This window comes from Tauraco erythrolophus, chromosome 1 (genome assembly GCF_009769465.1).
Source record: "Tauraco erythrolophus isolate bTauEry1 chromosome 1, bTauEry1.pri, whole genome shotgun sequence".
Classification (NCBI taxonomy): domain Eukaryota; kingdom Metazoa; phylum Chordata; class Aves; order Musophagiformes; family Musophagidae; genus Tauraco; species Tauraco erythrolophus.
The window spans coordinates 36,896,772-37,040,950 of record NC_141465.1 but is presented as its reverse complement, the minus strand read 5'-3'; the positions used below and the strand labels follow the sequence as shown (position 1 = coordinate 37,040,950).

Below are 144,179 nucleotides of genomic sequence, written 5' to 3'. Positions count from 1 at the left end.
GTGGTTAGTAGAAACTGTGGCAGTAGAGTCCCATTTTGTAGGTTATTTCTGTCGTGTCTCTCCCCTAAAATTCTCAAGTCCTATGAATCTTTTTTTTTTTCATTTTTGAAGCCAAATAAAATTGTTAGCTGTTGAGAGTGAAAGCCTGAAGTTTGCCTCTTATATTTACTGCAAAATGTGTTCCTCTCAAATTTCATTTGCTTCAGAGACACTGAAAATGAGGGATTTCAGAAATGTATTAATTATGAAATCTTACTTTATGAAAAAAATCTATTCAGCTAAAAATTCACTTTAAGGATAAAGTATTTTTCTACGAAGTGAAACCAATTAGCTTTTACAATGGAAGAAAATCCATAAAAATGGTGGGAAAAGCGAAGACTTCAGCGGCCAAAGCAATCTCCAACCCGGCTCTTCTGGGGACTCCCAGGCTATGCAAGCGACACTATCAGCTAGGCAGGTGTGATGATGAAGATGCAGGAAAGGTATCTAGGAGATACCCAAGAGTGATTACCTGAGTATGCTCAGGAAATTCAAGAAAAAACTCAGCCCTTTCCTCTAATGCAAATTTGCTTCATGTCACTGCAAGCAGAAAAGCGATTTTAATTTTCCTATGCCATCTGAGACAAATAAAGTTCATCAACTGAATTTGGATTTAACAACACACTAGATCTCATCTTGGGAGAAGCAAGAACTTCGGTCCTATACAGAAATCATATGGAACTACGAGTGGCCAGTAGCTGTCAGCATATCTGCCCTACTGGTACAATATGTGTCTGTGACGTATATGCTGCTGAAACTATTCAGAATCCCATTCTGAAGCTTTACGAAGCAGAATTTTGAAATAAAGATGCATTAGTAATAATGCATTTCTGTCATCTCTAATCAGCATACGCTGCAGAGACTCACATTACGAAGAAATTAATTTTGTATGTTTCACTGCATTTGGTAAGCATATGTAACTTACTAAACCAAAAATACTTCCTTTACCGCATTGCTTCATTGATAAGCCTGCCAAGAGCGCTCACTACTGTTAAGTGGAAGTACCCTCTGTAGTTTCTAAATACATCCACCTATGAAGAACAAACTAGGGTAGCCAGGTTTCAGGGTAAGAGCTGCTTTCTCTTCTGTTCTTACAGAATGTTTGTCCTTAGTTAAAAACTAAACAAAGAATCAAACCTGGCCTTGGAGCTAGAACTACAGACTTCGACTCAGTGTTGAATAAAGATTTTTTTCTTTATTCAGAAAGACTTCTACTACTGAATAAAGATACTATATTATTAATGAAGATGTTTCTGGAGCAGCTTTTGGAAGAAAATCATGTGGGCACCCACAGACATTAGAAGTAAGCAGCCAGTACCTGCAAAAACTGAAACTGTGCAGCTATTCATAGACAAGAGACAGAAGCAGTTATCAGTAACATGAATGACACCTCAAGGTCACTTCAGAGTACTTAAATGCCAAACATCTTCAAAGCATTCCTACACACAACCAGAACTTTGTGTGTAGTTTTAACCCTGCTTAGTTTCATAGCAGCTGAGATATTGAATACCAGAGTAGGTAATCAGATATCTCCAGGAAAAGGGAGCATGGAGCCAGCTCCATTGGCACTAGATGCCATCTTGAAATACATTTTCCAGTCAGTCAAGCTTTCCATTAGCAAATTCACATTTAAAGTCTTAAAGCAAGGCAGGAACATTGTACTCTCTTGCCCTGGGTAATTGCACAGACTGGGTGAATTTGACAGCCATTTTGATACCTGGTAATAGGCTTCAATGCACACTAACTGTTTCGTTTTTAAAACTGAGCAAGGCCAGCACACATGTTTGAGAGTGGATATCTGCCTATGCTGGGCGCTATTTCATGAAAGTCAGGTTTCTGTCACAGATCTAAGGCAAATATTACAATTTACAGGAAGGAAATGAGGACAGCAATACATTGTGCGTTATTGGAGACGTACAGCCTTTATAACACAGTGGCTTTCACTATGATCTCTGGGTTTTCTATGTCCTTTTTGCTTTGGACCATTCTCAGTTCCAGCTGGGCTGAGTTTGGTTTGTTTCCTTCTCCAGCTTGCACTAAAAAGATGACATCAGAATGTTGTTAAAACAGCAGCATAAAAAGAAACAAGTTATATTGTTCTGTTACCCCACTATTTTTAACACCCTCCTCCCCTCCCCAATCTCCCTTACTAACCCCTGCTAAAGGCTATCAAGGTGGAAGATCCAGGTCAGCACTGTGATTTCTTATCACCCCTGTTCTGCACCTCTCTCCAGGAAAGAAATACAGCTCTGCTGCTATTAGAAAGTGTCCTGGTTTCAGCTGGGACAGAGTTAGTTCTTTTAGCAGCTAGAAGAGCTCTGTTTTGGTTTTAGTCTGGGATTCACTATGAGAAGAATGTTGATAGCACACTGATGTTTATAGTGGGCACTGAGACATCAAGGACTTTTCAGCTTCTCATGTTGTTGCCAGTGTGCAGGAGCACAACAGGCTGGGAGGTAGCATGGCCGGGACAAAGGGGCCACAACCCCCCTTATGATTTGAACTTAGACTTAGGATTGAGGGATAAATTGGTCAATGAAGTATTCTATATCGTGCAACGTCATGCCCAGTATAGAGATGAGGGCTGACCGGAAAGAAGGGCTTTTGCTCTTCCGGGGGCTCACACTCTCGGAGTGTTCTCTCTCTCTTTCTCTCTCATTCTCTTTTTGGGCCTCTCGCTCATCCAGGATTGCGGTGTCAGGACAGGACAGGCCTTAGTCACCAGGTGGTGAGCAATTACACTGTGCATCTCTTGTTTGAATATATTATTATCATTATACATATATATATGAATATATATGTGTGTATATATTATTAGTAGCAGTATTGTTCTTATCTCAACCCACAGGTCTCTTTCCCTTTTCCCCTTTAATTCTCTCACCCATCCCCTGGGGGCGGGGGAGAGTGGGCAAAGGGCTGTGTGGCATTCAGTTGCCAGCTGGCCTAAATTTCGACAGAAAGTGACAGAGACATGCTCCCAGAACCCACAGATCCCATCTAGATCTCCATAGGAATTGAAAGACATGCGAACTCCCAGGGGAGAGAAGCTAAAAAAAAAAAAAAAAAATTGCTCCTCACACAGCCAACACAGCAAACAGTTTGTGACTAGTTGACATACCCCTTTCAATACTAAACATGCACTCAAAGGGAAAGTGAGCGAGCTACACTTCAAACAGAAGCTCTCTTGCACTTCAAACTCAGCATTTTCCCCAAGTTCTTCCACCGATGTTTTGCAAAGCAGTCAAGCACAGTCAGCGTGACTGTACTCCCACTACAAGCTGAACAGTGACATCTTCAGTCGGGTGCTGTCAAAAATAGTCTTGGAGGACACAGTAAGGAACACGGACTGACAAGGCTACCAAGCTCTCATCTTGTAAATTCTCTGGCTGCTTCTGCACTGAGGGCTGCCTTTAGTCGGGAAACCCAGAAAGCTCTTTGAATGTTTCTTCTGGTGCAAACCCAGACAGAACAAGGGAAAAAGTTTGAACGAATTACCTTTTGCACTCTTAATGGTCCTTTGCAGAACGTGTTGCATGGCTGACACAGTCTTTTCACATGCCACCTGCATTAACATAGTATATTCAGGTTTTAGCAAAATTTCAGCTGCCTAGCTTAATATTATTGTTTCAAAACCATTGCTATTAAGAGGCAAACATGACTGACAAGATGCAAACAGGATGACAACTATGTAATGAGTTTTGTGGAAAAAAAAATTAGACGACCTTAATTCTCCTGAAATAGGTATTATAAACCATACTCCCGTAACAAGGACTCTATGTGCTTAAGGAAAAGAAACAGAAAAGTAGATCTGATAAATGATTTTCACTGCTTATTATGAAATGAAGGTAAAAAATATAATTACAAACATGTATGCAGGCGCTCTCTCTCTAGGGAGAACATTATCTTATTTGGCAAAATTACAAAGTCCATATAACTGAAATGTGACCATCTGAAGTTGTACAAGCTAAAATGTTTTGGCAAAAGGGCAATTCGATTTTTTTCCTCTGAGGTAAGGAAAAAAAAGCCAAACCGGAAAAGACTCTTTAAATAATGTGATAGATTAAAAGTAGTTAAAAATAAAAGAAATACAATCTAAACTTGCAAAGACTAATAACTTCTCCCACACCTTCAAATTGTTTGGATGCTTGTGTGTCCATGCCAAAAGCATAGCAGCAAACAAGTCTCCTGTTCCAACAAAGACAGCATCCACTTTGGGAGACTCCACTCGAATTCTTTGTGTCATCTTCGTACCGTCTGCTTTAGCTACAATACAGATAGGCAGTTAAGTAACAGACCCAGCAATTAATACTCTAGCACTCATTATAATTTAAAAGTGATCACCAGATTTCAATTACTTTGTTGTTTGGAATGTAAAGATGCTGAGGAGTATTGTCAACTTTGTAGCAGCTCTTTTAAAAGGTGCAACCTTTCAAAACTTTGCCAAGTTGGGATAGCATTTACAACTTACATACTGTACATACTTCACTTAAGAGGGAGCACGTAGCAAGCAGTTACATTTTCATGAAGGATTGAGAGCCACTATTTTCATTTAGACAAGCAGCAGCAGCTTGCTCAGGAAACCGCATATTTATGGAGACTGCTGAATCCTAGATGAGACATCTCAATCCATAACCTAGAGTATCTCTGGGTTGTATGGAGGCACAAGAGCAGCTGTAAACATCAGCAGAGAATATCTGATTCCTGTGCCAGATTGTAACCACAATTGGAATAACCAGACTTATTCCAGACCTGGCATGTGCTCAGTGCTAAGAGCCACTGACTGATTCTTAGTGGAATCTGTTTTAAATATTAAGACTTTTTCGGTCTCTCAGCAGTTAAGAATGTGATGCCCAGATCTAGATCCATTAGATGAACAAGAAAATGAGATCATATACCATTCCCACATAACTATGCCCTTCTCAGGTAAAAACATCCTGTGACAGTCCAAACACACAGTGAATCTTGGTGATGGTATGGAAGGGCATATAAAGAAGCAGCAGCAGAACATTTTACAACCTATCAGGAGAGGAAAAATCTGCTAATAGGACAGTGTAACTTCTCATAAAAGCATTCACAATATTCATAGTTCCTGTTTTATACCACTACTACTCGCCACGATTACTACTAGGGGCTTTAACAGCCCTGATCAACCTCAACTAGGACATCCTCTACACATGCACCCTCTGCCTGCTTGCCCAAGAGCTGCATAGAAGCTCAGGCCCAGGCATAAGCATCCTTGCCTGAGCTATGTTGTAGTTGTACCTGTGTACAGCCCTGCTGTCCTGACTTCCTGATAGGATTTTCCAGATTAATCTCGGACCTGGCTTGTCTCACCTTTCTCTGATGGTCACTGGACTGTCAATGGGACCTGTCTGCCATCACTACCCCTGTGCTGCTCACCTTATTCAGATACTGTGGGCCTGTGCCCTGTTGGTGATGGCAGTGCTCTGCTCCTGCTATGATCACGCTCAGCTCTCAGCTTGTCTTCTCTCATGGAGCAGCCCCATTCTTACTGCTCTCTGATATCACTGTAGCAGGAGTAGTTCACTTAGGGATCTAAGCTCCTTCCATGCACTACAGATGGGTCTAATGAAACTACTTAAAAAAGTAACTGAAAGCACAGAACAGTGTAAAAGAAAGCATAGTTTAATGAAGTTCGTGACTTACTTTTTCTGTGGCTTCCCAGAGCAATTAGGTAGTCATTTCCTAGAGGCGCCTGTAGATCTGAGCTTGTGATCACCACAGTTTCTGGTCCCATGGCATGAAGTATATCCATTACCTTTTCATGTGCAAAAAGGCAGGAATCAGTGACTGCAATGGGTGTTGATTAAACCTTGCATAATTCATCATATTGAGGATTTTTGACAAGCACCTTATTTTTGGCATCTTTGTAAAACGAAAAACAGTTTCTACTCAAATAATTCACTTGAATTAGGGGAATTAATTTGAAATAGGGGAATCAAAAGATCCATATTTAAATGTACACACTTGTTAAAATATACAAGCATCTCTGTTTGTATTATCTTTGGATGCTCCTCTGAAGAGAATACTCTCTGTTTCAGCTGTGATCAGAATTTTTATCTGCATCCTGTTTTCAGAACATATTATCTAAAGAATAACGAAACAAATACACAGACATACGCAGCTGAGCTGGCATCTTCAAACACTTGCTAGAAAGCCAATAACTCCAGGTCATGAAGTCTCATTTAGCTACTACTTTAAGAGTTAGCAAAAATGAAGAGTTAAAGAGCTAAATCAGGGAGGCACAAGTGTGTCCGTCTAAATCTTTCTCATTCTGTTTCAAACCCCAAATTACACCTGTAAATGATGTACCTTCACAGGTCTATTTCCATTCTGTGCGTTCCTTTCTTAAACTCATTAATACTCTACTTCTGACATCACAATTGGTTGCTACAGAAGTGATTTTGATTTCACAGAAGAAAGAATGACTTAAATAATGAGTTTAGCATAAAACGCAGACAAAATATTAATTCTCACAGAACAATTTAACTAAAAATCCTCTCAGACTAGCTATGACTCATGCAGTTGAACGATAAGGAATTATTTCTGCTATTTTTTAATTCTTCTGCTTTTCTTTCTTGTCTAAGCCTCCAAGTTTCTTCAACTGTCAGACCTCTTTGCACAGAAATCAGTTGGGTTTTAAAGCAGCAGGGAATCCACTAGCACACACTGACATAATCAACCTGTGAAGTAACATTAAACTCAATTTCATTTCTCAGTCACAATTCACCAAGAACCTAATCACCAATATTTCTTGTCGTAGGACTTAGCCCCTCTACATTAATATTATGTCATACTTAATTTTATGTTAGAGGACAATCCTGTCATCACTAGTCTTGCTAAAGAAACAAATGAAAGCATGTCACTATGGAAATCGATGCCAGAATTCCTACCACCTCCAAAGGTGACAAATCTCAGCACAGATTATTAGTCAGAAGGACAGATCTATATATGACATGCAGCTGTGGAGACAGATAGATTAAAAATACAGTATCCTGCAAGCAACTATTTTAAACATTGCCATTTCAACTCTTTAGATTTTTTTAAAAATCATTACAAATATAAGCTATCATAGGAATCAGACTGACTGTCAGAAAACTAACATGCAACTCGTGTTTGCAGCTTGAATATGCAAACGTAAAACTAATGGTTGCTCAGTTAACAGTGCTCTTCTCAAGACTGTGGTTCCACTGGTGAGGATGAGAATAGAAGAATTGAGTTGTAGTTAGCAGCTAGTGGCATGAAGCACAGTTCATTACCCTTGCCCAGCACAGTGGGGAAATGTAAAACTGGGGGGGAAGGGGTGGAATTAAAAGAGCTGAGATCTTTGGAGCTGCTTCCTGCCGTGAAGAGACGGTCATCAACCCATGTTGCGTGACATTGCTGGAGGAAAAAAAACAACAAACATTTGGGCTGACAGACCCCAGCTACTCTCCAGGGTGCCACTGCAGCTGCTGTTTGTTTAAAGATTCTGTGTTCCTTTGAAGTTCAAAACCAAACTGGAAGAAATAACCTAAGTCCCCTATGAAAGCACTTGACTAGTCAACAAAACAAAGAGCTCAGCCCTTCTCAAGACATCAATAAAACCATATTCCTATTTTGTCCTTCATCATCAAGCCCCACAGCTTTTCATTTTTTTTCAGTTTGCATACAAGGGTAAATCCTTACACCTCAATACAGTATATTCGTGGACCATCTATCATCTCTGCATGGTGATGACAGCAGCTATCAATTCTGTAGATTTGTCTGTCTTGCACCAGGAAGTACCCAAAAGCCATCACTCCCAGCCTGGTTTCTCATCTACACAATCTATCCTTTTGCAACCCAGGTGTTATCCCTTTGAGTCAATTTAAGGAAGAGAAACAGAGCAGCAGCAAACAATCAGTAAGAGATTCGCAGTGTGTTCAATCAATCCTTGTAAGAGCTCGCTAGCGAGCTCTCTTCCTTGCAAACGGTCTGTGTGGGAGGACGAGAAAGGGCTGTCCCTACACTCAGCACTGCTGTCGCACGACCCGCCAGCAGACAGCAGAGGGAGCGACTCACGCAGGTTTCTATCGCCCGGAGCCACTCGGGGTTTTCCACGCATTTCCACAGCGCTGGCAGCGTGTAGTTACGTGCCACGTGTGCTGCTGCCACCGTTCTTACGCTTTAGGAAAACAAGCCCGCAGAGACCTGCGCGTTACCACTGAAATGCCTTTATCTGTAGTTCTTTCACGAAGTTTCTTCGAAGTCTGACGCTAGAACTGAAAGTGTTTTGCGCCTGGAGCGCACAAGCTTTAACGGTAAACAGAGAGAAAGGACAGAGGCCAAAGTGACTTCAAGGTTACAGACGAATGGCAAACCGTAGCGCTGCAGGTAGGAATACAGAAACAGATCTTGCACATCCTACTCCTCGCCTACTTACCTCTAAAGCTTCTTTCTCTGTGTGAATCTTCCTGCCCGTGAGTATCCTAAGAATGAAACAGAAATCTCAAAAGAGCACAAGTTCTCCAGGCAATGACTGCTTTGTTAACGCTTTGAAAGGAGGAAAACTTGGACTGTATCATACAGGCCTAAATGGTTTGTAGCTACATGGGCTGCTATGCCAGACTGCTGTCTTTAAAAGTTATGCACGCAGATACACAGTGCTTCTGAAGTGGACTCACATCAGTCCTAACCTGCCTCCTGTAGAGATCCCTGTATCACAAAATTCCCTCACAAATATTTTCTCTCCATCTCCCATGTGGCTGCTCTCTCTGCTTAGGGGCACAGCCTGTGAAGCATCACGGCAGATTATCTCCTGACCAAAGAGTCATAGCTATGCAGACAGGACAGGCAGGAGGCATACAAATTCTTAATTCCAATGAGATGTTGCCATGGTGGTATTTCTGAGTCTAATTTTGGGGGTTTGAGTCAATCTATCTCAGTTTTGATATTCTGACATATAATAAAAATTTTCCTAGGAATGGGTGAGGATGGGCAAGGGAAGAGAGGTATTTTTTTCAGACTGTCCTAGATATAGGTCTCTGGAGACAACAAGAAGTAATCATGAAAATGAGAGACCAGAGAAAACAAGAGAAATCTTTTCCTCACAAAACTCCCAGATTTTTATTGGTTTCAAAACAGAACAGTTGGAAGTTTGTTGAAAAGCACCACTCGAAAGTAAGAGCTAAAACCCCAAATCCGACACATACATACATGTGGTGCTGTATTAAGACATAAAGGAAGGGTATCAGTCTTCCCTGATCCTTTATCCTGAAGTTTATGTGGCTATAAAAGGACATAAGTACTTACTCAGCTTCAAACTGGTTAGGAGTAATTATATCAGCAACAGGTACAACTTTGTCCCTGTAGACTGGGAGGAGATCCTTCGGCACGTACTAGGGGAGAAGAAACAGTATTAAATGTTGTCAGCAGCATCTGAGATGTGAGACTGCAACTCTCTTTCCCTCAGTTACCACTTGTGCTGTCGCTGAGTAACCTGACAGCTCCCAGTGTACTCTTATGCTGCAGTGACTAAAGTGACAGTGCATCCTCCAGCTGGTGACAGCACAACCAACAGCCCTTCTTTCACTGAAGGTGATGGCAAGCACCGCTCAGCAGACAGGCCTAACTGGCAGCATTAAAAGGAAGTGGTAGCTGGATGAAGAACGTTCAGATTCCTTCTCACCAAGGTGACACAGCAGCATGTGGAAATGCAGAGTCCCAACACGGGGAACCCTTTCTCATGTCCCTGCCTCCAAAAGAAACTACTTTGTTGTACCGACAGTACAGAGGCACTTTGCTGCGGCAGCGTGTGCCCACGTTGATTGTGTTGCATTGTGGGGCTTAGGAACAAGTAACATCCATGCTATGCGTCATTTTGCCTCCTTCTTTCAGTGCAGTATTTCTAGGGTGTACATCAGCACGTGTGAACAGGAATCAGATTTGTAATTTGTTTGGTACAACTTAATTTACAAAGCAGTTCCAGTAAGAACATTAAAAATACTTTTGTGTTGCACCCAAGCCTAACAAAGCGCTAGCATAATTCACTGCCTGCAGAATCAGCTCTTGAAGTAATGAGGGCCAATGCTCCCCTTTCTGCCTGTCTGATCCATCTCTGTCCCACCTCCAGCAGCTAAACACAGCCCATCAGATTGTTTGCCTAAGCAGCCTTAGCAGGAGCCCACCAGCCTGTATGCTCTTCAGACTCAAAGCTGAAAAGCAGCAGCTGTACATCCTGGAGGTCAGCTAGGAGTCCAGGTTAGATGGGTACAGGGGTCACCTCACCTTCCTGAGTCCTACTGTAATTCAATTTAACAAAACCTTTTATTTAAGTTCATTGTTTACTAGTAGCTGATATTCTTTGGCAGAACTCCATTTGCTAAATCAGGATTAATACCCTCTTTTGTCCATGTTTTATTTTCTCTGTTAGTCTCATAAGATACACAGGAGGGATGCATGTACACACGTGCCCATGTGTTACTGTCTCCCATTCCAACTGTATCAGCAACAGGTACAACCCCACCACGGCATTGACCACTAAGTGCTACCAGAACAACCGTCATACCGATACTGAGCTCATTCACACAGCTATGGTGAAGCAATGATGTCACAGCAACTCCGCCTTTAGACAGAAATGCAAGACTAGGTCACATCTAAACCAAGGTATTTTAAATAACAATTTTATTACTTTTTATGGCAGGAATGAGTTGGTGGGTTGCATGTTAGATATTCTGCACTTCTTCTATCTACCTACCCTATCTTCCACCCAAAAGACAAGGGGAGACCCATGGTTATGATTTCTCCCAAAAGCTAAAGTTTTGCAAGGTGACTCTACAGCTGTTAGATCTTTGCCTTGTTGGAAAAAGCCAAGGACAGTAAATATTACAATGGACACAAAATGAAAGAATAGAACACAAAAGCAATGGCAAATCTATTACCAAGTGTTTTATAAGCAACTAAACTGTAAAAAAGTACAAAGACAAAGAGGAATTCATAGTGCTTGACTAGCTAAGGCAGAAGAAAACGTGAAATCTCATTATGCTGATGTCTTCCCACATTGCATTTTTACTGAAATTATTTGCTGGTTTTCATCAAAAAGGAATGTTTCTTTGTCAGTATGCAGGCTGGTATCAGCACATAGAACCTTTCTGGCACTGATAATGTCTAACAGCTGTTGGATCTCACACAAAAAAAAGTCATCTGCATTTACATTGTGGTAAATGCATTTAAGTGGTGTGTCAATCCACATCATCACTGACAATGCCAGCCAGGCTACCAGCCAAAACAGAGCTCTTGACAGAAGATGAGGGAACTCCAGTGGGATACTTTCCTGCAGACAGGGCCCATTCAAATATGGGAAATTAAAGTGCAAACTTACTTGATGCTGGGATCCAAAGCCACACTTAGGTAAAGTAGCTTAGTTTTGGTGCTTATAAATTAATAAATCTTTATACATCTTTATATAGCAAATATTCACTATACAGACAATCCAAACAGATAAGTACTAACCATAGAACCTTCTCCATTCCATTTGTCACCCATCACTGGATCGCATACTGTAACAAAATAAATTTAGCTTTAGAAATGAGGTACAGTTACAGAGACCCTGGTGGAAGAAAAAGTTTTAGGTAACAGTAGTGAGTATATAACAGCACTGAGCACCTGATAGTTTATATATTCTCGCAGCTCTCACAGCATACTCAACCTGAAATTCATAACCACTGGCTGCCAATTCTGAAAGAGTAGGCCATGTGTCTTAAACAATTCTAAGAGGGTTGTAGTCACTCTATCCTACTTGCTTCCATGTTGTTATGACTGAAGGTGATGAGGACAAGGGGGTCTGACTGCTGGGAGTAAAGGGTCTTTTGTTATGGAAAACCCTTCCCTTCACTCCCCAGCCCAAAACTCTGGAATAGTAACATGGGAGGAGCTATCAGCTGTGAAAAGAGCCTTACTTTACTTTAGCCTAAAAAGATACCTGCCAAACATACACAGCAAAATGCTGTGTGTACATATTAAAAAAAAAAAAAAAGCATGTTATAATGAAACAAGAAAATCCATGCCAAAGTACATAAACTCGTACTTGGTGCAACAATATTAACGCACATTTGGCACAGGTTCTGAATCATCAGCAGTATTAACAACATATTCCAAGTGCCCTCAGTTTCAAAGTGAGGATGGAAACAGCCCAGCTTTGTATTTTAAAAAGGAACCCTGTTCATTGTATTAAAAGATACAAGATTTTATCTTGTTTTAGCAAGATAAAAAAGAAATATAAATTCAAAAGTATCAAATCAATGTCCAATCAGTATTTAAGAGTCTCTGTTAGTAAAAAGAGAGTAATTTGTTTTGTATTTTACAATTTTTTTTCCTTACATTAGAATCTGTTTATTAAATATATAAAGGATCTTAGAAGCCTATCTGTGTTCTCACCATCTGACCACTTCCTTCCTGTTCTATACAGCTAGATGTTTCTGCTCACACTCCAATAGAGTTCTTGGCTTTCATTTACCAGTACAAGGCTCTGAAGAACTTGACAATGCAACAGTGTTAATAAAGGCTAAAAAGCAACAAAACCTGAGCTCATCAAGATATCTCTGCTACATTTTTCTAAATGAGAACTGTGCTTTGTTAATTTTAAATCAGATATCACACTCCGCAGTATTACACCTCGCAAATCCTGCGAACCGTTCTAGACGTTTCCTGACTACACAGTTTACTGAACCTGAAGATGAAATGCTCAAACCATCACTCACAGTTTTTTATCCCACTAAATCCCCACTGACTTTGCCCTGTCACTCTCAACGTTTTGCTCAATTCAGGCCCACACTGGTTATGTTCAACAGAGAAGTCAGGAAGGAAAGAGGAGAATCTTTTCTCACGGTTTAAGCCTGATGTGGCATGTTAATGACAGCAGTTGCTAGTCTGTCACTCTTTGAGCGCTCCTAGGTAATTTAAGCAGAGGGCGCCAGAGCTGAAAAAAAGTCTTGGAGTTTAAGCTAATTTATGAAGCTTAAAAGGCACAGTGAGACACTTCTAGGATGTAACATGAAAGCATGGCAGGGCAACACAAGAGAGTCTCTGCAGCTTTTGACTGACTTGGAAATCAAGGAGAGGCTTCAGCTATCAGCTCTTACAGCCTATGCCTCTGAACTAGAACAGCAGCAGCCGGCTAGGATTTTACAAGCCTTCCTCTGATACCGACAATCAGGCCCCAAGGCACATTCTCCTTTGGATGGCATAACGCAAGAAACATACTGAAAGGCATAAAAGCAGAAAGATAAAAAAACAGCTCCCTCAATGCTTAAGCAATGCTGAAACGAAACTTCACTGGAGCCTCAGCTGGTCCCAGCCAGATCAGAGCACAAGATGGTTATGAAATGCTGGGTAACATCAGAACAGTGTTTTCATCCTAAAACGTGAAAATGATGGGCATACACAATGATGAAGCAGAAGGGATTATAATACACACCCTTACCATATACTAGGTTAGAATTCTGCTGCTTCAACTCCTGGACAATATCCACCACCATTGCAAGAAATGATGTGTCTCTTGTATACCCTTTGGGAAAAAAAAGACACTTTGAAGTCTATTTTCATGAACACTTTTTTTTTTAATTTATTTTGGATAGGAATGCTGCATCCTTCTAATTCTTTGAAACAACGCATTTTTAGAACAAAGGCATTTCAGTATTTCATTCAGGAATAGGTGGAAGACAAATCCGGACAGTGCTTGCACAACTACAAATATAACCTTAAAAATCCACTTACTATGTTATATATGAAGGGCTCATACAATTTCAAAATGCTTGAACATATATACAAAAAGGTCAGACTGAAAGGAAAAAACATTCCTTTCCTTCGAAACAGCAGTCTGAATCAGCACTAGTTATCATGTAGTAAATAAGAAATATTTTAAATTCCATATACTTTTCTCGTACTCTGGTTTGAAGCAGGTTTTTTTATTATTATTAATGCTGGTGCTGATATAGTCCAAAACATTAATGCAATGGAGAATTAATCTCTAATGTTTCAGAGCAATGGCCAATATACCAACAAAATTCCTATTTTTAGGCTTAGCAGGGAAATAAGCTAGACGTGAGTTTGATTATATCTCAAGGCCCTAATCACAATGCTAGCACCACAATATTCTTATTTAATCATTAATTTCTTTAAAGATGTTTCTTTATGTATTTATGTGTTAACTTTATTTATGATATTTATTAATTAATAATTTGATTTTCATTGATTTTAGTTCATTTAATAGTATTTTTAGCAAAGTAGCTTCTTCAAACCTTCAGCTTGGAAATGTCCACTCTACTAAAAAATTTAAAAATACATGTCGGAGATTTTTTTCTTTTTTAACGCACAAAATTGATCAGTTCTTAGATGTTGCAGAGAAGTGGAAAAAGCTTCCAAGATTTTTGGCCAAAATGCTTTGACTTATGTCTATGAAATGCTGATAATCAGTCAAAAAGCCAAATAAAGATTTTTGTTTAAAATGACCTGTGATGGTAGACTGGCTGAAAAAAAATACAGAGTATGATTAACATTATTGACAGAGGTGCAAAAAAATTACACTGAATTGGAGGTTACCTCTTACCTTGGGTATTTACTGTAAATGAAACAAATATATGAAGATCTACAAGTAATTAAGTCACAAAAGTTAATGAAGTGTTATTTTGTAAGATCAGCCTAAAGATAATAATTTCCATCTCAGCCAAGATATCTACAGTCACCAGACACACAATTACAGTCAAATCCCATATGCTGACAAATTAATTTGTTTTCAGTGTTTGAATAATCATATCCAGGTTGTTGGAGGTACAAAGTACAGTTGGGCACTATAGTGAATGGCTGTTCCTGTTTGAAAAGAAAAATCTGTCTTTTGGCCCTGAATAAAAAACCTTGAATTTTAAGTTCAGCCACAGCACAACTGAACACTAAACACTGAGCGTGTTATTAGATCTTAAGAAACTGGTGCCATTTCTACCCATGTCTTCTTTTTGTCCATATTGAAAATGGCTACACCAAACGAGATTTTTAAACAAAAATGAACAACACATTGACCCATCCACCCACAAATCCTATTTTAAAAGGCATATTAATAAATCTTTTTTTTTTTCCTCCATCATTTCTTTTTGCTGAAGGTTTCTATTTTTCCTTCTACCATTTTTCATCCCTTAAATCTGTTTTGCCAGTACAAGACAGTGATAGGAAAGGACCTGGAGCCTTTCCCAAGAATTGAAAGTAAAATAAAAAAGTAACATTTCAGCTAAAAGTATACTCAAACGTTATTTACAAATATTGCATACTAACATCTCCTGAAAACTACAATACAGTGTGATTTTCCTGGAAATGTCCTCTGTGTGAGTTTTTTCAAAGACAGAAAAGGTCTTTTGTCTATTTCTCAATCACAAAGAACCCATTTATGCTGAAATGAATTTCTTAACCTTAGTTCAGTCTATTTTCTAGTTACGTCTCCTTTACTTTGGAGATATTCCCTGAAAAAGAACTGACAAAAACTCTTCAGACACGCCACAGATTTCAAGCCAGAACGAGTGCTTTGAGTTTATAATCCATACACTTAAAGTCTCCAGTTTTCTCTGTGTATAAAGCACTTTCCTACATGTGGAAGTGATGAAATCGATGAAATCAATAAAATCTGACAACATATTTCTGTTTACCTTTGAAAAGTGACTGTTCACTGTTACAAAAAAATCAATACTGTAGTCTAAACCAGATGCATAGTCTTACTGAGGTGAAACCTGATCAGTAATCTACATTTGAGAAGCAGGAATTGAACGAGAATTGGCTTTTAATAAAAACTGCACACAGAATACTCTGACATTCCTCATCCTTTTTTCAGTACAGGCACTCCCAAAACATTAATTCAGCCTGTACATGAATGGCTTGTACAAGTCTGTAAATTTTACAAGTGGATCAATTTACCCACTCTATTACAACCTTCAGGCTGGAGAACACTGGCTGTTTCCAACTAAACAGCATGAGCAGTTGAGACTATAATACACAGATGAGACTGCAGGAGGAATCAAAGGAGTGAAAATGTAATTGCTTGGTTGGTAATACAGAGGGACACGGTTTATATTTCTTTACTTTTGTTTACATCTCATGGGAATTCCAAGGAACAAGGTCTTCTTACCTGTGAGTACATAATCGTATCGGTTGACCTTGTTCAGCTTAAGTCCTTCGTACAGTTCATGAAGTTCATCTGAATTTAACACCTGACCCTTCCAGTGGGCATAACCTGCAAAGTAAACGCCAGATAACTTTTCAAGAGCTAGATCTTCTATTTAAGATCATACAAATTACACAGTTGGATGGATTGTATCAGATATTAGCACCAGAAAGCATTTCCACTTCCTCTCTGTAAAACGCTGTTGCCAAATGAAAGCTGCTGTCTGCAGAACAGTTAACATGCTCGACAACTTCTTACCACCTCTGTTTCCCAAAGGAACTATAGTGACTACACTGGAGTTTGAGACTGCCCATTTATCAGCAAATCTAGCGGAGCACACATAAGCTCCTGCAAGTTTTCCCATGGAGCCTATACAACTATCCCCTTCCTGTGTGGAGGGGGACAAGCGTATGTTTTAGACTTCACTGGAGGAGGGTGTCAGTATAACCTATTTTTGTTATTTTATACTACAAAAAAGAAAGAAAAAGACTGACAGCTAGAAGACAAGCTTAAACAGGCTCGCGGATCTGGCTGGACACAGACATGCAGCACTGCTGCACCCATCAGATACGGTGTTCACTGGGACCTGCATGTAACAAATAGAGTGACCCAGCAGAACGTTGTCATGGATGCTCTTTAAACATACAATGCCATCAATAGATTTTCTTTCAAAAATAGCAAAGTTTTAATGCTGAGGATCCTGGAGGAGGCAAATGAATATCAGAAAGACACTATAAATAGACAAGTAATACCCACACACTCTTATCCTTGAATGACCTCTAAAAATTACAAGCCAATATTCTCAGCTGAGAAGTGGATGGAAGGTGAAGTTACTTGGGAGAAGCTGAACTGATTTCAGTAAACAATGGACCAAGCTCCATGGCAGCCAATTGCAAGGAAAAAAAAAAAAATCTTCCTTGAGAGACTCTAAACATTTGCTGAAAAATGTAAATGCACCTTGTCATCAAAACCTGCTCATCTAGACAGCAGCCATCAGTCCCTTGTATATAAGAATGGGGCTTCCTCCAGGATATTAGATGAAGCACACACAATTTAACTCTTCCAATCTCCATAAATTCAGAGTTTGTTAAAAAACTTAGCTTTTTGTTACCTAGAATTGGGAAAAGTGAATGTTAAATGAGATGTCTTCTTCCACACCACCTCCTTGTGAACACAATGGTATTTTGTTTGTTTTAATTTCTGCTGTTGGAGTTAGAAAATTCTGTGATAAAAACTGCTGGCTTTGATTATCACTCTAAACTGTGTTATTAGAGTAACTGCCAAAAGGTGCCTAGAGCCTAGGATAAGCACATTTTTCAGTTTTCCTTATTCTGAATGCAAATACACCCACAGTAGGGTGAGCAGATGGATCATTTTGTTCCCAGCTCAGAAAGGCCTAGTCTCTAAAACACGACTTGCTGCCAGCTGGCTGGGGGACTGACTCACATCAGTCACTACAATTCTCCCTCTAGCAAATGCCTTTAAAAGTCTCTGTGAAGAAATGGACCAAGTGAGGGATTCCCGTATGTTAGGGCTGTAGTTCCACTGCAGAACATCGTGATATTAGATAGAGTAAGAGAAGTTGTAGATGCCCCATCCCTGGAAGTGTTCAAGGCCAGGTTGGATGAGGTGCTGGGCAACCTGGTGTAGTGCAGGGTTTCCCTGCCCATGGCAGGGGGGTTGGAACTAGATGATCTTTGAGGTCCCTTTCAACCCTAACCATTCTATGATTCTATATTCAGAACAGCAATGCCTAACACTTAGGCACACGTCTAGCCCCAAGTATATGAGGAACCCTCAACTACAACTAACTCAAGTATTTGGCTTATTTAACATGTATACAGATGTTTGTTCTGTCACACCTGTAGCTTCAGAGAGAAACAATCTGCCCTCTTCTCTTCCCTGAATCTCTACTTCTATTAGCACTGAAAGTCAGTCCACACAGGGACACAACGGAGTAATTTTTATTCCATCGTGCCTATCAATGAAGCCGAGTGCAGCTGTCATCCAGAATCAACGTCAGCGGGCAAAAGAGCAGTCATTCATCTTAGGCATGGCCATAAAAATAACTATGATAGATTGTCCAGACAATCTAGATACTTTAAGGAGCTATTCCTACAGAGGGAACCTGTACATTCACTCTTTAACTAGAAGTTCACCTTCCTACGTCAAGCTGTCTTAAACGGTCAATGTGCAGTGTCCATGTCACACTGATCCTCTATGGAGGGGGAGGGAAACATACAGAAACAAAGTGCTACGTAGCGGCCCAGCTTAGCCTGGGAATTGTGAAGTTACCCACATGGGGCAGGGACATTGTTCAAACTCTGTAGCAATGACTTCCAAGGGTATCTAGAAGATCTTTTTTCCCGCCTAGCAACGTGTTTATACAACCTAGAGTCTAATCACACGATAGCTGGAGGGGAAAAAAAAAGCCCTAGGGAAGCTCTCAGGGAAGCCTCAGCTATTCGGACAGAAGAAAAATGGCAATGCCTTCACTGGATCTGCAGAAAACTGTGATTTCACTAGGAGCTGAATTATGTTTGAGTAAGAAGAAACAAACAAAATCAAAACTAGCAGCAAAATGGAAGCCACTCTAAGCCCTTTTCCCAGGGTAACTCCATGTAAAATGATGAACAAGGGGCAAATCCCATAACCCTGCATTTATCCTATTCTCCTGGTGGAATATACAACCAAAAAGTAGCTTCTGTAGAGGGACAGAAGAAAAAGTCAGTTACTCACATTCAAAAAAAGTCTCACTAATTGAAGGATGGATACCTTGGGGTCCCAGGAAGAGGGACTATCTCGAAAGGGGAATGGCAAAAAACCCAAATACATTCCGGGTGGTCAAAAAAACACTGCATAGCCTTGAACCCAAAGCTAGTTAGCAGGGAATGCCAACAGCAAGCTTAAATATGAGAGGTATAATTTGCTTTAGGGAAAAGCATGAGTGGCTGGAGTTAATGATGATAACAAGGAACCACCATCTTCCTCGGCTAGACATAAGAACTTGCCTGGCAATCAGGACATTTGAAGGCCCAGAGCTGCCTTTCAAGACCTAAAAGAAAGTCAGCTTCCTAGACGTGTTATCCCTATACCTACACACTGCTAAACATGAATATCTGAAAAACAGCAAGGGAAAACTTAAAATCTTCTGTTTAACTGTCCACTTACTGTAACTCCTATTCTGCAGTACTGTTTCCACTGTGGCACTCAACAATACCGAAGTTCAAAGTCTCACAGTACCTGACCAGTTGCACGCATTATACAAGAACCACAGCCAAGAAAACTAAAGAATGACTTTCAAGTTTGTACTTGGCAAAACAACCGCATCCTATTTGGAGACTACAGAGCTGGTTAAGTATCGCAGCTCGATCAAATTATTACCTTTTTATCTTGGATATTAAGGTGGGATCTTGGCTTGTATCTTTCACAGAGGAAGAAGGAGAAGTGTTCCTTGCTTTGGTTACAAAACCACCAAATAATTCCCCTCAGTGCTGGACTGGGAGAGCAGAGAGAACACTGCAAATGACGATACAGCTCTCCAAAACTGCACTTGGCTCAGACTGACTGCATCAGTCTCCCAGATCAGTAATAATTTTAAACACACAGATAAATATAAACATTCAAACATTTTTATACCCCTCCTGCTTATCTGTGTTACAGCCTTTTATTGCAATTAAATGTTAAATATTTGCTTTGAAGCAGATACGGGAATGAAAAACAGGTAAGACATGATGCCTCTTGTCACTTATCCCTCTAAAATGATAAATGTATTTGCTAGCCTCCAAGGAAACGTCTTAGTTCATCTGTATGAAAGAGAAAAAATCCCAAAACCACAACCAAGAGAAGTAGCTAATAGTGCACCCAAGATGAATTTACATAGTTTTCTTTCTTGCCTTCTGCCACTGTTATATTTCCTTTCCTCCTTTGGAATGTATTTATAAGCCTCTTAACTACTTTCAAAAACAAGGAAAAAAGAAAAGACAGAATCCCAGGCACACGAGAAGGAAAAAAAAAAAAAACATCAAAAAAACAAAAACAAGCTATCATTTAAGTATAGCAAGGCATGTAAGATTTCTTTGTTTTCCAACCCAGAACATTCTGTTCTGAGGTTTAAGTTCCTCCTGTGGTGCTTCCTGCAAAACTATTACAAGTGGCTTCAGTAACCAAGTATTTTACAGGGGAAAAAGGAAGAAAGATCTAGTGTTTAAGGCACATGATGGACAGGCAATCCGATCCCAGCTGTGCCACAAAATCCACATGCAAACTCTGGCAGACAACCTGGTCTAAACACAGGACTTCATCTTCAGCTACCACGAGGCCTTCAACAAAACCAGAAATACAGTACCAAATTCTCCATTGCATTTTTTACAGCTGGTCAGTGTGGGAGTAAAATTCTACCAGTGTTAGGCATGAGTGGAGATCTTTTCTTTTTGTCCTGCAGTGCACAGGTGTGAGCAACCGCATATGGGCAGTAGACTGTGAAGAATCACATAGAATCATAGAATGGTTTGGGTAGGAAGGGACCTCGAAGATCATCTAGTTCCAACCCCCCTGCCATGGGCAGGGACACCCTCCACTACACCAGGTTGCCCAAAGCCTCATCCAACCTGGCCTTGAACACTTCCAGACGTAATTATATTTTATCATGTATTAGACCCACCAGCCAACCCAACCACCCACTACACATCCACTAAGTGGAAGTCCAAAAGTGCTTTGCTTAAAAAGAAAAAGGAACAGAAAAAAAAAAAACAGGCTATTTGTTATGGAGCAGTTTCAGAGGTAGGATTTGGACGGCAAACTAAGTACATTATATGCTTATCATTAATCTATGAATTAAAAATGAAAATTTAAATTACTGAAGAATTAAAAATGCACCTCAAAAAAATCAATGATACAATAAAAAAAAGTAGATTTTTATTTTTGCACATCAGATGATGGGATGCTTCTGCAAACAATACAGTAAAACAGAATAAAACGCACAGAATCTTTATAGGTTGTATGACAGCTTCTTTTATTTGTACGTGACGCATGATGCCATTCAACTGTGAGTCACTCTAATCACGAAAGTTCCTCACCAAGTAACATGACAAACTGTTCTCCCAGGGGGACTGACTTAAAGCACAATTTTTCGAATTTTAGGATTATCAGAGACTAAATAAAGCTGAATTTTCTGAGCAGAAGTCAGCTGAAATAGGCCTGTGGTGTCTTACTAATGTAAGGACAGGGCAAAAAAAGGCAATAATGATTCACCACAGAAAGCCTGTTAGACATAAATTCTCTCTGCATTTTATCTTTTGCTGACAAGACCAGGTTTAAATGCAGGGATGGGGAAAGAACACATGCCATGTCCGACATCTCATACACTTCTCTACCTGTGTCCCCTCTAGTATGCCACGTTCTTTCAGAAACTGGAGTTTACAGATTTTGAAGTAAAAATTTGTCCTTCAGCTTTAACAATGATCACAGAAAAGGTTCTCAAAAGATCTTGTTCTTGTAGGACAATCAAGTTATCTCCGCCAGTTCAGTCAGTATGTGATCCCTGTGTGTTGTGGCACTGCTCCTGACAGGAGCCACAGCCCAGCACAGCAGTTTCTGTTCATTAATACCTGCAGAGGCACAGACGGCACGGACCTTGGTTTGCAGGTACTTGTGCAAGTTTGCGCGCAGGCATCGGAAAAGTCTTCCATGCAAACTTGGAAAAGTCTTCGTATGAGACCACCACGTGTTCCTACACGCTTCTCTGAAAGAGGAGCAGCAAAGCCACAGGGCTTAGAATCTACCCTTCAATTTAAGAAAGGGTAGAAAGGATTTAATGGGTAAACCGCAGTGCTAGAAAACTGGACCTGTCATAAAAGGGAGTATGTGCCCTTCCTTTCTTTTCCATTCCTTCCTCTTTCAGTCAAATGACCAATACTTCTAAATACAATTTCCCTTTTCTCACATTTAGCAAGTGTCAAACATTCAGTGTATTGTGATTCTTTTCTGAAAGCTCTGCTACTCAAAAGTCATGAGGTTGTGCACCAATCTTGGGGATTTTTTAAACACATTTACTAAGACAATCAAGATGACAGAAAAATCTTTACAATGTGACTTCTAAATACCAGGAGGCAAAATTAAAGTTGCAAATATTTTAAAGACTTGTCATCTTTGAGACACTTTCAGTCTTGGGCTATTCCTTTTAGGCCTTCTTGAAGGGCATGTAGGTGGTGGGGTGGAATTCACTAATTTGTTGTTCATTTTACTATCTTCATTGTCTATCAAACTTTGAATGAAGCACTAATAACCCTTCTCCAGCTGTGGTACTATTAATAAAAAAGATCTTCTCTTTTCCCCTCTGTTCCAAGAATTAGGTCATCCTATTGGTAATGTCATTTTCCTAACTTCAGAAACATTCAGTTTATGGAACAATATAAACCCTGTTAAGCTCTTTTAACACTCTATAAAGTTGATTTAATCTTAAAACTGAAAGCCAACAAATGACAGGTGCTCGTCCATTCTGAGCACTGAGTTATTTCATGTGAAAAAGTGGCTTCATTTCTGGAAGATTACAATAGTTTTATCCAGCTGTCACAAACTAAATAATGAAAAATCCCAAATTCCAAAACTAAATACATTAAAGAAATGTGAAACACATCTAAAAACCTCTTAAAAACATGAGAGAACCTTTGTACTGTGCCAAAGGGTACAAGCAGAATAAGTGGCTTTTTGCCTGAGCTGGGAATGATCCCCACTACTTGTTTAATGATTACCTCTTTCTTGCTTTTCCTCAACAAGCTGAGATGGCTTTCTAGCTACCTTTGAAACACTAATTTCTTCTTCCCAAGGTGACACTAAATTCCTTCAATGATAGGAACAGCTTAGAACCTTTTGAAAGCTACAATGGAGCTCAACATAGTAAGGAAGGACAGAGGCTTCCTGGTCTGCTCTCTGTTCCAAAAATTTAGCAGTTTATTAACAGAGCTGTACCTGTGAGATACTAGGAAAGTATCTCAACTTTTGTGGGTTTTTTTTCTTTGACAGAAACAATTTTTGCTCTTTTACAAGATGTTCAAATCAGAATTTGTTCCTTGTTTATTTTTCAAGACAGCTTTAAAATCTCTTTATCTAGAGTAGATCTCCCCTCAAACAACCTGCCACCACCATGACAGCAGATGTGCCTCTATTGATTCAAAATCAGCAAGTCACTTGGAGCTCCGTTACGGGTGAAAGGTATTGCTAAAACGAACATAAATTTCAGCTTTCTTTTGAAAAATAAAGTCCTCCAGCACTGTGAGTGTTAGGATGTCTGAAAGCACGATGAGAGTGCATCACGTTTGGGCTTAGAACCCAAATGTATTAACACCCCATTCCCTTTTTCCCTCCAGAATGTAGTTTTAGGATAATTGCTAGCCTTCTGGCTAGCTCTCTCTCACAAAAAGAGACGAAACATTGCATCTAGCTCAGTACTCTTCAGATGTTTGGGTTGGTAACACAATTATAAGTGTCATAGGGCCATACTGCACAAAAAACAGTACCAAAGACTCTCTTGTTCACAGGCCTGCCTGCATAGATGGCCGTATTTGTGTTACTGCATTACCTAACAAAAGAAACTCAACTCTGAAGTAGCAGAACAGGACACGACCACGTCATACCATTTCCTAATCCCAAATCTAGACTTCTGTGAGACTTGAATCAAAACATGAAAACCACATTTCTGTCCTATATCCTGAAAATGCGAGCGAAAACAAGACTGATCTCCTTTCCACTATCATGTCATGAGGTGAGCCACATGTTGAGTAGAGCTGAGTGACTGTGGGGCGGTATCTGAAGACACACGTAAAATTTTACCTGTGTGGTTTGAAAACTGGACAGAGTTCACCGTATCAACTTCAAATCCCAAAACCTGTAACAGAACACAAGAATATTTATTTTTCTAACACAGCTTTGTCAATGTTATCAACATCACAAAACAGAAGAAAGGATTCTTATTTCCTAGTGCATAATTAAAAAGCTTGAGCACTGTTTGAAAATGAAAACTGAGTCAACATACACGCAACATATCAAACAACGCAGTACTTCACTACTGCAGCAGACACGGAACAAAAGTGACACCGGCAACAGCACCAGAAAAACAGCTCTGGATCCTCAGGCTAGAGTTCATCTGGGGATAAGGACAAAGAGGCTGGTCCAGCAGCAATCACTGAAGCCCTGGAGAAAGCCTTGGCTAGTCTTTCTTGGCAAGAAAAGCAGTCTATATTTCAAGGTACTAAATTAATGCAAAACATGGAGGGAGGATGCTGTTAGGACTCCAGAAAGGCAATCTTTCTTAAAGGAGGACAGAAGAATCCTAAAAGGGATCAATGTTATGAGTCATACTTGGATTTCATGAGTAGTTTCTTTACAACTAAAAGAGAATAGAAAGAAGTCACAGAGAATTAATTTGGGGCACAATTAGGCAATCAAAGGGAGAGAGCTCTAAAACAAAGTAAAAAAAAGCCTAAAGCATGCTCCAAAAGCCACCTGCTACCTTGTATTACCAGCAATCCAAATACTGAAATATCCAAGAATTTGCTAGTGCAATCAACAAAACACATTCTTGTTGCCCCAAAAGAGATAAATATTGCAAAAATAAGAGCGTCGAATCAGGAGAACACCAATGAGGATTTTTAACCTGACAACACCTGGTTAATACAGAGAGGCACTGCAGTTCAAGCCATTTTTAGACATTTTTATCTGCCGTGAAAGAAATTCTAATGCTACAGTGACATAACAGTCTGACATTTAATATTTGTTTCCACATCCTACTTGCTCTGAGTAAGAATTCTCCTCAAAAGACGAGCTGCTATATATGGCTCAGTGAGTCACACTGGAAGATAACAGTAAAGATGCATCACTGTTTATGAACCACTTTCAGGCAATTTGCTGAGGAGGGGGAGTGAACAAGCGAAGCTTTTGCCAGTCACGTTTTTCACCAAGACGCGTGCCTCTCCCTTTTCATCATGACGGCAACCAGTTCATGTATATTAAAAATCTCTGGGTGTATGGTGCCAGACATTAGGTTTTTCCCTCACACACGAAAGCCATTACGCGATAAGCCCCTTATTTCAAACCCTGGGCCATTACAAGATGGAGGTATGTGCTGCAATGGGTAGCTCCTTCTGCCTGCAGGCACTGTATTTCTGTCATCTTACAGCTCAGAGTCTGCAAAGGTCTTTGCGTAACAAGCCTCTTCTTTCAACATATAATAAAGGTTTCTGTTCATTCCTAACCAGAAAGCAATCTTAACGTTAATGATAGCCAGAATGGTGGGTTGTTTCAGCCTGATCAAGTTACAATTAACCTCAGCTTCTACTCTTACCCCAGTTTCTCGTTTCACCTTGGTGGATTTTATTTTAACGAGCCAGGAATGAAAGACATGAGAACATGGCAATACTGTTACGACCTTAACCTTGATGTTTGCACATGCTCTTCAAATAAACAAATGAGAATACTGCTTCTAAACAAGATTTTCATCCTACATTTAATTCCTTCCCTGCGATGAACAGACCTAAGGAAGTTTTAATTTCCTTCACACATCTTGGCAACAACTGTGAATTAATCCATTTCTGTGCAATATTTAGATCGCATCTCTCCAACTATTAAACACCTGACACGACAGAACAAACTTACTATAATTTACTAGCTAATCAGGTTTACACCTAGCGCTTCAGGGAAGAGGAGCACGCACAGCTGCTTGCAGGGAGGGCTGTTATTATAATACAGATAAACACTGTACCAGTCAATGGTCACCAGAAAGAGCAGTCCTTTATTGTCTACACCAGTACTAGCTATCATTTCATTTCTCAATGAGCTTTTCTGCAGGATTAGGGATTTTTGGTTTGTTTTGGCTAGTTTATCTGCTTCAACCAGCAGAATAGAAGATGCAAAGAAGGCCACCTTCAACCTGACACCTAGCTGTCTCAAAGAGCTTAGCTGTACACTTAGTAAAAGAGGGTTAAAGAAAATGCTTTTGAATAGTCCAGGAAAGTCACAGACAACTCAAATTTAGCAAAGGAGCTTTCTCATCTGTGCAAAAGAGGCTAAAAAGCCTTTAAAGGTCTCTCTGGCAATCACTTAATGGTGTTAAGTCTACTCTGTCGTAGCTTCTAATTTGCCCTAAAGTTTTGTTTTGAATAAATGTATGCAACTGTAATCTAACACACCTAATCACACAATTCTCTAGTTTTGATTCAATCCTCAAAATAAGCCATGCTTGCTCTACTTCAAGGAATTTCCCTTTACAAAGATTCTTATCAAAACAGGAAGAGTAATTAAAAGACCTAAAGTGTCATTTAAAAACCAAAGTACAATTAAAACCCCTAATTAGTACTACCTTTGGAATGTGAGCACAGATGTTGAGGTCTATGCCTTAGTATAAAGTACTAAAAAAATAAAAAAGAATGTTGAAGTCATGTTAAGCCTGTTTATGCTTGCTACCAAGGCAAACTGCATTGAAAAGTCTCATGGAATTTCATCATTTGAAGACGACCTGAAAACAGGGTACACTGAAGTGCTAAAAGCAACTTTTGACAGCAATCATCTCTTCTACTGCTACAGAGAAAACTGTGTCCTAATTTTGGTTTAAATAGTTCATTTTAACAACCTGATCATTTAAAGTAGATAAAGAAATGTTAGCTTCCTCCCTCAACTAACCATTAATAAACAGTACTAGGAACTATCATCCTTGCATATCTAAAGGACCACACATACCAGAAACAATTTCCAATTCACTGAATTATGAATACTTTCCCTGCTGACAGAGAGAGCTGTATTCAAAAGATGTCTTGTTAAATCTTTCTAATATATACTTGTATTTTTAATTTCTTGGGCAGAACTAACTAAAAGCATTGATTTTGAGGCTTTTTTAAATTTAAAAAATATTTACTCAAATCAGAGGTTAAATAATTCTTAACCAAAATTTAATTATAAATATATGATTTTCATATGCACAGACCTAGAAAACTGAGATCAGAGCAAAACATATTGAATCAGATAAATCATATAAAAAAAAGAAAGTCCATCTCTCATTTTCGCACACAAAAGTACCAAATATCACCCAAAATGATGCATTTAGTTGGATATCAACAATTTTTCCAATGTCATAAACCAATAAGAGTCAACCTTTCCTTTGGAAAATGACTAAAAAGTATGAATTCAAAACAGGACTAAACTCAATTACTCATATCAACTTTCTTGCTTGCTGATGTGAAACACATTTAAATAACTCATTTTAATTCATGGATTTAAAATCAATCCACTCTGGTTACTGACATTTTTTCTACCTACAGAAACAAACCTCTCCATGTTGAGGTTGGATCCCTGAGGTCCCTTCCAGTCTATGCCATTCTATGATTCTATGTTTCTGAAGTAAGTACATATATATATATACACGCCAGTAAAAATTGTCACCTGAATGCCCTTCTTTATTCTATGTGCAATTGAAATGCCATAATTCATTAAACGTTGCATGTGAAACAGAAAATAAAGTGAGATCTATACAGTAGTTTTACAGCATTCGGTCAACAGAGAATAAATTCAAGCTGGTATAGGTTTATCATGGTTCACTGTAGTCCACAGTTGTCTCTACACTTTGCTCAAAAAAATACAGCAGAAGCCACAAGTAGCACTTTGCCAGATCCACCCATGGGACAAACGCCTTCATTGAGGTATAGACAGCTTCACCTTAAACCCACTGATGCACCTCTTTCCCCTTGCTTCCTGAATTTTCTTTCAGTCTGACATGTTTCCAAAATGATCCAACTGTGGGCATTAAAACTGTCTTTTTGCTGTGTGCGTACGTGTGCTGGGTTTATGCAGTGGGGTTTTGGTAGCAGGGGAGGGGCTGCAGAGATAGCCCCTGTAAGGAGCTCCCAGAAGCTTCCCCAGCTCCAAAACTGGTCAGACTGATCTCTGGCCAGGTTGGACCTGCCTCTGGCCAGGGTCGAGCAAGTCAGCACCTCTGTGAGTAACATATTTAAGAAGGGGACAAAGGAACCCAAGCCAGGCGGGACCTGCAGTGAAGAGAGGGGAGACGCGGAGGGGCCTGGCCCCTGGTCTCCCGCCACTGGACTGGAGATGGCCACGGCAGCGCGGCTTGTAGAGCTCCGAAGAGCCCTGCTCCCGGGGCACCCACTGAGTGGGGTTCATCCTGCCGGGACTGCCGAGCTTTGTCAGGCCCAACGTGGCTGCAGCGGAGAGAGGACTGAGATCTGGGAGAAACAGCTACGCAGACACCGAGGTCAGTGAAGATGGAGTGGGAGGAGGTGTGCCGGAGCTGGGATTCCACTGCAGCCTGTGGTGAAACGCCAGGCGGCCTCCCTGCTGCCCATGGAGATAAATAGTGGAGCAGAGATCCACCCACAGCCTGTGGAGAAGCCCATGCTGGAGCAGACATGCCTATGCCCAAAGGAGTTCTTAGAGGACTGTCTCTGCGGGAAAGGACCTCATGCTGCTGGAGATCAACAGTGGAGCAGAGATGCGTCTGCAGGACGAGGCTCCAAGCCGGAGCAGGTGGCTGGGCCTTAAGAACCTGTAACTGTGGGAAAAGCCCACGCTGGAGCAATCTGATGGGTAAGGATTGCATCCTGCGTAAAGACTTACGTTGGAGTTTGTGGAAGACCGTCTCCCGTGAGGAGGGACCCCACACTGGAGCAGGGAAAGTGAGGAAGCGAAGGGGCGGCTGCATGGTAACTTAGCTGCTGGTTGGGCTATAGCACTACGCTATGCCTGTACGCATTCCTTGCACTTCTGTGTAAATAAAGTCAAGGATCTCACTCCACTTGGATTTTGCCTATGTTAGAAGTAACACCTTCAGATCCTATTTGACCAGTGTAAGGACTGACCTTACTCAGAAAAGCACAATAATGCTTCATTTACTGCTTTTCTGTATCAGCTTATAAATAGTCTATACCTGCGTTAATTCCCCTGCTCCCTATAGAAAGGGTCCTGTGGTGATACTCCTGTCTCTGGTTTTGGAATTGTAGGTTATGGCAGATACTCTGCAAGTGGCCAGGGCTCCAACTGCCAGGGACACACATCATCTACATTACCGTTATCCCCTGTTTTGGATCATTTGGTCTCTTACAGGCCCTCCAGCAGAGAAAAATTCCTAGTTTTCATGCTCTTCCTCTGTTGTCATTCTCTATAAATATCATTTGCCTACAGAACTGCAAATCCTGGGCAAATATAGATCCATAGTCAGTTTGGGAAAGGATGATAAGCATTCTTCAAAGGAAAAAGATAACTGAGTTCAATCTAAATCTCTCAGCCTCCAGCCTAAGCACATGTCAAAATATGTTCTTCTTAAGACTCAAACTAAGGTTTCCTATATCACATCATAGAGTGACATTTACTGCAACTGAAGTCTCAGAGGAAAATGGGCAACTCCAACATATTTTTTTAATTATCTTCAAGCAATGAAGGCAGAACTGTTACATTTCCAAAAATAAATCACAAAACATCAAAATCAGAGGAGTTTTGTATTTGGAAGGCAGAGCTGGCAGGTTTGAATGACACATTTCAGAAAAATATTTGGAAGATTAAATCAAAATACACACACTGGAGCAGAAGGCATTTGAAGAAACAGCTATCATGAAACACATACTCCAACAATACGCATGAGATCAAATTGGGCTTAGTTCTTCCTCGAAAATAAAAAGGGACAAACATCACCTCCTTCTTCCCACAGTGCAGAAAGTGCTATCCCAGCCTTGCAAGGAGAAGGTGCATCACCCCTGCAGGCACCTTCTCTACAGAACTACTAAAATGCACATCTTTGAACTAACAAGTGCTCAAGGGAAAAATCAACATGCAAGAAAGGAAGAGACTTCAAAATACATGAACAGCCTCTAAAACTGTTGACTTTTTTGGAAAACTGGACCAACTGCCTAGTTTTTCTAAAAGCATAAAAGCAATTTAAACTTATATCTAGTTATCAAGCCACAAATAAGAAGCCAAAAACTTGATCTCCTTCAGGATTCAAATTTCACAAAGATACCAATTGTTTTATTAGTACAACAACCTAAAAACCTAGACAGATAGAAAATGTCTTGTGTTATATGGGTTACATATATAGCTAGATCTCAGTGCTGGTTCACCTCTAAAAATGTCACTGTGTTAACACATGAATTAGAACTTTGTTTAAAATTTACAGTCTTTCTTCCTCTCCCTTCCAGAAGACGTTTCAATCATACATATACTGAAACATGCTATTTCTTCACTGCAAAGAACTAGCACCTAAGATTGCTAGAAATGAAAGATTACAAGCACACATTTCCTTCAACAAAATAGCCCAAGTTGTGCCTGTTCTGTAAAGGGGGGGCACTGTGAAACAAGAGAAAGAAAACTACTTCACATTATGGAAATTTGTGAGTGTAGCAACAGAGAAAATAACAGGAAGACTTTGAAGCAAACGCAACAACTCCAATTTAGTTTTAATGACTGCTAAGCTTTATGTTTGTGTAATCTACGTCATGTACCAGTGGTCTGGAGACAAATAAAAGTATTCATTACTCAGCAAGATCATGGAGCAGATCCTTCTGGAGACTATTCTAAGGCACGTGGGAAAAAAGGAGGTGACTGATTACAGCCGACATGGCTTCACTAAGGGCAAATTGTGCCTGACAAATCTGGTGGCCTTCTACGACAAGTTACAATAAGGGAAGAGCAACTGACATAATCTACATGGACTTGTCCAAAGCATTTGACACTGTCCTGCATGACATGCTTGTCTCTAAATTGGAGAGACATGGGTTTGACAGATGGACCACTTGGTGGATAAGAAATGGGCTGGATGGTCTCCCTCCAAGAGTTGCAGTCAATGGCTCGATTTCCAAGTGGAGACCCGTGACGAGTGACGTTCCTCAGGGGTCAGTACTGGGACCGGTGCTATTTAACATCTTTGTCAGCAATATGGACAGTGGGATTGAGTGCACTCTCAGCAAGTTTGCTGATGACACCAAGCTCTGTGGTGTGGTCGACATGCTGGAGGGAAAGGATGCCATCCAGAGGGACCTTGGCAAGCTTGAGAGGTGGGCCTGTGCGAACCTCATGGAAGTCAACAAGGGCAAGTGCAAGGTCCTGCACGTGGGTCGGGGCAATCCCAAGCACAAATACAGTCTGGGCAGAGAATGGATTGAGAACAGCCTGGAAGAGAACAACTTGGGAGTGTTGGTTGATGAGAAGCTCAACAGGAGCTGGCAATGTGCGCTTGCAGCCCAGAAAGCCAACCGTCTCCTGGGCTGCATCCAAAGAAGCGTAGCCAGCAGGTCGAGGGAGGTGATTCTGCCCTTCTACTCTGCTCTCGTGAGACCCCACCTGGAATACTGCATTCAGCTGTGGGGTCCCCAACATCAGAAGGACATAGACCTGTTGGAGCAGGTCCAGAGGAGGGCCACGAAGATGATCCGAGGGCTGGAGCACCTCTGCTATGAAGACAGGCTGAGAGAGTTGGGGCTGTTCAGCCTGGAGAAGAGAAGGCGCCGGGGTGATCTTATTGCAGCTTTCCAGTGCTTAAAGGGGGCCTACAGGAAATCTGGAGAGGGACTTTTTACAAGGGCGTGTAGTGATAGGACAAGGGGCAACGGATTTAAACTGACAGAGGGGAGATTTAGATTAGATACAAGGAAGAAATTTTTCACTCAGAGGGTGGTGAGGCACTGGAACAGGTTGCCCAGAGATGTTGTAGATACCTCATCCCTGGAGGTGTTCAAGGCCAGGCTGGATGAGGCTTTGAGCAACCTGATGTAGTGGAAGGTGTCCCTGCCTGCAGCAGGGGGGTTGGAACTAGATAATCTTTAATGTCTCTTCCAGCCCAAACCATTCTATGATTCTATGATTTTTACCTCCTAATCATATTTGTTATTTTATTGTTAACATCATTTGAGACTGAAAACTGTTAACTTCAATGATTAGCTCTGCCTTAAAGTAAATATTAATATGAATTTTCATTTAATAATTTTATTTACTCTGAGAAATGCTTAGAGAAATACGAAAAGCTGTTACTGATTTGCTTCTGATTAAAATTTTTATTGCAGCTTTACTGTGCTTCTGCAGGGAAAAAAGTATCACACACTTTACAGTACTCAAGAATTTCTCCTTTTTCCTTGTTTGTATTCCGTTTGGGGAAAAAAAAAGTTAAAAACCCCCAAACTTAAATCTCCTAAGTGTGCAAGAAAAGCTATCATTTGAATTACATGAACTTCTGAATTGAACTGCATTTTACTGCTTTCCTGGGTACTAACCATTAGAAACAAACAAAACAATTTCCAGTCCTTTACATGTACATATTTAGAGGGAGATGTTTAGAGGGGGCTGAGAGATATGCTGTGGAATCACTTTCCTAAGAGGTTTTCAAGACCCAAGAGGACAAAAACCTGAGCAACTTGGTCTGAATTTAGTGCTAACCCAGCTTCGAGCAGGAGGCTGGACTGAGGATCTCCCGAAGTCCCTTCCAGCCTGGGCCATTCCATCATTTGATGAAACTGCTACGTACAGAAAGCTCAGCTTTACCCAATTGTACAACTCCATTTGTAAAACCACACAAAATATCGTCACCTACTACCTGTCCCAATGTTCTGGTTATAAGGATAAAAACCAGTTGCATGTTATGTTTACACTAGTAACTATGCCAACTTTGGCAGCAAAGATAGTATGTCCTTTGCCGTTAAACGACCAGTGGACCAATTTAACTAGAATGTTTTAGTTTGCACTTAATTTAGACAACCTTAGAGAACAATGACCTAGTTCTGCAAGAATTAAATTCAATTAAAAATACCTCTAAATTCTGCAACACGGTCAGTACATATTTTTCTCTTTGGGCACCAGGTTTATGCCTCCGGTGGCATTTCATTTTAAGGTTTGAAACTAAAACCACAAAGCAGTACCACAGCTCAAGTTAGAGGAAAAATCTGGAACCATGAGTGAAAAGCAGAATAAGGAGGGGGAAAAAAAAAACTCAGCATGAGGAAGAAAAGAAAATAAAAAGACTGTATAAAACCAGACTTTGTAAATAGCATGCATGTTTCTTCCATAGTGTCTATGTCCCCTGACAGAGATAGCAACCTGTGAGTGTGTATTTCACAAAACAAAGCTGAGACCTCCATCTAAACTCTCCGGTTCCTCCAATGTTCTTAATTTTGGAAAACACTAGCTTTACCGTATCAGAACACATCAAAACCAATTTTCCCAAGCGAGCCTACAAACCAAACGGTTTGTAAATGATAAACCCAGGGAAAATACCAGAGGTTGAAGTTGCAAATCAAGCTCAGCCAATCATTCATACAAATTCTTTTACTGTGAACACGAGTTATCTCATTTCTTGTATGCAAAATTAGAGCTCCACATCCTGATCTGGGCTACAAATGTGCCACAGGTGAAAAATCTCACTATATAATTTGTTTGCTCACATCTCAAATATGTGAGTTGATCTCCAAGGGAAACACAGTTTGACAAGAAAAGGGCACTGGCTAAGAAGAAAGAAGGAACAAGATTCTGCTAACCAGGAGAAGAGAACCTTTCAGACTCCGCTTTTGAAAGGAAGATTTGACTTGCATGCATCCATCTAGTTTGCCCCAAAATAAATGCAGCATGGCATTGTAACACTTAACTTCCTTGCACTTCAACTCTTCTGCTTTGTAGCAAGATATTGGCTTCATAAGTAAAGTTTACAGGGAAAGGATGACTCTGTTTCAATTAATATTCAAATGATGAACCATCCAAGCCAGGTTATGTCCTGTCCTTCGTACCAACAGATGGTAACAGACTGAAGAGTTAGAACAAAGGAACAGTAAATATTAAGGATAGTAAGAAGGAGGTTAAAACAGACTAGACAAACAAATCAAAACCATCCAGATAGAGCCTAAAAAGGCAGCACGGTGAATTAGACACAGAACTCCAAATCAAGGATTCAAGTACGTAAACTCAACTGTGCTGCTGATTCATCTTCCTTTACTGGGCAAGATCAACACACAGGTATATTATCAGAAAAAAACCACACTAATTTCAGCTGCTTTCCTACTCGATGACTAAATTGTGATGCCTAGGAACGATTCAAAGTCATGACGCCCAGGCAGATCTCACTGCTTTCACTTCAAGTGACTGTCAGGCTTGTCTTTATTGCAAGTTGGCTCAGACTCTGAACTACTCTCCAGTAAAATCTCTTGCCTGAGTTTAGAGCGACTGTCTCTGCAGAGAAAACATGCCCTTGCAAAGATCCTGAGAAGCAAGGAACCATGACAAATATTAGGATATGGTTTTAAACTAATTCTAAAAGAGCCTATTACCCGCCTATCTTTTAGTGTATGCTTCATCCTCCTGGTAAAAACAAGAAGTTGGTGGTACTGAAGGATTTTTCAGCTAGCTGCACTCTTGATGAGGATATGTAAGTTCTAACACACAAGATCATCACAGTCTGACCTCCAGATCATTTTGTTTTTCCAAACCCTGTCTAACCATTGGGCTGTCATTTAAAGAAGTAGAAGGAAGGCATCCGGACAACATGGTCTATCATCCCGCTCTCTTAAACATACTACAGATTTCAGTGACAGAAGTCGTAAAAAAAAAACAAAAACAAAACCACACTGTTTTGAATACTGCATGTTTGCCTCTGTAAAGGTTAAAAACATAAGTCTTCATAGAGCCCTGAGAAGTAGGTAAGTGTTACGCTCATGTGAACTGTATTATCAGTAAACAGTGAGAAAGAAACAAGATCATCACTCTGCAAAACATTGTGCTTAAACTACTATCACTAGAATTCAGATGTAAGAGCCAATGTCCTGTTCCTCACACACACAGTAAGAATACAGCTAGGAATAAGACAGTGGTCCTTTCCCAGCTGCCTAAGAACAGCTCAGGGCATTTATGCTGTGCAGAATTATAGAACAGTTTGGGTTGGAAAGGATCTTAAAGATCATCTAGTTCCAACCCCCTGCCATGGGCAAGGAAACCTTCCACTAGATCAGGTTGCTCAAAGCCCCATCCAACCTAGCCTTGAACACTTCCAGGGATGGGGCATCCACAACTTCTCTGGGCAACCTGTTCCAGTGCCTCACGACATTCTGACTGAAGAATCAATTATAATGCATTACATGTACTTCATCTGTGTGTTGCCATGATCTGTACAGTACTGTATATGTGTGGTCTTGTACTTTGTTTTTCACAACGCAGACCTTGCCACCTGCTGCTGCAACAACTACAACAGACTCAAAACTCCTCTATTTTTCTCCACAAATTAATGGCTTTTAATGGAAGTTTTCCAATATACTCAAAACCTAGTGTTTAATTTTCAAAAGTTAATGGAAGCACATGACAAGCCTAGGGGCTCTACAGAAGAAAAAAAAAAAAAGTCTTCAGTTTCAAGAGCCAGTCAAGGTTTCCAAGTAATGGGTAAGTACTTTGATTTATACCATTTAAAGCAGATAGTAGTATTTTAAGAAATGGAAATTAATATTTGAAAGCAAATCCTACATCTCATATGTATATACACACAAAATACAAATAAACACACATACAGGGGTTTTTTTAAGCTTAAGAACATGTGAAGTTTATCCTAATATAAGCATCTTAACTGTGACTATGAATTTTAATTAACATACTTAATAATTGCCTAATTACAGTCTTACTTCTCTGCCTCCACAAACACTGTTAACATAAGGAAATTCAGTAACAAGGTGAGTTGGCATAAGGCACTTGAATAAATGGATCTGAGCCAAAAAAGAAGCTAAAAGCAGAGAGCTACACTAACAGAGCGTGACTGGTGCCCCATGCAAGGCGAAAGCATCTCAAAAATATTAACCAGCAACCCACCAGAATGAAGATGTCTGTACTGAAAGCAAAGCAGTTGCCCTGCTCAGGACTGCACAAGGCACATCTCATTAACTTCAGAGGGTCTTAGATCTGCGAGTACGTGACAGCAACACAAAACGAATCAAAGGCTTGAAGAGCCCCACCATATGATCGTATTTTTTACCAGAGTACTTCCCTCCTCATCCAAATTTAGATCACAGCTGGCTTTATTGCTATTAACAGAGCACACATATGGTAAGTCCTACACCAGTAGGAAAATTACTCTTGTAGCAATGTAACACAGGTGCATCAGTCAAAGGACAAAGTTTCATAGCGTAAAGATATATATAAACAAAGAGGGTTACAGAGACTTAAACAGACACAATTTATGAAGAATTTTCAAGAAATCTTGTGGTAAGTCCCCAGACTGCTGACTTTAACAAAGTGTGTGTATAATCCACAAGCTGAATTAGCCAATAATACCCGTATTCGTCTACAAAAATAACCGTATCACATAAACCAAAACCATTCCATCCCTTACGGTTATTTTAGCTATGTTATAAATGAGCTTAACTGAAAGTCATTAACAGAATTAACATTAATGTCACAGTAAAAATTACACTGTCAAACAAGGTAATTGAGTTTTTGGGGTTTTTTTTGCTAAGCAATGGCAGCAATACTTTCCAGTAAGAAAGTGTCTGTATCCATTGTATTACAGGCGATTTGCTTGTTATCTGCTGATATTTATGTGTGACAGCTTGGAGTTTTACCATACCCAGCCATCACCGTAGTTCCAGTGAACATCACTGTTCCACTGCATTCCTCTGGACATAGAACAGAAACATATTTAAAAAGACTGAATTTCTGTAATCAAATTAATTTGGATGGGGAGAAGGAGAAAGGATTTCCCATTTGCAGCCTGCACCTCTCACTGTGTGCCAGCTCTTTCACTTAATTGCATCTCCTTCCATTTGGTACCAAATCAAAAACATACATTGTACTGGGTATAGAAAATTAGAACACAAATTCAGTTTGAGAAAAGGAACCTGGAAAAGGAAAAGGCATGTCCTGGCAATTAGTGAAGCAGGCATAATTGCTGGCGTGGGTTGATAAAATGAACTGAAACTGCTATTGACTAACCTAATCTCTTTTTTCTCTTTCTGAGCTTTTAGTAAACCATACCAAGTAGACAATGAGAACTCTGTACATATAATATAGCTGTATTTTAGTGCAGCATTTGACAAAGCACTGCAAAGAAAAATCATTAAGATATCGGAGATACTGTGCCAAGATAAAAATAAAAGAGCAAATAAACTAGCTTAGGAACAAGGATGCTGGAGATATTGTTGGTGATTCATTAATCCGGAGCCAGGTACCAAATATGCCACTTCAAATTCTGAGGTTAGAAACAGACAATCACAAAACAGACAACAAAAAAAAAAAAACCCAGCAGATGACCTTGAAGAATTTATTTCACCAGTGTCAAAGGCAGACACAGAAAACACAAAAAAGGCTACAATACATATAAAAGAATAGTATTTGGATAGTATCTGATACTTGTTAAAAATGAGAACTTTATACTCTTTATAAAAACCTACAAAATACAGTATACAAAGACTATACAAACAATATATACACACAAAAAATAAATTGAAAAAAAAAAATCAAGACTATACAAACCACCCGGTTAGAACTAGAAAGAAAGAAAGAAAGAAAGAAAGAAAGAAAGAAAGAAAGAAAGAAAGAAGAAAGAAAGAAAGAAAGAAAGAAAGAAAGAAAGAAAGAAAGAAAGAAAGAAAGAAAGAAAGAAAGAAAGAAAGAAAGAAATCCCTGAAAAACCACGAACGACCATGGCCTTCCCTACCTGAAACTACCTTTCACCTCAGCTTCTTGTACTCTCAACTTGTACTCTCAAGTCAAACTCCATGTATCTCTTAAACCGTTTTCTTTCCTTCCTGAGTTAGCTTTCCAGTAACAAAAGAACATGCACGAGAGGAAGCTAGGTGTGAAGGAGTCTGGGATATTTCATATACGCTGCAGCCACATCGTTCTGATACTTCATTGTTGCTCTATGGCCACAAGTTCTCAGGCCCAGCAACAACTAACCTCACATCAGCAAAAACAAGACAAGATGATCACCTCAGGTAGCCTAACGCCTGTTTCTTGAGCGACAGACACTCCCTTTTCACCTCTGATCAACTGCATACTCATTTTCAGGATTCACAAGCTGACTTCAGCACTTGACATCACAGAGGACATCCCAAAGACCAGAGCAGAAAACAAGTGCATCTCTCTTCTGCCAGAGCCAGAGCAGACTGCAATTTTTGTCAAAGCGTTCTGGCAAAATTGGTACTTACTGAGAATTTGCAGATGGGCTGATCTAGCTGTAACACCATGACCATCTGAACAGAAAAGACCAGAACAGCCCGAGAGTGCAGTGAATTTGTTCTCAGGCTGAATATTTCTTGATTTTTCTGAACAGGCTTGCAACACAAGTACATATGTGAAACGTAATCAGACCAAATTCAAGATAAGGATAACGGTGCCTTAAAGATGCTCCTCTAAATAAGCCTTGGAGACAGAACAAATACCACCAGGTCACTCACTTTTACTTTCCACCCTGACAGACTGACTGGTATGCATTGCTAACTATTCAATGCTAGATACTAAAAAGACAGAGAATACATGCCTTTATCAAAATTCCCTCTAAGCTGTTTTGTTCAGCACTAAGAAATTCTTTGTTCTACATCATCAGCACTTTTTCACAGGCTACTCATACAGCCTCTTGTGCCTGTAGAGACACACATGCTCACCACTACTACTCCATGCATTACACCAGTTCAGTTCAGGATTGACTTGATTGCAGAGTCAAAAGATTTGTGGTATAGCTGCTCTATTAACCCTCCCAACGGCAGGAGGTCATTTCTTTCATCTGGGGTGGGATCAAGAGATGGATCTGCAAGACACTGATTTATACGGGCTAAGGTAATGAGAGACAAGGAAATAACAGCTTCTGTTTTCCCCTTCCTTCTTCCCGCTAAAGGGCAAACATAAAAAAGGGAGAATGAGGTGGTGCTGTGAGTATCTGACTGCCTTCCATCCAAGAAATATATTCTTCCTTCCTGTCCTGAGACTGTTTACTGTTAGGTAACAGTGACTTTAGATACTAATTTCAGATAGAAAAGTTGCAGTCTCACTGCAGGTTCACTGCAAATTTCAGATTTGTCATCTTCATGCTGCTTCCTTCTAAACTTGGATGCAATTTGACAAAAACACCATACATATCACCGCAAACTCCTGCCAACTGGCATCATGCACAGTGCTACACAAGGAAGTTTACCAACACTGATTAGGAGAGGCAGACATACACAGCAGCAATAGGTCCAACAGGCATGGATGGACTTAATCTCTTGTTTATTTTAGTGAATGAAGAGGGGGCAGGGGGGAATCCCACAACACCTTCTTTCCTCTGATTTTTATTTTATTTTTAATCCTGCTGTTCATATTTCAGACAGTTAGCTCTCTAACTGCCAGTCCATTAGCAAGCACATTAGGTGCATCTAAGGTGGAGTTATCCCACAAGAGATTTGTTTCTCCAGCACATATGCTTTATTTGGCCTTCTTAGGTAGACTAGGAATGGATCCCACTCTCCTACCAAAGCTTTAGATATTAAACTGCAAGACAACAGATACACGTAGAAACGGAACAGGAAACAACTCCCTGAAAGAGGCGTCACATTATGTAAAGATCACACCAAGGCCACCGCAGGGAAAGGAAGGAGCTTCTAGAGAAGTTCAATGTCTCACCAATTCCTTCAAAGCAAGTAGATGTCTTAGATAAGAGCATACTTCAAGGAAAGTTTCCTTCAGTCAATGCCAGGTGCAGGAGCCTGGGGCTTGTTCCTGCTCTGGCACTTCAGTTCTGGCAAAAGAGCTCTCTGTGGGGCTGTGTAGGAACTGGATCAGGAAACTGACTCGCAAGATAAACGTACATTTTCTTCTTTTCCCTCTTTGTCAAGTTATTTATAACCTGGACGGCTTCTCAGAGCAGTTTACCACATGGCCTCACAAAATTACTTTCCCTGAAGAGCTGAAGCGGAGAGCAAAATAGTGCAGGTGGAAGAACCAGCTGGTGTTGGGAAGGAAAGGGCAAGAGTTTCTCAAGCCAGCTTTGCTGGTGAAGCCAGCAGATTGTGAAACTATATCGTAGAGGATAGGTGACAATATAAAACCTCTCAAATTTAAACACTAAGTTGCCATATATTTCTGTGGTGGTTGTATGAACGAGCAGAGGCACAATGTTCACAACAGTGAGAATAGGAACAACAATCCCCAATATAAAGCTACAGGCAATACTTGCCTTCAAAAGGAATGAGCTGTGACACAGGACCTGGCGCTGCTCCACAAACAGCAACAACGAAACATTAACATGCTGCAGGAAATACTATCCCTCCTGGCCTCAGTTCTGACCGTTTTTTAAACATTTTCTTCTATTTCTGCTAGCTGCTCAGGGTGTCTGATGGTTTCCACAGGTAATGTGGTGCTCACTCCTATGAGACAGGGGCTGCATTCAGCCAGAGAAGAGAGAGTAACCACAGGGAAGAGCTGGAGAGATGGAAAAAGAGTTTTTCTTCCGCCTAAATGTGTTCAGTAGTACCCATCGTCCACAACAAATACTGTAAAATATATAAAGATACATAGAAAAAATACATATGTATTTTAATTTATTAGATCTAGGCCAAACTTTGCTAAATATACCACCATAAATGCTGACATATAATTCTGCAAAAACAGTATCAAATTTTGAGAATTTAGCCAACATATGTTTCTTTTGTAATTTTTTTTTCTTGCTTTCTTCCAGAAAATGGGGACAAAATTATCATGTACAGGAGCTATGAACAAACAGAGTAAAATTCAGAAAGAAAACAAATAATTTAGTGTTAACAACAAATAAACAAATAAAGTAGAAAACCATTAAGGAGAGTATGAAACAAAAGATACTTGGTGTTATTGGCTACCAATCTGGCAAGTTAAGTAAGAGAAAAAACATTGTCTTATCCTGATATTGTGGGACTGACCAGCACTTCCCTTCTTTGGCAGTTTGAAGTATGACTGTCCTGGTTTTGACTGGGACAGAGTTAGTTCTTCTTTTTAGCAGCTGGAAGAGCTCTGTGCTTTGGATTTAATCTGGGATTCATTATAAGAACAACATTGATAGCGCACTGATGTCTGTAGTTGGCACTGAGACATCAAGGACTTTTCAGCTTCCCGTGTTGTTGCCAGTGTGCAGGAGCACAACAGCATAAGGGGGAGCATGGTCGGGACAGAGGGCCCACAACTCCCCTTATGATTTGAACTTAGATTAAGGATTGAGGGCCAAATTGGCCAATGAAGTATTCCATACCATGCAGCATCACGTCCAGTATATAGATGAGGGTGGACTGGGAAGAAACTCTCTTGCTCTTCTGAGAGCTCTCTTCTGAGTGTCTTTTTTGGACTCTCAGTCTCTCAGAGTTCCCTCTCTCTTGCTCGTCCAGGATTGCAGTGTCAGGAGTTACTTGTTTTGGGATCGCTTGCCAGATCAGGACAGGCATTGGTCTCCAGGTGGTGAACAATTACACTGTGCATCACCTGTTTGTATATACTATTTTTATATATATATATAATTATTTTATGATTATTACTTTTCATTTTCTATTATTGTTATTATTAAATTCTACTTATCTTAATCCACAGCTCTCATTCCCCTTTCCCTTTCAACTCTCTTCCCTATTCCCAGGTGGTGGGCAAACCAGTGGCTGTGCGAGTGGCTGTGTGGCATTTTGTTGGCAGCTGGGCTAAATCACAACAGTGATGGATGGACCACTCGGTGGATAAGGAATTGGCTCGATGGTCACACTCAAAGAGTTGTGGTCAACGGTTCAATGTCCACGTGGGAGGCCTGTGATGAGTGGTGTTCCTCAGGGGTCAGTACTGGGGCCAGTGCTATTTAACATCTTTGGTGGTGACATCGACAGTGGGATTCAGTGCACTCAAAGCAAGATTGCAGATGACACCAAGTTGTGTGGTGTTGTGGACACGATAGAGGGAAGGGATGCCATCCAGAGGGACCTTGACAGGCTGGAGTGGTGGGCCTGTGAGAACCTCATGAAGTTCAATAAGGCCAAGTGCAAGGTCCTGCACATGGGTTGGGGCAATCTCAAGCACAAGTACAGGCTGGGTGGAGAATGGATTGAGAGCAGCCCTGAGGAAAAGGACTTGGGAGTGCTGCTGGATGAGAAGCTCAACAGGAGCCGGCAATGTGCGCTGGCAGCCCAGAAAGCCAACCGTATCCCGGGCTGTATCAAAAGGAGTGTGGCCAGCAGGTCGAGGGAGGTGATTCTGCCCTTCTACTCTGCTCTCATGAGACCCCACCTAGAATAACTGCATTCAGCTCTGGAGTCCCCAGCACAAGAACGCCATGGAGCTGCTGGGGTGGGTCCAGAGGAGGGCCACGAAGATGATTCGAGGGCTGGAACACCTCTGCTATGAAGACAGGCTGAGAGAGTTGAGGCTGTTCAGCCTGGAGAAGAGAAGGCTCCAGGGTGATCTTAGATCAGCCTTCCAGTACTTAAAGGGGGCCTACAGGAAAGCTGGAGAGGGACATTTTACAAGGGCGTGTAGTGATAGGACAATGGGCAATGGCTTTAAACTCAAAGAGGGGAGATTTAGATTAGATCTAAGGAAGAAATTTTTCACTCAGAGGGTGGTGAGGCAGTGGAACAGGTTGCCCAGAGAAGTTGTGGATGCCCCATCCCTGGAAGTGTTCAAGGCCAGGTTGGATGAGGCTTTGGGCAACGTGGTGTAATTGAGGGTTTCCCTGCTCATGGCAGGGGGGGTTGGAACTAGATGATCTTTGAGGTCTCTTCCAACTCTAATCATTCTATGATTCCATGATGACCTACGAATGCTATTACTGAAGACTGCCACGGATTCCTCCCTTCAATTTATTAATGTCACTGATAGCTGCATCATCCTTGCTTGAGACTTCCACACAGATCCCCTTCTGAGAAGTAAAACACAACTGGACCCCACAGTGGGGAGAAGGGGAACAGTGGTGATCAGACTGGAAAGGTTCTGCCAGTCAGGAAAATCATTTACTCCTGCTGTCAGAAACCACTGCATCTACAGATCAGAAAGTGGCTCTCCAGCTTCGGCTTTGCCACAGGGGAGACTCTTACCATTTCTCAGTATGTGCTTTAGCACCTTCTCAATCCTATACACCCCTCTGGTAAGAGGTGCTTTGCATTCCCAAGACAGCAAAGTTAACTCACCATGGAAAGATTTCTACTTAGCCTAAACTAGTCCACATGCTTAAAATTTACATAGGATGACAGAAAGTGAAGTGAGGTTTGTTTTTTGTTGAGTTTATTTTGTGTTTTTTTCCAAACGAAACACCTAAGAGGTTTTGGTATCACTGTTCTCTCTCCTGCTCTATGGATAATTCTTCCGGATGTTAAAGGAACTGGAGCTGAGAGGTGTCACGGATGAATTAGCATCAACAAATACGAGTCCTGAACAAACGCTCGCAAAAATTCAGGTAGTTCTACGTAGCCAAATTTCAGTTCAGTAACACTTTTTTGCTATGACAAGTTATCCCACTGCTGCCAAGCCACAAGATAATGAACTAGTCTGGCTTCTGTTGGGGAACATATTACCTATCAACACGGATCTTCTTGGCATGTTTCAAACTTTATGCTCATCAGTTTGTTGTTTGTTTGTTTTGTGTTTTGTTGTTTTTTGTGGGTTTTTTTCTCTTTGTGGATTACCATATAGCTGCACACCCTATCACACATGGCAATTTCAGAAGAATGGAGATTTTATGTACCAGGACTAATGTCCTATTCTCCACGTTAACTTTGCTTCACCAACTCAAGCCTGTTTTCCACACAACACAAGCAACTGAAGTGGAACTTCCACTTGTATCTTTTCAGCCTAAAGAGGCTAAAAATACCTGCCCGGCATGTGCTTAATCAGCCATGGATAATGCTCTATACCTTATCTAAAATGATCAAATATGCTCTTCAAGGAAAGGCAACCATCATTTTTGGACATAAACAGAAAAAAATGAAAAGTAAGAGGCAACACTTTACTAAAAGGGAGATTTCAGAGAAGTATCGGTAGCTTTGCATGTCACCAATTTTTCACAGGTGTATCTTTGTACCATCATCATACATACAATTAAAGATTTATTTTATTATTTCAAATTATACTTTTATTTCTAATACATTTCAGTACATTTTAATGTATATATGAAATTAACTTTAACTTGAAGCTCTTATTTTTTTTCCCTTCAGAAATCTGATCACTATTGACTGTTATCTATCATTGTTTGTTTATAGAGGAAAAAAATATTCTCTCAACTGTTTCTTTTGGAACAGAAATAAGACATAATAACAGCGAGAATTAAAAAAAATAAAAATCTAAGACTTGAAGATAGAGCAGAGGCCATTTCTGAATAAAAAAAATGCCTTCAGCAAGTAAATGCTTGCTACTGAGTCTCTGAGTACACGATATTCTCCACACAAACAGTGTAAATACACCTTTAGGCAAGGTTTTACAATCTTTTAATAAGATTTGCAATTCCTTGATGACTCAATTTTTTTCCTCAAAGAAAGTGGGTGCATCAGGGTAAGGCAGTTTTGTTTGCACTGAAGTAAAATATTTGCACATACTTGTAGAGACTAAATGGGATCCTCCTTAATCTTTCCACTTTGCTGTGTTGTGTTAGATCAAAAGCCTACATTTATGCCAAAAAAAAAGCTACTATTTCTTCATTACAGCACACACTGCAGTGTAACTATTACATCAAACATCAGCCTATGCGCCTGCATAGTTCCAGTTTTCACTACTGTTAAATAATTGTGAGATCCCCGTATTTTTCCCAGTTCTTTGCCTCAGCCTATTCTGTCTTCAAGCAATGTTAACAGCTGAAAGTGACACACACACTTTTTTTTTTTTCCTTCAAGGAATATTCCACTTTCTTGCCCTCTCTTGGTCCTGTCCCGCTCTCCTTCCCTTCCAGCTTACTATACAGGTCGAAAGTCCATCTCCTATAATCTTATCAGAAGTTCAAAGTTCTCCCAGTACATCTGAGCTCCTAGAGAGCCAGAGTCATGCTTTCTTTGCAGGTGGGTTAATTTGGACAGGCACTTCTGGAAAGTTCTGGTAAAGCTTTTCCCTAGAAACCCACACTGCCAGGTGGGGAACCACCTTCTTAGGACCTTTTGGATTACAAGTCTTTTTCAGGGCTCCACCTTGCACAAGGTATTCACTGGACTTTTCCAACTACATGTACTGACATCCACATAATAAGAAAATACTGTTTACATAGCTATGAATAAGCCTTCCCAGAGGGGCTGTGAGTTTTGTTGTTTGGGTTTTTTTTAAGTCATCTGTCCCTTGTTTACCTTTCTTAAAAGAACAAAAGCAGAGGCAAGGAAGAAAACCATATTTCCACAAGCTTCATTTGAAGTATTAATCTTGTTTGAAACAATTCTTGTTTCAAATATTTAATTTAGGACAATCCTTGGCTATTACAAAGAGCAAATACATTCTTTTATCTTTGTATTTATTTTTTATTTAAGGGTTAGGCTTTTTCAGCCTTTGATCTGTAACAAAAATAAGGGCTGGCCAGGAGGAACATTTCTTCCTCTTATTCTATAAAAACTTTTGATTGATTCGTCCTTTTTCTGACTCATACAATTAACCCAATAGAAGTAGGTTTTTAAAAACAGAACAAGCAATAATCTTAAATAAGAGATGCTCTGTATCTGTCTCCCTGTACAACATTTAATCCATTTGACTTCATTGTTCAACAAAAGAAAGAAAAAAAAAAAGCCTTACACTTTTTTGCTAGAGCAGCAGATAATCATTATATATAGGTTGATACTGGTTTTGGTCTCAGCATATGAAAGCAAATTATACCCTTGGCTGAACAACGCAATTCAAGACAATCCTTGAACATCAAAGAAATTACCGTCTGTGCTGACTAAAGTTGTTTTCTCACCTTTTTCCAGTTAAGAAGGTGCTAAAAACATAGACTTACTGTTTGTTTTGCAGAAGAGAATCACTGAGAACTAGACTAAGAATGAGAATCATCTGCCCTTATTAATACCCGAACAGACAACTATTTCCATTCAGCAAGGGAAAATAAATAAATAAATAATTCAACAGCTTTGTTCAAAAGGCCATCTTATCCTGTATTACAGAAGCTGTTTATGGTGGTGTCCTACAATTCAGAACAGACAATTTCAATCTGCAGACCCAAATAATTAATGGTATTTGTCCAGGCTTTAGCTCCATCTTTAAGGTAAGCAGATAGAAAAGGAAGTCAAGAATTAAATACTCAAAACAGAGAAAAGATTTTTCTCAAGTTCTACAAGCATTAGGGCAGACAAAAATAAAAACAGAAATCCAACAAACTATAATCATGTTCCATTAGCATTATCAAACAAGGTAAGAACAGAGAGTACAAAAGTCTCTGCATCTCATTGTTACCTACACATAAGCAAAGATCGAGACTCTGGTTTGCAGACAGGGGTATAACCTAGTCCCAGTGGCAACCAAATGCTCATGTCCAGCGCCCAGGTGAAATCGGCTGAGACTTTCTCCTATCCCTTCCTTTCACTTTCAAATCTCCTTCTTGGAAACTCAGATGCCCAAAGGACCCAACATACAGAATGAAACACTCATTCACAAGAGCTGATACTATGATGGGTGTAGTATATTAATCTTGAATGCATCTGCATACCGCAATTTTCCTGATAGCCACAATTAAATACCTCTGCTGAGCAGAAAGGAGCTTGCCCTTGTGCATTCACTTTGTGGTCTGAGAAGGACTGTAACTCTGTGCTTGCCAGTACTGCACCCTTTACTTATTGCCACATTCTACCTACCGAGAAGGTGGGGCAGGAAAGGCAAGTTAAAGATATTTAAAATTAACAAATAAGAGATCACTCTAAGGAAGAAAACACATATGATAAAAGTAAAGTTGAATGGCATAGTGAAAATGTAAATTTTTATTTCATGTCATATAAACTATCACAACTCTTAACCAAGTATGAGAAACATTCATTGGTGTTTTAAAACAATTTATCTGACTGACAGCAGCAACTCCCCAAGTTAAAGTACACCCTACTGCTCTTCCTCTCCTACACGCTGGACAATCCTAAACCATTTCCTGACACCAAAAGCTGCTCAGGTTACACGATTGTGAAATAACTTACAACTATTTTAAAAATAATCCAGAACCACCTTCAGAACTTTTAAAGAGACAGTAAAGCCATGCAAGTAAAACTACTTAAACTCTTGACAAGGCAGAATTCAAAGCACAGCTGAGGATAGTTCACTTCCTGGCATTTTACCACCTGGAAAATCCAGGTGCACGTTTCCCCTAAGATCTAATAGTTGATCTAGAATCTCAAACTACTTAAACAAATGTATTTTATCCTGAAATGGTGTAAAGGGTTCTGGTATTTCTCACTCAGCTATATTACTTCCATTATTATAACTGCTCTAATATAGAGTCTAACTCTCTTTTGCACTGTTTGCTATATAGAAAGCATTTACCACCTACTTCCCAGAGAAAGTATTTCCACACACCTACTTTTCAAATACTTTTGGTTTTTGTGTAATGGCAGCCTGCCAAAGCAAAACCAACTGGTTAAAAAAAAAGACACTATGGAGTTCTCTGCTGTGCACAGTGTTACACTGGCTATTGCTAACAAAAAATAATGTCATATATTTCCAGCAAAGTCATTCAGACACGACTGACATTTTTGTAGAAGCCTGCAAACCACAGGTGAAACCATGTCTGGTTCTCTGTTTGGATGCTGCTGTCCAAAAGCAGATTCCTGAACTGTTCTGTCAGGATTTCAGCCCATCAGACCTCACATGCACACACACATAGGCATATCTATATCTTGCCTTGTAAACTCAATACTGACGAGCTCAGAAGGAAGCTTCATTTAACCATTATTGGTTCAGAAGATCAAAGTAAAAAAGAGAATGGGAAATAACATAAGCATGCCAGATTTGCACCCATCCTGAAGGCTAGCATCAGGTTTTATTTTTATAGATATATATAAAAAAAGAGACTCAGGTTTGTAACTCTTTTACTTGTTTCAAGAAAACATCGAAAAGCAAAGCATCACTTGGTGGCAACTTGCTACAATTGATGTCCTAGCAAAACTAGGGTTTAAATAACTTCTAGGAAACACAGCTTCATTAAGCGTTGCCTATATAGGATTTTCAAGTGCAGCCTGTAGTGATAGGAGCTCAGTTGTTCCCCAGCTGTCTTTTTTCCTGCCACCCCAGTAATTTCTTGTTACGCTGTAAACATTACACAGCGTGAGTGCGATAGCCTCCTAAACAGAACCCAACCACAATATCAACAGGATTTTTAAACTACGGTAGTATTTTGTAGTGTCATAGTCAAGGAATTAAAGACACTTCACAGGAATCGATTTGCCAAGTCATACGAGACACCCATACAGAGGCTTATATGCCACAGAAAGGTTAAGTTACAGAAAAGTAAAGAGAACCTTTGAGACAAAATTAAAATCAAGACAACAGTTTAAGAGACTGGAGATCTCTGGAGTAAGTGCCCTTCTGCTACCACAAAAACAGCTGAGGGAGGGGGAGCACAATTTAGAGATCATTCTTTTAGGAAAGGAGGGACATTTGGCCTGCAGATCATGACATTCTTTCAGGCATGGGTCTCCACACATTATATTACATTATAATTGGATGGTGGCAAGGAGGTATGATGTTAGCTTGTTGCAGGCCTGCTCTCAAGTGCATCATTTACCAGATTATACCATCTCTCCTGTCTAGTCAAGTGAGATCACACCATCGTTTGTTAATCATGTACCAAGATAATCACTGTCACAACACACTGTTCTGGAAATGAGATTCTTAGACAGCAAGCTTCGTACAGACACACATGTGTCAAGGAGCAAAAACCTCTTGATGGTAAGACCTCGAATTAGCCCCTTATGAAACAGACACTTCACAAGAGAGAACAGCGAGACACACAAAGGCTCGCCCCAAAGCACACCGATGTTTTCCCACCGTCAGCTAGACCTTCGCAAGCAACTCTGAAGTCAGCACATGACAGCCACGAAGGCCAAGATCCAATTATACCCTCAAGCCCTGGGCCATGTAAGCTAGTTTCTCTGGCCCAGCCTTGTACAGTCATTAAGCTGTCCTTATACTCTACTACAGCTTCCCTAGATCCTCAGAAACCGAGGGGTGGGAGCTTACCCAGCTCCGCCACCCACGAGGACCGGAGGGGCTGAGCTCTGTCCCAGCACAAGGTCCACCAAGCCCAGCTCCCCGCCCCAGCGCGGGACACCCACACCGGCTGTGTACGCCTGCGAACGGCGGCGCGGACACCCTCAAGCAGGAGCGCCCGGCCGATGCCGGCGCACACTCCTCGGCGGCCGCCACAAGCGCCTGCAGATGACCGCGGCAGGAAGCCGAGCAAACCCACCAGAAGGGCTCCCCTCACCCCCCACCCTTCTCAGCCCGCTCGCTGCACACCAGCCTCAAGCCAGCAGGGAGAGAAGACATTATGAGAGCGGGAGCAGCGGGCCGGGCCGGGCCGTGCGGCGCGGAGCCGGCGGGAGGCGCAGCCGCACCGGCCCCGGCTCGCCGGGGCGCGCCGAGACCCGGGACGGTCACTGTCTCCGGCTCCCTCAGCCCCGCGCTCCGGCACTTAGGAAGCCGGGGAGAGCGCCCGGGCGGGCAGGTCTCAGCCGTCCCTCACCTCACCCCCGCTTGGCAGCAGCCCGCCGGGCAGCCCCGCCGTCATACCACCTGCCCGGCTCCTCTCAACGCCCCGCAGAGGAACAGCGCAACGGGGCGACGGGCGGCGGACAAAGAAGGAGGGAGGAGGAGAAGGAGGAGGGCCCATCCGCGCCGGCTCACCTGCAGGGGGAAGGTGGCCGCCTTGTTGCCCACGTAGCCGCGGACGACGTGGCTCTGGATGGAGAGCACCCGGCACTCACGCTCCGGCTCCATGACTGCACCGCCCGCCCGCGCCGGGCCGAGGTGGCGGCGCCGGGACCAGCAGCGAGGGGAGGGGAGGGGAGGGGCGGGGCGGAGCGCGGAGGGCGTCACGCGCTCGCCGTCCCCTCCTGTCGCACACACCCCCCGCCCCCCGGCGGGCGGGAGGCCGTGAGCGCGCGGGCCCGCGGCCGGCGGGCGACAGGCGCGGGCGCCCTAATGGCCGCGTCCGCCCTCGCCGTCCGGGGGAGGCAGCCGGGAGGGCGCGACGGCCACCGGCAGCACCTGGCGGCGCCCTCCCGCAGCGCTGCCGCTGCAGGTCTCGCCGCGGCTTCCGCCTCCCGCCCGGCCCCCCGCCGTCACGCGGCACGCGCCGTCACGCGCCCCAGCGGCCGCCCCTCCCGCGCTCGGCGGCGCGGCGGGCGGCGGTGCTGCCGCGGTCGCCATCGTCCAGGGAGCGCGGCCCCGGTGGCCGCGGCCGACCTCTGTCGCCTCGGCCCTGCGGCGAGCCCAGCGCCCCGTCCCCTTGCGCGCCCTTCGCAGCAGGAATCCCGTGACCGCCGCCCCCCGGCACCGGTGCGCTCCCTAAACGCTGCGGAGACGCTCGCCGACACCCGCAGAGGCGCTGCCCCGATGTCGCCCACCCCTCCCCGGTACGGTGCCCCCGGTGCAGCTGCCGCCGCTGCTGCCTTGCGTGTGTCAGTGCTGCCGGGTGCCGGCCCCCGTGCTCCTTCCAAACGCTGCACGTGGACCCTCCTTCTCCCATTCTCGTGTGTCACACCGGCTGCCGCTGTCACCTCTCTCCTGCCCTCGCTGCGCAGCACCATATCATCTGATACCTCAAGCGCACTTCCAGTGCCCTTAGGTATGCCCGAACATTGGCCAGTACGGCCAGTACATGCAGCCACCCAACCCTCCTGTGCCACCCGTTCTGTGCGCTAACCACCGTTTTCTGCTCCACGCTATGGCACTAGCCACCCACACCTGCCTGTCAGTGTACTGGGAAGCCAAGAGCGGCACGTATATCCCACCCGTGCTACAGCTTCACCTCCTCAAGCATCCAGAAAGCCCTGCGAAGCCATGGACACCACAGGCAGCCCCACGCGATGCCCTGTGGTGTCTTGTCAGCCCAAGCTGCGGGTGCCCTGACGTGGCACCACCCTCACAGCCAGGTTTTGAAGTGAGTGCAATTGCACGTTATTGATACAAAGGAAAAACCTTTGGAGGGCTGCCAAAGAGTAAAAGAAGATGTGTTGGCTGGCAAGTGCTACAATACATCAAGATGAGATAGGATTTCATAATGTTTGGGAATTTCATCTTCCTTTGGCCATTTGTCATTATTGACCGTCGCAGGTTCAGTCAAAGATCCCTTCACAACAAGAAATCACGCCTAATATCTCTTGTTCTTAGTGGACAGCTTTAAATCGACTCTTGAAATAGCATTATTTCTCAGCAACATGAAAGAGGATTTTCCTCATCATAAGTAATCTGTTGGAAAATGAGGGAACATAATGTTCTCTTTTTTGTCATCACTCCAGTTGCAAAACTTAGGGCTTGGTCTAGGCTGGCCTTACTACTAACAGTTTCTCCATCGCCTATAAATTTAGGTGTTTTCTTGAATTGAAGAAATTGGTGCATCTCTGTGGAGTACGGGGCCAGAACAATGAATGATCTGCAGCGTATATGCTCCAGATCCAGCAATCTGGGAAAAAGTAACAAAACAGAATTTCACCAGTCGAGGTTGTCTCGAGGGGACACGGGTCTGAATGTCAGGGTAAGCCAGAAGAATTAGAGACAGGGGTGTATCTTGGGATGTGATCTTCCTCAGTTTCTGGTCACCCATCTCCATTCTCCACCTCTGGGCTCCTTGCCTGCTTTCCTCCACACAGTCACTCTTCATGACCCTCTACCTGCAGGGTAGTCCTGATTTTCTTCCTTTTATCTTCTTAGAATTCTTAGAGCCAAAGCTGCTTGCCAGGTCTATTACCTCTTTCACATTTTCTTCCCTCACATCTCTAACTTTTTGTGCCAGCGTTCCATCTTATTTTTCCTCTAATTTGAACTATTCTACCCTCTACTCCCCAAATAACTCCACTGTCTCCAGCAACTCCATCATTTTGTCTCTTTCTTTTTTTCTTTCTGTATTTCTCAAGTCCATGTCCTTGACTCTCTAGTCTCAGTTTCCAATGATCACTCTTAACCTAGTGTCATTTTGTCCCACTTCCCTCTCCTTCTTCACACTCCTCGACCCATTCCCACTGGTGCTCTCCCCACCAACACATGCCTCACTCTGGTCCAAATCAGGCAAGCTGATTGAGGTCGATGTTTTCTGAACTCACAAGGGAGGAAAAGGCAAGGCTCCATTTGCAGTGCCGAGACAAGACAGGATACTTAAGAGCCCAGACTGGCAGCTGCAGGTCAAATCTGCTTTAAAAAACCCAAAACTTTGAATAATTTAAAGCACTAGCAAATCTTAACAAAGCGTAAACAATGACTTTTTTTCCCCCCTCACAAAGGCCAGCAGAACCAGGTTACATTTGGAGCAGCTTTTCATAAGCTGAGCAAAATGTACGTTCTTGACATGAAAGCATCGTATTCCCCTAAATAAGAAATCCAGGGTTCTGGAGCTTAAGATGTCATCATCTTTTAAAAGAAAGGTTTCAAAAAATATGGGGGGGATATTCTGTATCTTCTGCAAGACTGATTTCCAGACATGACTTGATTGTTCTAGCCGACATTTATTCCCTCTGTCCTCTCTCCTTCTAGTACCTCAAAATGAAACTGAGACAGAAAATTTCTATGAAAACACTCAAGGGCTTGCAAATTTATAAAAGTAAGGTCTCACATGGAAAAGGCTAGGCAAGCGTAAGAGAAGTTTCCAGCCCTTCTTATGCTTGACACTCGGCATAAAGAAGTGCAGAACGCACACACTATACATCCAGTAAGCCATATGCCACATACATGTGCCTCTCCCGTGAGGCACGTCGGAAGGAGACCGTTCTGTTAGGCACACCTGTACAACATACACACTGTGAGCAGTTAACATGAAGCCTAATTACAGCTTCTTCACTCAGCCTGAAGTCCAACCACGGATTTTAATTTCATAGCAATTGCCACATGTGTTCTTTGCTTTTCAATGGAGTGGCTGCTGCATGTTATTCGGAACAGAACACATCTGTGCCTCCATTTTAGCACAAGAGGGAACGGCCTTGAGTTGTACCAGGGAAGGTTTAGATTGGATATTAGCAAAAATTTTTTCTTTGAAGGGGTTGCAAGCATTGGAACAGGCTGCCCAGGGAAGTTGCTGAGTCACTATCCCTGGAGGTATTTAAAAGAAGTGTAGATGTGGTGCTGAGGGACATGGTTTAGCGGGGACTCAGCAGTGTTAGGTTAACAGTTGGACTCAATGATCTGCAAGGTCTCTTCCAACCTAAACAATTCTGTGATTCTATGATTTTGCTGCTTTTAAGGCCTCCACCAATACGACGCAACAAATTCTGAAGTGCTGTTTTTCTGTGGTTTTCAATATTTCTTAACACACTGAAGAATAATGTTTCTTTGGCCTTCCTCTAGCTTGGAGGGCAATTGTTGGAAGACAGATATTGTCCTTTTTCCTGCTCTTCCTGCCTTCCCCAGCAATAGGGTTTAATGCTCCACTTTGACCTTGTAAGCATATAGTACATACATTTTGGCATACATTCCTTTTGGGGATGACCTAAGAAGGTCTGTCTTGTGGGTTCCACAGTGTTGTCAGGTGAAACTGGGCCTCTAAGATGACAGTTGTGCACTGACATTAATGGTTTGTCTCTGTAGTGCCTACGCCAACTCTCTCTTTCCCCTCCTGATAATGATATACTGTCCAAAGAAAATGCCAGGAAGTGTTCTGGCATTTACAGCTGTTCTTTTTAAAAACTGCCCAAGCACGTCTGACATTCTCACTGGAGCAAGTTTCTCCCCCAGGAAGGAAAGCACACCTCATACGTTTATTAATGCCTGCTCTTAGGTTTTGTACAGACACTACTCCTGCACCTAGTAGACCACTGCTTGGCAAGGAAGGAATGGGCTCAGGGAAGCCTCACACAGCAGAGCACAGCTGATACCGGGCTGCTTGTACACCTGAGCAAGGAAACCACGGCATGGGTAGCAATGCTGAGGCCCTGTGTAGGAAGGCACGGAGAGAGCAAAGGCAGAGCTCTGCCTTCCTCTGCAGCTGCTGGGAGTGAAAGAGCATTTGTGACAGGGGAACATATGCTGTTTCTCCAGGCAAGCAGAGAAACCCATTCCGTGCAAGATTGCTACCTTCTTACTCCTAGCAATCTTTATTGGAGGAACATTGCAAGCCTCCTGTCATACTCTAAGCTGTAAAAATTGAAGTATTTTTCATGGATTGAGAAGTAGCACCTGCATATACAACCGAACGTGAGCAAAGGGGTGACTAAACAGTATTGAGCCCCAACGTTTTTCAAAATATGGGGGAATCTGCGTCCAGTTCTGGAGTCCCCAACATAAGAAGGACATGGACCAGTTGGAGAGGGTCCAGAGGAGGGCCACAAAGATGATAAGAGGGATGGAGCACCTTTCCTATGAGGACAGGCTGAAAGAGTTGGGGCTGTTCAGCCTGGAGAAGAGGAGGCTCCGGGGTGACCTTAGAACAGTCTTCCAGTACCTCAAGGGGGCCTACAAGAAAGATGGGGAGAGGCTGTTCAGGAGGGTCTGTTGTGATACGACAAGGGGTAATGGTTTTAAAATAGAAGGAGGTAGATTCAGATTGGATATTAGGAAAAAATTTTTTACCATGAGAGTTGTAGAACACTGGAACAGGTTGCCCAGAGAGGTGGTGGATGCTCCATCCCTGGAGACGTTCAAGGCCAGGTTGGACGAGGCCCTGAGCAACTTGATCCAGTTGGAGATATCCCTGTACTTTGCAGGGGGGTTGGACTAGAAGACCTTTGAAGGTCCCTTCCAGCCCTAACCATTCTATGATTTTATGATTCTATGATCTATGTGTCTATACACTAAAGAAAAGTTGCCACAAGAAAAACAAGGACCAGAAAACAATTCTCCTTCCTTTCCAGAAAGCAGTTCATCTAAATGTGAGCACCCAGCTTCTGAACAGTGTTTTTTTACAGGCTTTTCCCTGTTTATTCTTTAAGAAGTCAGGCCCCTTCCTTATAAAAATGAATGTGTGTCAGAGGAAAAAGTAAAGCTAGACTTCATCTCCATAGTCATCATGCATTCTGCTATGCTGTCCTTCTCAAACTTATTCTGTTTGAAAATGTAACTCTCAGGTACTCCTCCAAATCTGGGGGTTACTAGGACTATTCAAAGAGCAAATAACCATTCAATGTGACAAAGGGCTTCATTAGGAAAAAAGAAAAAGGCAGAACAGGTTAGATCACATGTAGGAAGTAGAGAAGCTGTCCTAGGCTTCCTTACTACAGCTGCTGCTGTAGCACTACTGGGATGATACCTCCTCAAGCTCCTGACCTTGTCACTGGACTATGCATGGAGTTATATGGTTTATTTTTTAAGGTAACCTGACCCCTCAAGCAAGTTCTCCTTGGTTAGAGCAGAATATTTTCTGGAAGTCATGAAATTTTGAGTAGAAGATTTTAATAATTTGATCAAGAGGGGATGGTCAGAAAGACCATAGTTTATCAACACCTGGCAATGCTTCTTCCACAAATGTTCCTTGTTCCTCCTGTGCTCTCCTTCCACCGCTCTCCGAAATCCCTCTCACATCTCCCCAGTTGTTTGCTCAGCCTGTCAGTACACCAAAAAAGCAATATGCCCCATGGCAGACCTGAGGCAATAATACACATAACAGTCGGCCAGCCAGCAGTCCAAGAAGATACACATCTTTACCTACCTTCTTTGCTCCTGGACAGGCAGGACAAACATCTTTATGGGACGTTTGTTCCACAGGCTGCTGCATTCCTAGGTCTGTGTTGCTACCCTTTGGAATTTCAGCTCATGATGCATGAAGCAATCATGGGATTACAGTGAGTAATAAGCTTAACATGAGTCAACAATGTCACAATATTGCAATAAAGGTAGTCACCTTTTGGACTTCATAAAAACCAGTATAGTCTGCAAGACATATGAAGTAATCCTTGCAGCATATGCAGCATATTGGCAGGGTCTTTGGTGTCTAGTTTTCAGACCAGCTTCATGAAAAAACAATGCAAGAGGCTCTTAAGAAGGATACAAGGCTCAGGATGCACAACCGAGGAGGAGGAAATGATTTTTTTAGCTTAATGAAAGCTCAACTCCAACAACAGCCTGCAAATACATATAACAGAGCTATGAAGAAGCAGAAGGGAATAAACTGATGTCCATGATGGAGGGTTTAACTCCATTATGCAAAAGATTATGAAAAGCACAGGAAGAGATTGCCTTGGAAGACTGCTGAGTTTTTACCTTCAGTTTGCTTGTTTTTCATAATTAGTGGAAGAAATATTTTTATAAATATTGATAGCTATATTTAAGTTTGTCTTGGAACAGGGGGACAGACTACGTTAACTACCAAGGTCTCCTGAAGTCCAGATTTTCTGTGTAAGCACAATAGAAAAGATACAGGGCTGCCAAGAATACAACACACTCAGCTTGATAAAAGATGCCTAGAGAGAGGATCTTAAATCAGATTTTGTACGTTGTGTATGGATTCTCTAAATCATCATAGGCTTAGAAAATAGAAGGTCAAGATTATGTAAAAGATGTATCAGCAGCCTCTCCTTTTCTCAACAAGCCTTCAAGGTGGCAGAATTGGACGAGCACAGAGTGATAATTGTGCACTCCTCAATCAGAAGACTATCTGTATTTAAGATACTGATTTTTGCTGGTCAGATGAATGTTTGCTAAGACATTGTAAAATACCAATTTATGGTTGCAACAGTAATAATAAAGTATTAGCAACATCTGACTTAGGAGGGGACTGTTATTTTTGTTTCAGACCAAATTTTCACTTGGCCTATATTAAAATGATTAATTTTGTCAGGAATTCTCAATAATGGCAGAGAAAGAGCCATTTTCTCAGCAAAAGAAAGCGGATTATTGAAAACTAATCTTGCCATCGAAGCTGTTTTGCAGGGAGGAATTAGAAGGGCCATTCTAAACTCTTTGACAGGCAGGTGAGGCTGCTGTCTCTAGTACAAAAAGAGCACTCGTCAGTGCTGTTTCTCCAAAACCTAGCATGAAATAGAATTGCAAACTAGCAGGGTTGACATGCTCAGCTTTGGTGAAAAAACAGTCTGCAGAAAAATTGTTGGACTTAAATCCATATTGACTCCACTAATGAACATGATGCATAGAACAGTACTCATAGATGCCCCAGCTTCTTTAAACAGAATTGAGAGAAACAGTCCTCAAAATAGGCAGTAAATAATGAAAGTGGTATGTATAATTCTGTACCCCAGACCCAAACATGGAAACTGCGAGGTGCTTCCTTCTCTTACAGCCTTTGAAACTTTGCAGAACAAGGACATAAACAATCTGTCCCACACCTCAGAGTAGCCTGGCTTTGTAGCCATTTAAAAAAGTCATTTTATATATTAAGAGACGACATAATCAGAAGAGTAACAGTGGACTATCCATTCTCTTATACCTGTGACTCGAATGTGTTCTCTATCACTGACTTGCCGATGCTGCACATATTCTGCACGTTTTTGCAAAATGAGGCCTCAGGGAGGAGATCATGCAGCTATCAGCCTCCAAACGTCAGGCCCAGTCTTGCAATCCTCACGTCAATTGTTTTATTGAAGTAAGTGGAACTGCTCCCACAAAAAACACGCAAAGGGCCAGGTGTCGAGATGAGAGACAGGCCAGCAGTAACAAAGTTCTTTTTAAAATGCTCTATCACTACCACTAGTTGTCATAGTCGAACAGCACTCTATAGCACGGCATTCTTGACTCTCATCTCCTTCAGAAACCTAAAAATCCTCCTCTTTTTAAAGAAATGCAAGACCACTTTGCTGTGAAATTCTAAGCAGAAACACCCCTTACATAGGTACAATTCCCAGTACTGTACACAGGTATTTTGGTTGGTGCTGTTGTCTACGCATTTTGGTTCCAGTGTCCATTTAACAAAATGGTTGGAGTTAATGAAGAGGAAGCTGACGGCCTCCTTTGGTTGGCGAAGGGAGCCACAGTTCTTAAGATCGGCTTGCAGTTTTGTCCTGAATGCTCATGCTTATGCCCTCAGGACCCAGTCCTATTGCGTTTACTATGTACTACCTAATACTGGGGAAAAGTAACTCATTATTATCAGGAATTTAACCCCAGTTACCCTTTTCGTCTTTGAACAACTGTTCACCAGCATTAAAGAGCAAGTTCTTTGCCAACCAACGTATTTCTAGCAGCAGACGGAAACCCTGCTCTGGCAAGCAAAGCAGGAGGAGATGCAAGCAGTTGTGGTTCAACACAGTGCAACATGGCATATGGTCATGATAACAGCTTTAGAGAAATGCAATTTTGCTTTTGCTTCCTTTTTAAGGCACTTGGGTGGAAAGATGGAAGAAATCAGTGTTATTTCATTGCTTTCAGTGTTTTGATTTTGCAGACACGTCTGTACCTAGTTTTTAATATTTAACCTTGAAAATTGTTTGATACAGATTCTGGACCAGAAATGCCACACTATGTGTATTTGTTTTATAAAACACGGTGACAGCCAGAAAAGAACAAGGCCTCTCCTGGCAGTGGCAATAAACCTCTCAGCCATGAACTGCATCTCTCAGCAGTTTGTCCTGTGTGTGTCTTGCATCACATGCTGTTGTCTTGCAGTCATGAGTCACTTGCTTCAGCTCCCACTGCTCAGGCATATCGGCTTGGCAAAGCTACGTTGCTACACAGCTTATTCCCTTATTCCCCGGGGAAATGTGCACACAAAGCAGCGGGAAGTCAGGCCACTGCTGAGCTCGAAACAGAACAGATTTGCATTTGAGTTCAAGCTGCAGGGAGTACATGCAAAGTTGACTAATACTGCATCTATTTCTAGTCCTGTTACCTGGGTAATGGTAATTTCATTTTGTTCTTTTCCTTCAGTGGCTACAAAAAGATTTTCTACTTTAAATTAACCTTTAATAATCTGAATGAAATTCAGTAAGATCACAAACTATGTGATTTTTCCATTTAGCATCATTTCACTAATCAGCAAAATAGCAGTAATAGAGGACAGATTTCAGGAGTTTGAGAGATGTTAGTTGTGTTCAAGGCTGGAAATTCCTTTCCAATTTGCTCTTGATTTTGCCTGTTAGGGACCGTTCTCCCCACTGTTGCAGCTTTGACCATCATGCATAGTAGCAACGGCTAACCTAGGTACTTCTGAAGGTCTCTGGGTTTTTCCTTATTAGTACAAAAATGTAATGGTAGGATGAAATTAGCAGACATTAGTAGGACCAGGATTTCGTGCCAAACTTTCATCGGAGTTTCAGAATGATCCTAGGTTTGCTAGACTTAGCATTTACTAGTAAAGTACATAGTTGGTTTAGCACCCAAAGGTATCTAAAAATTAAAAAAAAAATAAAACAAGAGAGGCCTAAGCCCCTCATACACTCCTCCAGAACAGCAATTCAAACAAATAGTCAAAGTTAGAAAAATTAAGAGGAAATTGCCCCATCCCTGGAGGTGTTCAAGGCCAGGTTGGATGAGGCGTTGAGCAACCTGATCTAGTGGAAGGTGTCCCTGCCCATGGCAGGCGGGTTGGAACTAGATAATCTTTGAGGTTCCTTCCAACCCAAACCATTCTATGACTCTATGATTCTATGAAAGTAACCATTAGCTTCCATTCTTGGAACATGAATAACGAACAATTCTTTTGGTGGAACCCAGCTTAAGATCCTGTCACCAGACAGTAGCAATTCCAAGGCAGTCCCCCAAAAGTAAAAGGGACAAATTTGAGAGCGTAAGACTACAGGCCATCAGCATAACATGAGCAGCACAATTATGTGCAAGCTACAGAATCTGGACTTGGGCTTCTGGAAAGGGAGGGCCAGAAAACAATGTTGTTTTGGACTCATTTCAGTCTCTCACCTAAGTGAAAGCAAGATGCTTCACAGAAGTTTATTTCTTATGAGTCAATCTTCCTTGATTTGGTATCCTGGGATTGAAGGAGAGAAAACTTTTTACATAAATTACTGAAACCATGTAGTGAAAAATATCCAGCAAGATACCAATAGGTTTGATAGCAAAGATTTTTCTCCAGGGCAACTAAGAACCCCTGTATTTAAATAAACTAAACGGATACAGAAAAGATAGGAAGATTGCATGAGATAAATGGGCAAAAACTAAAAGTTGCCATCTGGTCCTGGCAGATACGTGAGCTGCCTATCATTATCAGCAGCAACAGTAGGCTCCTTGGCCAGTTAACATCATTGTCCCCAGCTGGTTAGAAATAATCGGCAGAAGTGCCGATTATCATACGCAATCCCTGAACATGCCACTTGTCAACTGCAAATTCCTGTGCCTGTCATTACAACACAATACAATACTTCTGCTCTTGGCAAGCAACTGTGTTGGAGTTCAGGCCCTCAATGGCCAATTTTGCAGCCTGTGAACATCGAACAGCGATTTCTTCCCCTCTTGCTCTAAAGGGCTCCCAAGTGGATTTCTAAGGAAGGAGTAGCGGGCGCTCTCTGCTCTCTGTCAGTCTATTTGAAGGCAGTGCAGACCTCCTGAATGATTCCCGTTCTTCCTTTCAAAGGGATTAATGACAGGGAAAGACTTGAGGGCTTTCTTTTCAGAAACAAAATTACTCCATGGCAATATCCTGCAGAGACAAGTACACATTATTGGATTATAGAAGTGTTTACAGTTTCAGCCTTCATTTTATAGCGGATGTCTCCCAGATGTTTATCGTAGCAGCGAAGCCTATGAAAACGTGGGTTGTGACTGGAATGAGATCTGCTCCCTAAATTGAGTGTGGGATTTACTTCCCTGGAGAGCCCAGCTCTTAGCACTTCCATGTTTTTCACAAATCTGTCTCAAAGAGGTAGGATTTAATCAGGGATTCTCTCCACATCCCCACTACTTTGTAAAGAGCAGAAATTCCTCACTGAGAGCTATTTTATTATTGTATCCTTGTCAGAGAAGGATGAGAGAGAAGGCTCCAGCCTGGAGCCCAACCAAGTCTTGACTAACTAAACTAAAGCTTTCAATGGCAGAAAAATTCTAAGAAATAACGCACCCAGAAATCTCACTGGACTTTGGGGGAGAAGTCTGGCTTTTTTTTGTTAAGAAGGTCTTGAACTCCAGTTTGTCTTTTCCTCTTCTGTTTTGATTTCGTCTTTCTGACCTTGTATGCATATTTTTGTGCTATTACATTCACCATCATGTTAGCCCTGTTAGTCGTCAGGGAATGTGGACGACAGAAACAGCGACAGCAGCTTTTCAGCAACAAACATTGCAGGAATGCAAGTAGGAGACAGTTTCCAAGACTGCAGAACTTGTACCCACAGTCAAAACCACACAGTGAGCGGAATTCAAACCTCCGAGGGCTTCACTTTGATTATGCAAGACAAACATCTGAAAGAGAAATGTAAATAAGGAACGGTTTAGCCTAAGAACTGTGTAATTGCACCGGGTTACATTTTCGATGTGGAGCATTGTGAAATGCTTGTGCTGAAGCCGTTGGGTTTTTTTTTGTTTATTTAAAAAAAAAAAAACAACTGTGAAATTGGCTAGCATCTGCTGGTGTTGAGTCCAAAATATTGTTATATTTCAAAAGAATAGCACACAAATCCTAAAGGAATGTTACTAGTAAGCGCTCTTCTCTAACTCTCCAAAAGGAATCAACACACAGTCAGAAGGACTTTAAGCTTATGCCTTAAAGCTCATCTCCAAGAAGAAACGTTCAGAAGACTTCTTGCATAGCAAAGACTCTAAGAAATGCCTCCTTTAGCATTTCTGCATTTTTTTTTTCTGATGTGGGGCCAATATCGGAAAGACAGTATGGAGGTGCTAAAATCTGAAGTTTCAGAAATAAGGAACATAAGCAGCTTTACAGAACACAGCCAGCCAAATTTTTTTGAAAGTCAGTTACTGTAAATAATGCATCTTCCAAGATGAAATGAATGTAAACATTGTTCTAAAAACAAGTTTGGGAGTTTTATTACACTCTTTTAAAAAGAGTGCTTTTTAAAGAACTGAGTATTTTTCCTCTTCTGTGTCTTTAAAAAAGACATGCCAATATATTAAGAAAACCACTGCACAAAATAGTGTTAAAAGTATTTTGACCACCTCTTGGATTTTATTTACAGTAATTAACTGGATTATTTGCAACATGTTGTGATGTTTTTGCAGATGAAATAAGTTTTTTCCTCCTCGAACTGGTCTGTGCTTTTTGTCATGGTTTAGCCCAGCTGTCAGCCAAGCCATCACGCAGCTGCTCACTCGCTGTTCCCCAACTCCCACCGGGGTGGAGAGAAGAAAAACGTAACAAAAGGCCTGAGGGTCGAGATAGGAACAAGGAGGGATCACCTACCAACCATGGCCCCGGGCAAAACAGACTCAGCTTGGGGACACATCAATGTGTTTGTTATCAGTTCGTTCAGAGATGATAATGAGAAATTAAGTCAGATCGTAAAAAACCCTTCCCCCACCCCTCCCTTCTTCCCACCTCTACTGCCTCCCCTGCAGCAGGACATGGGGGACAGGGAATGGGGGTTGTAGGTCTGCTTCTGCTGCTCCTTCCTCCACAGGGGGAAGACTCCTCACACTCTTCCCCTGCCCCAACGTGGGGTCTTTTTCCACAGGAGACAGTCCTCCATGAACTTCTCCCAACGTGAGTCCTTCCCACAGCATGCAATCTTTACCTATCAGATTGCTCCAGCATGGGCTTTTCCCACAGAGTTGGGGCACTGCCACCCACTCCGGCATGGAGTCCCCTCTCACAGACTGCAGATGCATCTCTGCTCCACCACCAGTGGTGGTCCAGCAGTGTGGGGTCTTTTCCCACAGAAGACAGTCCTCTATAAACTCCCTTGGGCACAGGCATCTCTGCTTCAGTATGGGGTCCTTTCCCACGGGCTGCAGGTGGGTCTCTGCTGCACTGTGTCTCTCATGGGCAGCAGGAGGGCTGTCTGCCAGCTCACCACGGGCTGCAGGGAAACCTCAGCTCCGACACATCTCCTCCTGCTCCATCTTCACTGACCTCTGCATCTGCATGGCCATTTCTCTCAGATCTCACCCCTCTCTCGGCTGCAGCAGTGCTGAGCCCAATCAGCCCAGTGAATCTCAGCAGTCCCAGCAGGATGAACTCTGCCCAGCAGGCGTCTCAGGAGTGGGGCGCTTTGGAGCTCTCTGAGCTGTGCTGCCGTGGCCATCTCCAATTGCATGGTGGCAGCCCAGCGTGGGCAGTCGCCCGCCCAGGAGGCCAGTGTGGAGGCGGGGCAGCCCCCCCACCTCCCTCTTCTCTTCACTGCGGGTCCCGCCTGGCTCGGCTTCGTCCTCTTCTTAAATAGAGCATTTGCAGAGGCGCTGATTGGCTCGGCCCTGGCCAGAGGCAGGTCCAAACTGGCCAGAGACTGGTCTGACCAGTTTTGGAGCTGGGGAAACTTCCTGCAGCTCCTTACAGGGGCTATCTCTGCAGCCTCTCCCCCACTACCAAAGCCCCACCGCATAAACCCAGCACACATACAGATGCACAAAACGCTTGAGTTTGAGTCCTACAATAGAGAATATACATTCACTGTAATTTCAGAGATAAAAGGGAAAAAAAATTCTTTCCACTTCTATCAGAGTGATAATTTATATAATCTTGGATGCAGACATTACAGATGCCTGACTGCAGCAGACCGGTCAAATATGCTGAATTTATTTCAGAGATCACAGTATTATCATGTTAATAATTGTATCTGCCCAAAATATCATATGACAACTGTTGCAGTGTTATGTTGAGGTAACAAAGTCCATACACTTTTTTTTTTTACAGACTTTTTTTCCCAGGAAGGGTTGTTTCTATGGTTAAACTTTTAGATCTTTAACAGATTATATTTATCTTGCAAGAGGCACTACATTTCTCCTTGATTTGTGCGGTGGGAATAAAATGTGAAATATACTTGTGTTACCTTGCAGATTGTTGTGCAGACAGACATTTTCTGCCTTCTTGGAAACGCCAGCCAGTATGGATCACTGTAATGTCAACCCAGGTCCAACCTGCTTGCATAGATCCCATGAAGAACCATGAGGGGCACCAAACCTTGCGTCGCTGCCTTGGAGCACGTTCAGGGCAGGCACTTCCAAGTTTTGCTGTACAGCACTCTGCCAGAGCAACTAAGATGCTACATGGTGTGAAAGTGGCATAAGGTACTGCTGTAAGCTCTACCTTGGCCCCACAGCAAAACTACAAATGGCGATTTCCACCTGACACCATGTATAAAAGCACATGCAGCACTTAATTTAATTTAGTATGCTATTACTATGGTCTTCAACACATACTACCATCTACCATTGTTCAGCCTGAAGACGAGGCTCCAGGGAGACCTGGAGCAGCTAGAGCAGCGTTCCAGTACCTAAAGGGGGCCTACAAGAAAGCTGGAGAGGGACTTTTTACAAGCGTATATAGTGATAGGACAAGGGGCAATGGCTTTAAATGGAAAGAGGGCAGATTTCGATTAGATATAAAGAAGAAATTTTTTACACTGAGGGTGGTGAGGCACTGGAACAGGTTGCTCAAAGAAGCTGTGGCTGCCCCATCCCTGGACGTGTTCAAGGCCAGGTTGGATGAGGCTTTGAGCAACCTGATGTAGGGGAAGGTGTCCCTGCTTATGGCCAGGGGGGTTGGAACTAGATGATCTTTAAGGTCCCTTCGAAACTAAACCATTCTATGATTCTATGATCTAGAAACGTGAATTATATTATTATTTTATTCCTTATCCACTCGGTGGATAAGGAATTGGCTCGATGGTTGCACTCAAAGAGTTGTGGTCAATGGTTCAATGTCCACATGGAGGCCAGTGACGAGTGGTGTTCCTCAGGGGTCAGTACTGGGGCCAGTGCTATTTAACATCTTTGTTGGTGACGTAGACAGTGGGATTGAGTGCACCCTCAGCAAGTTTGCAGATGACACCAAGTTGCGTGGTGTTGTGGACACGATAGAGGGAAGGGATGCCATCCAGAGGGACCTTGACACGCTTGAGAGGTGGGCCTGTGAGAACCTCATGAAGTTCAACAAGGCCAAGTGCAAGGTCCTGCACGTGGGTCGGGGCAAGCCCAAGCACAAGTACAGGCTGGGTAGAGAATGGATTGAGAGCAGCCCTGAGGAAAAGGACTTGGGAGTGCTGGTGGATGAGAAGCTCAACATGAGCCGGCAATATGCACTGGCAGCTCAGAAAGCCAACCGTATCCTGGGCAGCATCAAAAGGAGCGTGGCCAGCAGGTCGAGGGAGGTGATTCTGCCCCTCTACTCAGCTCTTGTGAGATCCCACCTGGAATACTGTGTTCAGCACAAGAAGGCCATGGAGCTGCTGGAGTCGGTCCAGAGGAAGGCCACGAAGATGATTCGAGGGCTGGAACACCTCTGCTATGAAGACAGGCTGAGAGAGTTGGGGCTGTTCAGCCTGGAGAAGAGAAGGCTGCGGGGTGATCTTATTGCAGCCTTCCAGTACTTAAAGGGGGCCTGCAGGAAAGCTGGAGAGGGACTTTTTACAAGGGCGTGTGGTGATAGGATAAGGGGCAATGGCTTTAAACTGAAAGAGGGCAGATTTAGATTAGATCTAAGGAAGAAATTTTTCACTCAGAGGGTGGTAAGGCACTGGAACAGGTTGCCCAGAGAAGTTGTAGATGCCCCATCCCTGGAAGTGTTCAAGGCCAGGTTGGATGAGGCTTTGGGCAACCTGATGTAGTGGAGGGTTTCCCTGCTCATGGCAGGGGGGTTGAAACTAGATGATCTTTGAGGTCCCTTCCAACTCTAACCATTCTATGATTCTATGATTTTAAAAATGTAACAAGAATGTCACGTTTACAAGACTTTGTTCTGAAGGAAATCAGTTTTCATTTTACCTGAGGATTTATATTTTAATTTTACAAATGCCACTGATGTGGATAGGCCTTTCTCTGAATAAAGTGGTTTTTTTTGCATTTCCAAAAATTCTGTGCCTGTCAATAAAAAATGATTCTTTTTTTATTGATCCTGTGCAGTTGCAAGGCCTGTCAGTACTGAGATGGAAACCCAATACTCTGTGTGGGATTCCTGTATGTATGTAACTCCATATGGCATGGTACTGCTAACAAACACGCAAATGGCTTTCAGAATGCCCATCTCTTACCTGCTTTGGCACCTGCACAATTACACCTTTCAAGTACACTTCTTGCCACAGTATCACTTCAATTACCAATTTCAATTGTCAAGGAATGATTGTGTATGGTTTGCTTTGCACCATGTGAGCAATCTTTAAGCTGCTGGTATCTATTTGATGGCCCAATTACAAAGGTCAGAAGCTCAAGGTGTATGAACAGATGTATCCCATAAGTCCTACTCACTTCTGACATGTGTCTGAGTTTTCATCAGTTTTGGTTATTTATACAATTAAATAAACCAAAATAGAATAAAATAGAGACAGCGCATACATGCATGACGAACAACTTCCTTTGTACTTTCAAGTGGCCTCCCATCTCCCACCCTCCCCTCTCCCACCCCCCAAATTTACAGATTTACCCAAAATACAATGTCCACAAAAAAAGATGGTTTATTGGACTAGACTAAATGATGTAATGCTTAGACACTGTATTTGTACAATGCTGTTGCAGAGGTACATAAAATGACACATGGATTTTTTTTTTCTGCCTGTAATTAAGTCTAAGCACAGAAATAAATGACAAAACAGGCATTCGGTGATTTCCAAGTCACATAGCTCTGACAGACTAGAAAAGATTTTGCATACGCCATGATTTAAATATAATTTCAACTTTTTGCCTTGCTGAATGCATTTTGTGCTTTTGAGTTCTCTTGAAGCTATAAAGAATTATAAACTATTAGAGCTTGAAGAGTACAAAGTTGATCACATTCATAACAAAAACGTAGAGACAATCAGTATAAAATACTGTCATTTAAAAGGTATGCCATAGTAACTTACTTTGACTCAGAGCATGACTGGCAACTGCAGAGCTGGAATAACACTATGGAAAAACCTATGAAGCAACACCAAACAGGTCAGATGAGTTTTTCTTTCCTCTTTTCCCTTTGATACATCTCTCCTTACAGTACCCTTGTGTCGGTGCAGTGGATATCTCAGATGTTACATTTATTTCTCCTTTTTTTTCCGTCTTCAACATTTATTGGAATTGTTACTACCCAAATATTTTGGGTAATGTATTCGATTTAACACAACAATGCCAATTAAACTGTGTTGACAGTGCTTGGATTTTGTTTGTGAAGTTGTCCTGAAAGAAATTCCAGACACCACTGAAGACAATACACACTACATATGTACATTTACAAAACATTCCATCAGTTTCATGGCACAGATGGATTATGTATCAATCCCAACAAGTAACCACATCACTAAAATTTTAGATAAAAAATCCTGACTGCCATTTCTGCCCTCTCCACTTAGCACTGTGGGCAACAAAATATTTAGACAAGAAACAAGTTCAATGGATCCACAACCAATAAAAAAAGATCCAGATAGCTATTTAAATACATTTCATAATAGGTTATATGTATTAAAACCAAAACCAACAAAACCGAACTCCAATGCATCCTGATCTTGGATTTTTCTGTGCACACCAGATGCACCTACTGATTGTTTGCATCTATATCCCCAGAGGAATATGACATCTTCAATCTAATGCATTAATAACCATGCACATACAAATGATTTTATGCATATTCCACAAGAGACTTCTCACCCACAGTACAAGATAAGCAGTACAACATACTGAACAGTCTTTGTTAAATCCTACTTACCATCGTCTTGTCAAAAAATGCATTACGCTAATATACAATGAGATTAAAAAAAATAAAAAAATCAGTGAACAATAATTGCTCAAACAGCAAGTATTATTCATTTTACCAGATGTATTCTCCAGAGTTCTTTACTGATCAGTCAAACCAATGCAAACTGAAGCAAAACCAAATAAAATTCAGTCCTTTACTTTAAATGAGAAAAGATAAGAGCAAAAAAAACTTTTAACACTTCCATGGCAGTACCACAAACCATGGACTGTCACAAACTGAGTGCAAGAACTGGCACAGATTATAATTGAGTAACTGATTCCAACCAGCAATCTACAAGTACACAAGTATTTTGAAGAAATTCTAGATAAGCTACCAAAGAGCAGTTTCAATCCAGTTGCTTATGGGCAGTAATCTGGCAGAGGACAGTCAGCATCAAAGAATGGTAAAAATTAGTATTTAAGTATTTAAGTATTTAATATATTATGTCAGAAAATTTAACTTTGCTGGCTGAAGCAGCTAAACGTTTACCAGTTATCATAATACATGGTAATGAAGCAGGCCTTATAGGATCACAGAAGTAACTGGTGGGAAGCTTCATGAATAACTTTGCTCTGGCACCAGGTTGTGCTTTGAAGCTGAGCTCTAATGTAGAGATCTGCTGCAAAGCCTTTCCCTCATTTAAATATGCATAACTTCCAAAGAAAGATTTCAAATCTTCCAATTGTATCAAAAAAGTTTTTATTTTCATTTGCTCTCCCCTTCCTCACAGTTCTCTCTTGGAATACATTCATGGCCTCTCACAGAAATACACCTCATTTTTTACCAAAGCAGCAAAGAAAAAACAGGACATGCACAGTAGTAATAAAATATCCAAATAAAAACTTAACGCAAGGAAATGCTGCAGAAAGAATTCTTCTGGTTCTACATCAAAACCAAAACCAAGCTGTCTGGGCTGTAAAGTTTTACACTGTACTGAGAGGCACCAAAGCCTTCAGGGAGATGTATGTCCCAACCAAAGATGCACTACACCGATCTAGCTCACTTCAGTACAACCATAGGTTCATTCACTGAATGAGATCTGAGTTCTGGTAAAATGTGGTGACACCAGCTGCTAAAGAAGAAAACTAAAGAGTCTTATTAGACCTTCAGGAAAGACAGCAGTGAGGGTGGGAGGAAGACCTGGAAATACCAACAGACTTCTCCCGTGCAAGATCATTAGTTCAGTTTCAGTACAGAGAAGAAGTCAGCTTTGGCACTTGTGTTACTGAAAATAATGTGGCGACTGTTCCCAGCTCAGCAGGCAACCAGCTGTGAAGATTTATTACAACAGTGGCCACTTGAGCAGCCAGGCAGTTCTTATCCCAGGGAAAGCTTGCTTATTATCTGTAAGGCAATGCAAGTCCAGCTGTTACTAAACAGAGACATGAGGTAATTGTTATTTCCAGAGGAAGAATTAACAGGATGCCAAGGGTGACACACCGAAAATGATGGGGTAACATTTTAAAATACATAAGCAACTAGTAGGTTTAAAATCTACACTGTCTTTTTCCATTTTAAGCCCTGTCCAGTGAATGATAGTTTAATAGCATGAAGTGCAAGTTTTCTGAAACTTGCTCAAAAAAAATCACCGGAACAAACAAACCCTGAACATTCCTTAACTAAATGAACAAGTCTCTCAGGAATGACATGGGCAGAGACCATACTTGTTGTAGGCTAAACCTGAGCAGAGATTGGATTCTGTTTCTTTTCTGTAAATAGACAAAACGAGTCTTTCAAGACACAGCTGAAGTGGTGTCAAAACAATGGTGACCCAGGTCACAATCAGAATTTTGTATATACAATTTGTGTTAACTTAAAAAAATAAAGAAGTTCAAAATACCTCCAGAGAACATTCTAGATTAGCAAAACGTCCTGTACAAAAGTAGGCCACATCTGTTGGTTTAAAAGAAGTCCATAGCAGTTGTTCTCTTCTTAGCTAATATAGTAAATGGTTTCTTCGTTTGAGGCTCTCCTACTGGGGTACCTGTGGGTGACTTCAGCACCCCATGACGAGGTTTCTGTTCAGGATTGAAAGCCACACGGGAGGGTCCTTCTGGGCTCACTAATATACTTTTGTCAGTCTTTTTGAACTCTGTTGAAAAAACAAGCAAAAAAGTTAAAAGAAGTACAACTCCTGGAAAAACTGTGCCTGTCAATCAATTGTGTAATTGTTCAACCCTGGAAGCCTGCTTTAGATCTGTAAGTCCATCCCTAAGGATCAGAAGCCTAAGACTTTGCGGAAAAAATGGAGAGATGATGGTGAAGCACGTCTCCTAGCAGAGTCCCTTTGAGAATGAGGTCTGTTGCAATCCATAGAGAGGCTGTGAATCATTCCCCATGGTTTCACAGTCCACCAGAGACTCTTGGCTTACTCTTCAGAAACAGTGTTCCAGCTATCCTGAAGAATACCACGCTTTTGTTTAAAAGATGACAATGGATAAGAAGTAGCTCTACTCTGACTGTTAAACAGCACTTTTCTAGAGATTCTTGGTTGTCCCTTCTGCCAGCACATAGGCATTTCTGTTCTCTTTGTGCAGCTGTGTTATATTAACATAAAGACATACATCTAAACCCACTATTCTTGATTTGAACTTGGCCTATAGCACACGTCGAGAAGGAAAAAAAAAAAAAGCTAAATGAATACAAGGAATAAACTGATAAACTGTTATGCTATGGAGCAAGACATTTATTTAACAGGGAAATCACTGTCTGCTTACATGTAGGATCCAGAAGGGAACCGACATTTTTCTACTCATTACTATTAATAAACCACAGGCAGTCAAGATAAAACTGAAACTTTGCTATTAAACAGCCTGAGCTCATCAGCATATCAGCACCTTTGTCCTGGGAACCAGAAGTGAGCAATGAAGAAGGTGAAGTGCATGAATTTCCCTATGAGGAGCCCTGCAGAACAGGCAGCTCGAGAAGGAGTTTATCTCTGCTGCACTGTTTCCTATCCATAAGACTCGTTCTGCAAGTCAGTAATGCAGCACTCTGGAATCATACAAGTCCAGTTGTCGGACCAAATATCCTAAACTTTACCATCTCCTCTGGACAGGATCTTGAGGATGGTTTATAAACTATACACAAATATTAAGACAAAACAGGGTCAGAATAATCTTGTTCTAGAGAGGTGAAGAGTATAGATGTGTATGAGTGCATACAGGTTCCCTCTTCCTCAGCTACAAGAGAGACTGTGGAGACACACATATGTATTAGACTCACCAGCAGTCATGTTTTTATTCAAGCCAAATGTGACTTTTTTGGAACTGGACGACTGCAGCTTGGTCAGCTGTAAAGCAAAATAAAGACATGAAATAAAATAAGCATTTCTGAGACAATGCGACGAGTTCTTTTACCTGCACCCCATTGAAACTGATGCAAAGCAGCCTACTTCCTTCATTTGATTGAGAATTCTCCCAATCCTCTAGCACTTTTTTCTAGCCAAAACCAAACATATTCCATTTGTAGAGAAACCACATACTCTCCCTAATGTCATTATGTACAATAACAACAAACAAGAAGATATTTGTGTATTAAATACACTGGCCCCACTTCACTCAGGCTTCAAAGTGCAAAGAAGGCTTTAAAAGATTTATGTTAGAAAAATTTAGAAAAGAGGGCAGTCTTTTGAAGCCCTGTACTGTTCCCAGCCTCCACAAACGGGAAGAAATACAGGTCAAAGTCCCTTAGCAAGACGGAAAGTCAGTTTGTGCTTTTGCTTTCTTGTGAAATGAGCAGGTTCAGAATGGTGTCCTTTCAACAAGAGGGTAGTTTTGAAAGCAGGGGAGAAAGAAGAAGAGATTTTAACGATGCCTACAATTAATTTTCTGAAACTCTGGAGCCACGTGTGACTGTCTAAAAGGAAATGCAACAGCATTTCCAGTTTTATCTGCCCACGTTAGGAGACTAACGCAGAATGGAAAAAACAGCATGAGTGGGGCAGGTAGCTTGGAAAGAGACCTGTGCCCAGACTCTGCTGCCATCTTTGAGATCACATTACCTGCACAGATGCCCTGGGGGAAGAGATGGTGCTTCTGGCTTTCCTGAAGAATATTGGCTTTGGTAAAGTTGATTTTTCAAATTTTACAAAATCACTTCCTGGTTTTGCTTTCTTTTTCTTTAATGGTGACAGAGCCACGCTACTTTCCTATAAAGGAGGGAAAGGAAAAATTGCTCTCAGTACAAAAATACTGTAGTTAACTAGAGCTAGTACAGTGATCAGAGCTTACCACGTACGGCTTCTGTAAATGTTGTCACAGCTGAGAGAGAGCTAGTTGGTACTCACATAAGCTAATCATCATGGTTAACTCTCAGGAGTTAATTGTGAGCCAGCATGACTGAAAACAGAAGTTTAAGTAGGCTCTGTGCTGAGATAGGAAGGTCATTGCAAAGCAAAGAAGGAAAAACTTGTAATACATTTGCCTGGCCCATAAAAGTGCAAAAATGTTTTCTACATGTGCAAAAGGCTGCCTTACAATCAACCTAGCTCCCCTGAACGCAAGCACTGTTTTTTTTTTTCCTTGCCCTTAAGCAAAATCTCTTCTGTGGTACCTCTGGATGCATAAGATATGCAGCTAATGAACAAACTCAGCTTTAGGCTAAGATGGAGACTTTGGAGGAAAAAGAAGCGGAGTATGAGGTCTGTCTATACTCTCAAGAATCCAGCTATTGTGCATTGCTACTAGTTTGCTGCCCATTTAAAGCGATTCTTCTCTCCAACTCGAGACAGTTCTTAGGATCTGTACCGGCAGTGCCACTAATGGAATTGCTTTCCAACCTGTTGTCTATGGGCCTCAGATATCTATGGACTACTGTCAGCGGAAGTTCAGCTACGCTTCCCATCAACCTACAGATGTGAAATTCTGAAAGCTGTTTGCAGCTGTGCTGTGGAAAACATCAAGGGGATACGGCCTCGTTCGATTTGAAAATCCCTTCTGCTTCAAATAAAGTGAAAAAGTATAAGTCATATAACTGTATAAAAGTTTAGCTTTCTGAATTATGGAGATGACTGAAAAAATGCTGAACTTGCCTGTTTTTTCCCCTTCTCCCTCTCCTCCTCCCTCTCAATATTTGAAGCTAATTCTTTGGAGGTGCATGTTGTCTTTGAAATCAAGAATCAAAACATGCCCCTTATGATTTCTGGGCACAAGATCAGTATTACATAACTAAAACCAGGAAATAACATGTTATTTCTCAAGCAATGAAAATAAAATCAGTAAAGCCCAATTTCCTCCACATTTGTGCATTTTAGCTTTACTGTGCCCTCTTCTTTCTTACACAAATACTCTTATTCTTGTCCTGGCTCAGCTCCCAAATTTCTCTCCTTGTCTCAGTTCCCCCACTCCCACTCAACACACACATATACACACACAGCTACCTAGATTGGGGAAGAAACTGCAAATGCTGTAGTTTCTTTGGAATTACACATGGGATGAGTGGCCCACTAGCCCGTGCGCTGACTGGTCAACCAGCCAACAGACAAGTGCTGGGGTCGCGCTGCTGCCTTTCCCACAGCAGCTATGTTAATCTGTGCCAACAACTAATTTCTACGAAGCCTGCAGAAACTTCATCTTGCATCTATCATGGGTCTTTCAACCTCTTGGTCAGTTGCAGCAAAGTATTACAAAGGGAGATGGGGGTGGCATAATCATATTTTCTAAGAAACTAAGCTTTTATAGAGAAAGACAGACAATGTATGCAACATGGAATATTTAGGGAATAGGAGACAAAGCCAATGGTTCCTACTTTGGAAGTCCTGCAGTGAAAAAAATGCAGTCTGCATACTGGGAAGAGAGAAATGTTTTGGTTTTCCCTCTCAGTACTTTAACATCAAAAAATAGAAAACGTCAAAGCTATTTTAATACTATTTAAGCAATGTTCCAAAAAGCATTTTTTTCTCCCGTGAAGGATCAAGTGGTTATATCAAGTTCATACATGAGGCTGCACTACTTAAGTTTAAAACTGTATGATTAGTTAAGTCAAGCAGAGGTGAGCTGACAGGCTAGTAACGTGCACTTTTTAGTCAAAGGATGATAGAGTTGTTTTGTATTCTGAATCTCATTTATGCTTTATGAATTTTCTTCCCACCAAAGTGAGACCGTCTGCAAGACTTCCAAGATATAATTGAACCCGTAAATGTGTTAGGGTGAATATACACACAGGAAATGAGCAGTTAAAAGAATTTCAGGGGCAGGAGAGGGAAGAAGCTCTGCACTCTCTCCCTCAGCTACGCTACCAAAAATATACAGTGCAAAATCCTTCCTGACTCTCAAATCACTGAGCAAAATCAACCCTATTCTTCTCACTGCCAAGAAGAAAACTGGGGTGGGAGGTAGAGAGGGAAAAAACTAGCTTGTTCCCAAACTGCAAGACATAAATTTTTGAAGACTACAATCAAACTTTTCTAGCAAAAAACCACAGCATTGTGTTTATAAGAAACTGGACCATTCATAAATGCGACCATACAGCTGTTGATGACATTGAAGGTCACAGTGTCATATTCTCTGTTCGCTCCTTCCCCAAATACTTTCCCCATAGAGCACTAACAATTTGTTTGAGATGGAGAAGTGAGCTAGCAAAACAAGCCACTATTGGAATTACTGTGGGCAATTTCACAAGGAGCTTATACTAATTTATGTGCTGCTGCTGAAAAAGGGATGTTCCATCTTCCCATTCTCGTCCTTTTGTTAAAACATGCCCTTTGTGAACATGCTGTAAACTCAACCAGTGACCCAATGCAAAAGAATAATAAACCCAAGGACCCAAAAAAAGAAAAAAGAAAAAAAAAGAAGGAAAAAAAGACAACTCCATACCCTAACAACTCAAGTTTCAGCTAGATGAGTTCTTTCAGCTGAGCAGCTGGCACAGGCTTTAGTGTCATTGCACAGGAGGGTGTAAGACTGTGGCAGTGGGTGTGGATTTCTGGGGAAATGAGTTCTTTCTGGTGACAATGCAGGATGACATCAGCACACAGACTGTCTATGAAGCCCCACACTCAGACAGCTAAAGCCAAATCTGAAAACGAGCCTAGCAGTTCAGGAAGAAGACAGAGAAAAGAATGAGCTATACGTACCCCCTTTCTGCTTTTCTTGCATGCAGTCTCCAGAACTCCATTGACTTCGACAGAGTTTAGCACCTCTTTTACTTTTCTTTTCTTTTTCAAGGTTGCTGCTTTCTGGCTGGGGACTTTCATCCCTTCCGAACCAACTAGCTTCGTCTTTGTCTTCAATCTGACCTTTCCGGAGGGCACAGATTCAGAGTCTCCATCTCCTGACAGGGTCCCCTGCAAGCCCTCCTTGTTGGATTTCACATCAGTTTGCTGCAAAAAGGTATCCCCATTCACCAAGACAGCCCCTGCTTTCTGTTTCTTTTTCACAGCCTTAGGAATTAATGGTTTGACAGATGGGCCGACGTCCTCTGCCTCACTGGCATTAGCTGGTCCATTCTGACATGCTGGTTTTACAGGAACACTTTGCCCTTTTGGATTCATTTTCTTCAACTGGCTCTTTTTCCTCTGTTCTGCGTCAGTCAGACTGTTCTGCGCAGAAATACGGTGATTTTCTCTGGTGTCAGTTGTTGCATTTGTGGTCTCATTTGCCTCATTTACTAGCAATTTATTTTTCTTCCTTTCCTTGTTATTTTCTGGCTTTCTTTGGCTAAAAACATGAGATCCAGATGTTTCAGCTATTCCCTCCTCACAATTTCCATCAGCTGTTCCAGAATCAGCACTTGGGCTGTCCCTCTTCCTCCTTCTTTTCCTCCTCTTCTGGGGAATTGATGCCTCCTTTGCATTTGACATCTCTTGTTCATCCTCTAAATGCACCCCAAAAAGAATGCCATATAACACAGGTGTGAAACAGAAAGGTACTTGCAACAACTGAATTCGATTCTATTTCTTTTCTTTTCTTTTAAAATAGGTGTACCATTTTCCTGCTATCAGCCAGAACAACAGTTTTACTATTACAGCTGCTCAGGACATTGCATTCCTCTGACGCCTCACCTAATTAATATTTTGCTGATCTTGCCTTGTCACTGCTAAAATCTAAACCACTCCCTATGGTAACTCTGTTTTGTATAGCACTATTGCTAGAAAAATTTGTTATTACCCATCTGTTAAGCCCATGAGAAGGGCAACTCAGAGTTCAGTAGTTTGGTGAGATATTTTTGGGTATGATTGCGCTTGTGCCATGTCAATATAAGCCCTGATGCTAGAAATACTTGTACGTAGTTCTCAGTAACTCTCTTCATCTTTCCAGAAACACCCTCAAATTCCTATATTCTAACAGTCATCCTATTTGAAGAAGAATGACATGTTGTCCTACAGTAAATAGAACTGCTCAATGAAGCAATGCAAACAAAGGCTTCCAGTTCTGCTTTTGATTGAAATTTTTGAGGTGATGCTTGCGTAAAAATTTGTAACAAAATTCCCAGTCCTTTCAGAGAGACCTTAAGTTCACATTTAACCTTCATTGCAACATGATACAAATCAGCACATCCTGAAGAACAGGCTTACGTTCTTCAAAACAGCTTGTATCTAAAACTTGTCCAAATCAAACAAGTGACTGCAGATTGTCTCTCTTCCAAAGGCTGATCTTGCCTTACCTTTTAAGTTTTGCAACTTGTTTTTCTCCCAAGGCTTGACACCTTTTTTCTTTCGCCTTCCCCTGCTGAATTCATCATCATCTTCATCTGTAGAAACATCTTCAGGAATATCCTGGGGGAAGATTCCTGTTGAGGAGGAAGGATAAGGTATCTGAAAACTAATAGTTCTATTTCTATGAACAGTTATGCTGTTCAGCAGATACAGCATAACTCCCACAGAAAGAAAATTAACTCCTTGTTCCCCACTAAACCCAAAAGAAAATCATATGAGTGATTCCTATTTAAGTAAAAATAATCATCTCTCAATGAAGGAAAAAGTACAGGGTTGATCAAATTGTGAAGGGGATTTGGCCATCTCACCAAAAACATGTAATGTGTCTTAATGAGATTAAAAAAACCCTTACAAAACTCCCCAAACTGTATTCTTGAAATAGACATTGGAAAAAAAAAAAAAAATGATTTGCAAGACACATTGTACAGGAACATTATATATCCTGTGACAGAAACTATTGTCTCTGTATGCTGCTCAGTCCTTACCTTCTGCTAAGTCCTGGAACCTGGAGGTGTGGAGGAAGGGAGAGAAGGAAGAAAACAGTATTACTGGTTTAGCACCAATAATAACTCTAGCAGCACAGTGTCACTGTACTTATGGTTTTGCCAAAATAGAAAAAACGTATTTTGCTCAGGAAGTTACAAAGAGCTCATTCTAGAAGAGATCTGCCTCAGAAATCCGAAAACTCAAACAAAATCACTGAAAGTATTGAGAAAATAGCAATTTAACACTTCTCCCATATCTGTAACTTGTATCACACACAATCTAATGCCACATCCTGCAGTAAAAATCCACCTAGTGTAGATACACCTCAGCTAGTTGCAGTTGTATGGTACCAAAGAGGAACAGTAGCACAGGCTTCAGGCACTGTATGCACATTATCCAGCGCTGCGAGACAAGCCTGCTTTTGTGACATTGCCACCAGGACAAGTGAGGGAGGAGAGAAAGCAAAGCAAAAGTTGTTTAGGTCAAGGTGGCACACGCAAGGTGTATTTCAGCCGAACTCACTTTTTGACCAGCTTGTACAGACGCTTTCTGTTAAGCGAAGGTGCATTTTTCTTGCTCGCCAATTCGAAGAGCTTGTCAGCAACAGCTTTATAATCAAACTGTTGGAGGAAAGTACAAGCTTTTCTTAGTTAGATTATTCATGAAAGATACACATCCTTTAAACAGCCACTTCCTCTAAACTCAAAGTATTTTTCCTCTGTTGGAATTTACACCCTTCACACATGTATACTGACTTTTACAGATGGTTGCTTCATTAACAGACAGCTGAACTCAGCATCACTTTCTTCAAACATTCCTAACCTTAATTCTCACACAAGAGAGAAGCCAACCAACTTCAAAATTCCCTCAAATATTTATCTAAATATCAGATTTAAAGTGTGTCATGTCCATGTGCATGAATATCTACTTACATGTGTGTCTGATGGGTGGATCTGTCAAAAGCACTACACTACACTGGAAGTGGGTCTAAAAATCCCAAATTGCAACATGTTAACCTGTCTCCTACATATCCCATCATCCATTAGTTTTACTCTTATTGTCAATGAAACTTATGCAGATTGCTTCACCACCCACAGTGACTTGGCTTTTACCATATGTTTTTGAACTCTTGAAACAGGAAGGGAGGAGCAGAAAAGAAAAGGTATGGGAGAGAAGAAAGAAGAGTCCAAAATTTAGACATGTGTTTATTTTCTTATAAACTACTCACAGAGTACACATTACATAAATATCACCTTACATTAAAGTAGGAGATTAAAATTTTGTAACATGTTTATCTGATTAACCTTTTACTTCTGTACCTCTTGAAAGGGATGGGAAAAAAGAAAACAGAGGGAGAGTATCAATAACAGAGCAAGTAAGCCACAAACCTGAAGAACAGTCCCAATACCATCATCATCATTTTCACAAACATCCTCTGTTTTTTCAGAGCTCTGCGCTGATTTTCTTGACAAATGTCTGTCTGCTATTATAAAAAATAGACTGAATATTAGTGTTTAGTTTCAAAAACCAAGATAGCACACACTACTCTGATAGACAGAAGATTAGGTGCATTTTTCTTCATGTGATCTTGTAAGCCTGGACTGATTTAACTACTTTATGTCACTGTTGTGCAATACATAACTGTAGCATTATCTGAGTGCCTTTTAAAAAATTGTCTCTGTACCAGACCGTATCTGGATTGAAACCCTCCTGCTCAGCTCTTTTAAACTTTTTTTTTTTTTTTATTTTAATTTAAAACTCCCATAGAATGCCAAAACCTCATCTTCTTCAAAAACGTTATGGACATCCAAGAGCCAAAAGTCTGTCTGGGTTAACATCTAGCCCTCTGCAGAAAGCTGATATTGCCTGATTTTTATAGAGACCCCTGATTTTTGTGACATGTTCTTTTGGAGTCACTTTGTTTAAGCGCATCTGAAGGGAAGACAGGAAAACACAATTATCCTTACAACACTTTGAACAAGTGTTTGACTGGTTCAGAGCAGACATGTAGCTTTAAGAAACAGATTTTTAAATCCTAGCAAGTGTTACCAAGGCCATTTAGAGCTTTCTCCTCACCTCTGGTTTTAAGCATCTTTTCATTTTTCTGTTTGTCTTCTTCAGACACATCCTCCTCATCACTGTTGCTACCCAGTTCTTTCATTAGGTCCTCGATGGCATAGGGGGACTGATCCACAATGATCTCAAAGATACCAGTGGCTATGGCATGCAGCATACATCGACTGCATTACAGGAGAGCAGGAATGAGAGTCGAAAGGCAGAAGCGTACACACCCTCCCCTTTCACATGAAAAAGCGGAAATTTCAGGGACACAGGGAAAACGGGTAAGAAAGAAGAAAGTGGAAGACCATCTAGCTCTCCACATGAGCAAAGTGAACCTGTTACTTCCTAAATAGAAGTCCTTTAATCCAAACAGCGTCCTGCCAATGTTCCCCTTTTACATTTCACTGTGTTCATATGCTTCACTATATTACACTACAACAGCTGTTCTATGCATGTTTAAAAGAAAAAATATAACCAGACAAAACCAACCAACAGAGGTTGATATAGTTCTTATAAATCTATGAAGATTATCTATAGCTTTGATAAACACAAGTTATCTTCAAATGACTGTGCATGTCGTTAGTAAAATATCCTTCTTTATCTATACTCTGAAGTTATAGTATACTATGATTCTTTTTCAATCCATTCATTACATGTGGAGTGGTATACACAGAATTTCTTAATTCTTAAAAAAATATTTATCCTTTCATTAAACTTACTCCTTTGATTTGGCAGCAATTTTGCAGAAAGGTTCAATGAACTTGAGATTCTGGTCTGCTGTGAGCTGTATGATTAGAGAGAAAAAAATTAGTACAGTAAATATTGCATGTGCACACTCAAATTCCTTAAATATTTGGTGTAGAGGGATCTTCTCTAAGAAGTTAAATCAAAGTCTTTCAGCATACTATCTAATTCCAACTGACAGGAGTATCCGGTGACTTTTTGTTACCACCGCTACCACTAACTCCCAGGTATTCCCTGGATGCACGATAAAAATGTCGACTGTTTTGCAGACCTCAATCTACTGAGTACAGAAATATAACAAAGCTTCTTATTTTAGATGTGAAAGCATGAGGCAGAGAAAACTTAAATAATTTTGTGCACTTTCACAAAGAAGGTCTGTAGCAGACATGAATAAGATCTGGATTTCTCTTAACCTGACCACTTGAACCAAAACACTGTCAGCTATAGTAGTACTAAAGATAAAAATCCTTCCTGAAATCCAGTTTGTGAGCATCAGCTGTGATTTCTAATAGTCTAGAGGACAAATTTCCCACCTTTCCTGTGAGTGGCTTAGCCACAGTTTTGTGACTGTGGAGCTGCAGAAATTATTTGGGCTCCAAACGTTAAGTGCTTCCTGTTGAAATGAGAATGGTCTAACTTTTCTATCGCTATTTCCAACCTCAATTTGGAGCAGTGTACCAGTATTCAGGAACTTGAGAGAAACCACTATATTCTCACTGTCTACATCAAGACGTGAACAAATGTAAAAGCATAACTTGTAGTAAGTCACTTTCTTCATGCTTACTCAATGCTATGTAACATTTAAAACTCAATGCTTACTCAATGCTATGTTACATTTAAAACTGTTAAAACATTTAATCTAAAAATTGTACTTCTTCTAAAACGCTGCATGCCACAGTTAACACTAATCACAAAGAAAATGACAACATATTTTCTAACCTCCTTTGCACCAACTTTAGCCAATTCATCCAGATAGATATCAATGAAATGTAACTTTATCCCAGTGGGAGCATTGCTTTCTGGGTCCATAACTTCTTTCATCAGTAGCTGCAGTAATAGTTCAATTAGACTGGGGAAAAAAAAATTAAAAAAAGAACAAGATCTTCATATTCAATTTCTTGTGTTCTATTTGCTCTGAAAACAAACTCTAGTCATTCACAGTTTTTACCAGTTAAGATGGCTATCCAACACTCATGAGAAATAAATCCAGTGACCAATTTTCACATTTTTAAGCAAACTTCTAAAAATATCCATCCATTATAGAACTCCTTAGTCTAGATGATTTTGTAGCATCAGACAATCCACTCAATCCACTGTTTGCTACAGTGAAAATCACTGTTTTAAAATCCACACCTTAATTTGGACTCAAGTTTATTATGCCATATGATTGATGGGTAGGAGGGGAATTCTGCCATTTGAGCAGGGCATTCTGAAGACACAGCTGTCGTATTCATCCATCCTTGATGGGCAGCACCTCGTATCCTTCCATTTTATGAGACGATGTTCGTTTTGGTGCACACCCAAGGATTAAATTTAATACTGACCCTTCCCAAACTCATTTCAACTGTGCAGACTTTGTCTTGCTAAAGCCTGTTATCCATTGTCCCTTAAAGCAAAACAAGTACACTGAAAAACAGATCCAGAGCTAAGCTAGCCATAAAAAAATCATCATCCCAATAGCTCAAGCCAGGAGTGACAGAGCTGTGTACAAGTAGGACTGTGGCTCTGTTCAGTTACTGACTTCTGCGGTATGAACAAATACTGCTGGAGTGACATGGCTCCATGAGACGTACTGTCATTGCTGCATCTAAGCAGCACTTGGGACTTTTTTTTTTTTCCTTTTTTTAATGATGCCTATCCTTGCTATCTTTCAGGAAAGTGAAGCTTTTTTTCCCACTTTCTCCCCTGGCATTCTGTGTTACGTCCTGCAATTTTGCCCAGAATAAATGTTTCCAATTCCAAAGATAATTTAAAGCATTCCAACACGATAAAGATTATTTCAGTTTTACTTCAATATTGATTTCTTCAAAAGCATTTTAAAAGAATGGAGAATTGGAAGACATGCTAGGCAGCGTCTAGCTTCCACCCAGGAGGGAAAGGCAGCTCTTGAGCTCCCTCCCTCTGCAAAGAAAGGAATCATGATCTCCTCTTCCCACACCACCACTCCTCCGGTAGTAAAGGGCCTCCAGGCCATCTTTCCAGTGAAGCTGGAAAAGGAGAGGCCAAAGCCACATGAAACCCTGGCAGAGATAGTTTGGGTGACCATGTCCCTGCCATGGTCATGTGTGTGGGGAAGAAGGGCTTTGGCTTTATCAAACCTCCTCCCACATTTTCTGTTCCTGTCAAGGAGCACTTTCAAGTCTTCACCCTGTGGGCATTTACCCAATGCAAAATTAAGGTAGAACAGAAGGGATGGATGGGGTGTCCTTTAGCTTTGGATTCCTTTCTATTTCCACAAAAACATGCCTATATGCTTTCCACATTTCAGAAGGCAAGAGAAAGGATAACCTTAACACTAGGTTATCACGCACTTTTAATTAAAAGACTGAAAGCTTTTCACCAGTTTAAACACAAGAGCTCTAGACAGAACCCGATGACTGCAATTACTTGCTATTTGATAAAATATGGAAGAAATACAAACAAAACCACTGATACATACAAGAGACAGGAAGCCAGTTTACAATTAAGGAGTTCTGTCTTATCAAAGACAAGTCACTATGACTAAACACAGTAAAATAAAAATTTTAAAAAAAGTCAAAGCCAATCAGAAAAACACCACAACAACAAAAAAAATCCTTTTCTATATTTTCTGGGATGCAGGTTCCCTGTCTAATTTCTCCACAGGTGATAATTCCATTGATAGCTCTCTTGGCTAAATCAGCCAGATCTAGCAAACCCTATGAAAAATTTGGAGCACTCAGATTTCACGACTGCCTAGAATTCCACACGACAAGCTCCTACGTACAGGTTTTGCACGAGCATACACGAATTACTTTCTCAAACCTCTTTCTGTGAAACATGCACTAAACAGCTTAGGTGAACGTGGGAGTTACTGTTCACAGCGCGTATTTAACTTAACGAAGCGTAATGCCTAACTTTGTTTCTAAACTACACAGGGTAAGTGATCTGGAGAACAAATAAGCCTTAGTGCTAAGACTTCATGACAGCGCCATCTACGGAGAAAAAGGATTTATTAAATGAAAACATATTTGATAAAGGTAAATTGGACAACTTCTTTATGATGCAACTACCTTCAGAAATCTGCTTACCTTTCATCCCATTCATTTCTTTTCAGCACTTCAAAGGATTGCCTCAAAATCATACGCATTAGCTGCAAAGTACAAAATTTGTTATACATGTTGTTCATGAAAACAGACAAAGGAGTTACTGTGACTGCAGTATGAACAGACTTCTTAGTAAACCTCTTCATAGCACAAAGCAGAAAGCTTCCTCATACGAACATTTTGACAGACTTGTCTATCATGTCAAGCAATAGAAGGATGTTGTGAAGCTCAAAAGACAACAAACTATTTTCATATCTTAAGCCCAGAAAAATCCATGACCATTTCTACTATACAGCTTTCTCTTGCTCCATCACCCTGATTTCTTCATTAAGAGCTGCCAAATCTGAAAAACCCACAGCTTAAACTGGAGACAACTATATGGTACAGATTATAACAATAACAATTTAATTTATTTGAAACTTGCACTAAGAGACAGCCATATGCAAAATAGCTACATTAAACCAGCTCAAAACACTTATTGAAATACCTGGTTTCTGCTAATATTGAGAAACAAAAACCAGAAGTGAACAGTGCCTGCTATTAACTTCTTTCAAAGATGATGATTAACGTGATTTTGTTCTTTATGAAGGTAGGTCCTTTAAGATTCTTCTCTTATTGCTTTTACTATTTGTTTTAATATCGTGTTTCCTATAGAAAGAATTCTGATAGCTGAATGTAATACAGTGGAAACTTTAGTGGTGGAAAGCTGGGGTTCTGTTGACAATACTTTATATACAGTCACAAAAAAATGTGTCTGATCTACAGGCTGATGTTGATGTAGTGTCCTCTGAGACAGTATTTATGTTCCATACAGAAATCAATAAGAAACATCACTTTGTTATAAAGCAACGCACACAAGAAAGCACTTGCATCCTGACAAACTGTAATGGCTTTTAGATTTGCAGTGGTGAGTCGAAGCCTTTAAAACAAGTATCTCTTGCTATGCGTCAAGAAGATAGTCACTTGTCTTCTCTTACAATTTACATAAACGAACGTGCAGGCAAAGCTGCCTTCCAGGACACCACCACCACATATTTCCCTGCAGAAAGGATCTACAAGACAGTTAGTATTACCATATAGTACTTATCAAGACGCAGATTGTCTATCCCGTTCCATTCACGGTTCATAGTTTGCCAAAATGTCTGAATGAACAGGTGCTCTGTAAGAGAGTAAGAAAAAATATCTGTATCTCTAGCACAACCGTTTATTTTGCTAACCTAAAAGAATGTCAAGAAATCACTTCAACGTGGGAAAGGACTGTACTTCCCTAGAAATTTGCCTAGTGACTGGGATAAACCTATGGGAAGACATGCTAGAGACACATACAAGGACAAGTTGACTAAACTTCAGAACCACATAACAAAAGCCACACATCTATTTTTAAAGACAAGTGTAATTATAGGGACAGCTTTGTATATATTTTGTGTTTTATACATACAAGTTAGAGCAAAATATCCATTATCACAGAATCATAGAATGGTTTGGGTTGGAAGGGACACTAAAGATCATCTAGTTCCAACTCCCTTGCCATGGGCAGGTACACCTTCCACTAGATCAGGTCGCTCAAAGCCTCATCCAACCTGGCCTTGAACATCCTTAACTCCTCTGGACATCCTGTTCCAGTGCTTCACCACCCTCAGAGTGAAGAATTTCTGCCTTAGATCTCATCCAAATCTGCCCTCTTTCAGTTTAAAGCCAGTGCCCCTTGTCCTGTCACTACATGCCCTTGTAAAAAGTCCCTCTCCAGCTTTCCTGTAGGCCCCCTTTAGGTACTGGAAGGCTGCTAGAAGGTGTCCCCAGAGCCTTCTCTTCTCCAGGCTGAACAATCCTAATTCTCTAAGCCTGTCTTCATAGAAGAGGTGCTCCAGCCCTCGGATCATCTTTGTGGTCCTCCCCTGGACCCACTTCAACAGCTCCATGTTCTTCTTGTGTTGCGGGCCCCAGAGCTGAATGTATTCTGCACTCATTTCTACCTATGCAAGTTTTGGCATTGACTGAGCACTCTATTTGAAGAGCATTTTGAATACTAGGTGGTCAACAGCTCATGAAACAAGGTTGGTTTAGAGTAGAAAATAGACAGAACAAGTAAGTCTATGCAGAATGGCAAAGTAATGGGACAAATTTGCTTTGCTACCCACCCTAAAAAGTCTCACCTATATTCCCTCCCCTGAAACAACCAGAAACAAACTGCATCACATGCTTCCCTTAATGCAATCATACACACCAGCTGGACAAAGAGCAAAGGAAAAAAACAAAGCAGCACCCCTATCTGCTTGTCTCTATTCTGGCACTGTGATAGTGGTCTCAAAATCGCCAAAGACCAAAGTACCTTACAAAGTGTTACATAACAAAACACTACTTACGAGCCTCTGTATTCTGAATCACATGGATAAGCTGTGAGATATTGCCTGCAAGTTCCTCCTAAAAGTAAATAAATATAGTTAGTATAGCACATTTCGGAGCTTGGTATCCTCACTAAACATGCAACCAGAAAACAGCAAGTAGTACAAAAGTCATGAGATATCCCTCAAAACGAAAAATATTCTCGTAAAAGCTGCATTAGTACTGCAGTTATCCTTCCACTGGGATTAGGTCAGTTGTAAGAGAAGACTCAAGGGTATTAAGCCCTGTTCATTTCACCAGATCTCTGCACAAATCTCTTTTTGACAGCTCAAAAAATTGAATTAGAAGGAGAAAAATTCCATTTATTTGAATTAACAAGTGATGTAAAACTTTAGGGGTACCATTTCCATATATCTTAACTGTAGGTGGAGCTCTCTGTGCTATGTATGAGATAAACCTCGTTCATGCGAACAGACAAGTAATTTGAAAACTGATTAAATAAGGTGACTAAGATTTGTTACTCCAAAACTGGTATCTTTTGAAAGTACGGAGACAGACTGGTAGTAGTTGACAAAAGCCAGTAGTAGAGGAAGTGACACTGAATTAGCAAAAGGAAATTAAGTGTGAAACTTTGAAATAAGGCTGGCCAAAGATTGCAGGTATGCTGTAGCTGCAGTCAAGGGCAACCTGTGTTACTGCTTTAGTTCCACCAAATCAATGCACTTCGTTACAGCATATATAATGGTTCTGGTTTTGGAAGGTAAACGTCTACACCTGGTGTTCAGAGGCAAACTCTGAACATGATGACATTTAGGCTTTTGTTCATGTGGTGAGGATCATTACAGTCATCTCTGCTGCACAGGCCATATATGAGCAGCAGAGGAAGGGGAAGGAAAAAAAAAAAAAGTTAGCAAAACTCACTAAGTATTCTAAATTATTATGTCCCTATAGTATATTTTATAAGAGGCCCACTCAAGCAAATATAAAGCCAGTTACTATACCTGTAGCAGAGGTTTATCCTGCATCCACATACAATAGAATAGGCCTTTCCATATTTTCAGTAGTTCCTCCTGGCTGAAGCCACCTATGGCACAGAAGAAATCTGAATGAAAACGAAAAATCCCACATTTCCACCAAAATGTTTTCATGCAGTTCCCTCTGTTCCTTGCTTTCTTCTTTGTTTTTTGTGATATTCTCTTGAGCAAACATTGGTTCCTACGGTAAGCACACTAATTGGAAGGCAACTTGGCTAAGTTCAGTGATTCCACAACAGTAAGCTTCTATCTTGTATCTAAATAACAAAGATCTCAAAGAAATCACAGATGAGCTGAGATGAATACTAAGATAACCCTGATAAATCCTTCTGGCATATTTTTAGCATCAAGTCTGAGAGAGATTTTTCATGACGGCATCATTATCTAATTTTGCAACAGAGGTGATATGCAAATCCTCAAACATAACTGACAAGGATTTTTTTTAATAAAGCCTCACTTTACCAATAGTTTTGTTCCTTACTAGGGGCTTGTGTTGATAGGATAAACTTCTAGCAGTCAACAAATTTATTTCGATATTAAAACGTATAATCAAACAGTCTGAGCAACCATAATGAAAATACTTTCCTTACAGTTAGTCTTGAGGTACAGTATCATCTGAATTTTAACAGCAAAGAATATTTTCACTATTAACAGTATAAAAATTCACATTCTAGTCAAAATAACGTATTACAGAAGGGCAGTACTACACGGAAAATAACATTTTACTATCAGTAACAGTTGTTCAAGAATGTTTTAAAAACTGGATTATTCATGGCATCGAATACATTTCTGGGAAGTAAAATTATAATGGCGTACTGTTACAACATAAATACAATAACCTACTACAGCTATTTTCAAACTATGTCTTATTAAGTACTCTCAAGTAACTTCAAGAAAAATCATGTTAAAAAGGTAATAATTTTCAGTAAGCTCAGATTTGCTTCAAAAATGTCACTGTCACTTTTGAAAAATTTTCAGAGGTCTGCCAATCAAAAAGCCTGACACTCAGTGCTACGTCTAAATTAAAGACCTCCTCCTGAGACCAAATCATCTGAAAGCAATTATCACTACTGCACCATTCTCCTCTCAGACAAAAAATTGTAAACAGGTTAGTTAACTAGTCTACAGCCATGCTTGATTAAAAACAAAGGAAATAGAGCTGAGCAAAGGAAATAGGCAAAATGCTACATAGGAAGCAATATGTCTAGTAGTATTAAGAATTCATTATGAATTTAACTTAGATTTGTCTGTAATATTAAGATTAAATATGAAGCAGTTTGAGTCACTGATTTAATATTCATTGAAATATTAAAATTAATAACATTTCTTAACAGAATTATATGCTACCAGTGAAGCAGGCTTAACCTCACATGCAGCACTAATTCTACAGAGGCATCAGACATTAGTCTTATGTCCAGGGGATGTCAGCTGCTACCCATAAAGATGGCTCAGGAGTCCTTCCCCATCTAGGTAACACAGAGTTCCATGGGGTTGCTTCCCACACACAGAGGGCTTTTTAAAGTGTCCTGGGCAGTCCTTTGTCCATTTGAGAAAGGACCCTGATGAAAATGTTTTAGAGTTAGCTTCTTATCCTAGTCACTCAAAAAGAAATTTCAAGATCATGTTTTCCACTTTATGTGCCCTGCCATCACCATCCACCGCTGGCAAAGAATAATAATTCAAGCAAGGTTATTTTAAAACCTGAATCTACTCTATTAGCAATCACACTGTGCAAAACTGAAGGTCTTCTTCACCTTAAAGCTTTCTTGAGAAAGATTTTGGTTTAGAGCTTGGATTGTAACTCTGTCCCTACGTACAGAGTGGGAGCTTGGATTAGTAATGTTACAACCGCTCACTGAAGACATGCTACGTTATTTAATGCAAGCCTCGTTAGCATTTCTGTTTGGAACTTATGCTGTTTTGACACTGCTGCCACTAAAATTGTTGTTTTTGAAGAAGTTTCCCCAGCATGACCCGTAACTCAGCCTTAGCACAGACCATACTGAGCAGTCCTGTCTACCTACAAAACATGTGACTGAGGCGAGTGTCAGGTGAACTCCACCACTTTTTTCAAAAGTTAGCATGTTCTCAACTGTCCAAGTTAGGATACCTAGCTGGGTTTTCTAACGTATGAGACTTGCCTCTCTCAGAACACTGGATGGATATGAGACTGCTAATTAATAAATAACTTTCAAAAAAATCTCTCTCCTGAAGATACCTCTCTCGAAGTCCAAAGAAGTCAACCTTTGTTTTAATATTACTAGCTGGAATAGTACATAACAGTAAGAAAATCGAAGAGCTTTGGAAATTAGTCACCCTTGTTTCCTACTCATTTGCATTTCACGGTGGGCTGACTTTAACATGCAAAAGGTTCACATTCCAACTGACAATTTCCCTGTGGTGGTTTCCTAATATCTTAAGGCATTAGCTTAGCCTGCAACCTTTTCCCTCAGTTAGGCCACTCCTGTCCATCTGGCAGGCTACTTCCACAAACTCAATGGAACCTGCACTTTGCAATGAGATGATACTGAACACACAGAAGCCATGCCCAGCTTAGCAAGTCTCCAGAGCTAAAAATAGCCAGAGGCTCAAAAAGCACTTGGGAGGAATACAATGTACACTCACTCTTACTACTCCTCAGGCATCCCCTAGATCTATGGTAACTGTCAGAAATGGGATAATGGGCTATTTGGCTCTCTGGCCTCATCCTGTAAGGCTGTTCTTACATGCTCTTACCTTTGTCAGATGTGGCTAATGGGCCAAATATTATTAGGAAAGGGAACAGGGTAAAGGGGAAAAAACAACACCTATTCCCCGCTGTCTTTTCAAGAAATTAACTCAGGTTCAATCGGTCTAGGCTGGCTTCCTCCAAGCCAAAGGAGTGCGTATGCATAAAGCTCAGTACCGCTTTCCCCAAACGCGACGGGGAGGTTTACTCGGTCAGACACAGTGCCCTGCGAACGCTCATGACCAGTTTACTTCCCATATTGTGTCCAGCTTGCAAGACAGCGTGCTGGAAAAAGCAGTTCAGAGACATCATGGAATCTCTCTGGCATCTCCACATCGTGCTCCTTATCAGTCTAATGGGAAGGTTTACTGAACTGGATCTTGCATTCACACAATGCTATGACTGACCTCATAAGCCTCCTATAACCTGCATCCACGAGGAGAGGGTGCACACGCGGCACCTTTGGGTGCTTCAGACTGGCACGTCTAGACACAAGCTGTCTTCAGGGACACTGCTGAAGGGTCCATGCACTGCACTCTTGCTTCTAAGGCAGCAGTACACAGCTCCAAGTAGGATAATAAACCTTGTCAGAAAAAAGCTTTTGATACCAGGAACATGGAGGTGATGGGGAGCCCAGATAATCTGAATGGGTAACAGAGAATCGACTGCAACTATACATAATTATAATACGATGTATTTCCTCAATTCCTTTCAATGCTCCTGAATATCGTTCATGGAAACGGGCAACCATCACCTCACCAGGCGGCACAGCAGAAAACAAAACGATATGCTCCATATGTCGCCGTGGGTTCAGCCAGCTCAGTGCCCTTACGTCCTGTTCCTGGGAATGAGCATGTGAGCTACACCGCTCCGATCCCGGCAACGTTAATGCCGCCAGCAAGACCCTCCCCTCCGGGCCAAGCAGATCCTCCCGGAGTCCTCCACCCCCCTGCCCGCGGCCACCGCGGGGAAACTTCATAGCCGAGGGTCCAAAAGGCCCGCCGCTCTGCTAAGGGCTGCGGGCATCCTGTGACGAAATATATGCGTAAGAGCCAAAAATTAAAAACAGTCAAAAAAAAACACGAAAAGGAAAAAAAAAACAAAACCAACCAATAAAACCCCCGAAGACCCCCCCAGAGGGCGGCTCCGCGGTGACGGACCGGGCCGGGGAACAGGAGGCGGGTCCCGGCTCCCGGCGCACGTGCTTCCTCATCCCCTGCCAGGCTGCCGGCGCCGCCGCTCCACCCGCGCCGCACCGCCGGCGGCGCCGGCCCCGGCCACCGGCCCCATCCCGGTCCCCGCCGCTACAGCCCCACCGACCCCAGCACCCCCGGGCAGCGCCGCGCCGTGCCGGGCCCTACCAGTCGGGCGCTGGGTCCGGACGCTGATGTACCCCCGCAGCTTCTTCACGGCGCGGTCCCGAATGCGCTTCTCGTTGGCGGCCAGCCGCTGCGCGAACTGGATCTCAGGCGGCTGCACGGCGGCGGGAGCCATGGCCCGTCCCCGTCCTGTCCGGGCTCGTCCCGTCCGCGCCGCACCGCACCCAGCCGGCCGCCGCCTGATGGCGTCACCGACACCCCCGTCGCCCGCCTTCGTCGTCATGGGAGGGCGGGTGCGGCGGCGGGGGAGCGGAGGCGGGCGGGTGGGTTAGCTGCTGGCGGCGCCGCGGGAGCGTCATCTCAAACCCGTCTGTTACAGTGTGGAAACTGACCGGTACACACGGGACGGGAGGAAGCAGCGGAAGCGCCTGCCCGGGCCCCGAGGGCCAAGCCGGGGCTCCCCCGCTCTGCCCGCGGCGCAGGGCCCCGTGTCACCCCCCCGAGGTCGTCAGCCCCTGACTCAGCGGGGCCGGTCCCTAGCTCCCCACGGCCCTGCGCAGCCACGGTCACCGCCGAGCCGGACACACCCCCCGGTGACCCCCGGCTGCTGCGGGCCGGCGGTGGGACAAACACCGCCGCCGGGCACCGCCCGTCCCGCCAGGGGGAGGAGGGGCTGCCGTCAGGGGCGTGGCCCATGACGCGGCGTGACGATGGAGGCGCGCCCTTCCCGCGTCACTCCCTCGCACGAGGCTGGCGGCGGGGCTTGGCGCCATGTGGCGTCGCGCCGGCCTCGCGGGCGACGCGCAGGTAGCGCGCGCGGCCCGCCCGGCCTGGGGCTGCCGGGCTGGACCGGGCCCAGCCCGGCCGCGGGGCCGCCCGTCCCTGCCCTGGGGTCGGCGTGTGGGGAGGCTCCGCCGCGGGCGCCGGGTGCCCAGAGGAGGGGGGGTGCTGCCCGCTGGGCCTCGCGGGGCCCTGAGGGGGCGATGGCGGGGGACGGAGAGCGCCGGGCAGGGCGAGCGCTGGGGAGCTGTTCGAGCCTTGGCCCCGGGGGCTTTACCGTGCGAGGCCGCGGTGGCGGCGGCTTGGGTGGGCTCCTGCCCGCAGCGCTGGCTCGTTAATGCGCCTGTGGGCGAGGGCGAGAGGGTCTCAGCCCAGGGCTGTGCGGAGGGGTGCCAGAGGCGCCTGGGCTGGCGGGGAGCGGAGAAGGGGCCGGTTGTGATTTCTCTGCTGCGTGTCGATCGCCAGCTGGGATCTCTGCCCGCTTCGGCCCCTTGCCAGGCGGGGAAAGGGGATTCAGATGGCGCAGGTCGTGAGCTAAGGCACCCAGCTAAGTAACTTGGCCGTTGTGGAAGAGGTCCGTGAGAACTGAAGTCAAATTTCCTATATCCAGTCACCTGCCATTACTGTAAGGGGCTGGACGTAAAACCGCTGTCCTCCACTGTCTGTATTTGCTTTTGGCGCACTGCTATAGTGAGGGGAAATGTTGAGTAGCTGCTTTAGCAGAGAAAATAAAACTTGTCTATTGGAACTGCAGTATTGCCAAGATCTGTGCTGACAGTGGGAACTATAAATGAGAGTTTTCTCCTTGCTGTATATTTCTTATCTCAATCTCGGTACATCAGTAGTGTAATTTATTTGAATTTAGCTTCTGCTACTGAATAGAGCCATTTTTATGCCTGTAACAAATTGCACTCCATAATTTTGAGGAATAGTGAATTGTCTCTCCCTCCTATTTGCTGACATGCAGATGGTATTCTACAGAGCCCTGTTGCCATGTGTGTGCTCCATGCTTCCGTGAGACCTAAATGAGTTGTGTTTTTCTTGAATCATGTAATGTGGTGGTACTTGGCCATACTGACTTTGCCATAAGCACTTCCTAAAAGCAGCTTAGAGCATACAATTCAAGTTAAAAGTAAAATCTTTTTTCCATATCTTTATTGTGACTCTGATGCCTCTGAACTGGGAGAGCTGGAACTGGCCTGTTCTGTTCCTACAACTATCTGGATTTGAAAGAGAGGTGGGAAAGAGAGTAGGAAGCAAAAATTAAAGGAAATATTTAACCTGAGGAAGTAGGGAAGCAAAAAGAGAGACTTGTAGGAAATGGTTGGAAAGGATATCAATGCCAGGGTAGCGTTGTCTGTACCAGCGATAATGGTCTTGATTTGGCTTCTACAACTGGACTTGAGAAGACTGTGGGGATAGAATGTTTTGGTTTTACCTTTAGGAGATAGTTTCTTGTGTTGTTCTGTAGTACCCTCTTCTCTCTGGAAGAAGGAGATGTGATACATAAAGGATCTAATTTTTTATGCACCATTCTCAATGCAGTGCAAAACAGTACTAAGATATGTTATCATTTAGCTTTGTGAAAGCATTTTAGATGATGAATGTTTTAGGCAAAGCAAGTTAAATGTTCCTTATGTCTGTGTGTATATGGTAGCCTTTTTAAGGTACATCACTGTGCCCATATACATACATTGGAAATTGGAGTTTAGGAGTGGTTTTGGTACAGAAATTTTAAAATTAATGGACGTTCTATTGGACTGTGGAATCAAAGTTATTTTATAGGAATAGCTTGGCACAAGAGGAAACTGGTAAACGTTTTTTTTTGCCTTAGCTTAGGATTAAATTACTTTTATGGGGTACTGGGTGGAAAGTAAATTTTGCTCCTCATGAAAGATGAATTCTTTTGAAAAAATACAATCTCCTCTAAGAGAGCTGTTGTAATTTAGCAAGGTGACTGAGGATCCTGCAGATATTTGAATTACTTAAAAAACCTGAGTTACACTGTGTACTTTATAATGTTCTTGAAACAGTACCTTGGCATATGTGTAGCTGTTCGTGCTTTAATATGTGAATTTTAATTTTTACGGCATTCTGAGGTACATTGCACACATTTTAGGTGAAGAAACAGATGCAGAGAGGTAATATGATTTGCTTTAGGTCAGAGTGGCAAAAATTAGATTACAATCAAAGAGTGTGTGTCAGAGGCTTTTGGGTTTAGTTCTTAACTGGATAGTTCTCTTTTCAAAGGTTATGAATTTCTGAAATGATGTAATACAGAGGAGTGTTTTTGAATAAGGGATTCAAGCAAAGAGCACTGCAAGGCTGTATCAGTGTCTTTGGCTGTTTGTTGGTTTGGTTGGTTGTTAGTTGGTTCTGTTTTTTTTCTTATTTCAGAAGACTGAGACCAAAGAGGAATTTGTTAAAGTTAGGAGGAGAGATTTGGAAAGACTGACAACTGAGGTTATGCAATTGCGGGATTTCTTACCCAAAATACTAAATGGGGATATCCTGGGGACGTTCCAGAAATTGGATGCTCTTGAATCAAGTGAGTAATACCATGTTACAATCTATCACAGTTTCTGTCAAAACTACTTAAAACAAATTGTCATGCCCCTATGAATAGTTGTAGAGTTTGTGGAGGTATTCCAGATTAAACTATGATGTTCAATGACCCCTTCAGTAAACTGATGTGTTTATAATGACAAAATTTACCAACTGCATTAGAAATAATTAGACATGTCAAATTAATCTTTAAAAATATTTTATTATGGATAAAAACATACTTAGTTCAGTCAATAAGGGAAGCTGTATCAGGAAAAATGTGATTCCTCTTTGAGAAAAGGCAAAAGCATTCTGTTTTTCCAAATGTCAGTTTAGATGCACAGCAAAAAAAATGTGGTAAATAGCTGTGGATAAAAAGTTAAATTTAAGGAAGAGATAATATTGTCGTGTTTAGCTTGTCTTGTTTTTCAGTTTGTATGCTTTTATTGCCATAAATATTCGTAATAAAAAGTTGAAGACTTTCAGTTAAAGGTGTTTTTACTGCTCTTCCCAAAGTCCAGTTTTTCAGTGTTATGATTCTCTGTGCATTATTTTTTCAACAATTGCACTGCTCCCAACATGCCATCAGGACCAAATCTGAGTCAGTTTCATCCGTAGGGCCTGTAGCTTACACGCAGCATTACAGTTCTTCTGTTCTCCTAGGAGATAGTTTTGTCTGAAAAGACACGGGACAAGCACTGAGACAGATTATAGAGCGTGCATCGTTATCTCTTCTAGAATTTAAAGTGATTCAATGAAAGTTAATTTGCAACAGCTGCCTAAGAAAGAGTAAGATAAAGCCTCAAGGCCTGTCTCCAATGCTGCGTAATATATTGGGGCAGAGCTTCCAGCTGCCTCAATGATCCACTGCTCGGAAAGATTCTTCTGTGCTATCAAATCCTAACAGAGATAAGGAGACTGTGCCACCTCTCCTGCTGCCAGTCGAGACATCATCCGTGTCATAAGAAGTGGCGCAGGATCTGGAAGTGTTCTCTTTATGCTACTGCAAGGCATCAAGGACTGTTTCCAGTTGCACTAAGTGTTCCAGAACCTTAGCTAGTCAGATCCTTGTTTTACCTACTGTTATCAGTGCTCAGTCTCAAGATTTCTCTCACTGATCCTTCTTAATGGTCCTTGTGCCAGGCACCAAGGAGACACTATCAGGGCTTTCCAAGCAGCAGGTTTGCGGCATCAACATGGGGATTTTAAGTCTTTCTTTCAAATGTTCTGCTGGCTACCAGCACTCTAGGTCCTTTGGAGGAGTACTTGAAGCTGAGTCAGCCTTTGAACTCTCTTGAGTGTATCCTTGCAGTGGAGATTTCTCTTGCAGTTAATGAGGTCCTTGAATATTTTTCAGGTTCTTGCCATTGTTTGTCCCTACAGCTGGACAAGTCAAGTGGTGATTTTTGCTACTCCAATCTGCTCCTACTTCTGCAGCATGCAATAAGGTAGACTGAAAGGAGGCTTTGGAGCATACAGTTCACAAAAGATTGAACATCACAGGGACACAAGCAGTCTTCAGTCTCGAAGTGTTGAGCTCGCTGGTGTTGTTTACTAAATACAGTCTCTTGGTGTTGGTGTATGAAGCTTACAGGAGTCCTGGCAGCTACTAGAGATGTTTTTTTCGTGTTCTTATGGAAGCCTAATGGGTGATTTGTGCATCTCTAGACTTTTATCAGCTATTTTAGTTTTCTAGGTGTTGTAAACATGAAGTGGTTATCAGGTTCGTATGCTCCTCAAGAAGTGCAGATTATAGTCAGAGGCTTTCAACACCTCTGGCCCATTCAGTTGTGAGACTGATGGAGTCTTGAGTAGCTCTGAGAAGCCTTGAGATCTCTGCATGTTTCACTTGTATACCTAGGTCAATAGGAATACCCATTTGCTATGGCAGCATCCCATAGGTGGTATCTGAGATCTGAGCTGATAACAGTCAATGCAACCAACACCTATTTTTGGGGCCGTGTCAGGGTCTTCACTAAGGTTTTTGCCAGTGTAATTGTTCATTTCAAAAACGAAGGTCCATTTTGTTTTTACTGCCCCTCTCAGGAAGAGTGTTTGGCTCCAGAAATCTTAGAAAAATAGCTCCAACAAATTTTCTGTATTATGCATGTGTTTAGTGGAACTCGTTCCACTGGGGACATGTTAAAAATTGCATTTGACGTTGATCTAGCATTTGGATCAGTAGAATTGAAATTCCATCACTTGTTGGCATTTGTTGTGACTGTATTCGTTTCTCCACCTCTCAGACCTTTGAGATTAGATCTCTTGTCCAGGAAATCTCCTGGTGTGACTTACAGCATGGAAGAGAATGAGCTCACCTGAAAAGGCCTGAAGTGTGGGCCTCCTCGTCTTTCCTTGTGCCTGTTGTCTTGTTCTGCTTTTGAGTCTCCTGTCTCTCTCAGGGGCAAATGCCACTTCTTCCAAGAATCCAATTCACCACTACAGGTGTAAAGTCATATATTTCCTGTTTGTGTAAGGATGCCATTTAATATTTCTTGCATATCCAAGTTGACAGCGAAAGGTTCTTCTTTACTTGGTGGAGGTAGACAGTCTGAGCCTCAAGATTTTTAGTGTCAAGAGGGAAGGAACTTTCTTACCAGAGGGTTGGGACTTGCAGCCAGTGGGAGAACCTGTTGGGCTTCCCTGTGTTCTGCCCAGGACCATGGTGTGCAGAGTGAGAAGCTCAGCTGCAGTCTTTGGTGTCACGAAGATTGCTGCTGCTGTGTGTCAAGAGGCTGTCAGATGTCAGGACTGGTGCATGCAGCCTTGAATTCTCCTCAGAGCAAAGGCGTGCACAGCTGGGAGAGCTGTCTGGACATAATGAGGGGAGTTTCCAGGAATGAGACACAGCTAGAAGTAGATCTGTCTTCATCAGCTTCCAACCTTGCCCATTTTTTCCCTCTAGAATGGACCTAGGCGTAGTTTCCCTTGATATGAAACATTGTAATACCTTAAAGGATGTTGACATATCCATCTTTTATCTGGAGGACTTCAAAAGATACAGGTAGCATTGTATTAACGATCAGTAAATACTCTTGGCTCAGTTTTGGTCCCAGGACTTTTGAAGTCTAGTGTTGAAGGATGTGGCGTCTTTGTGTGGCTGTGCCGATACTGGGTTCAGGGTGGATCCATCCTCTCAAAGGCTGGAAGTGATTATTCTTGTTCAGGAGAGCTTGTTTCCTTGCAGCAAGAGAGATTTTCACTGAGAGTTGGGTTCCACTTGGATGTACTTACCTGGCAAGGATAAACAGGTTCTTGGTCTGCCATTGATAAGCAGAATGTGCCCTGCTCTGGCTCAAGATATCTTTCTGTCAAGTACTTAAGACTAACATGCACGTAGTAATAGGTCCATGGGACTAAATTTTCTGTACTTAACAGAAGGAAAGTAAGTTCCCTACCACTCACCAGAGTTATTCCTCAAAAACTCAATTAATCCATTCCCTGCTTCATTCTTTTCCTTTGGATTGCAGTTTGAAAAGAACTGAATGCTTGAAGAGCATGCCCTGACATGTGTTTCCTAGGAGTGGACCCTTGCTTTGCCTCTTTGTTTTGTGTTAAAAAGTCTTAGTGTTGATGGCTTAGAGTCAAGGAAGGGCTGAGTGGAAACATGTTCCACCTCTTTGGAAAAGCTGTGGCTAGATTGTATTCTTTTATACCTGCTACTCAAAGCAATGTGTCTGTATTTGAGATGATAACTTTTTGTCAATTAGGACCAAAAAAGAAAGGAATTTATTTCCAAATAATTTAGAATTACTAAATAATCCCAGAATCCAAGCTTTTTGGATAGTAAGGACTGTTTTTTTGATGGTATTATCATTAAGTTGAATTGGATATGCTCTTTGGTAAATACATTCAAAAATATTGACCATATGTAAGAGGAACTGTTTGAAATGTGTTAAGCTGTAGACCCTACTCAGGATCAAGGTTATGGCCCTCAAAGTGGAGTGTAGGTTGTTTTTTAAGCTAACCAAGGTTACAGTAGATGCTTTTTGGACATTATTTTTTGGAATTACTTTAATGTGTTTCCTTTTTTTCAGTATAAATACGAAGCATCCAGAACTATGTTTTTTAAAGTAAAACACAAAATGCAACAATTGTTAAAAATATCCTTCAAAGTGAATTTTTTGGAACAGACATTATGATTGTCAAATAGAATACTTTTAACTTGGTTTCCACTCACTAAAATAAAGTGTCTAAATTGGAATGTATTTCTGATAACATCAGAGATTTAATTTTTTAAGGGAATCATAAAATTTGCTTGTCACTGGCATCATGTTTAAATAGTTTATAATGTCTTATAATATTTTATAAACAGTAAAACGTTTGGAGTAGTTGTGTTTCAGTCTTACTATTCATATGCATATACATTATATATTAAAACACTCGCTTTTGATGGATCTTGATATTCTTTTTCTTAGATTTTCACTATACTCATTGAATTTCAAAGATAGTAGATAGGAAAATCGTCATCAAACAAATAAACAAAGAAAGTAGAAAATGAGTGAATTTTTAAAAATCCCTGAGGAGCTCAGTTCCAGACTGATCTCTTATGGGCACACAGTATTTAACAGCTAGATGTGATTCTTTAAGTCTTTCCCTGTTTTAAATCAGAAACATCGTGTACATTTATTTTTTTTTGTAAGAAATGTTGAAAAGTGGCAAATTGCGATACACCAGCTTAGCCACGAGGAGGTGGTCTAACACAAGCAAATATTTTAAGCACCTCATTGATGTTGCACTTCGTGGGTTCTTTTTAGTGCAAGCCTAAAGTTGGTCATAACTTAATACTTTGTTTATCTGATTTATCCTCTGACAGACACGGAGAAAAAGGAGGAGGAAATCGAGCAGCTGAAGATGGATTGTGAACACTTCAGAGCCCGTCTGGAAACAGCCCAGGCAGATTGCATGAGAGAGAAGAAGGTATATTTGCTTTCGAAATATTCGTATCTGTATACTTGAGTTTTAATAACAAAAGGATTAATGATCAGTTTTTCATATTCCTGTTACAAAATACATGCTCAGCTGGAAAAATAATCTGGGGTTTCTATTCATACAGTCAGGTGATGAGTAAGTTACCTGTATGTCGTGGTTTAGACCATTCTGGCAACTAAACTCCTCACAGCCACTCACTCAGTTCTTAACTGATGTTTTTTTCCCATTGATACTTAGAGAGCTAAAGGGTCAGTATTATAACTACAGAAAATATAATACCATGCAGTACCAAAAAGTGTTCAATATGTACAAATAGAGGTACAACGGACAGTCGGTCTCCCGCTTACGTATGTAAGTCCTTCATAGCTGCATGGATCCGTCTAACTTCCATACTGTGTGAGGTGTGGTTGTATGGGGCTGCATTCCAGGCTTCTTGGCAGGGTTCATTTTGGTCTATGTAAGGTTAAAAAAATCAAACGTTAGCGTTTTATTTATGTTAACACATTTAAGTAAAACATTGGGTATTTGGGAAGATGGTGGTGTAGCTGACATCGAAAGGTCCTTTGCGGAATCAGTTCTTTTGAGTTCAATGTAACTATAACGTATTTTCAAAGAGACCACTAGAAGGTGATATGAGCAACACAACGTACGAAATGAAACCGGCTTCTCTTTTCACTTGCTGTAAGCCATGCACCTTGGTTTAGTTTTAATGGTCTTTCTCGATGCGCCTACTGATCCGATCGCCACCTACAGCTGTGAGTCAAAGCACGATTACAGGGCTCCTTTTGCTCTGTCAATATTGTATTTAGTGATTATGAGAGGAGAGATTTTTAACAATGAAGGAGTAGCAAAGAGCGTGACTTCTCAGACTGTGGGTCTTCCGTGAAGCTGTTGGGGTTCAAATAGGATCACACAGGCTAGTGGCTTAATTTTTGAGAGGGATGTGAGAGAATCAGTTGTGATTATTTGCTGTAAAAGTTCATTTCCTTGGAGCTGATAGCTATCTTCAGTCATCAGCAGAAGCTCACTTTGTTAGGGTTCTAGAGTTAGCATCTGCCAGCCTTGGGATTGCAAAAAGACAGATGAATCTACAGAAATTACTTCATTTTTGAAAAGGAATAAATGAAGAATTCAGACATGCAGTTTTAGAGCACATCTGCGTGGAAAAGTCATTCTGGAATAAAGTTTGGTATGAATGTAAAGTATGATGGAATAGTTGTCTACCTGGATACTTCTTACTTCAAAATAAGTATTTTTTGGGATAGCTGTTGCAGTTCAGCAATAGATACTTGTTTAGTTTTGCTGTGCACCCAGGTCTTTAGTTGTATAAGAATCCAGGATGAAATCTCTGTAAGATTTAATGTTGCTGCTTTAGATATTAATGAAGCGAGTCCCACCCTTTATTCATGTTAATGTTACAAAATAAATGGCAGGTGGTTTAGGTTTGTGATTTCTTTTGGATGAAAATTTTACTTAAAACATGGGTGCTTTATTAAGAGTAGTTGTTGTCTTGGTGTTCCTGATCAAGCCTGTTCTCTTCATGTCTTTGCTGTTGTACAGTGTACACTGGTTGTCTAAATGGCTTCTGTTACACACCACAAACGTGTATTTGCCTGAGTGGATTTTGCCTATGTACGTTGTGAAATCCTTTAGCTCTTTGGGATAAAAGAAGATGGTGCATGTATATGTGTGATTTTTTTTTTTTTAATCACTTTGCCTGGTGTTTTTCATTTGATCGCTGTCCTGCTATAGACATCCTTGCATATAGTTTCTGAATTAGTTTCTATGTATTTATTTTCTGAAGGAAAAGGAAATGATTCACTTAAATAAGCATAAAATAAACGCATTTTCTAGTTGAGCAGTGTCCTTTTCCTACGGGATCATAAATCAACATTTTGCATTCCAAAATTTCTGTTCAGTTCTGTATCACTGATAGAGAATTGCTGTGCTTTCTGAACCTGAGAAAAACTTGAAGTGCACGTTATTCTTGGCTAATGACTTCTTTGTCTGTCTTTCCATGGTTGTGTGCTTAAGCATTGCTTTATTCTTGTGCCTTGACCCCTTCCTGAAGATGGTGGTGTTGCATAGCACAGCGATTGCTTCATGATGTGAACTCTCAGGACCGTTGCTTCCAGCTAGGTTATTTGCTTTTGCAGAGTCTGTTTATTTTCCTAGCTCTTGAATGTACTATTTTGTTTTCCTCCTTGCTTCGTGTCTTTGTTCTGATGTTGTTTTTGATCTATTAAAAATTCTGGCATTTCTTGTGTTGGCTTTGTGTCCTTGTTGGGGGATCTAGCTTTAGTATTAGAGTTTTATGTCTCACTATTCAGTATTAGCATCCAAATGCAAAATGCAGATAAAATGTATTAAAAAATACATTTTCCTGAGACAAGGGCAGTGCAGAAAAAAAAATCAGGAACAATATAGGGGTTAGATGGGAAGATGCCTGTGGACATTTTGTTGATGGACGTGGTGGCAGAGGAGCTGATAGGTCTGACTGTGAGTTACGTAAAAGATAAAATTTGGTTAACTTACTTGAAAATTATCGAAATGTTAATAAATAAGAGACTTCTCCTGGGACTGCTATGCCTAGGGAATCAGCAGCAAGTGTCTGTCTTTTGCATATATTAAACTATAAGGTGAAAGAGACTCCAGAGAGTAAATGCGTGCAGAAATCTAATTGCCAAATTTAATTTGAACTTTACAAATCCTAGCTTGTGTGTTCCATTAGCAGCATGATAAAGCAATGCAAATCAGACTGTCAGGTGTGATACAGGAGGCTAGGTAGATAATTGATGACAAACAGAGTACAACCAGCTTTATACTGGTTGATAGTCATGTTATGTAAATTTTCGGATGAGTTTGTTTCCATTGTTTCCAAACCCTCAACATGAAACATTGAGGTGAACCCAAAAAATGACAAAGTACTTATTTTAAAATCTTGATTGGAATACATGGTTGAAAGTTTTGTTCTGTTTACTTGCTTCCAAAATTGACATAGAAAAGATTGCTTATAATTTCCCCATACTTCATCCTGATAGCTAAACACACAGTGGAGGCTGGGCTGAGGAGGGCATTTTCTGCAGGGAATCTGAAAATCTCATGTCCACAACATGGGCAGAACAAGATCCTTCTGTTCTTTTGACACAGTGTGATCTGTGAATTTTTCTCTCTGTCTCTCTCTCTCAATACTTGAGTTAGCATCACTGTTCTTGACTGGCCTTTATCTTTCCCTGCAGCACTGTCTACTACCACCCTACTCAGAGCTGGCAAGGAGCCCCCATCCGCCCTGAGAGACCACAGACTGCAGTATCCCTGCCCTCATCTCACTGTCCGCACTGGCTTTGAGCTGAGAAGTGCAGTGGCTTCACTACCTCTGTGTCAGTTGGTAGGAAGTCAGTGAGATCTAGAATCATTCCTAATTTCATGGTATTCTTCTGGACAACTTCCCATATGATCAGAAAAAAGTACTGCCAAATTGAAATTGTGCCCTGGTCGTGTTGGATTGTTCTGTTCTCTATGTATGCTTTGTGGCAAGGACCACTGAGCAGCTCACTTAGGTGTTGGGTGCACAATGGTGTCTAGGCTTTCTTGGTAGAAAAGGCCCTCCAAACGTCAAAGCTTAGTTGTGTTTTTCCAGGGACTGTCTTACTTTGCCACAGCTGATCAAGAATATACCACTAGAAAAAAGTTGGAAGAACCAACAGTTTTTACGCTAGATATCCTGCAACTCTACCACGTTGGCTAAGGCAGAAGTCTGTTTTGAAAAACAAAACAACCCTCCCTTCCTATAAGATGTTTCCAGTATCTTTTGTAAGGTGCCTGGAAAGGCTGACCTCTGATGCTGAAATCCCTTCTCTCTTGAAGAGACATGTAGCTATTTGCTTGGGAGGAGTAGAGTCTCCTATCAGACTTCTCTAGGTGCCACTCAGTCTCGGTGTGTCACTTGGTCTGACCTTGTGGCAGGCTTCTGGTTACTGTCAGCCTCCACGATGTACTTACTACTTAGATGGAGCTCAGGAGAGAAGGTATTTGTCTGCAACTGCTGTCAGTGTGCCACCCTCCCCACCCCTTCTCCATTTCATATATGACCGTGACGTTTGTTGTTTCTTGTTCTGTCCCTTAGCCTAGAAATGTGATTTGGCTGATATGAAGTGCAACCAAAATTTCCTTACACTATTTCAGGAGAAGCTAGACCTCCGCCAGCAGCTGAATGAGGCCAAGCAGCAGCTCCTGCAGCAAGCAGAGTATTGCACAGAAATGGGTGCAGCGGTGTGTACGTTGTTGTGGGGTGTATCTGGCAATGAGGAAGCTGTTAAAACCATTCTAGGAGGAGTAAGTATGGCAGGTGAATACTTACCAGTGGTAATGCTGTTAGGCCTTTAAAATAAGGATCCTGCTCTAAAACACATTTTAATATAAGGATATATTTCAGAAACTAATTGGACAGCAAAAGTGTTTTCTGAGTTGTATATTCTTTGGGAACCATCCGTGCTTATTTAAGAAGTGTAGGAACTGTAAAATGGTATGAAGCAGGCTAGGAATAAATGCAGTAATTAATTTTTGTGTTACCAGACAAGGATTACCTGTTTTCCACCACACACAGTTAAACTGGAAGCAAGGGTACAGCTAGCACAATGTAAATATCTTTGAAAGCTAGCAGAAGAAGAAAAGAATTCTTGGCTCTTGCAGCAGTTCCCATGCCGGTAGGAAACTTGGAGGAGCTATTTCCATGGAAGGAAGATAGATCCATTAATTCTCAACTCCTTTAAATCTTTGTGCTGCGTTAATATTTGCATGAGTCTTGGAAATTTAGAGAGCCTAGCTGCTTTGACTCTAGTGAATCTTATTAAATTTTCAGTGTTAAATGTGGACAGGTAGCTTATTTGAAAAAAAACCCCAAAAACAACAGTTAAAGACAGTAGTAATATTACAACTACCACTGCCAAGTGCTGCTGATGGGATTAGGAGGGATCAGAGGAACAAGCCTGATTAAAAATATGATTTTCAGTCTTGTCACAGCCAACATGAGAAGGAATTGTTGTATTTAATCTGAGTGAACTGATGCCACAGTTTCTTCTGGCTTGATTTTTTTTTTTTTTTCCAGCAGCATGATGAACAGCTGAGTGAACAGGATTAGTTCATTATAGTAAGTGGTAAACTCGTGCATTTGTGAGAGGTTTTTCAGTTTGGGTGCACCAAAATACAATTAGAACTTTATATTGGATATTAGAAAGATATACAGTGATACTTTTCAGTGATAACTTCTGATGATGATTCAGGATCCAAGCAGCATCAGTTACTAAGGGAAAAAAAAGTCTGTAAAAACACTGTATAAAGCACTTAAAATAAAAGACAGACAGGCAAGTACTACAAAGCCCTCACATAGCAACAAAAACAGTATAAAACTACATTCTGTATTTTCAGAACAGCTTATAAGTAAGAGTTGACAATATTTAATGACTAGCCATTGTTATTTGACTTGTGGAACGGTGTTGAATCGATATGTTTCCCACAAACAAAACGCTAGCAGTGATGAAAATGACCGTGTTTCTACTAGATGAGAGTAAAATTAGTAGAAGCCTTGTTGAAAACAGTCTTAAGTATCAAAATAACGTAGAATTAAGTAAAAACAAAACCAATACCTGATGATTTGTATAAGAGTTAAAAGCCCATTGTGAAGATGCAATATTTTGTTTCTAGGTTTGTTTGAAATGCAGAGTACGTCCACTATAGTCATTCCCAGCGGTCGTTAGAGCCCATTGAATTGCTATATTTCTGGTGAAGGTCATAGTAATATTTTTGGGCATCATTTTCTTGTGATAGTGCACATAACATGATAAGAAACATGCCTGGGTTTGCAACAATACTAGGAAAAACATAAATGGGTTGTATGGCATTGCATCAACCACAGATTACAACTGGCAATGAGTCAGTTTATTAAAAGATGATGGACATTTGCCATCCAAAGTTTTTGGTTTGGGTTGTTTTTGGACAAGTTGTGTAGCTTGTAGCATCTTTCTCCCTTCTCTGAGAAGGTGTTATGAACTACAGAAATGTATAAGAACATCAAGAGTGCTTTAAAACTGTTGCTTATATTTAAACATGTGGGGAGAGTGGCATCATTTCAAAATCATTTCGTGCCTTAGGGAATAATGCTCAAGCTTTTTTCAGTCTTTGCACAGGTATAGAAGTAGGTCTTTCATACGGTTCTGTAATGCAGGTTGACTGAAATGATGTTTGGGACCAATATACCATTCATGTCCACGTGGGCTGGGAAAGTCAAAACTTGAGCAGCAAATTTGAAATGTAACACAAGTAGTTTTCAAGGTAGTGGGACAGAGACATCCAGAGAAGCAGCCTGAGAGAAAGTTTTCGAGGATGACTACTTGCATGTAGCCAAAAAAGTAGTAAATTAATTCCCATGAGATTGTTTTAGATATCTCAAAAAAACCTTGATATCCGCATGTCAGGGCGCTCACATGGAAATGCAAACTGAAGGTTTGATTTCAGAACAACATCAAGACTTGCTCCAACATGACAAGTTTTGGATCCCACAAGATGGTCTGCTACTTCAGTTATCTGCTGTGGTGACAGCCAGCTTTATATTTTACGGCAGCAATTTTGCACGTTAACTGATGTTTTCACACAGGAGTTACTCGGACAGCAAAGGGTTCATTGCACCATCTGAGCTGAAGATCCTTAGAGGCTTCTCTCACAACTGTCCTTATCTCAGTGTCTGTGGGTGAGACATTCTTCAGTCCATGAAAACTCTCTTAAGCTAATAAGGCACTGTGCAGCGTATGTGATGTTTGCTATTTATAAACCTGATTGGTCCCTGCTCCAGCTCCTCAGACCTCACTGCTAGTTAATTAATGGCTATTTGGAAAGAAGGTTCAGCAGAGAAGACAACAGCAGCACCTCAAGAGACTGGCAAATAGAGGATTTTGCTTGTTCTCTGCGCAACATACCAACTACTCCGTTTGCTTAGTACTCTGTTATGTTCCCATGTGAACACATTTTTGCGTAATAACTTATCCTAGTCTGCCATAGTAGAGGCTTTCTTCATTCTCTCCCGCCCTCTGCTTCTTGAACTACAGCCGCTGCTTGTGTTAAAATTGCCATCTTTGAGGTGTGGCATCCACAGAAGTATATGAAGTACATCCAGCAGCGCTTGCAGAAGTGCACTTTTTTTCCATTCTCTTTCCCCACAATCTCTTAATTCCTGTTACTCTGGGACCACAGTATCGTTTGTGGAGATACTGAGTATTGGCTGACCCTGCTTTTTACGTCCTGTTGCTGGAATCACCCCACCGGAACTGCGCGTCTTTGTGGTGAATGTACAGCAGTGGAGGAATTAATAAACGTTACCAATAGCTTTGCACATACTGTGAAAGCACTAGTTTTGGCAAAATACTAAAATTTTCAGTCACTTTGCAAGAGGAATGAAAGTTCAGGTGTTTCTTGGGTTATCCCATTGGGTCGCTGCCAGGAATGACTAAAATTTTCAGCTGTTTCATGAAACGGTTGGCAAAATTATTAAAGACACTGGGAAACCTGGCATTATGGGCTCTCTGCTATGCTATTTTTGGTACGAAATCCAGCATCCTTTGTGGAAGATAGTGTTACATCAATATTTTACAGGTCAGAGTTATTAATAAACAGAAACAGTTCTCTGTATCCTTCTTTGCGGGCTCTGACTGCACCTCTTACCAGACTCTTTGACCTTCCCTGAGCTTTGTACCAAGTGGCTGGTTCTTCAATTGAGGTACCCCAAATGGAGTAGTCTTCCAGCTGAAGGGAAAAGATTGTGTAACATAAGTACAGGCTCTGCTCCTGTTTGTACACTCTGGTGTGATGATCATCTTTCTCAAGTGACATTGTTGACTTGAATTCAGCCTGTGACCCAGGGAGAGACCTTAGTTTCCTTTTCTAAAGAACGTCTACCTAGCCAGTTGTTCTCCATCCTGTATTGAGGAGTAATTCCTGAATTCTGTTAAGATCCAATTGAATCCGGCTTTTTTTTTTTTCCTGGCTGTTTCATTCATTTTTTTTAGGAAATTCATGTCAAGTCACTACATCAGGTTACTCTCTGGTCTTCAGCTGGATAGAGTTTTGACATAAACAGCTGGAGTAGCCCAGGTAAACGTGAAATGCTTGATGCAGCTATTGCAAAGTGAAGAGATAATATCCTCGGTTTTGAAAATAAGCATTAATTCTGCTGTTTGATATGTATTATTTGGGTTTAGGAGATAAACGCACAATGATAAAGTTTTACAAACAAATGTAGCATTGAGTAGTTTCCCGTGTTGTTCTGAGGTAATGGTTTCAAATGCCAGGGGATCAAACATGTCATTTTGTATGCCTGTTATTTTCTGGGATTTTTTTTGAAGTGACTGGATGTTTTAGTAATTTTGCAGATTGTCCAGTGTTACTGTAGCATCTAATAACCGTAGTTGGTGTAGCGTCTATAAGCTTTTTTTTTTTTCTCCTCCACGCTTGCAGAGTAAAGCAGTAAAGTTTTTCACAATCACTGCACAGACCATGGAGAGCTTTGCGAAGTCATTAAGTGAAGACATTAAACAGCAGGATTTGGATTCTGATGAGAATCAGTTTGTATTAGCTTTGGCAGGGATTGTAACAAGTAAGTTAATGTTATCTCTCAGAATAGCATTCCATGGGTACTGGGAATTTCTGTATTGCCTTATATGTACTGCTGCAAATACAGCTTTTCAAAGTCAGGTGTTTAGTCAATGTTGATATCTTAGGTGACTTCCTAGTCTTTTGAAGTTCTAGCAGATTTTGTCATCGACACTTCTGTGAGGGATTGTACTGTCTGTGACATAGTCAAGGATGAGACGAGCAGAAGCCATTCAGTTCTGAAATTCCCTAACGCTTCCCTTCAGTCTGCTGTAAAATAAGGGCCATTTTACTAGCTGTGTGTGCTCACCTTAGTTTGTAAATGTCAAGCAGTTTACTTTCTGAATCACCAAAAATGCTAACGTCTTCAAGATGTATGAATTGCAGATGACGCGAGTAGATTGGCCCCATCTTAAGGTATGTGCTCAGCGTTTTGAAACTGCTTAAGAATTTTGTTGCTGCCAGGTGGACCTCACCTTCACTGTCCTGAGTCCATAGTGCTAAGAGAAGTAAAAGGTAATAAACCTGACTTGCATACTAAACATTTCTTTGTAGAGTCAGAAAATAAGTAGAAAGTCACAGATCTGTCTTAGTATGGCTGTCTTTGGCTTGGAAGGTTATGAGAAATGGGGTTGATACGTCATCTGCATTTTTGTGAAGCCGTGCAACTGTCAAAATGACACTAGTTAATGACATGATGCAAGACAAGATGAAATAGTGGGTATTTATACAACTAAGTGAATCTTGTATTAACAGCTTTTTTGAATGTATGATTTTAGGTGTTGTGGTGCCATTAAAGGTTTTGACGTAAAAACCAGCATGTGAAGCATTATGCCAAGGCAGGATTCAGTTCTCTCCAGTTGCTTCACTGAAAAAAAACCAAACCAAAACAAAAAAAACCAAACCAAAACTCAAACCCAAAAGCATAGCAAAAGTAAAGTTTGAACAAAGGAAATGTTTAAAGGCTTGAGAGAGTGGGGATTGTTGGGGTTCTACGTCAGGAGGAATCAGGATGGTGGAACAAAATCGTGCTTCACTGCTGATAGAAGTTTTGCCAGTGAATTTGATAGTCCCAAGATTTCTCTCTTTGTCTCTGTAATTTGGGAAAGAGGTTGCTGAAACTCAAATGTGATAAAGGGTACAGTCAGACGAATGACGTAGAAGGTACCAGTTTAGTCCTCCTAGTTACGCTGTAAAGTAGTATTGCACTAGAGAGCTATATTAAAAGAACACTGAGGAGGTCAAGAAGTGCCAAGTATCTAGAAGTTAGAAAACACCAGAACAGAAGTTTTCAGTGCAGTCTTAGCACAGCCCAGCGTGCAAAAACATTGCAGTAACTGCCCAGTTATGTGCTGTGTCCGTAGTGCCTCTGCTTATTCTGAGATTAAAAAAGGCATCATGGTGTACCTGCATGGGAGAGAGAACCTGAGACTGCATGGAAATGGAAGAACTTTGTCATGCAGCAGATCCCCAAACTTCCCCTGAATGGGAGGCCAGGGAGCTAGGTTCTCTCACTAGTTACATACACCGTGCTTCACGCATTTGGAGGAGGCTTGGCCAGGTGCACAGTACAAAGAAGCTCGAGTTGCTGGAAGATACCCCTTGCACATAAGGATACCCTAAAGTATGGGGCAAGCATAATGGGAAATATTAAGGGAAAGTCTGCTTTGGAACAGTAGTCTTTGGAAATATTTTTGCCTTTTGGTTTGTGAATAACACAGTGCTTGCAGAAAGGTAGGAAAAGAGCTTTTGAGTAGTCATCCACAAGAGTTTTGGTTGTGTAACGTGCCCAGTATATTGGATTGAGCAATTGTAAAGCAATCAGCAATCTAATTTCTTTAAAGTGGGACCTATAATGGTCAGCTTTGCTTCAGTGCCACAGTATTTGCAGACAAATCCAACCTTTTGTTTCATAATTCAGAGTTACTATATGGATACTGGGCACCCTGGATAAATATTTTAATTACCAAAGTAGAATTATGAAGGAGTTTGACCAGTATAATTTACTGCTTCAGTATTTGCTATGTAGATTATTATAGTTTGAAGTTTATATAGATGCCATAGTTCATTCTTCACAGCTGATATATCTTTTTAGTGGTCCTGATAGTTAGCATAAACTTTTATCTGAAACATGTTTTTTATTGTGATGTTTTCTGTTCTCTCACAGATGTGGCTGCGCGGGCATGTGGCCGTGAGTTCTTGGTTAGTTCAAGTTGTGAATTACTGAACACAATGATGCACCTCCTGGGAGACATGAAGCCGGGACTCTGTACCAAATTTAAAGTGTATGATGACTTTTTTTTTTCTTTCAAATGAAATGCATTATCTTACAGTGTAAGTCACAGTGATGACAGCAGTTTTCCCTGTCTCCCATTATTTCCTTTCCTGGAGAGGAAACAGAATTTTTTAAAACTCTTTTCACAGCGTTTCTTGCAGATATACCAAACTTGGCTAGAAGTCTAGTTTCATTCAGGTTTTGTGTCTCTTCAGAAGCCTCTTAAGCACCATAATATTATAGAGATGAGCAGGGGTAGAATCATAGAATCATAGAATGGTTTGGGTTGGAAGGGACCTCAAAGATCATCTAGTTCCAACCCCCCTGCCATGGGCAGGGACACCCTCCACTACACCAGGTTGCCCAAAGCCTCATCCAACCTGGCCTTGAACACTTCCAGGGATGGGACATCTACAACTTCTCTGGGCAACCTGTTCCACTGCCTCACCACCCTCAGAGAGAAAAATTCTTCCTTAGATCTAATCTAAATCTGCTCTCTTTTAGTTTAAAGCCATTGCCCCTTGTCCTATCACTACACACCCTTGTAAAAAGCCCTTCTCCAGCTTTCCTGTAGGCCCCCTTTAAGTACTGGAAGGCTTCGGTAAGATCACTCCAGAGCCTTCTCTTCTCCAGGCTGAACAGTCCCAACTCTTTCAGCCTGTCTTCATAGCAGATGTGTTCCATCCCTCGAATCATCTTCGTGGCCCTCCTCTGAACCCGCTTCAGCAGCTCCATGTCCTTCTTGTGCTGGGGCCTCTAGAGCTGAACACAGTATTCCAGGTGGAATACTTAGGAGGGGGTTGTGAGTTGAGGGTCAGATAAGGCAGGTGTGAGGTCAGATTTTAAAACAGAGAGGATGTGGGAAATGTGCACTTGTATATATTCCCTTCCAATATGAAGACTGTAAAATGCTACATCTGCTGAGTGAAGAAAGTGAGTTAGGTATCTGCTAAGAGCAAAAATTAAATTAGTTTATGCTACTTCGTAGCCTGAAGCACCATGCTCTTATGTTTTTAAAAGGTAATGCCTATAACGGGACCTTGTGATACAGCGTTGTAAAGAAAAGGGCATGTTACACAGTTCAGATGCTGGAAAAGTTGTACTTTCCAGCTGATGGAGAGATTAAATAAACTATTGTCTTTGCCTTTTTCTCAGAACTGTTGCAGGCTGAGGATATATGGCCTTGACCAAGCAAATTACTGTGGCTTAATGAGTACTTGCTCATCCGCTAAGCTGTGGACACTTACCCTGTGCACCTGGTTAATTCGTTCATGAAGATGGCTTAAGCCTGTGTGCTGTTTTTTTCGTAAATGGAACACACACACAGAGACACACACATAACTCGTACGCAATCCAGCTGTCACAGCTTAGCTGACAAACAGCAACCCTGTCAGCCGCAGTCACTTGACTGCGTCCGTACACGCGTTTAGGCAGGTTGTACGTGAGCGGCGTGGAATCAGGCTCAGTCTTAACTTTGGATAGGTTTTATCTTGTCTAGCTTCAGCTATCAGAAAGCTAGATGTCAAGCGTCTGCCAACTGTCTGGGCTTCTTCCCACAGTCAGTGGAAAGAGATGGTGGTGTCAGATGATTGCTTGCTCAGCCCGTGTTGGGGGGAACTAGTTGCCCCCCAAAGGTGCTTGCCTTTCCCCACTGGGTAGTGAGGGGGAGGCTGAATAGCCCACGCTCTAAGTAGTGGTTAGATACTTCGATGTCAGTCATTTACTGTGATTCCCAAGTGTTGGTCTCGAATGTCGACACTCAAAATAGGGGTAGTTAACTGTTGCAACAGTGTTTTTTTTTTGTAAAAAAAGATTTGTATAAGAATCTCAACTTAAGAAAGAAAAGGTAATTTGTGCCTTCGTGTGTATAATAAAAAAAAAAAAGTATGAAAAGAGGACCTATACTGTTTTGAAATCTGTACAGAAAAGAAAAATTACAAGAGGACTTTATTTTGAGAGGACAAGGGAGAGGAAAGTGTTCCTAAACACACACGCGCTGTGAATTTCAAGTGGATGTGGGTCTGTGGGTCCAGATAGATTATTTTTGATAACTTCAGGTTGTATTAAAGTAATTGGACAATGTAATTGGATTTGAAGGCCTTCCTTTTGAATTGATGTTTTGGGTGTTTTTAAAATTATATTTCAAAATCTGCCTGCTTTGCAGAAGACTTGGATGCCATACAGTAATGCTGATAAAATAACCATAAAATGATCCCATGAAATGGCTAGGGATTTGACAGGGGCCAGCCTCTTAGGCTAACTAATTGAGTGAAGCCTGAAAAAGAGGTTGCACAAGGTATTTGGTAAGTGAGAAACGTTAAGCATATGTTACAATAGCTTGAATTCAGTGCAGTGATAATGTTTTCTGATGTTCCACAGAACCCACAATTTTTTTTTCTTGCTTTGAACTTGCCATTTGATAAAAACATTGCTGTATTATGACATTAGAGCAAATGCCAGAAAGGAGATTTCTTCATGGCCTTGTCATGGAACAAGGGATCCTAATTTGCTCAAATGTTTTAGTGCAAAATGTTTCCTCTGAGTTTGCCTTTCATGACACTAGATCTCTTTCCTGTCTTTTTTGGAGATTTTCCATTCTCCCAGCCCAGCAAAGAAGGGGTTTGGGGGTGACTTTTTTTTGTTTGTCTGTTTTGTTTTGTTAATTTTTCTCTGCTTGTAAGGTGTTTTAGCTGCTTGTTAATCTCAAATAACGAACACTTTCATAAGCAAATGTATCAGAAGAACTCTCTTTCCTCCCTTCTGTAAGGAACATATGACAGTACAAAATGAAAGACAACTGTGAGATAGGATATATGATAGTCAGCAGAAATTGTAGTGAAATTTCAAAGTTATGTATAGACAGACTCTGGAGTAATTATAAACATTTACATACATATACATACATACAGACACATTCTTAAAACTGTACCTCATGGATGAAAATGTCTGTATGTTTTTTTGGAAATGTTATGTGGTTTTCTCAAAACATCACCATGGTATTACATGGAAGGACATAACCAACTTAAAATCAGTTAAAGAAAATATTGGCGTATTGTTTTCAAGCATATGTTTGTCCTTTGCTCAGTTTTGAGGTTTTACAATTCTTTTCTAGCTTTTATTTTTGGAAATATTTTTCTTTACTGTGTGACAAATCAGGGGAAACTATGAGTCTAATTCTACACACAGCAGTATGAAACAAAGCAAGCTGATAGAGAGGAATTCTTTTTCCTCTTCTAGTTCTGCCAATCCTGTGTTTTATTTCTACAGGTATATAAATAAAAAAATCAGAGGGAAAAGCTGTCATTTATTCTAGCAGTGCTACAATATCTGTTGTAGTCTATGAGTATGTAATAAATATATCCAAGGCATGTATCTGAGTGCTGGGACAGAAATCTTGTGGGTGCCTGTGCTTTTCTGAAACAACAGCGGTGTGAAAGACTTCAGGTTTTCTTCTCATTGGTATAGGGTTTGTTCAACACTTGTAATTGTTAGTCAATAAACATTTACTCAATTGTTCATAGTTATAGTTACATTTTTAGGAATCTTAAACCTTGCTGGTGTAGCAGTTGAAAGTAACCAGTAAAAATACGTGCTTTAGTATGTATTGGTGCATTTTATGAACTAATCCCTTGTATTACTCAGACAAGAAGGGGCTTTAGCTTTGCTTTTATTTCTAGATTTTAAAGCAAGCATTGACAGATATAGTAGTACAAGATGTTAATTAAATTTGGCTTGCCTAAGTAGGAAGACTATGAAGTGCATAATTAGAAAGCTTCCATGTTTAAAAAAGAAAACAAAAACACAAAAGAAACAAAAGTATTGTTTATCCAGTAATTGTGTCAGGTTTGCTTCAATAAGCACTTTTGCAATAATTATTGCAAAAAATACTTATTAGAATATGCGAGTACTAGAGGTGAAGGTGATATAAAGGGCCTGGAAATGCTTCTATGTTGTGCTCGGGTGAGTGTGTTTAACTGGTAATAATATGCTACTACATTGGCTTGTGAGATGGGTTATGTCATCTTCTGACACTCCAAAACCACAGCACTGGTGATCCCTGGATCACCACCACCAGTCACTTTTGTCTGCACAAAGCAAAGTGTAATAAGAGTAAAAGCATAGCAGTAACTTTTTACATCACTTTATTTCTAACTGCAAATGTCAAACAGATTAAGGATGAAAGGCGTTGTCAAGAAACGTTAACGCTTTCCATTATAAGGTACTGTTTTATTGATCGTTTTCATTCTAGCTGATTATAGGTAATTATGGCTGTGCTGCTTTGTCAGGGCTTGGGTTCTGGAAGTCAAGTAAAAGCTGCAGATGCTGTTTGAAAAAAAGCATTTTACAGGCTTTACAAGCTGCAATTTCAGTTCCACAGCACCCCTCACTGCTTGTCAGTGGCCACTGATGCAGCAGATTTAATAATATACTATTTTTTCTTCCTACTGCTTACAAGCCTAGGTGAGCAAACTCACAGTGGTGCAGCACATAATATATTAAGTTGTGCCTCTTACAACTCAGTTTAGTCTGCAGTGGCTTACTTTCCTTTCCTGCTTTCTGAAGGTATGCATGGAGACTGTGTGAAAGTCCGCTGGTGGCATAGTAGCTTAAGCCATGAGAACTCGTTTGAGAATAGGATGCGAGGTGTGAAGTCCATTCAGAATAATATTATTTCCCTTGTGTTTGGAAATGGTGGCAGTGCTGTGACGCACAGGTTTATCGCAGTCATGCGAGGCAGGAGCCACCAAGCTGGCCCCAGAATGGAGGGGAACATTCCAGCCTGTTCCCATTTCTCTGTAATTGGTTTGTGTGCAACCCAGCACCCCACTGTGAATGGGTACGATGACATGTTCCTTAAACGTTGGAAGAGCCCTGCTTCATTCATCTTCCCTTTTCATTGTCCAGAAAATTGACTTGGATGTTACCATCTTTGAAAAGAAAGAAAATTGAAAGTAATAGTATCCATCATAGCACATCATAAAGTGCAGCAATGCCCTTTCCCCCCAGCTATTGCACAGCTGTAAAGATGATCTGCATAAAAGACAGAACAGGAGAATATTGCTAGAAGGGTAAAACAATTTGTAAGACAACTTTTGACTCCAGATTATGGCTCTTTTTCTAGGCACATCAAGGACCTCTTGGCTCAAAGTTCATGGTACATCAGTGATCTGATTCTAAAAGAGGCCGAGCATTAGTTTGTCATGTTAATGTCAGTGAGGTTTTTGTCTGGCTGCTTTCTAGTTTTGCGTATCAGGTCCTACTCCTACTGGAAGTAAGAGGGAAATTGAAACAATTGGCATTAAGCTCACTGAGACTCTGCTTAGCTGAAAAAGAGCTTTATCTACTAAACTCGTAAAAACTTGTATCAGCAATGTGGAAAGTGGTGTAACAACATCAACATTAAATGTTTGAAAGCAGAACTTGCTTCAGGGGATACTGCAGGAGAAGGTTTAATCCCAACAAAATCCTCTGCATAGAGTATTAGTGATAGGATAGATTTGGTAAGGGAGACTCATTTTGAGCCCCAAGTTACCACACTTGTCTGACAGTCGAAAGCAGTTGAAACTAAATTTTGACCCAGTCACTTTATCTGCATGAAGAGGCAGAGCTGCCGTTCCTGCGTGCAGCTGTCTGTACCTTACAACATTGCCTCAGCTCTGTTGTGGCTAAGGCTGAGAGGGTACCTGTAGTCAAACCCACTTGCCCTGATGGGTTTCAGATTTTGCGGGTTATTGATCATACTGAAACTTTTCATGTTTGCAGTAACTTCAGTGTGAGCCACTGTGGCAGAAGCCGGTGGGATCGACAGGTAGAGCAGTCCTTTAAAATGCAGAGCTTTCTCCAGCCTACCTGGTTTTCTCTCTATAGAAAAGTTGAGACTTTGATTTAATTTATAACCTTTTATGTATGCAGCCCCAAAATGGCTAATGAACTGTGTGTTTTAGGAGGCCGATAAATTAGGACGTCTAGTTTTGGAAGCTTTTGAAAATGTGGCTGAAATGAATGTATACTTACTATGTGTATTTTTATTTTGTCATTTACACACAGACATGCAAGGGACAGTCTTGGTTTTGGTTTGTCAGAGATGTCATCTTAGGCTTTTTTTTTTCAATGCTCTATTAAGGAAATGTTCTCTAGCTGCCAGGTCGTAGACCTTCTCTGTTGCCTAGAAATCAGGATATGGTTTCTGTCCTTCATCAACATCAATGACCATAATAAAAGACTGAAAGAAATAATATTCTGGGGGAAAAAAAAAGAAAAAAATAATTATGGCTCTGAGTGGGCCCAAACATTATTTGGAAACAGTTTTGAGGAGATGCGAGTGAGAGTACCATTTGGCCTGTGTTATCCTGGTGTTGATCTATGCTAAGACAAAAGTACAGTTCACAGCCAAATTGAATTCCAGTGTTACTGACTTTAAAAAAAGTAATTTTTTTCACAGCAGAGTCTCACTTGATGGCCCAGATCATATAGTCCTGCCCGACTGCGAGGGGCTGAGAGAGCAGGCAGGGCAAGCCAGTTCTCTGCCTTGCACCCGTAGGAGAAGGGACGAGTCTAGTTTAGGAGGGAGTGTGCTAAGCTGAGCTGGGACTACTAATACCTTCCTTTTCCCTCCTTCAGGCCTATCCCCCTCTTCCAAATGCTTCCATAGACGTAGTAGCTTTCCCTGCCAGTGGAGAGAGACTACATTGGTGTTTGCTGCACACTGGCCATGTATTGCATCTGTTTCCATGGGCAGAAGGAACAGGAGGATGCTTGAAAGAGGATGGCATAAGTGACGCGTCCATGTTTCAGCTGATGAGGGTCAGTGTACAGAAAGGCCGGTGATGCACAACCTGCGGAGCAGAGACATCCTTTGACGTCGTTTCTAGTACTTGGTGCAGTCTTGCTTTCTGTGTTTCCTAGGGGCCCTTTCATTTGTCAGGGCAAACGTCTTCTTTGAGATGATAGTCTGCCCAGTGGGGATTGTTGCTATGAAAGCTCTATGTAGTGGTTTTAGGCTGATCCAGCAACTAAAACTCACACAGTCTCTCCTTCTCCAGTAAAGTAGAGAGGAGAGAAAAAAAAAAAACCAAAGGGACTGAGGGTTGAGACAAGAACAGAGGGAGCACCCACCAACCATGGTCCTGGGCAAAACAGGCAGAGCTTTTCTCAAAGCAAAACAGTTTATTAATGATTACTTAGAAGGACAAAGGGAAACAAAAACGGATTACTTGAGAGGACAGAAAGAAACAAAACCAGATCTTAAAACCGACACCTTCCCCCGCCTCCCTTTCCTTTTCCTCCCGGCTCTACCTCCTCCCCCCAGCAGCACAGGGGGCAGGGACTGGGGGAGTGCAGGTCAGTTCATTCCATGCTGTTACTGCTGCCTCTTTCTTAAAGGAGAAGGAGTCCTTACACCCTTTTCCCCTGCTCCAATGGATCCCCTATCCACGAGGAAAATCCACAAACTTCTCCAGCATGAGTCCAGCCCACTGGAAACAATCCTTCCCCACAGATTGCTCCGGTGTGGGCTTTACCACAGTCTCGGGTACTTAGGGAGCTGTAGCCACTCGCTCCGGCGTGGGTCGTCACGCAGACTCCAGATGCCTCTCCGCCTTGCCGTGCACCCCAACACGACCATCCTCAGGCTCAGGCATCTTCTCCCCACGGGCTGCGAGTGGGTCGCTGCTCCACCGAGGCCGTCCTGGTTGCAGGGGGGCCGCCTGCTATCTCACCATCAGCCGCAGGGGAAACTCGGCTCCGGCACACCTCCTCCCGCTCCATCCTCACTGACCTGCTGTCGATGCAGCTGTTTCTCTCAGATCTCAGTCCTCTCCAGGTGAACTCAGCCCAGTGGGCAGCCCGGGAGTGGGGTGCCCCTGAGTTCCCCAGCTGGCTCCGCCGCCGCCATTCTCTGTGGGCGGCGCCGGCCCGACGCAGGCAGCTGCCCGGCCGGGAGCCAGGGAGCGGGGGCAGCGCCCTCCTCCCTTCTCTGCTCGCTCCTGGGCGAAGCACCTTTTCCGGTTCCCTTGTCCTGACTTAAATAGGGCAATTCGCAGAGGCGCCCTATTGGCTCAACCCCGAGGGGGATGGCAGTCTGATCTGGTGGCCAGAACTAAGTCTAACCCGGTTCCAAAACCGGGGAGGTCGCAGGGAGTAAAACCCCTCTCCTGCCACCAGAACCACCCCCCCTCCACATCAAACCATGACACTCTATTATAGTATTGATTCTGTGGTCATGTAAAGCCAAGTCCTGGTTTTGCACATTTCATGCAATAAATCTCATGGAGTTTGAGGAGACTTTCTTACTGTCACATGGGATATTTTTCCATATGTTTGAAATACATGATTTCACAGTAGAAACAAGATTTTGCACAACATTGCTTATATATAATTTGAGACTTGTCTCTTTTATCAAAATATAAATTATTAGAATGGGGTTCTCCATCACTACATGCTTGGCATAAAGAGCAAAAAATGCCAAAACATGTAAAGAAGTCAAAGGATGTCACATCTTTTTTTCTTTCAATTCTAGGCTAATGCTAATGTCACTTTACAATGTGAGTATCAACTTGAAAGGCTTGAAGTACATCAGTGAAAGTCCAGGTTTCATTCCTTTGCTTTGGTGGCTGTTGAATGGTAAGTTACTCTTAAGAATCTTGTAAATTGTGACTTTGGGGATTGTAGATTGGCAGTAGGTGTTGCAAATAACAAAACAGAAATTTGTATCTGTAATGTGATTGTGTATAGCTTTTGTTAGATTAAAAGTAAACAAAAAGGGCAAATAGCTAGAGGGAGATGATGTGCAACATTTGCATTCCCACAACATTTGGCATTGAATGCAATATTCCGTTAATTTAAAATTTATGGATGGTAGTATTAAAAACAAGGAATGGAGAAATTTGATGAAGTGGATTAAAAAAAGCCACCTGTATCTTCATGTATGAATTTTAAAATAAAACCTGAGGGGAAAATATGTGTCAGATCACTACTATTTAACAAAAGAAAATGTAACTGTATTCTGTCACGTTTTGGGGAAAGAAGCCAGCCTCTCTAACTATGCTCACCCGTGACTAAAGTGACCTCTTCTACTACTCAAGAGAGGCCTTGTGCTCTAATAGGATTTGGGCTTGCTGGGCTTGAGTACTATTCCCAGCTTTGCCTTTGGCCAGTGCAGGACTTCAAGAACGTCAAGGACTTCTGTTGCCACTGTCAGGTACGAGTGACATCAAGGCTCTGCTCTTTGCTCTTTTGGAGGCATTGAATCCCTGTGTAGGAGCCAGCAGAGATTGATGTTACTAGTGTGCGTTGGACTTGGTTGGCAGCTGTGCATACAGCTTGTAAGGGATGGTGAGGCCTGCATAAGGACAGAGCCATGACACTGTCTTGCCTATGAACTCCTAAACTTGCTCTGTCTTGACTTTCTCAAGTGTTTTGTTGCTTGTCTGTGGGAAGATTTTAGTGTGCAGTTCATAGGACTGAGGAAATTAGTCATCTCAGCACTGTGCTGCTCTGCAAAATGCTGTTAAAATACAACTAGTAAATACTAACAGCAGCTGATGTGAGAGAGGTTGCGTCTGCTTTTTCAAGGAATTAATTTGATATTGAAGTTTTGGTAAAGCTTTGATTTGGGCTGATAAACTGGAAGCTACTTATATTTCACAAGTTCCCTCAACTGTTTTACAGAAAATGTAGGTACTTGTGCTTTTTACCAAATAATTTACTGCTTTGCAGTGCCATAGGCTTACTCTTCAGAGATCTCAGAAAATTAAGTAAACCTTTTAAAGGCTGTTGGAAAACACCCATTTTATAGGTTTTTTAATACAGTTTGAGAAAAATTATATTCTCGGAGAGCTCTGAACACATAGAATGAATGGCATAGGCATGGTCCTTTGTTTTGCTGTGCTTAGAAACGTAACATATGTTACTCCAGATTTTCCTTTTACTTTATATTTGGCTAATATATATGTCAGCTGTTGTTCCAGGGGAAAAAAAAAAGACAAACTCAAACCCAAAACACCCTCAAAAACCCTGTCTGAGTTCCCAAATGTACCCTTCTAAATGTTGTGGTAATACAAAGAAACTATTTGTTTGATGCAGTCTGTTGTTTGAAGAAGTCTCCTAGGTCACATAAGAGGATGAAATGTGGCACAGTTATAATTAATTTGCAGCTGCTAATGGAAGTAAGAAATGCAAAGGCTACTCTGCATTTTGAAAGTGTTAATTGCGTATGGTGCGATTGTAGAAGGAAGGACGGGAGTGGCTAATTCCTTCACTCTTTGATAATAGAGTTCTCCAGTTAGAGCAAAGGAGGAAGATTCTCAAATAAACCACATCTGCTGTTTCAGATTTTTTACTTTAGAGGAAGTCTGCTTATTGTCAAGGGTGATGGCTGACTTGTTTGTATTACCAGATGAGAGGTCAGATCCAAGACATGATCTTGTTCCCATCATTTTGTCTGAGCTCTCTGTAGTTTTATCTACATTTAATCTATTTGTAAACTTTTCAACTTGCAAAACTCAGTAGCTTCCTCCCACTCTTGTTCCTTTTGTGTTTCTGTGGCCAGCATCTTCAGCTTCTGCTAGCCGTGATTCAGCTTAAAAACACCTGGAGCTGCTACATCATCAGGCCTTAACAGTTTTTTCCATGCAAGAGAGCAGAGCACTACACTCTGCTGGCAGGGTATCCTGTATATGCTGCCTTCCTGCAGGAAGCTTCTTCAAAGAGTGTTTTGATTAAGGCTTATGAGATGATTCAGCTTTCCACAGTTCTGTAAGCTTTTATCAGCATTCCCACTGAGAGAGGCCCCAGAAATTGTCCTCTGACTTTTTTTTTTCATTTTCAGAGAATCATCCTGTTTGCTTTTCTGTTGTCAATCTACAAGTGTCTGTGACCTCAGCCTATACATCAAGGCCGTTTTTCTCCCACTGGCTTGTATGAGTTGATAAATCCCTTACATTCCCTGTCTGAATTCTCAGTCTCTGCCCAGTCTTGTCCCTTGAAGAAGAATGTCCTTCCCATTAAGTGAAGAGAGCAAATCATTAACTTAATTTTCTTTATTCCCCTTTGTTGTATCCAAAGCAAAGAGGGATTTGATTCAGGTTGTCTAGCAGGCTTTTTGAAGAGACAGAAATATGCCTTGACATTGAATACACAAATGGTAAGAGAAAGGAGGAAAATCTAATAAAGATTTCTAGTGGAGTAAGAATGTTAACAGCAAACTGGGTTCGTCTGTCCTGCTGTCTTTGGAAAATTTGGATGAGCCAGTATGACTTCACACTCGCTTACAAGAATGCTTATTAGCTCTTTCTACTGGAGGCTATACAGATAATAGGAGAAAAACAAATGTTTGACACACTTTTTGAAGGTAATGCAGATCTCTGTAGTTTTAGCACTTTATGCGGTGGTCTGTTTTTTGCTTTCTTTTCCACCTTTTTAAACAGTGTCTAAAAGATGGGCACTGTTTCATAAGGAACACCGATCACTGAAGAAGATACTCTGATAGCTTACGTAGCTGTTGTATTCTTGCGTAGGTATCAGCTATGCCTACCCATACCTTCTTGGCCTGATGCCAGCATAAAACACGTGAACGATGACTCAGATTTCTGTCCGGGGAGCAGCTTGTGGGATCAATAGAGCTCTCTCCTTGTGGAGCACCATTTGTTTCCAGAGCAGCTGTTCCCATCTTGGAGAAAATAGGCAGCTTTAGTTTTCTCCGTCAGCTGTTGTCCCTGTGTTCATGTCTTGGCTAAGGGTTTCACATAACTTTTGGATTTAAAGAAGCCTTATCCTCAGCAACAGAAAAAGAAGTCATATAATTTTGGGTAGAAGCCTACCTGAGATTTGTCAGTGTTTTTTCTCATGCTTTACATCTATAGATGCGATAAGACTTTCATTCTATAATTCCCAAAGCAGTAGACTGGGACTTTTCTCTGCCAAGGATCTTCTGAAGAATAAGAAGACACAGTCAGCTCAGATATTAATAATAAAGACTAGATTTATGTTTTTCGTCTTTGATCATGCAGAACATCTACCAACAAATAAATGCTGGAGAAAATAGGTCTAGGCTCCTCTCTGTTTTTTGTGTTGTTTTATTTTACTATCCTGTATCTTTATTTTGATTTTTCCCACTTCTTTTTTTCTTTGAATGCAATTAAAAAAATTGCTCTCCTTGGATATATGAGAAAGTCTCTCTGAATTCCACACTATGTCAATGACATTTCTCATCTATATCTGGGAAATTGCGCCAGGTACTTCATTAAACAAAAGACAAGAGAAGTATGACTAATTTTAGATCTTGCCCTTCAGTTTCCTCCACCACAGTTCCACATGGAAATCTAACCTTGTTTATCCAAATTCTTCGCAAATGGCGGTCTCTATTATAAATGCCTGTATGAAGCACATTCTCATTCTGCTAATGGTGCCTGCAACCTTCGATATTTGCTTTTCATGACTAGACCTGAAGGTTTTTAATGTCTTGCTTTTCTGTTTGAATTGGTTATGTCTGTGAGTGTTTTTGAAAATTCAGGTTATTTGCATGGCAGCATGTTATTTAAAAGACATCTGGACAAACAGAACCCCCTATTTATAAACTGATGTCTGTATTAAAACAAAATTTTGGTTCTTAAATCAAAACCTCAGTTACTCAACAAGTGCTCAACAGTGTCATACAGTTCAGACTCTGAAACTAGTCTTAGAGAATTGCCCTTCTTGCTGTTTAAGACCACATCCATCTTCTTAAATGCAAAGATGTCAGCTCTGATGCAGAAAGCTAACTACTGTTAGCTGAGAGGCTGGAGGAGTGGCTGGGGGAAGTCCCACTGAACATTTTTCCATACTCTTCTCTAAGCAGCTACTGCAAACAATACTTGCCCAGACGGAGCTCCGGCTGGGCGCAGTGTGGCTGTCCTTGACATCTGAGCAGGCGTTTCTTGACCAGGTCCTTGTCCTGCCTCACAGCAAACTTGTACAAGCTGATGTTCTCCTAAGTAGCACAGTGTTTCTCCTTTTGTGAATATATGTAAGCAACCTCAACTCTGGTAAATGCACCTGTCAATGTAAATCATTACTTTGGTCTTACAGTATTACTCATTCAGTAGCTACCGTGGGAATCCTCAGAAGCCCAAGTTAGGATTGACAGGTGCTGTGCAATGTACCTAACAGCTCACCCACAGATCTGCCAGCTGCAGATCAACGTCTGTTCAAGCTCCTTTACACTTGCAGATCTTTAAGTACTGGTCAGGCAAATTTGGACCAAATTTGCTGCTTTGGTCTGGACTCTGGGAGCCTGTCTCAAGGATTTCCCTGATAAAAGCGTGACAAGCATGTGTCTGTAGGAGAGTGGGGAATTCTGGTTAGATAAACTCCGTGTCTGACAGTGAGAGCAGTCACCTGGCCAGGGAGGAGACTGAAGCAAACCCAGCTGTTACACAGGAGCTGGGGCAAATGCGTTGCATTTGTGTCCATTGGAATTGCAGCAGCAAAACTCAGGACTTTTTTCTGCCATGGTGTTCTCCCTGCTCCTTCTGCACTTAGTGTCTTTATTGCAGCATCTCGTCTCCTCAGACCTATCAGCATTATGAAAATGTCCAGAAAACTCTCTGCTGCTGCAGATACTGGCTCAGCTCCCCCAGCATCAGTGATGCAAAGAGATCTTACATGGGGCAAGCTGTGGCCCTGGCTCTCTCTTTTAGGCATGCTGTGAACATAGGTAGTCTGACAGGTTCATAAAAAGGAAGGGGGGAAGTGGCAAGTCACCCCTTCAATGAATTGACTGACATTAAGGACAGCTATGACAAGCATTTCAAATACTGCTCTCTTACATAGACATAGCTGTAAACAGCTTGCTGATAATAAATCTTGCATTCAGGTGGCCAGGGAATGGTAGGGGCACGTGTGAATTGAGTTCACACAACTCCGAGCCAATTGTAGATAAGCTGTTTAGCATTGATGTAATACAATCACTTAAACCCTGCTGTAGGGAATCGTTTGTCTGAGAGCGTGGTGCTAATGACAGATGTGACTAAAATCTGTCCACGTTACCAGTTGCTTTTGTCAGTGCCTGAAAGCCAGTGACATCAAACAGTAACGCTGGCAGCTAGCAGAACGTCAGCAAACTCCAACAGTTTCAACACCTTGTTAAAATTGCATCAGCATTTTGTGATGGTGGTAGGCTTATACCGTGCTTGGGATCCCCAGCTGAGGCAAGCAGCTTGATTTCTTCTCCTATTCTTCAGAAGTAATGGTTGTAGTTTTGAAATTTTAGTTGAAGAGATGTGTGTGGTAGTTGTTGGGAGGATATGATGCAGTGATTTGATTACAGCTAAAGGATTTTTTTTTTTTATCTTGTACAAACAAAATGTTATGCAGCTAGTGTAGAAAGGACAAAATCTGGAAGCTATTGAAATAAATATAATGCTGAATAATGAATATTACTTACATTTCTTCTTTAGACAGGATTTTTAGAAAAAATCCCTAATGACATTGGAGAGACAAGAGTAAGACTTCTAGGGTATTTTTTTTGAAATCCTCTTAGAAAACATGATTATCCTTAATAAGCAGTGTTCTCAAAACCGCATGTAATCCCAGGGGAGTATATTTTAAGGCATACGTATTTATTTAACCCGAAGCATCTCAGAATACATGCAAAACAATGGCAATCAGACGTGGAGTGCGTATTAAGTCATCTTCTGGTGCAGGATCATTTCCTTCCTTCCCTGTATGCCCGAGTGCCTAATCTGTTCTTCATTTGAGTGACTCAAGCCGTTGAGCTTCCCTGGCTGCTGCTGGAGGTTCTTCCTAGAACCTCTTTGCTCTTACTGGAAAATATTCTTGCTCGCCAAGCTGGAAATCATTTCCTGATCTCCTACGGATCCTAATTTTGTTAGCTCCCCTGCTAACACTTCTTCCCTGATCAATTCTTTACTTTCTACAGTCTTTAAAGACTTGCAAATAATAGTAACATAGATGCCTGTAACAGTATTAATAACAAAGCACTTTTCATCCAGGGATTTAAAACATCTTACATAGATGAAGCTTCCCAGCAGTACTGCAAGCCATTAAAAGTATTAATGGCTTTATTTTGTGGAGGAATAATGTCGCATGGAGGAAGATTGTAATGAACTACATAGATTTCACTCCCAAAAGCTTCTTTCTTCTTACCTATTTGGGCTATGGTTTGTAGCTGCTATTTCCGGCGAATAAACGTGGAATGATACTAAGTAGAGAGAAGAGAGGCAGGTGGTATGTGCTGAGTTTGAACATTATATCTGGCAAAAATATAGGAATTAAAAAAAAAAAAGACTGGCAAGCATCAAGACAAAAATGAAAGTATGGGAGGACAACTTCAAAGCTTTTAGTCATATTTTGATAAGGTCGGAATAAATCAGAAAACTAAAACTTGCACCAAAGTTTTTTCAAAAGAATTCACTGAAGTGTTGCTGCCCAAGAAATTCGACATAAAGTCTTGCTGTCTGTGAGGCTGAGTTGCAGCATTTCTCCATCAGTTATGACTGCTCATCACTCAGAAAATTGTACCTGCAGGTACTGTTGGAGATGATGATGGAAAGGAACTTGTTAGAGTCTTCAGCCCAGGTGACAGCGATAGGAGGGGCCGTGCTATGGGTATGGCCACTTCTGCAGGTTGTGCAGACTAATTATTTTTTGAAAATCCTGATTTGAACGTCTGAAGTTACCCAGTATGTCTGATAGCTAAGATTGTCATGGCACAGAAAATGCATGTTATTGTTTGGTTTTGGACAATTCCTGTGTCCTCAGATTATATCTTGCTTTCCTAATTTTCCAGGAGAAAGTAGAATTCCTTTCTTAAGAGGTTTATACTTTAAATAGGGAAGAAGGTACAGTAGAAAAGACCTACTTATCTCATTTACTGTTGGAAAATGGAGGAAGAGATAGTGCCTTGCTTGTGGGTGTAGATCACATATCACCATCTTTAATATTGTACTTCAGCCACGCGCTAGTGGGAATTACTTAAAAATTCCCATCTCGACAGTCAGTTTCGTGCTTAAAGTCACTGTCCATCACATTCCATTTTCTCCCCTAGATGCTTTCAACATTTTTCCTTACGATTTAATGAAAAATTCTCCTTAGTTCTTTTTCAGGTCATCAGTGTTAGATATTCAATAACCCAGGTAAGGAAAGAACTTGCCTCAGCCCACCAAATGCTTCCTCCAAACTCAGTACAGCATGGTTTATCGCTGCACTGCAATTACACTCCTTCAGTGAGATTTTGGTCTCTGTGGTGATTTTGTGTGTAGAGTGATCTGAATTAATTTTTCTCAACATTTCTGCACAACACTTTATCAAAAGCTTGCTGAAGACTAGATATGCTAATGACAAACACATAAAAAATGCATGGCATGTGGAACAAATAACTACTTCAGCCATAAAAGTATATGACACGTTTTCACTTGGAATATGCAGAATAGAGAAGTGCAAAAATGGGACTTTCTACCAGATGCTTTTGGTAAAGCTATAAGCAACTAAATGCAAATGGACTGTTGTGAACAATTAAAATATAATGCTCCTAATGTTTCAGTAATTAAAAATGCATCCTGTGATCCTAACAGTAGAGTTGTTACATGTCTTCCTAGCTTAAGCCCGTCAAAGGGCTTTGCTATATTTCTCTGACGTGTTCCCAAGCAGCAGTGCTTAGCTTCAGTACCCATTTCAATTTCACGTAGACTGAATTAAACACTTGGAAGGTTGATGCATCGTTACCAGAAAGTTTTATAAAGATTAATGCTTTATTGCACTTTGAAGAAATCTGAAGGCTTGTATAAAAAGAAATTAAAGAAAAGCCTGGTGATTTATTGCAGATTTGATTAGTTGATCTATTTGGTTTTTTAAGTCCGAATAGCCATAGGATATAGCTTGTTTTGTTCTTGAGTGGGATTGCATCCAACAGTACATCTTGGCTACTGACTGGGTAAATTCAAGTTGATAAATTCCGTGACTTATAGCATTTTCAACATATGAAGAACAAGAGAAGGGTTCCTGGTTATCTCTCCCTCCCAAACACTGCTGAGCACAAGCCGCTGAGGAGGGCAAAGATGTTGTTTCCACGTTCCTTCTAGCTGCCACCAAATGGCAGCTGTGAATGATGGCGCTTTAGTTATTCCCTGTCTGCCTGGTGGGTCATGAGGAATGGCACTGTAGAGCTTCAATACCACTTTCTTGGACTCGCTTCTAATAAGCACTGGATTTTTTCCTCCTCTACTTTTAGACCCAGATACAGAAGTTTGTCTTCATACTCTGCGACTCCTCCAGTCTGTGATTCTGGAGCCAGAAGTATTAGTCAAGTCAGCCTCTGAGATGCGTGATACTTTGCCATTTCAACGTATCATTACACTGTCAAGGAGCCGCAATGCAGATCTGCAAGCACTTGCAAAAGAACTACTTGAAGATCTTAAAATACTTGAGTATGAAGCATAGAAGAGCTCTATGACACCAACTGCTTACGTCTTTCCTATATTTTTATGCTGCAAGGGTTGTTGGAGATGGGCTTGACTGAAAAAACATCTGCCTAAGTTCCTCCAACAAAATCCTTTTGGAAATTAGGTAACCGAACTACAATATTTGGGAAAACGTGTTGGGTTTTAGCTGTCCAAATACAATCTTACGGGATCCGGTAGAGATGGGAAAGAATTTATTTGAGTAGGATTTTGTTGATAATGAGTTTCAAAAATGATCCAGGTTATGTTGTCTGTTTACCATATATAGAGAGTAAAGTAGTCATCTCATTCATTGATAATATATAGTTTATTGCAATGGTACATAATCCTTTTGGTCCGTCCTTAAGAATTACTGTACTGGGAGGAAAACCTTGTTGCTTTTCATAACTCTTCTATGTAGGAATGCATCCCAAGTTCCAGTTTTATTGTTGTTATTTCTCACCTCTCTATTTTAATAAAATTTAAATTCTATATTGTGTAACGGATTCTACTTTCAAAATTTGCATTCGGATTCACTCGAACTGCAAGTCAGCCTGGTCTGTGGCTGCTAGGCATACCAGAAACCAAGCCAGTGTTTTTTCAAAAGCCTCCCAAAAAGGAATCAATTACTGTTGTCCGTGGTATCTAGTAATGTGCTGAAGAGGCTAATATGAACTGCTTCTCCATCATGAGCAGCATTGCATTCCCTCACAACTGTAGTGTTTGTTAGAGGTTCTGTGTGCAACTTCCTTACAAACATTTATGTGCTTTGTATTGGTAGAACTTACACATTTTTTAGAAAAAAATAGCATCCATTTCTGTGATGACAGAAACACAGCAGAAATGCAATGCTGTGGTAGCAACTTCAGAATGGAAAAAGTTAGGTACCTCAGCTGCGAACTCAACGTATTAACAAAATACAATGTGGACTTCTAACCCAAATGTATAGAAAACACAAAGTAAACTTCATAGGATTTAGATATTGTGATTGGCAGACAGTTTCAGAGAAAGACCATTGTAAAATGTCTGAAGTTAAGGTATAGAATCGTAGAATCAGTTAAGTTGGAAAAGACCTTTAAGATCATGGAGTCCTACTGTAAACCTAACACTGCCCAGTCCACCGCTAAACCATGTCCCTCAGCACCACATCTACACATCTTTAAAGTATCTCCAGGGATGGCGACGCAAACACTTCCCTGTGCAGCCTGTTCCAATGCTTGACAACCCCTTCAGGGAAGAAATTTTTCCTAATTGACCTTTGAAGGTCCCTTCCAGCCCTAACCATTCTATGATTCTAATATCCAATCTAAACCTCCTCTGGTGCAACCTGAGGCCGTTTCCTCTTGTCCTATCGCTTGTTACTTTGGAGAAGAAACTGGCCCCTACCTCACGACAGCCTCTTTTCAGGTAGTTGTAGAGAGCAATAAGGCCGTCCCTCAGCCTCCTTTTCTCCAGTTTAAACAACCCCAGTTCCCTCAGCTGTTCCTTGTAAGACTTGTTGTCTAGACCCTTCACCAGCTTCATTGCTCTTCTTTAGGCACACTCCAGCACCTCAGTGTCTTTCTTGTAGGGAAATGCCTAGAACAGAACACAGTATCTGAGGTGCGGCCTCACTGGTGATGAGTACAGGGGAACAATCACTTCCCTAGTCCTGCTGGGTACACTGTTTCTGATACAAGCGGGATGCTGTTGGCCTTCTTGGCCATCTGGGCACAGTACTGGCTCATATTCAGCTGTCTGGTGACCAACACCTCCAGATCCTTTTCCACTGTGCGACTTTCTAGCCACTCTTCCCCAAGCCTGTAGCATTGCATGGGCTTGTGACCGAAGTGCAGGACCCAGCACTCAGCCTTGTTGAATCCCATACAATTGGCCTCAGCCCATCAGTCCGGCTTGTCCAGGTCCCTCTATAGAGGGATGAATCATCTGCACACTCAAGCAGATGAATGTTCCCACCCAACTTGATGTTGTCTGCAAAGTTACTGAGGGTGCACTCAATCCCCTCGTCCAGATCATTGATAAAGATATTAAACAGAACTAGCCCCACTACTGAGCCCTGGGGAACACCACTTGTGACTGACCACCAACTGGATTGAACTCTTCACCACAACTCTTTGGGCGCAGCTGTTCAGCTATTTTTTTTTACCCAGCAAAGAGTACACTGGTCCAAACCATGAGCAGCCAGTTTCTCCAGGAGAATGCTGTTGTAAACGGTGTTAAAGGCTTTACCAAAGTCTAGGTAAACAACATGCACAGCCTTTCCCTCATCCACTAAGCGAGTCACCTTGTCGTAGAAGGAAGATCAGGTTAGTCAAGCAGGACCTGCCTTTCATAAACCCATGCTGACTGGCCTGATCACCTGGTGGTCCTGTACGTGCCACGTGATGGCACTCAAGATGATCTGGTCCCTAACCTTCCCTGGCACCGAGGTCAGACTAACAGGCCTGTAGTTCCCCAAATCCTCCTTCCAGCCCTTCTTGTAGATGGACGTCACATTTGCTAACCTCCAGTCAACTGAGACCTCCCTGGTTAGCCAGGACTGCTGGTAAAAGATGGAACATGGATTGGCGAGCACTGCCACCAGCTCCCTCAGTACCCTTGGGTGGATCCCATCCAGCCCCATAGACGTGTGTGTCTAAGAGGTGTACCAGGTTGCTAGCCATTTTCCCTCGGATTATGTGGGCTTCATTCTGCTCCCCATCGCTGTCTTCCAGCTCAGGGGGCTGGGTACCCAGAGAACAACTGGTCTTACTATTAAAGACTGTGGCAAAGAAGGCATCCAGTACTTCAGCCTTTTCCTCATCCTTTGTCACTGTTTTCCCCCCATCCAATAAAGGATGGAGATTCTCCTCAGCCCTCCTTTTGTTGCTAATGTATTTATAGAAACATTTTGTGTTGTCTTTTACAGCGGTAGCCAGATTAAGTTCTAGTTGGGCTTTGGCCCTTCCAATTTTCTCCCTGCATAACCTCACGACATCCTTGTAGTCCTCCTGAGTTGCTTGCCCCTTCTTCCAAAGGTCGTAAACTCTCTTTTTTTTCGCCTGAGTTCCAGTCAAAGCTCTCTGTTCAGCCAGGCCGGTTTTCTTCCGTGTTGGCTCGTCTTTCAGCACATGGGGACAGCCTGCTCCTGTGCCTTTAGGATTTCCTTCTTGAAGAATGTCCAGCCTGCCTGGACTCCTTTGGCCTTCAGGACTGCTTCCCAAGGGACTCTGTCAATCAGGCTTCTAAAGAGGCTAAATTCTGCCTTCTGGAAGTTCAAGGTGGCAGTTCTGCTGCCTCACCCCCCATTGCTTCTCCAAGAATCAAAAACTCTATCGTTTCGTGATCACTGTGCCCAAGACAGCCTTCAGCCATCACATCACCCACAACTCCTTATCTGTTGGCAAACAACAGGTCCAGTGGGGTGCCTTCCCTTGTTAGCTCCCTCACCAGCTGTGTCAGGAAGTTATCCTCCACGCACTCCAGGAACTTCCTGGACTGTTTCCTCTTTGCTGTATTGTATTTCCAGCAGATGTCTGATAAGTTGAAGTCCCTCATGAGAACAAGGGCTAGCAATTGTGAGACATCTCCCAGCTGCTTACAGAATATTTTGTCTACCTCTTCATCCTGGTTGGGTGACCTATAACAGACCCATATCTCCCTTGTTGGCCTTTCCCCTGATTCTTACCCGTAAACACTCAGCCCTATCGTCACCATCGTCAAGCTCTGGACAGTCAAAACACTCTCTAACATCCATGACATAGGTCATCTCCCATTAGGCTGTTTGCAAAATGATGAATGTTCGGAGTTAGAAATGTAATGAATCAGCTTAAAATTACTTGAAATAATAGACTCCAATTCTACAAACAGTAGCAGCCTGATTTGGGACCGTCTGAAATGAAGAATAAGATACAGATCTCACATACATGGAAGGGTTGTATGGGGTTCTGCCATGTCTGATTGAAGATTACATTGAACTTATCGAGTGTAGATTTTTGGAAGGCTTTAAATCTTCTTTCTTTGGATGCTTTCTTTGGATGTTTTCTTATCTTGCTATCCTAGTTGAATCTCCTAGAGTTTAATCCTAAAGGGATCAAAATGATAATTGGTAATTTCCTGGAATGTCAACTCATGAAAGTGTTCAATTTTAAGAAACACTAAAGGGCATCTACTTTCCATTTAATGGATATCCACTTATGAAGGTCTTTCATTAAACTTTTGGAAACCAGTAAATAACAGAAAAAGAAAAAAGTAGTTCTGTGAGCAGAAGAGCTTGTGAAGCCTCATGTCCTTCGGATTTGAGGTGTTTCTTGAAAATTTCCCTCTCTGTCCCAGCCCTTCCCTGAAGCCCCCCCCTGAAACCAAGTCCGCCCAAGGGGCAGCATGAAGTGCATGAGTTGAGGGTGACATGGATGCTCATGGCCAGGTTAGTAAGCTGTGACGATGGGTTGGTTAGCTGCCGCCAAGCAGAGTGTACACCACTCTGCCAGCTTTGCTCTCATGAAGGTTTTCATTTAGGTCTTTCCTGCTGTTACCCCAGCTGGTCACGGAGCTTAATTATCATTGAGAAGTTGTCTCCTTCTGTCAAGTTTGCTGGAAGCTGACCGATGAGATTCAAATGTTATGAGAGGGACTGACAATGCAGTCGCAACTCATTTTTATACGAAATCAGGAAACAAAACACTCAGGACTGTTCGTTTTAATTGTGTGTCCACTGGAATGGTCAGCACTTAAAAGCCACATTAAAATAGGTGATTCCAGACACTACAATTTTTGCCCAGCAAGCTGCTCAGATCTGATGGTAAGTCTTTGAATGTCTCCCAGATGACTTTATTTTCAGGTGTAGTTCACCACGACTGTTTCTTCAGAATCAAGCCATCAATGATGCACCAACCTTGAGAAACATTTTTTCTTTACTAAATGTTTCATTATGCAAAATTGATAAATAAGAAGTCACTCCATCTGTGAAATACAGTGTATTTTTAAAAATAAGAGAGAACAAAAATATCAGAAGCATCAGAGGGAGCCTGTGACAAAAAGGCCTCTAGGAAAGTCTTTGTATTTTCCCTAAATTTACTTTTCTAGGTGTTTGCAATTAATGCTATAGTTTTGATTCTTTATTTGGGTTTATGGAAAAGAAAAAAAAAAAAAAAAACATTTGAGGGGAACTTGTTATCACAGGGAAGCAAATTCCTAATACTTTCTGGTTTGAAGTAAAAAAATAAAATTGTGCTGAAGTAAGGCAAGTGGGTAGAAGCCAGGGATAAGCCTGACCCCTTAACATTTCATAGTGTTTGAAATTTAATTAAGATGTCTCATACTTCAATATTTTAGTAAAATAAGTTGGACTTTACTAGTTGCAGATTGTCTTACAAGCTGTTACATCTTGTTGCTGTTTTTCAGGTTCCTTTATCCCTCATTTTATGGAGTCAGGGACTAGCCTCTCCTCCTCCTCCTCCTCCTCCTCCTCCTCCTCCTCCTGTACAGGTTTAGGGCTGTGTTGCAATTAGTTGAACCCTTTGGCTGTGGGAGTGAAGCCTGCAGCTTTCCATACAGGCATCTGCTATACAACCATGCATGCTGTTGGACCTGTCGCAGTGGGATTCACCCACCTAGTTTTAGTCATCTCAGACCTTGGCATCTACCAGAAAGTAATGATGGGGACTCTCCAATCAATGGCAACAATGCCTTCTTTACTGTTTCTTTCTCCATGCTAAAATTGGAGGAAGTCATGCCGTTGGCTGTAGAGGAAGCTCGAGTGACTTGCTGAGGCAAGGTGCCCATTGTTTAGTTTAGATGGCTGAAATTAGGTGAGGTGGGTCCTACCCTTTGGTATCTGATTTGCAATAATAAATGCAGAGCAAGTTTTCAGGTTACCCTCGTGTTGGCAGGCAGTGGTTTAGAATCTCACTTGTTGCTGAGCTTGAGAAATCCCTGTTTGGAGGAGAAGAGTGTTTAAAGCCTTAATTTGTCTTCATGTGGCTAGTGCCAGAACTTAGGCTGTAAGGAAACTGTGGATCTCTTTTGAGTCTCCCTCTCCCCTGAAACACATGGGGTTTTGGCAGTTCATGAATAAAAGAAAGTCTCTACATAACAGGTGGTACTCAAAAGATGTAGAGCGTGTCAAAACTTTATAAAATAAAGCTTTTTTATTTTACACAAAACACACTATGGCACTATATAGTGCTGCTGCAATTAATGACTGTTTTAAGATAAGCATTATAAATCTCTGGTTATACTTTGCTGTGAAATGTTGCTTCAGTCTGAAACTGCGGGCCGTTAGGAAGTTTTACTGATTTAAAATAAAGAGTTCATCGTATGCTTTGGAAACACTGGCTTGAGAATATTGCTTTTTCCATATCCTGTTGAAAAATTTGGGATTCTTCTATGTAGTAATTGGTTAATCACATTACTAGCTCGCAGGAATAAAGGTGGTTCACACAGTCAAAGCACGATCTTCAATAGCAGTGTTCAAAGTCCAGACTTACTCTGTTATTGCCGTTTCCTCTGTTGCACCATCTCAGAGTTTCAGAGAAGAAGAAAATGGGCGTTTGGTTTTGCTTTGAGAAGATTATCAGTTACTCCAGATGTATATACATTAAACTGAAAGCCAAATTTGACTCTTACTCTAAGCCATCTCAAAAGATGAAAAATCTGTTTTAAAAATCCTTAGAAGAAAGTGCCTGTTTACTTCACAGTATCAGCTACACAATTAAAATTGAACTTTACTCCTTTCAGTTTTATGTACTGCTTACAGAGCTGCTGAAGTGACATCAGTTATGCTGACGCTTCTGGGAAATACCGGCTTTTCATGTTTGGTCCTGATAATTAGATGCAAAGGAAAAATAAATGATGATCCCCTAAATGTATTCCCTGCAACTTAAGAAATGTAGCTATGTAATGTACTGCCCGACCAGGTCTTCATGTGGTATCTTAGGTTGATGTTTGGCCTTGGACTATGAGCTGGCTGAAAAGAAACTGGAAAACCTCAGCAGAAGAAAGTAAGGCCCAGTCTGAAGGCAGACCTTCCCCGGTGACTCTGCCCCATGCCGAGTGGCAGGCACAGGTGGCCTGGCATCTCTGAAGCAGAATGTGCAATCCTGGATGAGAATGGCAACAAACTTCCCAGTTCCTAAGGGAGGCTGGTGTTTGGTTCCACGCTGATGCTGGCCTGCTCCCAGGAGCAGTGACAAAGGTGGTGAACGCAATTTCAAGACGTATTATCTCGTTACGGTTGTTTAAGATAGGGAAGTATGTCAGAGGAAGAATGGGAGAAGGTGGTGGTTTGGTCATATCGCCATCAGTGAACTTTTGGATGATTCAGTTTCAGCTGGTTGCACCAGTCATTTAGCTGCTCCTTTGGGTTAGCATTTGCACTTGTGATATGCGCTGATTAGCACAGATTGGACTTCAGAATTGATAAGATTTTACAAGTCTTGCAAATTTTGTATGATTCATCTCCTCTACTGCTTTCAGTCCTGCAAAGATGCTGGAGGTGAGGAGAAAGGAGTTTTACTGGGGAACACGCAGCCATTGTTGCCTCTGTTATCCCTGCCCAATGCATGCGCTACAAGTTAAGGGATATGCAAAGCATGGCTGCCCCTTCCCTTCCCTTCCCTTCCCTTCCTTTCCCTTCCCTTCCCTTCCCTTCCCTTCCCTTCCCTTCCCTTCCCTTCCCTTCCCTTCCTTCCCTTCCCTTCCCTTCCCTTCCCTTCCCTTCCCTTCCCTTCCCTTCCCTTCCCTTCCCTTCCCTTCCCTTCCCTTCCCTTCCCTTCCCTTCCCTTCCCTTCCCTTCCCTTCCCTTCCCTTCCCTTCCCTTCCCTTCATAGCATCTGATTTGCAGCTGCATCTGGCCACGTCTGTGGCGTTCTGTAGGTAATTTTCCTGATTTGTATGCAGGAACTTTGGCAGCTGCCAGTTGCTTCTCGTACATGTGGGTTACAAGTTACAGCTGATAAAAAGTCATCGGAAAACTCTTGAGGTCGTACAGATTTTAACTTCTCCAATGCTTTATGGTGACCTTTACAACCTATAACTTGCTCGGTCGGAAACCTTAAAAAGACTTTGACCAAATTATAGTTCCGCATGTGATTTATAGGACTATAATTTTTACTGTGGGCGCGACTGCAGTTAGAGCACTTCTGATGGCAGGTGCTCAGTCTTTTTGAACACGTGTGTTTTTCATCTTCTGTGCCGTTGGGCTGAGGTCACGAGAGGCAGCAGTCACGGACGGCAAAGGCGTCATGGTCCTCGGCAAGGGCTGGGGAAGGGCAGGATGTTGTGTGGCCGGGGTGGTTCTGCCAGGTGGATGGGGAAGGTCAAGCTTCCTGAGTGGCTTTCGTGCCTCCTGGGTCTGAGGCAGAGGAATGGGTTGGGTGTTAGGAAATCAAGTGAGCTGTTTGAAGCTCTCTGCAGAAAGATAAATGCCTCCTTTCTTCTGTAGCTGTGTCACCCCTGGGGTAAAATAAAGTGCAACAGTCACCCCGTATCAGCACAAAACGGAAAAAAAGCCTGATTCATGTGTCTGCACCTCTTTCTCCTTCTGAGCAGGATGAGTGGTGTCCAGAATCGATTTTCAAGGGCATTTTGGCTTAGCCATGGCACGTGCAAAAGCTGATCAATGCAACCAGCCCCTCGCTGCTTGCCAGCATCCTACAGCTTTGCCGCAGGACTTGCTACTATGGTTCCTGGTATTTTTACAGCTCTTGTGGGGCTTGTTGAGGCCTTCAGTGCAGCACAAGAATAGGTCTTTAGGAGGGCTTCTTCCATTTTCTTGTCTTGTGGGGGTGTCTGGGAGCTGCTGGCCTGGAGAAGAAGGTGGTGGAGTGAGGACCTCCTACTAGAGTAAGAAATCCTCCAAGTCATTGTGATGGGAGTCTAGATCTGTGTCAATAATCCTAGGCATGTGCCAGAACATTTAATTAGAGGTGGAATATCTACGAGGTAACAACAAGGAAAGAGAAATGGGAGGGTGGGTGTTCAGGCTGGTCTGTCTCCATCTGCCTCCTCAGCTGCTTCTAAAGATGTCTGGTGGCACCCCGGGGCTGCGCTCGGTGAGTGTCAGCTGGCTTTGGTGCACTGAGGGCAGCTCCTCCACGTTTCTCCATGCTGCTACTGCTGCTGGCACTGAGAGGAAATATCTGGGAGGTTTTGTGACAAAAAGACCACTTTGTGCACAGGTGAGCTGTCTGAAGCTTTTCAAGCCAAGCATCTCTTGCCTCCACATCATGAATGACCACGAAAGAGGGTTAAGATGAGCCATAATTGGCCCAGCTGAGGGCTGGGAAGCCCCTGGTCAGCAGCTGGGCACAACCCTTGTTCTCCATGCCAGGCTATGTCTGGACCCCGCTGCTTTAAAGCGGGCTGAGCACCAGCGATAAGAGGGAGCTAAGTCTTTGAGGAGGCGACAGGCAGGGCAGGGCAGGGCAGGGCAGGTGCAGATGTGCCTGGATTTGAGCACTTCTCTGGATTCCTCTCCTGGCAGCAGAGTAGGCTTTTTTCCACCCAGTGGTTGTAGGCTCTGGTGCATGCGATCTTGAATGAGTTTCCTATGCTGCCTTACTTTAGAGGGGTGGCTGAAAGCACCAGGGCCCTGCCTGTGCCAGAAAGCGGCGCTAGCATTATGTGGGATGCCTTTTCCGAGTGGCACTAGCATTATGCGGGATGCCTTTCCTGAGCAACGAACCTGGGGCGAAGGACAGAGCTGCTGTCCTGAAGGGCAGACAGACACTTGTGAATCTGAGTGCTGGCAAGTGAAGACTGTCCAGCTGGCCCCCGGCGGCTCCTCTGCCCACCCTGGCAGACCTTGGTGGCACTGCAGGTGTGCGGGCAGAGGTGCTCACAGGGAAAATAGGGGACTTCTGGGAGATCCGTAATGCATAATGGGCCCATAGGCACAACACTCTTGCAGCAGACGGGCAGGTGGTTACCTCTGCTTTGCCTGTGCAGGCTTGCCGTGGTGCTTGCAAGATCCCCAGCATGCATGCACAGAAATGCACGTGGTCTCGTGACTGCTTTTTGCATTTCACAGCTTGGAAAATGCAGTGGATTCTTCATCCTGTGCCTGACACAAAGAGATGCAGAGCTCTCCACATACTCGGAAATTCTTCAGCAGCAGCAAGAAGCTACCAATAGCGATTGCTGTTCTGCCCAAACATATCCTTTCTTTTCTTTTTATTCCAGTAACTGCTTATTCCTGCAGAGTGATTTTCATGAACAACATTATTACCCTGTTGCAGCAGAAGCATAATCTCTCTGAAACAAGAGCAGCTGAATAGGAGTGAGTCACCCTTCTTCCAGTAAGGAAGCCCCTTCAGGAAGCCTCTCTAGCAATGATGTCCTGTGTGCAGCCCTGATCCGCCACCGAGCTATTCAGCTTTAACAATGCTGACAGTGTGTAATACTGCCCCGGAAACCTTCAGAGATTGCTTGTCAGACATAGCCAGTGTCTCCAGTGCCCAGGCAGCTAATCTAGCAGCAGATAGATCTTGGGTAAGGAAGCCAAGGGAAAGGAGGTACCCTCTTAGCTGTAAATGGCAAGGGACCAAAAGGTGCGGGAGTCATTTCGTGAGCACCGATGGCAACCTGGACACAGTCAGAAAAAAAGAGACTGCCTCTGGGGATCTTAAAAAGCTGAGCTGCTGAAAACAATAGTGCTGCCATAAGGGCCTAGGGAGAAGGGAAGCTTCAAGGGCAGATTACAAGCCTAAGAGCACAGTGAAACTGATGTGGAAGCTGCAACAGAGGAGGCAGCTTTTGAGCGATGTACTGAGCCTGTAACGGAAAGGGCTCGGTATCCCACAAGCCTTTAGCCCTGGAACGATACACGTTTTTCAGGATGGAGAAAGAGAGAAAGTGAATTTGCCATTAATCTTTAATTATAACGGAGTGTTCTGGAGCGATAGGTAGTTTCCACTATACAGGCTGTCTACAGCAGGGGGTGGCCCACTGGAAACCTTTTCACTGGTAAGGCTGTTCCAAGAGGAGCACAGAGGAAAGGACTGGAAAATGTTTCTAAGGCACTGCTGTAATGATGCAAAAAATGAAACATTACTACACAAACTGAGCGTTTCTATTGAAGTCCTCTTCTACTACTAAAGTATAGTCTCTTAGACCTGCATTTCAGTTTCTTTGGGCACAAGAAGTCATCTAGCTTGTGCTGCACTGGTGGCCAGGCGATACTGTCTCCATGGTTCCTAGGGACCCCTTGCCAACAAAAGCTTGTCCTTTGGAACAGAAGCAGAAACCACCATCAGTGGCTATATTGCCTGTGGCACTGGTGCACTGCTGTTCATGGGCTGGGTTTTGAGGAGGCCCATGTGTGTGTGCTCATTTGTGCTGCAGGACAGCCAGGCCTGGCTCATATATGGTTGGGGAACGGGCAACCTGAGACTTGGAGTGTGTCTCAGAAACTGGAACATGTCCAGTGTGTTTTGTTCCTTCTGCTACCAGGAGCCTGGAGAAGCTGGTTGGGTCTATGGCATCATTCTGGCCAGTACATCTGTACATCTTCAGCCAAGCATGGCATGTGTTAGTGCTGCCCCTGGAGCCCTCATCTCCCTGTCAGGTCTCAAAGAAATTCCTTCCTTCATTTCACAAGGTCTTAGAGCAGCCTCCCCATACCACTGAACCTGCTGGTGTCTTTGGACGGTGCATCTAATAAGCTGACAGCAGGGTAGCTGCAGCCATGCTATCCCTGAGGGGCTGCAAATCCTGTCTTAACCACACAGGCTGATACTTCAGCTTCTCTGCATCAACAATGATCATGGGATTGCTGCAGGGGATAGTGTGGAATTGAGAAGGGAAAACAGCAGCAGCAGTGACCAGAGTGCTGCGTAAAGTTACCTGGCCTGTCTTGAGGAACAGCCAGGGCACCAGGAGCTGCCCAGCTGCAGCAGGATGCCGCCTTCTGTCTGCTCCATGACCACAACCTGCTGAAAGAGGAAGGGAGGCATACAGGTAGGTGCCATGACTCTCTGTTTATCCTGACCTTCTCCCAAGGGCTCACTGTGGTTCCCTTCCTTCCTCTGCCCTGCAGGGGATGCTTTGTTTTTTTTACTTTGAAAATCTCACTGTCCTTGAATTCAGAATAGCAGCCAAGGCCAAGGATGCAACAACAGGGACAGGGTAGAAGGTCTCCTAGGTGTCTGTGACTGACGATGGGAATCTTTTTCCATTTCTTGCCCTTTTCACTCCTTTCCACAAAAATAGGCACCCTCCTCCATTCTGTCTGCTTTCCTCTCCCAGGAGTTAAACATAAGAAAACCGCTACGTGTCTTTGTATTGGAAAAGTCTAAAACTGCTGTAGCATCTGGGATATGGCTGTCTCTTGTCAGCAGTGCTAGACCTGATGCTTGTCCAATTTGGACTTCTGTGAACTGGCATGCAGAGAGCACCTTCAGATATTATCATGCAGATAATACCATCAGCTGCAGGGCTTGAGGTGCCTGTGCCATGGTGGGAGGGGACAGGGATGACATCAGCAACAAGGAAGTGTTAGAGAAGTAACACCTATTGTGTGTTGTTTAATGGATTTTCTGCACAAGGCCAGAACTAATTTGCGGTTGAGCAGTGGAGGAGCTGTCTGCAGGCAGCTGGCTGGATTCAGGGGTGAGTCAGCTCGCCGAGCATGTATTCCCTCTGATCTAGTCATTTCCCGCCTCCTGCTTGACTTTTTCTATCTTACAAAAATATTTGAAGAACTAAGTGAAAGTATGTGCTCAACAGAATGATACAGGGTATGGTTTTCCGTGAACATCCTGGATTTTCTCTTGGGAAAAGCAGTATGGAAACTTTGAAAAAAAGTTGGATTTGTTTTTATTCTTTCTCTCTCTGTTTTCCTTTGTGGGGTAAGACTTACGATATGGAGCAAAAGCAACAGTAAAAAAGGACAGAAATGGGAGTTTGCCAGTAGAGAACTGAAGCAAAATGAACCTCAGCATTGATGATGTCATTTTTCAGATGAGAAGCCTTGAAAGGCATTCCCAAGCCATGACAAACGCTCTGCTCCTTATCTGTCACGTGTGCAGAGTCAACCCCATGTGAGAGCACTACTACGCACATCTCCGCCTGCTTTCCTGCTCTACCAATGTTTCTGCATTTGCTCGTGTACGCCTGGAACGTATCTCTTTGGGCTGAGCGGCTCTAGAGCTCTCTCCTGGCAGTTAAAAGAAAATTTCATTGTCCTTCCAAGAAAGGATCAGGGAGAGCAGTGGGAGATTTAGATTTCGAACACTGATTGACTTCTTTCTACACCTTCTCTGCGCAGACAGGCAGGCAGCTCAGGACATAACCTTTGCCCTTGGCCACACCAGCTAGCAGGAGCTTCCCAGGCCAAAGTCCTTCCGTGCGGCAAGGTAGTGGGGTAAGAACGAAACTTGTGAGACTGCAGAGAAGACAGTTCCTGATCTCAAAACCACCTTTTGATGACCGGTGTAATTTTTCACAAGAGCTGGCTTCTTAGAGTTTTTCATAGCAGGCAAAAATATATTCCTGTGCAATGAGTGCAAGTGGGCTTCTTGCACCTGTAAGATGCCCTCTTCCTGCAGGTTAGGAAGAATTTGAAGGCTTCCATAGTATATTCCAACATGTCAGTGGGGATGTTCCACTGATCTTTGCTCCAGCAGAATTAATATTTGCTTCATCTATTCTGAGATGAATATGAAATTCCAGCAGCTGCCATCTCAGAGGAGTACTGCAGAGGGGTATGGTTAAAGTCCAGCATTATGTTGAGCTCCTTGGATTGCCAGGCCAGGCATCTTTCTACTAATGATGACATTTCTAAAAACACTCTGAAGGTTTGGTCTTAGTCCTATTGGGCATTTTGCCATAAATCTTAATGGCTCCATGGCTTGTCTCTTAATCTCTAATGCACCTGTGCAAACTTGACAGTTTATTGCAATTTCATGCTTTTTGGAAATCGTCTCACACTAATGCCATCAGAGAGAGCAATTTTTAAGGTCATTAGCTTAGGACATAGCAAATAAATAGTGAGAGAAAACAGTCTGTAAATGTCATATTTGTTTAACACAAAAAGTAGCTCCTGAAGAATAGTTATCCTTATGCCTAGAGACAGCTTGAAAATTATATTCTGTGGCTTGAAAATGTGGGGCTCTTGGAAGTGAGAAGATTATAACGTGGTTGTTTATCTCCTCTACTTCATTCCCTATCTTCTCATTGTTCCTTGTGCACACATCTGACTTATTCACCAGTATCTTTAAATTCTTGGACTGCAGATCAGGACTAAAGGCCTAACCAAAGAACTTCAGGTTCTGCTGTTGAGCTTTGATACAGTGGGTTTTGCTCTGAGGACAAGTAACACTTTTTAGCTGCTATTTCCAATAAAAGAAATTGGAGTAAGTGGGAAGAGTTATCCCTTCAGTAGAAAAGGCATAGGCCCACTAACGTAACCTGATGTAAATGCTCTCCAAACCAAAAAAGGGAGAAACAGGTGAAAGCTTTATCACCTGAATCAGGTCTATTCGTCAATAACTACACTTAAAATTGACTTCCAAGTTTCCCAGTGTTTTGCCTGTGGATGCAAGCCTGAACCCATGGCTGCAAATCATCATTAGGGCGGGAAAATCAGTAGAAAGACACACAGATATTTGCTTTGCCAAGGATTAGATGGAGGGAACAAGTGGAATATGGGTGAAGGGACTGTTAGCCCCCTGTCTTCCTGTGTCCCCACAGCTCTGTCTCGCAGGGTGCATTTGCCGTGTGGTGTGATGGAGAGACGCCACCCAGCCCAACCGCTGCTGGAACATGAACATCTGCCCATCTCTTTGCCACAAGTATTTTGTGGTCACTGATACATTTTAATTTGGTCTAGAAAAAGGCTTCCCTTTAGGTGGTCTTCCAGCTGCCCTGAAGAGGATCTCTGAAGATCAAGAATAATGGTGTCACCACAGCTTCAGGGCACAACATGGCTTTGCCAGTAAAACCTCCTGTAGCCCATATTGGTCCATTCCAACAAGGGATGGCGTCTGCACTGTGAAAGCAGCTGGGAGCACTGGCACACTCTTAATGGACCAGGAAGGTGGTTTTAGTCAAGACCTATTCTGCTTTTCCCTGGATACATTAAAGCAGGGCACGGTGTTGTGTTATGATTCCCCAGGTAAGAGGCTTTGTCCTCCTCTGTCACCATCTACCTTTCCTCTCCCTTATTCGCAGTGCAGGATACACTCTCCAGCAGTACTGGAGCATCTGTTTGTGGGGCAGCACAGATTGACAGATTTAAAAGAAACCCTGTCTTCTTTCTGGGTAATTTTTTTGAAGATTTGAGAGAAATCACTTACAATGGCTTTCCCATTGGTGAAACTGTAAGTGGGAGACCAAACCCTTAGCTCTTGAGATGGGATGTTTGGTAAATACTCACCCTGCGCTACTTCAGGCATCTGAGTTAATAGATTTGTCAGCTCTCCAAAGACTGACTGTAGCCCCAAGTGAGTCATTCAAAGCAGCCAAGTGTTTCTTGGTTTATGCTGAGTATACAGACAGTTGGACCTCCTAAGGTGGCAGGTGAATTAAATAAGCTTGGTGTCCAAAATAAATGGGGTGAAACACACATTTCTCTATGTGCTACAGGAACGCCAGGCTATCAGCAAGCCCAGGTAAGTTTCAATAATGGATAATTATTACAAGGCATTGCATCACACTTGGGTTAAGCATGACAAGAATTTCCCCAGCGTAAGAAGACGTCAACGTTTGCTGAAAGTATGTACATTGTTTTTGCTTTCTTAAAATATTTGTTTGTTCATTATGGAGAAAGTTAGCACTGCAAATTTGCATTTTACAATGTAAACATTAGTCTGCTAGCTAGTTTTTGGTTTTGGCCAGGTTTCTTTAAGTATTAGCAACAAGTCTAATTCATTACAGTTTTATACATTCCTTTAATTAATCTCGTTAACTCAGCAGGGCCGGAGAGGCTTGAAGTGGGGCTTCAGTCCCATTATGATGACATCTGTTTGCTTTTATCAAGCCCAGTGACTCAGTTTCAATTGATTTGTACATCCAGAGTTTCAGCCACACCAGGGTGTAGATGCAATTTCAAATAAAGAGACACAAACCAAAGTGAATATAGAAACGCTGTCAGTTTTGTCATGCTATAGTATTTGGTGTCTTTGAAAATTCAGCTTCTGTAAAGGGCTTAAAGTTTTGCCCGGTGGAAATGTGAAATGCCAGGATTTCCTGTCCAAGGGGCAGGTGCAAGATGTCAAAACCTTTTGGATGCTTAACGACCTGACACTGCCATACTCACATCAGCAGTAATCCAGACATTCCCTCCCAAAGTGTGCAATCGATCAGCATTTAAGAAACAGCAGGAACTGTGTCTTCTGCAGGCAGGTTGTTTCCACTGTGGTGGGGACTCTGCAAAGACAGCAGCAGCTGTAATTGGGCAAAATCACAGCCCGTAAGCCAGAATATTGTCGCCAGCCAGGAACGTCACCAGATGCTCTCAAGGAAAATGCTGAAAATCTGGAGAATAGGTACATATTTTAGGAGGATGAGGGGGACAGGACACTTCTTCCTGAGATTGTTGTTTGCTCTGAACTGTACTCTGAAGCATGAGCTGGCGCCTTGGCCTTTGCCACGTGTTCCTTGGCCACTACCTCATCTCTGGCAGGAGAAGGCACCGCAGTGTCTCTCCTGCCTCATAACATCCCCTACCATCGCGCCCGATGCAAGGGGTCAGCCTGACCCATGGTCTGTGCTGCGTTGCCCTCAGCAGGGCCTTTCTGAGTCCTGCTGGGAGGCATGCACTCCCTCCCTGGGTCCTCCTCGATCACACAGTGGAGTGGTCCCATCCCATGACCTAGTGGTGGAGCAGCTCTCTCTCTTACAGGAGTATTGTAGATGCTAAAGAAGTTTGTATGGACCCAGGAGGAGATTGGACAAGCTCGTGGAGGAAAATCCACTGAATGTCACCAGAAGGGTT

General features: G+C 41.9%; 3 protein-coding genes across 4 annotated transcripts; 1 reads left to right on the top strand and 2 right to left on the bottom strand.

The window, feature by feature from the left end:
- Positions 1-530: 530 nt before the first annotated feature.
- On the bottom strand, positions 531-50,089 carry PDXK (pyridoxal kinase). Its single transcript, XM_086618441.1, has 11 exons — positions 49,997-50,089; positions 24,053-24,107; positions 16,187-16,291; positions 13,502-13,585; positions 11,533-11,579; positions 9,334-9,419; positions 8,465-8,510; positions 5,707-5,818; positions 4,166-4,302; positions 3,535-3,601; positions 531-2,075 (listed from the first exon to the last, which is right to left on the bottom strand). Exons 1-11 carry the CDS (start codon positions 50,087-50,089, stop codon positions 1,963-1,965), a joined length of 945 nt encoding a protein of 314 aa, XP_086474567.1. The 3' UTR covers positions 531-1,962.
- An 18,340-nt stretch (positions 50,090-68,429) lies between these two features.
- RRP1B (ribosomal RNA processing 1B) lies at positions 68,430-90,836 on the bottom strand. 2 transcript variants are annotated; one of them, XM_086618433.1, is made up of 16 exons: positions 90,701-90,836; positions 86,579-86,661; positions 85,598-85,655; positions 84,308-84,393; positions 83,220-83,281; positions 80,890-81,019; positions 79,926-79,990; positions 79,222-79,385; positions 78,534-78,628; positions 77,668-77,765; positions 77,145-77,164; positions 76,608-76,733; positions 75,079-75,818; positions 72,007-72,153; positions 71,229-71,295; positions 68,430-70,095 (listed from the first exon to the last, which is right to left on the bottom strand). In XM_086618433.1, the coding sequence occupies exons 1-16, from the start codon at positions 90,831-90,833 to the stop codon at positions 69,905-69,907; spliced, it is 2,265 nt and encodes a 754-aa protein (XP_086474559.1). In that variant the 5' UTR covers positions 90,834-90,836; the 3' UTR covers positions 68,430-69,904. The 2 variants fall into 2 exon arrangements, with proteins under 2 accessions (XP_086474559.1, XP_086474553.1); XM_086618427.1 differs by having other exon boundaries at positions 75,079-75,824; positions 90,701-90,833.
- Positions 90,837-91,429: 593 nt separating this feature from the next.
- Positions 91,430-127,265, top strand: HSF2BP (heat shock transcription factor 2 binding protein). Its single transcript, XM_086608404.1, has 8 exons — positions 91,430-91,465; positions 93,836-93,986; positions 98,799-98,902; positions 103,100-103,249; positions 107,420-107,558; positions 109,722-109,839; positions 118,348-118,451; positions 127,057-127,265. The coding sequence occupies exons 1-8, from the start codon at positions 91,430-91,432 to the stop codon at positions 127,263-127,265; spliced, it is 1,011 nt and encodes a 336-aa protein (XP_086464530.1).
- Positions 127,266-144,179: the final 16,914 nt, after the last annotated feature.

Bases quoted from the DNA above. Each gene is read 5' to 3' on its own strand.
- PDXK (XM_086618441.1), bottom strand. From the start codon at position 50,089: ATGGAGCCGGAGCGTGAGTGCCGGGTGCTCTCCATCCAGAGCCACGTC. The intron at 8,511-9,333 runs GTAAGTACTTAT...TTTCATTCTTAG, and splicing joins CCTAACCAGTTTGAAGCTGA to GATACTCACGGGCAGGAAGA. The intron at 5,819-8,464 runs GTAAGTAGGCGA...GCACATGAAAAG, and splicing joins CAGAGAAAGAAGCTTTAGAG to GTAATGGATATACTTCATGC.
- RRP1B (XM_086618427.1), bottom strand. From the start codon at position 90,833: ATGGCTCCCGCCGCCGTGCAGCCGCCTGAGATCCAGTTCGCGCAGCGG. The intron at 78,629-79,221 runs GTGAGGAGAAAG...TTTTTATAATAG, and splicing joins AAAGATGCTTAAAACCAGAG to CAGACAGACATTTGTCAAGA. The intron at 75,825-76,607 runs GTAAGGCAAGAT...TTTTTGGGGTGC, and splicing joins CAAGTTGCAAAACTTAAAAG to ATTTAGAGGATGAACAAGAG.
- HSF2BP (XM_086608404.1), top strand. From the start codon at position 91,430: ATGTGGCGTCGCGCCGGCCTCGCGGGCGACGCGCAG. The intron at 98,903-103,099 runs GTATATTTGCTT...ACACTATTTCAG, and splicing joins ATTGCATGAGAGAGAAGAAG to GAGAAGCTAGACCTCCGCCA. The intron at 103,250-107,419 runs GTAAGTATGGCA...CCACGCTTGCAG, and splicing joins TTAAAACCATTCTAGGAGGA to AGTAAAGCAGTAAAGTTTTT.